Source organism: Argentina anserina, chromosome 4 (assembly GCF_933775445.1).
Source record: "Argentina anserina chromosome 4, drPotAnse1.1, whole genome shotgun sequence".
Lineage (NCBI taxonomy): Eukaryota > Viridiplantae > Streptophyta > Magnoliopsida > Rosales > Rosaceae > Argentina > Argentina anserina.
In genome coordinates, this window is record NC_065875.1 from 17,705,774 (window position 1) to 17,849,952 (window position 144,179).

The window sequence follows — 144,179 nt, forward strand, 5'->3', positions numbered from 1 at the left end:
GGCCCGGCCCGTGGACCCGGCCAGCCAAAATCCCACAATGCCCGGCCTGTAAAAATCTGCCAAGTAATAAAGTATTATACATACATTATATATAATTATACATAAATCAATTATATATGTTAATAATACTTAATTAAAAAATTTTGTCACCTTTATATTATAACTTTATACTAGATTTAAAATAAAATTGTAGCATTAAGAAGCAACTATATGAAGTAAACTTCTTGGGTTAATCAACACCAGCTGATGTTATCGGTACTAATATTTAGGGACCTTGTTAAAATTTCATCTAACTCGGACCTCGTCTAACTGTCAGAATTTTCAGTAAACCGAAAACACTACTAATATGCCGTAAAAGAGGACCCACTACCAGGATGCGAATGCTGAAAACCGTTTACATATCTAAAATCATTTAATTTTTATCACCGATCATGTGCGGTCGCATCGAGGAAACACATTTGGCAAAGCCCCGTTCAATGCTTTAATATGTTAAAATGCCTTTTTTTTTGTTGACCGTAGGTACTGATAGTCAAACTATATCCAAAACAGATGAAATTTTTACGGGGTCCCTAAATATATATATATATATATATATATATATATATATCAATCACATTATCTGGTATTAATCGCCCGTATTTAGAACCGGAGTTGTCGATCGCCGAAGTGTCCAATAAGGTATCATAACCTTTATACTAGGTTTAAAATAAAACTATCTCATTATGAAGTGACTATATGAAGGAAACTTTCTGAGATTAATCGACACTAGCCGATGTGATTGGTACTTATATTTAGTGACCCTGTAAAAATTTCATCCAATTCGGATCTCGTCTGACCGTTAGAATTTCTGATAAATCGAAAGTACCACTAATATGCCCTAAGAGATGACCCATTACAAAGATGCAAATGCCGAAAATTGTTTTCATATCTGAAATCACTTAATTTTGTCACCGATCGTGCGCGGTCGCACCAAGAAAACCCATTCGGCAAACCCCTGGTCAATGAGGTTTTAATATGTCAAAACACATTTTTTTGTTGACTGTATGTACAAACGGTCAAACCATGTCCAAAATGGATAAATTTTTTACGGGATCCCTAAATATATATTACCGATTACATCTACTAGTGTTGATCGACCATATTTCGAACTGGAGTTGTTGATCGCCTATATGTCCACTAATGTATCATAACATTTTCTATATATTATGCTTAGAATAAAACTATCGCATTATGAAGCGACTATATGAAGGAAACTTCTTAGGATCGATCGATATAGCCGATGTGATCGGTATATATATTTAGTGACACTGTAAAAATTTCATTCAATTCGAACCTCGTTTGACTGTCGGAATTTCCAGTAAACCAAAAACACCACTAATATGTTGTAAGGGAGGACCCATTACCAAGATGCGAACGCTGAAAGCCGTTTGCATATCTGAAATCACCTAATTTTTGTCACCGATCGTGCGTGGTCGCACCGAGGAACTCATTTGGTAAAGCCCCGGTCAATGAGGTTTTCATATGTGAAAACGCCTCTTTTTTTGTTGACCGTAGGTACGAACGGTTAAACCATGTTCAAAACGGATGAAATTTTTACAGGGTCCATAAATATATATACCGATCACATCTGCTGGTGTCGATCGACCATATTTCAAACTAGAGTTGTCAATCCCCGAAGTGTCCAGTAATGTATCATAACCTTTATATTAGGTTTAGAATAAAACTATTACATTATGAAGCGACTATATGAATGAAACTTCTCGAGATCGATCGATACCAGCCGATGTGATTTGTATATATATTTTAGTGACCCTATAAAAATTTCATCCAATTCGGACATCGTCTGACCGTCGGAATTTCCGATACACCAAAAACACCACTAATATGTCCTAAGAGATGAGCCATTAGCAAGATGAGAACGCCAAAAGTCATTTGTATATCTGAAATCAACTAATTTTTGTCACCTAGAGTGTGCGGTCGAATCGAGGAAATCCATTTGAAAAAGGCCCGGTCAATGGGGTTTTAATATGTCAAAACGCCTATTTTTTTGTTGACCGTAGGTACGGACGACCAAATCATGTCCAAAACGAACGAAATTTTTATGGGGTCCCTAAATATATATACCAATCACATCTGCTGGTCTTGATCGACAATATTTCGAAACTGGAATTTAGTTTTTGACTGTTTTTTAGAATGATTTCCAAGAATTCTTTTATTGTTTTAAAGACATGAATTTGGTTTTAGGCTTTGAGAAAGCCTAAACCCAGCTCTTTCCTCCTTTAAAATTCAAGTTTCGAGTCCAATGCATCAACTCAACTCTCTTTTTTCTCATATGACACAACAATGTCTCTCTCTTTCTCAGTTTCTCTATTTAACTTAGATTTTTTTTTATTTGGACTTAGATTTGTTCCTCATTCCCTAATATTTTGTATTAATTGACATTTTATTTTAATAGATTGAATAGGGCGTAGGAATGAGCCTCCCAACTTGGTTGGGTTCCAAACCCTTAAATACGACTATTATGTTTTTTTTTCTAATACAAACCTGCAAGATCTTACCCGTAAAAACCCGTAAGACCCACTTTACATGGGCAGGCTTGAATCTTAATATTTATCAAAAATACCCGACCCGACCCGTCTCTTATTTAAATATACTAATGCCCAGTCCCTTGGCGAGCCCTATTGTTACTAATAAAGTTGTACTTCCATGTTGGCACCTTTGGTATATATATATGCATGTTGTCTGTGGGTGTGGACTTGTTTGATAGCCTTTCTTACTTCTAGCTTGTTTATCCTTACCAAAAATTTATTCCTGATTTTCAAGCATGCTCGGGAGACAATTCTGTTGCTGATTTCCTATTTATATATATTGTTTGTTCGGTTAGTTAAGGTTTAACAAAGTGCATCAAGTCTTAAGCAACCATGTCTTCTTAATACCATTAAAACTTCAAAAGTGTTTTACGAGTCTTTCTAGATGCGGTGTGTACCACAATTGCGTGTTTGGCGAGCCCAATAACAATATAACATAATATGAAATGCTTTGGCTAGCTTTGATTTGAACTCTATATCCTATATGAAGTAGCTAGTCATATATTGTTGATGGAGGTTTGTAACTCTGTATGCATGTCTTTCTACTATTTCAACACATCGATCGATTTCTTAAATGTGAATCACTCTACCGGTCTACCCTCAAAGAAAAAAGTTCAATTTACTTTGTAACATATAGCATTAAACATAGTTGTATTTATGTTCACAGCGTACCAACAATTAAGTTCAAACATAATTCTAATTTACAGTTCCTCTTAACTTTCATGGCTCAGCAAAGTTTCCCAAAAACTATATAACAAACAAAAGAACATTTAAGTTACTCCGATCAAAGCCTTAGCACCATGATTTTTGAATCTTGATATTTGAAATATCTTCACTTGCTCCGAATATGGAAGACCAGGGCCGACCTGGAAACACAATCCAGCCCAAACCAGGAAAACCCAAAGAGCACGAAAAAGGAAAAACCCTACCACTATATAATAGTCCAATCAATGATGAGTCAACAGAGAAAGCTCAAACTCCAAAGACCCCCTCCCATCAAAACAAAACATTCCCACATCCTTAATTTTGGTGGCACCCCACCACCCATCTCTCTCTCCGTCCAAATCACCATGACCCAAAACGGCGACGCCTCTCCCTTCAAGCTATTCGACGTCGTCTCTGACCATTCCGACCACGCCTACGCCGCTGCATCCACCGCCGCCAGCAAGAAGCAAACCTACGTCGGATCAGTCTACAAGACCATCATGAAAGAGTGGCGGATTCTCGAGAACAATCTCCCCGACTCCATCCACGTGCGCGTGTACGAGACGCGCATCGAGCTCCTCCGCGCCGTCATCGTCGGCGCTGCCGGCACTCCCTACCACGACGCCCTCTTCTTCTTCGACATTATGTTCCCCTCCGACTATCCGACCCGGCCCCCCAATGTCTACTTCCGCTCCTACGGCTTACGGGTCAACCCGAATCTCTATGCCAGCGGGCGCGTGTGCCTCAGCCTCCTCAACACCTGGGCCGGGAAGAAGCAGGAGAAGTGGGACCCGGCCCAGTCCACTGTCCTCCAGGTCCTGCTCTCGATCCAGGCGCTGGTTCTGAACGAGAAGCCGTATTTCAACGAACCGGGTACCGGGTCGCCGGGCGGGTCGGCCGCCGAGAAGAAGTCCAGAGCCTACAGTGAGGACATTTTCGTCCTGACGTGCAAGACGACGCTGTTTTCGCTGCGGAACCCACCGAGGAACTTCGAGGCGTTCACTGCGGCGCATTTCCGGGAGAGGGGGAGCCGGATTCTGAGAGCGTGCGGCGCGTACGCGAGCGGGCGCGTGGGGGTCGGTTACTTCAGAGACGAGTCTGAGGCATGCTCGGCTTCTTCTGCTACTAAGGCGAGGGCAGTTTCGGTAGTTTCGAAGAGATTTAAGGCGTCAATGCAGGAGTTGTATCCGCAACTCATACAAGTTTTCAAGAAGAATGGGGCTCTTTTGGGTGATGTGGCTGAGGTGTTGGCGGTGGAGACTAAAACGACGCCGGTTAAGGTGAAGCCGGTAAAGATTCGAGTTGACAGGAAAGGTAAGGTTGGCATTGCCAAGAAGGTAATTGGGAAATTGAGCAAGTGTTTTTGTTTGAGCAAGAAGGAGAATCAGAAGGTAGCAAACTCTTCCACTCAACTTGCTTTCTTATGACAACTAGCAAATGCTCACTGATAAAGCATTATAGACACAATATGCCATGGTGTGACTCATCTATATAGCTCAAAATTGGTGTGCATTTTGGAAATAGACGATTGATTACATATGGGTTAAGTCTTTGTGAAGATAAAGACTTGAAATCAAAGCGTCCCATGCATAATTTATTTGGGATTTGATATGATGGGCACTGATTTGATCTCCTTGGGTGGTTGTCATAATTGACCTCCTATGAATTATCCTTCTATTAACGATGGTTTCTTGTGCAAGTTGAGATGCAGCTTTCGAAAGTGTCCCATATTTTGATATCATCTAACATGCTCCAAGTCTCGTCCAGAAGATTTGCTTCCGATTGAGACTTTGTCACCTAAAATGTCGTCGGACCCATTTTCGCCACGGCAATGTCGCTTTTGTTCGTTGCAACTGGCAACTGCGTGATCACGGTGGTTACAGTTGGTCTAGAACAGAACATTTGGTGGGAGCTTAAAATGGATACTATGTATGTCCCCCTAATTTGCCACACTTGGGGAAATAGAGAGGGAAGCTGATGACCAAATACTATGCAATGTCCCTACTTCAATTTGACAGAAACAAGAAGAAATGCATGAAAATTTGGGAGTAGCATAAACTCCAATACATGGATTCCCTCTTATCTGGTACATGGCTGGTCACCAAAGACTACTATACACAAGTGTCGGAAAACAAAGACTATGAGCTGACATCTACTACCTGATGAATGTTGATCCTTAGTTATCTTGCTTTTCATTATGGATCTATATATGCAACCAAAACTCAAAATGTTTTTTGTAAATTTTCTCCTTCATGGGTCGAGTCCCTAGAGGTCCGCATAAGTCGTTGTGTTTCTAGGGTTTTAAAAAAAATTATGCTTTTCCGTCCGACGGCGCGTCTATTGACGTGACCATTGGACGGGATTAAGATGGGTCAGTTGGTGGCTACGAGTGTGGTCGCGATGCGGTTTTCTTGTTTGGTTTGCAGCAGCGTTTTACACGATGGCGATGTGGCTATCATCGCCCCTGAGGGTGTTGGTATGATTTCCATGGCGGGCTGAGATGATGTCGATGGGTGGCTCTGTGATGGGGGAACATTGGGGATCAGTTTTCTTACCTTGGTATGTTTCCGGGTCGGATCCGATGCCTCTGCCATTTGGTTGTTTTTGTTGTAGGAGGTTGTCTAGTCGTGTCATGGACTTGGGTAGTTCTCTCTGGCAGCGACAGTAACGGCTTTGTTGACGGGGCGTCGTTTTTGTGGCCGGACGGAGGGTGGTTGGTCGGCCGGATCTGGGGTTGTTCTACCTCCCAAATCTTTGTGGGGGACCTGGGCTCATTTGGGCCTGGGCAAGGGTGGTGGGCCTGAGTCTTTTGGCCTAGGTCTATTTAGCTCTTAGTTGTATGCTTTTTATTTTTTATTTTTGTAGCTTGTGGTATTTTTTTTTCTCATCCCTCCTCCTTGAGCAAGGGTTTAGGATGTTAGTGGGCAGAGTTTGATCGTGTCATTGAGTGCACATGTTTATGGTGCATGTCATTTTCAGAAATTATTTAAAAGTCGGTTCTTTCTGGGTGTCAATGGAATGAGGAGGTTGTCTCTGCAAATATGCCGGAGGTTTTGGTATGTGATGCTATTAGAGCGGTTCTCTTCTTGAGATTGGCGGTAAGTAGGTTATCAACTACTTCTGGAATCGGTTTTGATTGGTTCAGAATTGAGTCTTCTTAGCTCATGTCTATTGCATTTTGCGATAGTTATGTGACTAACAGTCTTGGTAGGAATGAGTGTGCATAATCTTGTCCCACCACTGAGTGTTCCTTTTGGTTGTATCTTATTTTGCTGCAATATATATAGTTTCTTTTTCTCAAAAAAAAATTCCAAAATGTTTTTACCTCAACATAGTTCTGTAAACAAGCAAATTGTCAAACATAAAGATAAGCCGAAATAACGATTTCTAAGTTTCTTACCGTGGCACACTTTTTGAGAAACAAGTTAGTCTAGTAGGAGCGGTCTTCTTGAATTTTTATTGCTTAAATAAAGATAGTGAGCATCTCTAACAGGTTATGTATTTTGAAAAAAGAAGAAGAAATTTCAAAGAATTTTGGGGTTTTTCCACTCCACTAGCTTATGCATCTCATTCTCTAAAATATAGAAATGAATGAAAGAGAAGAGTTGATTTTCCAATAATACAACAATCTACAAAATTATAGAGATAGTGTAAATAATAAATTCTCACACATTCCGAAACACAATAAACACAATTTCTCAAAATCTATTGGACTATAAAAGAAAAATTAAATACAAAAAATTAGTAATAAATGCAAACAATTATGAAATTATATATGAATCTAGAAAATAACAAGAAATTTGTTTTAATTGTATAATATTTTAGTGTAATAATAAATGTACATATATGCAAAGGCAGCTTCTATTTATACCTCCCAAATGACACTTGGACATCCATTTTTTTACTAGATAGTTTTGACTTACTCAATACATATGAAATTACCAAAAAAACATATAATAATAAAAATACAAGAATGAAAATTTTTTTACTTATCTATTATAAAATACAAATGTAGATAATTATCTTTTATATTTATTGCTAGACAATCTAAAATGAGATATCAAATTGCATTAAATGTTTAATTGAATATTTTTTTATAAACATCATTAGTCAAAAATTTAAAATAGTTGATAAACATCAAATTGAATGTGGACGATTTGATGTATAAACTATATAGAATTTATCATAAACTTCGATTTGAGCAAAAAAATGAAACTCGTTCATTAGAGGTTAGAACATTTCATATACGTTGATGAACAAAACTCGTTAATTAGATGTTAAAATATTTCATATACGTTGATGTTACTATCAATGAATGAAAAATATAGTTTACCAATTTATTATGAATTTAGAAAACGAGTGGAAGAGTAATCGAATTAATTCGAGAAGATCATTTGTGTGATTATTATACATTTTTTGAGTTGTATATAATAAATGAATTTGAAATAGAGTATGAAAGAAATTAATAGATAGTAGTATGATTTGATATATCAAATTAGATAATGGACATTTTAGGAAAACTTTGGAGGCCTAAATAGTATATTAGGTATCTATACAATGAAGGTCTACTGAGTAAGAAAGTCTAAATATCGTTTTTGGAGGTATGAATATAAGATCTCGTATGTAAAATAGAGAATTTTTTAGAATTGATGTTAAAAAATTATAAAGATTTTAAAATTCTTTATTATAAAAAAAATTATTTGAGATGCTCTAAGATTAAGATGACATACAGACTAAATTTCGACTAATCTTTTCCGAAGTTTTACAAATTTCCAATCTTTTCTGCATCAATGTCATTGACACCGTGTTGGGAAAGACTCTGCCACAGTCCCCAAGATGAAGTCTAGTCGGTTATGCAAATAAAACTTGAGGTGACGTAAATTAGGTGTAAGTGTGTAACTGACTGTCTTTTTTTGGTGAGAATAACTGACTAACTCGCTCATTCAAAAATGGAGAACGAAGCAATTGATTTTTCATGTTCATAGTCAGTTAGTTACATCAGACCAAGAGCAGGTACACCATTAAATAAGTAAACTTCTTGTAAATAACACTGATATCAAAGTTTTTGACTCCCTTTTCAACTTGAATCGTGTCAAACACCTCCATCAAAGTCGACCTGTCCTTTTTCTAAGGTGAGTCATATAGCCACCAATCCCTGTCGATGTTTTTCTTGTTAGGTTCTTCTTAGTTCTTGCATCAAAAGGGTTTTACCCTATGAACTTTGTAGGACTTGGACTTTGCAATTCTAAGATTAGCTTAATTACTGGTCTGTACCCTTCTAGATAGATAGAGCTTTTTTCTTTTTGGCTTTTCCAAAGAAACTATCTCACATAAACTATGTGACATTACATCAAAAAAAAAAAACTATGTGAGTTTTTCATGAAAAGAAAGTAAGAAGCTAATTGCCTAATCTATGGTAGACTGTTAAGAAAGCTTAAACTTTTTCCTATTTTATGTTGTGATCAATATATGTAATCGGGTTGGATTATAGGCTTATGTTTCACTTTAGAGAGTGGATTGGATTCTTTAAAACTTGTTAATAACATTCAAGTCTTGATCTTGCTTGGTTTTACTTTTTATTGAAGGGAGTTCGAGCATATGTCTAGTAGTTAGTAGTTACTATAGTTCAATCATCTTTATGCAAAAGTATAGTATGTGAAACGTCAAAATTTCGATATAATTTGAGTTGTCACAAGATAGTTTATAGTTGCACAAATCTCTGTACGTCAAGCATAAACGCGCTTGTTTGGATTTTGACAACTCTTGATATCCTATACCGAGATCAATTTTAGTTCTACACCAGACTATATCTAATTAATTTTCCATTTTATTAAAAAAAATTTTGAAAATTAATAATAACACATGCCAAAAATCCAGGAGAAAAAACAGTAGGAATATTCGAGGAAAAAACTGAAAAAGGAAAATTGAAATTTTTTTATAAAATGAAGGAGAGAGGCGACACCAAACAAAAAGGCATCCCCACACCATCTTCTGCCCACAAGACTAGCCGAGGCGGAGGCCCTTCTGTTCCTCTACCACCGAACACAACCCCTCCCCTCCCCTCTAACCTACGCCGCTCCTCTTAACCTCCACCCCTCCCCTCCCTTTTTCTCCCCCCATATTAAAATCTAGGTCTTCCCCCTTTTCTCTCCCTCCCCCAAATTCTCCAAGGGAGTCCTTTGGGTTTTTGGGTTTAGGGTTTTCTCCGGAGAGAGATGTGGGATGCTTCATGCATTGATGAATCTTCTCTCGCTGTGTTGGAAGCCATTCGGGCGCGGCGACGGTGAGGGAGGAGTCCAGTCTGTCGGAATCGTTGGCGCCAATTACGGCGGCGGAGGAGGAGGAAGAGATGGCAAAGATAGCTTGCTTTGGTTTAGGGATGTTGGAAAGTACGCGTGGGGTGATTTCTCCATGGCTGTTGTTCAGGCCAATCAAGTCCTCGAGGACCAGGGCCAGATCGAGTCAGGTCCCTTTGGCACCTTCGTCGGGGTCTACGACGGCCACGGTGGGCCGGAGACGGCTCACTACGTCTGTGATAATCTATTTAGACATTTTCAAGGTTCGTGATTGACTTTATACAGTTATGTTGGATTGTTAGGAGTGGCTTTGAATTGGCCACGTTTTGCTTGTTGATCTTGAGTGGTTGGTTTAGTTTGGATCACGGGAATTTCATTGGTCTTGAGAATTAGTGAAATTCGAGTCGAATTTAGAAGTAAAATGTGATGGAATTTAATGATTTCTTGCTTTCTTATTGTTTTCGGATTGATTTGGTTGTGTCGGGGGGTTTTGTTGTTTGACTATTGAAGAATGAGCTGCTCTTATGTTGGCTATCTTAGGCATTGTGTTTATGCAGAAGTATCAGCGGAGACGGAGGGTGTTGTGACAGGAGATACTATACAAAATGCGTTTCGTCGGACAGAGGAAGGATTTACGGAACTTGTTTCTGAGTTATGGGGTACCAGGCCCAATTTGGCGACTGTTGGGACGTGCTGTTTAGTTGGAGTGATATGTCAGGGGACACTGTTTGTGGCGAGTCTTGGAGATTCCCGTCTTGTTTTGGGGAAGAAAGTGGGGAATACTGGGGAAGTTGCGGCTATTCAGTTGTCCACGGAACACAATGCGAATCTTGAGGAGATTAGGTACGAGCTGAAAGAGCAGCACTCTCATGATCCCCAAATTGTCGTTTTGAAGCATGGAGTTTGGAGAGTAAAAGGCATCATCCAGGTAAGTTCAGGATATTGTTGTCCACTTAAGAATTCATTAATTTAATTGTGCTGCTGATTTTACTATTTTACTGCTCAAAGGCTTATGTTATGGAGATTGGTTCTTGCATTTTCTACCTGCTTTCTCTGATAATACCATGTGTGGCAATGCTACTGAAGCTACTAAATCTTTCTGCAATTAGCTCTATGTAACTCTGGAAGGACTTCTGATTCTGAAAGAATATTGGGCCTTATTTTGAACTTCTACACTTAGCTCCCTGAAAGGGGCTTAACCTCACTCCGCACTGGATGATGTACTTCACTAACTTTCAATGTTTTGCTGAATCATCTAATCACTGTATCAGAAATGGTCTTGTTGTTTTCTCTTGATGTTTGTATCTGTGTCTAATGTCTAAACTGAAATAATAGTAGTAGTAATTTAAAAATCCAATTCTCTTAGGTTTAGAGGTGTGTACTATAATTGGTATTATAGGCAAGAAATTTTGGGTCACGAGTAAAAAGTCCTCATGTTCTGATGTTTTGCAGTAGAGGATAAAATTATTTGATGTGTCTAAATGGTTTTTCTGGCCCATGATGCAGTTCATGTAACTACAGGGATTTGATGACATAAATGTTTGACATTAATAATTAATTGAAATTAGTTTGGAGTAGATACTTCAATTACTCTCTAATACATATCACACACTGAATGATCCATCTTACATTTTTGTAACCATGTTCATTCTTAATAACTTATATGATGTTCAACATTTTGATTGTATTGGATACAGGTTTCTAGATCTATCGGTGATGTATATATGAAACATGCACAGTTTAACAGGGAGCCAATAGCTGCCAAGTTCCGGCTTCCTGAACCAATGAACATGCCTATCATGTCTGCCACTCCCACTATTCTTTCTCACGCTCTGCATCCAAATGATTCTTTTCTTATCTTTGCATCTGATGGTCTATGGGAACACTTGAGTAATGAAGAAGCTGTTGAGATTGTCCACAAGCATCCTCATGCAGTAAGATTGTGATCTTGTCATTTCATCCGTGCTTGCAAAATTTACTTTCGTTGAAATTCTTCATATTTTTATGCTTGATTTGTTGTGAGTTGTGACAAAAGGTCATTGTCAGATTTTATTCCTTCTTTCTGAGCACTGAAACTAGCAGAAGTAATACCTTTTTTTCACCTTTGATAAAAAAGCAAACTTTTATTTATCAGGATTATTGTACAATAAAGTCGTGAAATATTGAAACTGAAATAAATTTGATTTCTATCCTTTTATTTTCTTTTTTCTTTTAGGAGGTAGTTTAGATTGTTCCTTAACTGTCAGTCACTGAAATTGCATCAAAATTGACGTGTTCCACAGCATATTCTATTGTAGGATACTGTCACCCTTCCCTTGTTCAATGATTGAAAGTGTGTTATGAATAGTTGAAAAGGAAAAGTGTTTGCAAATTGACATTACAGGACTACAATTTGAATCTGGTTTTTGACTTCTCATGTGTGGTTACTATCCCAGTTGTGATTTCTGGTGCTGAGTTTTCTTTGGATGCAGGGAAGTGCAAAAATACTTGTTAAGACAGCCCTTAAAGAAGCTGCTAGAAAACGAGAAATGCGTTACTCAGATCTTCGGAAAATAGACAAGAAGGTGCGGCGGCATTTTCATGATGATATAACTGTTATTGTTTTATTCTTGAACCATGACCTAATCTCCAGAGGCACAGCGCAAGAGCCTCCAATCTCAATAAGAAGTGGTGTTGATCACTAATAATTATATGTAACCAGTCATGTCTCCGCCACCCTTGGTCAATCCCTGCGATAAAGAATTCGTAAGATGCATAATTTGAGAGCTCTGACAAGCCACCTGGATCCTGTGACATAGTTCATGAGTGAAGAGGCTTGGAAGCTTTTTTGGTTAGCAGAGGCTTTAGTTTTAAGTCCCTAGAAAATTGCTTTACAGATATTCATGTAATATGCTGCCATAAATTGTCAAATGCATGATTTTTACCTCTCAAATACTGAAAGTGAGAGCTGAAGTTTACTTCGTTTATATGATTTCCGGAAACCCTTGTATGCAATGCGTCCTAACCAGCTTCTTTATGAACTATGAGTTCAAGGCAGTAGAAATGCTATGAAGTTGAAGCAAGGCAAGTCAAAAAGTTGACCCCTTAACTACTTGGGTTGGTGGTTCATTGTAGAACAAACATGCTATTTTGAAAGATGACCTTTGTAGTTCAATGTAGAAGTCCCAGTGCACTGATTGAAACGAATTCTTGACAAACCTTCTTGAGCTTCGACAGTTGAATGAAAATGAATTTGTGTATAGATGTGGTACAGCATACTTGTGGAACTTCGTACAACTTGCAATACTCAGCTTAGGTTCTATATACTAATTTCCATAATCCCCTGCTGGTTTTTTTTTTCCGAAAAAAAAAACCTCGTCCAACCGTCCGCCATGATTTCGTGACTTGTTCAAGAGGCTACCAATTGGTCAACATGAAGCCAGATGTTTGATTTTTAGTTTTTTTTTCGATAAAAAGTGTTTGATTTTAGTTGTTAAATACTAGAATATGTTGATTTTTAAATAACTGATTGTGATCGAACTCGATCCTTGCGAGTCTTTTTTTTTTGTCTGAATATCCTTGCGAGTCAAGTTCACTAGTCTTCTGTTTCAACAAGCTATAACATATTCAATTGCATACACTTGACTAGTTGACTTGTTCTCCGTGGCCAGCAAGTAAGCCTGGAACTAAATCCATCATTTCCTATATATATATACATGCTACTCATGAAGTTTGAATCAAGCTAGCTCGAGATAATGGCAGCCAAGCATCATCCGGACTTGATAATGTGTCGAGAGCAACCCGGAATAGCGATCGGAAGGGTGTGCGGAAAATGCGACGGTAGGTGTGTGCTGTGCGATTCAATGGTGCGCCCTTGCACTCTTGTTCGGGTATGCGATGAATGCAACTATGGATCGTTTAAAGGGCGATGCGTTGGGTGTGGAGGGGTTAGAATTTTAGAAAAAACAGTGATATATTGCGTATATAATTTAATAACTTGAATTATAAATAATTATAAAGAAGAAGTTAAACGTGTAACTCTAAAATGAATAACACGAAAAGAAATTCAACTAAAATACCGAACGATTGGTGATGGAAGAACTAGTCGAGACGTGTGTGATACCACACTGTCTTTAAAACGTTTACGCCTCCCCTACCGGTGCAAGGATACTTGACGCTTGTCTCCCAGGATATAACGACTAAACAATTATAGGAAGTTGCATTACTAACTAGAACCCTCAACGAACTCGAAATGTACCTATTTCTTTCACCAGAGAATAGCTAAGAACTTTGAGAGTGGGAGGGAAGATTGTGTTTCGAATGGATGATTTTACAATGAAAGGACAGTGGCTATTTATACAGTGAGGATGTGCAATCAGCAATGAATAAGATGACTGTTATAGAAATCAAAATATCATAACATATATGAGTAACATATGTTACAAGCACTGATTTCAATTCTGTTATAATTCTCCATAACACATAATAACACAGTTGTTACAAAAGAAGAATTTGAACAGTCAAGAGAATTTGAAATGTCAAAACCGATTTTCGGAAATGCAAAAAGAATCTGCGTTCCAACCCTCAATTCAGTGTTGCATTCGTGTCCGCAGGTCGCACGGGCATACACGAGTTTCCCTTGTGACTTGAGATTTGCACCCCCCTACGCGTGCGCGAGAGGGTATAAGGGGGCTTACACACTTTACAATCCATACACAATGGATTATATATAAAGTCTTTTCAACACTTCTCTTTTCCAATGTGGGACAAACACATTTCTCTCATTCTAAGTAGCCATCTTTGAGTGACAATTTCTTATTCACCCACAAACCAAATTACACAAACAAACATATGATCTTGTAGCCCTCATTATGGAGAACTCAAATCTATGTTCATCTTTGATTAATTATAAGTTTAACTTAGATAAATTAATCAATTAAAATTTGGTTTTTAAATGGTTTATTAACCATTTTTTCCAACAATTCCCCACATGAATGAAATTAGCCACCAAAGACTCGATATAATTTGGTGATAGATTTCTACGGTTGAAACCTGCATAGGATATGTAGGTTTGACCCTCTGAACATTTCCTTTATGAAAGTATGCTTACTTTACTAACTAAATAGTAGACGCGATGTATTTGAACTATTCGTCATTTGTGTAAATGATGACATACTTCACACATGAGTCTCACTTGTACACTTCGGTTCTCATTTTTGTGCCCATTTTGGCCATGGAACACACGCCTGGTTCTGCAAATAGTTTGATAAGAGTTATGCCCTCATTAACTCCCCTAGAAGCGGCCCCACTTCTCTCTTACATAGGTGATCTCTTAATTAAGAGTAACCCGTATTACTCTGCTCGATTTCTCGACGCATAAGAATCATTAAAAGTTTTTAGCTTAACCTCATCCATACGGGTATCACTGTTTTTTATCATAGGAATGGACTTGGGGAACTCCCCACAGTGATCCGAACTAATCTCTACAATTTGGTTTTCCCTTTTGAACCTAGATCTTGGGATCTCAAGTCAGCTAGGTCGGGTATCCACTGTAGTGATTTTTAATTTCCAATGGGCTTTAGTCCCATTCCCTTCGATGATTTTTCAACTAACTCTCTGTTTAACCCTTTGGTTAAAGGATCAACAATATTATCCTTAGACTTTACATAGTCTATAGAGATAACTCCAGTTGAGAGTAGTTGTCTAATGGTATTATGTCTTCAACGAATGTGTCTAGACTTACCATTATACATCTTGCTTTGTGCCCTGCTAATTGCAGATTGACTATCACAATGTATACCAATCGCAGACACAGGTTTTGTCCATCTATGAATGTCCTCTATGAACTGGCGTAACCATTCTGCTTTCTCCCCACATTTGTCTAGTGCTACAAACTCAGACTCCATTGTGGATCTAGTTATAACTGTTTGTTTTGAGGACTTCCAGGACACGGCTGCTCCCCCTAGGGTAAATACATATCCGCTAGTAGACTTTGAGTCTTTCATGTCAGATATCCAGTTTGCATCAGTGAACCCTTCTATAACATCAGGGTATGATGTGTAGTGCAATCCATAGGTACGAGTATACCTTAAGTATTTGAGTACTCTTCCAATCGCTTGCCTATGCATAGCTCCAGGATTACTCGTGTACCTACTTAGCTTATGAACCGCATAAGCTAGATCTGGTATTGTACAACTTGTTAAGTACATTAGACTCCCAATTATTCTTGAATATTCTAATTGAGAAACTCTTTCACATTTATTCTTGGACAAATGTAGATTCATATCTACAAGAGTTCTGACAATTCTAGAACCTTCCTTGTCAAATTTTCCAAGAATATTGTCCACATAGTGTGTTTGATTCAACACAAGCCCTTCTGATGTTCTCGTAATTTTAATTCCTAAAATGACATTAGCAAGTCCCAAGTCTTTCATGTCAAACTTAGAATTCAACATGTCTTTAGTGGACTTGATTATCTTATCGTTGCTCCCAATGATAAGCATATCATCTACATACAGACATAATATGATATATCTATTTTCAGTGTCTTTGAACAGTCAAGAATCTACGTTCCGACCCTCAATTCGGTCTTACATTCGTGTCCGTAGGTCGTACGGGCATACACGAGTTTCCCTTGTGACCTGAGATTTGCACCCCCTGCGCGTGCGCGAGAGGGTATAAGGGGGCTTACACACTTTACAATCCACACACAATGGATTATATATAAAGTCTTTTCAACACTTCTCTTTTTCAATGTGGGACAAACACATTTTCCTCATTCTAAGTAGCCATCTTTGAGTGACAATTTCTTATTCACCCACAAACCAAATTACACAAACAAACATATGATCTTGTAGCCCTCATTATGGAGAACTCAAATCTATATTCATCTTTGATTAATTATAAGTTTAACTTAATTAAATTAATCAATTAAAATTTGGTTTTAAAATGGTTTATTAACCATTTTTTCCAATAGGAATTTCTGATGCTTATTACTGTAAAGAGTGTACTCAGCTAGAGAAGGATAGAGATGGGTGTCCTAAAATTGTAAATCTGTGAACTGCAAGAACAGATCTATTTTATGAACGCAAAAAGTATGGTTTCAAAAAAAGAACATGAAGGGCGAGTTTCAAGTTAGAGAATGAAAAGTCCCAATTTAAAGAGAAAGAATTTTTACAATACTGTATTGCAAACTAAATAAAAGCATGTGTTATGCGTTGTGAAAAATCTGTATTTCATGTGGTCGCCTAGATAGAACATTAGAACTATGACTACCCTTGTAACTATTTACTTCCCTACAAATGTGCAGTAAAGCAAAACAATAACATAAGGTAACAGACCGGTGCTAATTAAAGAAGTGAGGTTAACAACAATAACATAGGCTTAACAACAATGTTGATGGTTCATTACTAGGAGCATCTTATATACAGAGGATTACAAACTACTTTCATGTTGGAGCTGGAAACCTATTTCTATACTTAATAGTAAAGTAATTACTACATGAAATTTTAATGTTCCTAATCCATATCGGAATAGACCAAAGCATACGTAGAATGACTTATTAACTCATATAATGGATAATTTTGAATTTTGGACTTGGGGAACCGTAACACTGTAAATTATTGGGGTTTTACTGTAGCGGTCATTTTGGTATTGAAAGTCCCGCACTTGGTCCGAGACTCTCACTAGCGCAGACCAGCCGAGGACCCCCCGCCTATGCCAAACTCCAACCGCCCTTAAACTTTTCCTCATCCAATTCAATTCGCGGCGGAGCTCCGGCGATGGCTCCAAAATCACCTCCAATAATATACGCTCTTGCTCTCTCCCTGAGCCTGCTCGCTTTTCAATCCGAGTCCAAACCTCAAGCTTTCCGGAGAGATCCCGGCCACCCTCACTGGCACCACTCCGCCTTCCACGACGTCAGCCACACCATCCGCTTCGATGTCCGCCGCATGCTCCACTCTCGCGCCGAGGTGACCTCTCTCTCTCTCTCTCTCACCTGATTCATTTCTCTCTTCACTGAAATCGATATTCAGTCTAGGTTTTCATTTTCGAAGCAATTTCAATGTGTGAATTGGTGTGTGTGTATGTGTGTAGGTACCGTTTCAGGTTCCGCTGGAGGTGAATGTGGTGCTGGTTGGTTTCAACGGCGACGGAGGCTATAGGTACACGGTGGACGCGCACAAATTGGAGGAGGTGCTCAAGGTCAGCTTCCCAACGCACCGCCCTTCATGCTTCGAGACAGGGGAGCCTCTCGATATTGAGCATCAGATTGTCTACAATGCCTTCCCTGTAAGCATCAGCTTTGATTTGATGATCGATATAGCTGGATATGCATATGAATGTAGCTTAGTATGCCTATGAATTTTGTACTTGTTTTGATCATACAGGCTGGGCAGCCGGAGCTTATAGCTCTCGAGAAGGCGCTGAAGGAGGCTATGGTTCCTGCAGGAACTGCGAGAGAGGTGACTCGACGTTGTTTTGTGTGTTGTGCATTGTGTTTTGGAGGAGTTATGAGTGTTGTTGTGTCTTTGAGTAAAGTATTGAGTTTGTGTTTGATATGTAGAGTGACTTTGGAAGGGAAGTGCCTCTGTTTGAGGTGGATGCAACTGTAGTGGAGCCGGTATTTCAGAGGTTGTATTCTTATATATTCGACACTGACAGTTCGACCGTTTCTGCTATGGAGTTGGATCGTCAAGTGCCAAGTGCAATATTTGTGGTCAATTTTGATAAGGTATGGCCTGCGAGCAATCAAATTTGTTTGTTTTCTTTGTTTTTTGATGTTAGTAATTTAGTATCATATTTGCTTGAGAATTCTATGAAGTGATTCTCTCAAATTAAATTTCCTAGTCTTTGGGGGTAGCCGCATTCCACTGTAATTGTTATTTTACAGTCTTTATACTTGCCTTACAGGTCAGGATGGACCCTATGAATAAGGAAATAGATCTTGACAACTTGATGTATGGAAAAATTGCACAACTAACTGAGGATGATAAGCAAAAACAAGAGGGAGACTATATTTACCGCTACCGGTACAATGGAGGAGGTGCGTCTCAAGTTTGGCTGGGCTCTGGCAGGTACTGTTAACAAACTCAAGTCTTGTTCATTAATTTATAGATGAAATTTGGTCTTGGAATTGATTAAACGAGGGCTAGCTTTGCACATGTTAAGCTATATGTAGTTTGTTATCAGTTTTTGTGAGTGATGGTCAGTTTTTTCTATTGTCTTTTGTAGTCTAGGCAGTATCTGACATAGAGGTAGTTGTTTTATGGTAGTTATATTACTATGAGGATATCCATTAACATAAAAATCAGATTGATAAGGTTAACCCAGATAAAATTTGTTTGTGATTTGTGTGTGGGTGTGGGTGAATGGCCGAAACACACCAGTGTTATTTTCTTCATATATATGGCTCAAAAGGCCGTTTGACAATATAATTGTTGTCAGCAACATTATTTCGCTCCAATTTACTTTTGTTGACTTATTTTTGATTTTTCACATTGAATGGGATAATAGACTATGCATTATATAGCCTATAGGTCTAGTTATGTTACTTCTTTATGCTCCCTATAACTTGTCTGTGTGTGTATGATTTCAAGATTGTACCTAACTTTCTGCCTATGCTGTTCAGATATGTAGTGATTGATCTCTCAGCTGGTCCATGCACATATGGAAAGATTGAAACTGAAGAGGGAACTGTCAGTTCTAGGACCCTGCCACGACTTCGGCATATAATGTTTCCAAGAGGATTTGGTGCAGCTAGTGATCATTCTACACATGATGTATTTGTGGGACAACTTGCCTCTCTAGTATCCACCACCATTGAGCATATAATTGCTCCAGATGTTAGGTAATTGATATTTCTTTCGAATGTTGATTTGAACCTGGCTTGTATGAGTACTTCCATGTTTTAATTTCTTAAAGCATGTGTTGCTTATATTTTCTTAACACTTCTTATTGGTTAATTTTGTGCCTATACTTTTAACTTAGATACGAAACTATCGATCTGACAACAAGGCTGCTTTTACCAATAATTGTGCTGCAAAATCATAATCGGTACAATATAATAGAGAAGGGCCACAACTACAGCATAAATATAGCAGAAATTGAGGCACAGGTAAGTTGGTTCCTCTGGACTTTATATCCGTATGATTGCTTGCCACTTGTGAATGCCAGAGAAAAGAAAAATAAATTTTATTTCAAAGTTGCAGAACATTTCTGCTTAAGAAAGATAGATACCCATAACTATTTGCACTTTTATGAAATTGTTTTTTTTTTTCACCAATCTTGAATAGGTGAAGAAAATGGTCCATGAGGGGCAAGAAGTTGTGATTGTTGGGGGTTCACATTCATTACACCGCCATGAGAAGTTGGCAACTGCTGTTTCAAAAGCTATGCGAGGCCATTCCCTTCAAGAAACTAAGAATGATGGACGCTTCCATGTTCATACCAAGACGTATCTGGATGGTGCTATTCTTAAAGAAGTGAGTGCTAGTATATCATTGTTGAGTTAATTGCAATTACTTGGGTGTGTGGTGCTCATAGAAGAATCTGTGCTTACAGATGTTATTCATTAGGGTAGCCTGACGTCTTTTGTCTATCTGCTAGTTCATGAAAGTCTTTTTAGAGGCATGCCATTTTCTTTTAGCTTTACATATAGCAGTCACCATATTTGAGTTATTCTTGCTTCTCCCTTCATAATGGGATGGCATTTGAGTTAGTCAAGCTATAACATTATCTTTATCTTATAATTTGAAATATGCTCATTCCAGGAGATGGAACGTTCTGCTGATGTGCTTGCTGCTGGTTTGCTTGAGGTGGCTGACCCCTCACTTTCGAGTAAATTTTTCAACCGCCAGGTTTGTCTACATCTGAAATTGTAAAACATGTATGTGAGGGATAATTTAGGATGTGATATTGACTTTTCTTTGTGTTTGTGACTTTTTCCTTCGAAGCTCTGGTTGATAATTCATTTTCTTCCATTGATGTCTTCACTTTCCTAAAAACTACTTTTTGTTCCCCAGCATTGGAATGATCAGTCTGATGGTGCAAGTGATTCTATGCTCAAACATAAACCTGTTGGGTCTGCTCATGACAAAAAAGGTGGCAAGAAGAAAAAGAAAGTAGAAAGGAAACAGGGAGATCTATTCCGAACTTATGGAACAAGAGTAATTCCTGTGTGAGTATTCCACCTTCCCTTGCAATGCAGTATGTATTCCAATATCACTCTCAGAACAGTATGTCTTTGTTTTATCTATACATGTAACATACTTTTGCTTAGAACGAGCGCCACAGTTTGCTCCAAACTTTATAGCTTGTTCCAAAGTGTTAATGGTATCTACTGTCAACAAGTACTGTGTTGCTGTAAGTTTTGAAGTAATGGGCATAATTACCTATGTTTGACTGCGATAATAACAATATGGATGCACTATCCATCAGTGTTTATGCATATTCATTACTGTATATAATTGTCTTGTTCCTTTTGCACAGCTTTGTGCTATCATTGGCTGATGTGGACCCACACCTTATGATGGAGGACGAAAGTCTTGTATGGACAAGCAAAGATGTCGTGATTGTACTTGAGCATCAAAATCCTCAAATTCCTCTTAGGTGAAAAATTTATATGCACAATTCATGTTGCTATATGTATTATGTTCTCTGATTGACTAAACCATCATGCCTCTCTAGCTTCCATATATGGTGGATTTCGATGGATTTGATTCCTTACAGAAAACTTAAACGTATTTATGACCTCGCTGAAATGTGTGTCATGAGCAGTTACGTCTCAGAGACACAGAAACGGCTTGCCGAACCATCTCAGGTACAACGCCATATATTGGCAGGGCTTGCTTCTGCTGTGGCAGGGTTGACTGCACCATATGAGAAGGCTTCTCATGTACATGAAAGGCCAGTAGTGAATTGGCTGTGGGCAGCTGGGTGTCATCCATTCGGACCATTCTCTAATACTTCTCAAGTCAGCCAAATGCTTCAAGATGTTGCATTGGTATAGCTCGTGTCACCATGTTAATTTATTTCCAAATAGTAGATATGAGTTCTGTATTTGATTACACACATTTACAAGTTCGTGCCACAGCCAAAAAATCTATATACCTTCTTTAGGATTGTGATATCTATAGTATCTATCTTTTCTGGCAGAGGAACTCAATATATGCACGTGTAGATTCTGCACTCCACAAAATTCGTGATACGTCGGAGGTAATAATGTCTTTAATTCGGTGATTTCTTTGTTGTATCATTTGTATGATTTTAAGCTTATGGCTTTCAGCCTGTCATTTGCAGGCTGTACAAACTTTTGCTGCTGAATATCTGAAAACTCCGCTTGGTGAGCCAGTGAAGGGAAAAAAGAACAAAACAACCACTGAGCTATGGGTGGAGAAGTTTTACAAGAAAACGACCAATTTGCCTGAACCTTTTCCACATGAATTAGTTGATAGATTGGAGAACTTCTTAAATGTAAGTCCATCCTACTATTAGATTTCCAAGTTTGTGTACCATCTCAGAGATTAATAATGCGTCTAAAAACATGACTCCACAACAGAACCTTGAGGAACAGCTTGTAGATTTGTCATCGTCATTGTATGGCCACCGATTGCAAGATGCACTTTCGAACAGTTCAGAGATTCTCCAGAGTTCTATATTTACCCAGCAGTAAGTTTCCATATTCTGATTTTCTCAGTATTCTAGTTCCTTTTACTGTTGTAATCCTCTTCCACAACCACAATTTGGTCAACCGAATCAAATTGATTAATGGGTACCGGAGTTTTCTCAATTGTCCATGTGTGTGATACAGGTATGTAGATCATGTTTTGGCTAACGAGAGGGAAAAGATGAAATGCTGCAACATTGAGTACAAATATCCAGTGCAGTCATCTCAAACTTACGTCTATGGGGGGATTCTTCTTGCTGGATTTGTTGTATACTTTATTGTCATTTTCTTCTCAAACCCTGTACGTTAACCCTTCAATAAATCTTGTATTGTGAGACATAAATGTCTCTTACACAGAAGAAATGTAGAAGAAACACAATGTTGACAGAGTGGGAATACATTGAAATTTTGTAGCACATTTCTCTCTTTGATCCGTATCAAAATTAACGGTGTACTACCACTGCATCTGTCCAACGTCTCCAAGTATCTAAATGTGCATAACATTTGGTATCAAATTCCGATTTAGCTGTTGGGAATCCGATGATACTTGGGCATCTAAAACTTGGTCCAAACTTGCTTGCTTGGTTAGTATGATTTATTGGTTTCTTTTCATTAAGGGTCATTACAGGTCTGAAACTTCAGGTACAATACATCCAATGGTCTAAATATCGTTTTCGGTATCGTATCGGTCGAGAGGTAAAACGATATATCGGGGGTTATATCGGTTTTATCGGGGATATATCGGTTTTATCGGATTTGCTTATTTTCAATAAAATTTATAAAATTATATTTCAATATGTACCAAATAAATTAAAAAAACAGTACTAAATAAACTAAAGAAAATAAATACTTGATTTAATAACAATTAAAGTACACAAACGACATTTAATAATAAAAATAAGTATTTAAAAATGATTATTTAGATTTAAAATTCATCATACATATTTAAAATTTATATAAATTAAAAATATATATGAAAAAATAAAAAAAAAATATAAGTTTTTTTTTAAAAAAGGAAATAAATATTAAAAAATTAAATAAAAATTGAAAAAATAATAAAAAAAAATCAAAATTTAACTGATATTTGACCGTTTACCATTATTTTTACGTTGACCGATAAATTTTAACCGATATACTTTTATCGTATCGGATTCGAAATATCGGCGTATGTTAAGAAGTTGAAGATTCTGAAACTGCTACAAAATATCAATGTCAACATTGGGTTTCTTCTAAACTCAACCTAAGCTTTAATATGTCAGCCATTCTGCGGTTGTTCATGTTAAGGTCCAATTCATTTTATCATTATTCATTCATTGGTTCAGTGACTTCAATCAATCACTTGATAGTACATGGAACTCAACTTCCTCCCCCAATTCGTGCAAAAGGCCATTCGGTCTGCACTCACAAGTTTGTGATCCAATGCACCCATTTCTTGAAGGGAAAAAGATGAATGGTCTTGAAATTAACGAAGGAGCATATCAGATACAGCTTTCTAGGCGGCATTGTCCATCAAAAAGCAGCTCTTTATGAGCTGCTCAGAGCCCAGTGCATGATCATCACCTATACACCCATCACTATTTCAAACTCAGATTAGAGTCCATGATTAAAGCAAAACACTAACACGAAAAGAAAAGACAGAAATTTGAGTAAAGGGATCCTCAGAAATCATGCTTATAGTTGTCATCAACAAGATGATCAGGTCTCAAAGATTTCATGCCATCATTGGAACCCCCTACATACGAAAACTATCAAAAACCGAGTTGAAATAGAATCAAAAGGAATGTCACAGGATGTAATTCACTGAGCCCGTGGAAAACTCGAAGGCGAAGTGACTCAACATTCCTGCAAGAATCTGCCTCCTCTTGATTACCAAGAATCAAATAGCACCCTAAAATCCATAATAACTAAGACCCAAGGATCTATTAGAGGCACCATATAAAACTCACACAACCACAACACGATTCAATTTTGGAACCCAAAAACAAAATGAGCAGAGAGAGAGGGAGAGGAGAGGAGACATGGAGGTTGCGACATCTTGGAATGCTCGGTTGTGCTTAAATACTGGAAGAATGAAGATTAGGGTTTAGAGAGACTAATTTGTTTGGGCTTTGGTAAATATAACTACCGGCCCAATTGAATATCAAAATTTTCGTTGGGTCCATAGGAAAGGATCCCACCGACTAGTTTCTGCAAAACTGAAAACTGTCTATATATGAAACTTGCACCCCACGAAACTCTTTCCTTACTAAAAAGTATTGGAGCAAAAAATAAACCTCAAGCAGAGAAAGAGAAATTAGAAGCCCCAAGAATCTTCCAGTGCATCAAATTCCGGCGAACATCAGGTACATGCATTCGGAATATGAGATTTGTTTTTGAATTAGATGATAAAAGTGTGCTTGTGTGAATTAATCGGCGTAAGGGTGTAGTATTCTTTGTGTTGAGATTTTGTTAATTTGTGGTGGTTTTCAGGTATACACTATTGAGTTGTTTGAAGCAGTTAAAGTTTTGTGAGTCGAACATGGCGAGTTTGGTGAATCCGGAGAACGCATTGAAGTGAGGAGAAGGTCAGCTATGGTTTCTGAATATGATATCACTAATTATAAGATTTCACTCTTTGAATTTTGATTTGAAAGTTTTAATGTTTGAATTGATGCAGAGTTGATCAATGTTGGACAGAAGCAAGGCGCATTGCAATCTCTTCATAATGTCATCACTTCAAAGAGGTCTAGAGGAGGATGGCAAAAACCACTCGAGAGGTTTATGTTTAAGTATCTAGAGCTCTGCGTTGAGTTACGCAAAGCTACTTTTGCCAAATATGGTCTGATTAAGTACCGGAATATATGTCAACAAGTAAATGTCAGCTCCTTGGAGGAGGTCACCAAGCACTTTATGAATTTGTCGGGTACTCGGGTAGAAGCTGTTAGAAAAATATTGATATATTGCGTATATAATTTAATAACCTGAATTATAAATAATTATAAATCAGAAGTTAAACATGCAACTCTAAAACGAATAACACGAAAAGAAATTCAACCAAAATACCGAACGATTGATGATGGAAGAACTAGTCGAGACGTGTGTGATACCACACTGTCCTTAAGACGTTTACGCCTCCTCTACCGGTGCAAGGATGCTTAGCGCTTGTCTCCCAGGATACAACGACTAAACAGTTCTAGAAAGTTACACTACTAACTAGAACCCTCAACGAACTCGAAAAGTACCTCTAACTATCACCAGAGAACAGCTAAGAACTTTGAGAGTGGGAGAGCAAATTGTGTTTTGAATGGATGATTTTACAATGAAAGGATGGTGCCTATTTATACAGTGAGGATTTGCAATCAGCAATGAATAAGATGGCTGTTATAGAAATCAAAAGATCATAACATATATGAGTTACATATGTTACAAGCACTGATTTCAATATGTTATAATTCTCCATAACACACAATAACACAGTTGTTACAAAAAGAAGAATTTAACCGAATTTTCGGAAATACAAAAAAAATATGCGTTCCGACCTTCAATTCAGTGTTGTATTCATGTCCGCAGGTCGCACGGGTTTCCCTTGTGACCAGGGATTTGCACCCCTGCGCGTGCGCGAGAGGGTATAAAAAAGCTTACACACTTTACAATCCATATACAATGGATTCTAAATAAAGTCTTTTCAACACTTCTCTTTTCCAATGTGGGACAAACATTTTTCCCTCATTCTAAGTAGCCATCTTTGAGTGACAATTTCTTATTCACCCACAAACCAAATTACACAAACAAACATATGATCTTGTAGTCCTCATTATGGATAACTCAAATCTATGTTCATCTTTGATTAATTATAAGTTTAATTTAATTAAATTAATCAATTAAAATTTGATTTTTAAATGGTTTATTAACCATTTTTCCATCAGAAGCACTTGATGTCGATGACCTTGAAGCAGAATGGCCTGAAGATCTGATGCTGAGCTACGTAAAAGGGGAGGACCACGAGGTTGCTACTCCTTGGTTCAAGTTTTTGTGGGAATCCTACAATTCAGTGCTGGACATCTTGTGGAACTGCTCAAAGTTTGATGCTCTTTATGCGGTACTACTCTATTAATTCTACTCTGCCCCTCAATATATATCTATCAGTTTTGAGTTTTAACAGTGTTATACTATTAAGTGTTCTCCAAGGTTCTAGTGCTCATGCTTCAATTTGTGGTAGTAAAATCAACTAATTGGAATAGCGTTTAGCAAGGTTCTATTACTTACATGTCATTGAGTGGATTTGTTTTGCTTGTTCATAGTATTATTAATTTTGTAGCCTCTTGTTTGATTATTGTTGCGTACTGTATGTTTGGCTTCTGTGGACTAAAAACTTTATGTACTATTCTTTTAGCTAGTTTGAATGGTAAAGTATCTTTGATCTTCTATCGGAGTCTTAGTGAATTCTTTTAATTTACAGGTGACAGCAATTCGAGCCTTGCAGTTCTGCCAGAAACACAAGCGAACAACAGAGTTTCACAGATTATGCGGAACCATCAGGAAGCATTATTCCAATCCAAACAGAAATTTAGATCATAGGGACCAAGATGCCATATCTCACCTGAGAGCTCGCAACTGTATCTCGATACAAGATTTCACCAGCTGAAGATAGCTGCTGAACTTGAGCTTTGGCAGGAAGCATTCCCTTGTCTTGAAGATATTCATAGATTGATGTGCATGGTTGAGAGAACACCTAAATTGATAGCGGTTTACTATGCCAAGCTAGCTGAATTTTTTTGGGTTTCCGAAAGCCACCTGGATCACGCCTAATTGCTCAAGCTGTTCACAGTTGAGAGGAGCTTTAACAGGAACTTGAGGCCAACGGATTTGCAGTTGATTGCATCATCATCTGTCTTGGCTGCACTTTCAGTTGGAACTGAAAAAAGAGAAAGAGCGCAACTCAAGGATAGCTAATCTATTTGAGTTTAGTATCGATCCTCAGCTAGACGGAGGAAGTGTGCTTTCTGTTGGTTTTATCCAACAAACTGCATCACCTAAGTTTTAGGATCTTAATCACACAATCATAAACACAACTAAATAACTCAATCAAAACTATCAAGCATACAAAAATCATATTCTAGTTCAGTAAAGAATACTCACTGGGGTTGTTATCATCATAAGTTCCAAGTCCAGTAGCTGCACGTCTGATTCCTTGAGCTGCCATAACTTCTAAGAATGTCTTCTGAGTGTCAACACAAGTAGCTAACAGAATGGGGCTGTTATGAATGCAAAATAGCTGTGTTGAACTCAGGGACTTCCTCTGCTATTTATATTGATCGATTCCTCACAACTCGGACCAATCCCATAAGGAGTCCTCATTGTGATCACCCTTATCAGTAGAGTAACTGAACTTACTACAATCCACATTTTGAACATGTCAAACGATTACAAGTTTCCAAACTCAAATAAGGGATATACACCTTAGAGAGTATCTCGGAATGAGTCCTTCTTCAATGTAATTCTGTTATTTTTCAAATCAATTCAAAATATGTACGTTTGTAACGATTTGGATAATGTTAAGTCCACATTATTTCTAACATTCTCCCACTTGGACTAACATTGTCTAAATCAACAAAACGAATCAGTTACTAAAATAAATAACAACTTAAGTGCGCGCTTGAATTACATGAAAACCAAAACTTGTATGGCTTGGTCAATATGCAGCAATCAATGTAGAACCCAGAAACAAACATGTTAATGTGAAACAAGTTGATTAAGAATCACTGACAAGAACCACTGCAATTACATAAGCCACCATGTGATAAAATAGAGCTTTTAGGCAAGTATATCACCCTGTAAAATACCTATAACTCAAAGTCCACTTAAAAACACAAAATCTTGATAGCAATAACTAAAAATAAACTGAATTTGTTGTACTGTATTTAAAACTGAAAAACTGTAAACTGAAGCTCAGTTCATTATAATAACACACAAAATTATACTTAGAAGCATCAAATAAAATCATCTAAAAAACCGGCATAATCTTGATTTTATTGATAACTTGCAAAAGCAAGAATTACAGGTGCTGAAATCAAAACTACACTTATTACACAATCTTAAAATCCTAAAAACAAAAGTGTCTCATGCTCCCACTGAGCCTAAGACTCCCACTGAGCTAAGCACCCAAATCTGATAGAACTCTCATGTTTTCAACATGCCTATGAAAATCTTTAACTGCTAGAGCTTTAGTGAACGGATCAGCTAATTGATTTTCTGTATCAATGCTCAAAACCTCAACCTCTCCTCTTTTGACATCTTGCCTTACACTATAATACTTAAGTTTAATGTGTTTGGAATTATTTGACCTTTTACTGTTCTTTGCAAAACAAACTGCAGCTTCATTATCACAAAATATCTTTAAAGCTCCTGAAGCTAATGAACTTAATACTTCAGTATACTATAGAAAATTTTTGATCCAAATTCCCTCACACACCCCTTCATAGACAGCTATAAATTCAGCTTGCATAGTTGAAGTAGTTATTAACTTTTGTTTCATGGTTTTCCATGCTATAGCACCTCCAGCAAGCATAAAAACATAACCACAAGTGGATTTGTTTGAGTTGGGAAAATTCCCTGCAAAGTCAGAGTCTGTATAGCCAATTAATTCCAAATTTTTAACTTGTCTGTAGACCAACATATGAGATTTAGTTTTTTGTAAGTACCTAAGTACCTTTTTGCCTGCAGTCCAATGTTCCTGAGTAGGATTACTTTGAAATCTACTTAAAATTCCAACTGAATATGCAAGATCATGTCTGGTGCAGACATGTGCATACATGAGGCTTCCTATGAGTTTAGCATATGGTTTAGTATCCATACGAAACACACTTTTCCCCCCATTTTTAGAATTTTTACTTTTAGACAGTTTATCTCCTTTTGTCATTGGAGCATCACCTGATGAACAAGTTTCCATACAAAATCTCTTCAATACTTTCAAGATGTAGTTTTGTTGAGATAAGCCTAATAAACCTTGTTTCCTGTCTCTTTTGATTTCAATTCCTAACACATAAGCGGCTTCACCTAAGTCTTTCATATCAAAATTATTTGACAAAAAGCTCTTGGTTTCTTTAAGTAACTTCATATTAGTGCTAGCTAAAAGAATATCATCCACATACAGTATTAAGAAAATAAAATTTTCCCCTACTGACTTAATGTATACACACTCATCAACTATATTTTCAGTGAAACCAAATAATGAAATGACTGAGTCGAATTTCTTATACCATTGTCTGGATGCTTGTTTAAGCCCCATAAATGGATTTTTTCAACTTGCACACAAGATTTTCTTTTCCAGTTTTCACAAAACCTTCGGGTTGTTTCATATATATGACTTCCTCTAGTTCTCCATTTAGGAATGCTATTTTTACATCCATTTGGTGTAATTCTATGTCATAGTGAGCAACAAGTGCCATTATGATCCTAAATGAGTCTTTTGTAGACACAGGGGAGAAAGTTTCTGTATAGTCAATACCCTCTTTTTGTGTAAACCCTTTAGCAACTAGCCTAGCCTTATGCCTTTCTATGTTACCATCTGCATCCCTTTTAGTCTTATAGACCCATTTACATCCAATAGCTTTGTGGTTTGGATCAGGTGTTACTAAATCCCATACTTGGTTCTCATACATTGAATCTATTTCAGCTTCCATGGCTAAAGTCCATTCACTCACTTCACTGCTCTCTATGGCTTGTTTGTAAGAGATAGGGTCTGTGTCATCTACAAGTGCATCTATCTCAATTTCTTGTAAACAAACTTCATACACACTGTCTTCACCATACACTGTTTTCCTAGTTCTGGTAGATCTTCTTAATTGAGGATTTTCTGCATTTTGTTGTTCAACTGCATTTTCTAAATTCTGGTTTTGTTCATCAGTAACTTCAGCATTTGGGTTTGGTTCAGGATCTAGGTTCATTGGATCTTCTAAATTTTGATTTCCATGTACTGTATGTTGTACTGTGGGTCTATTATGAACTGTATTTTCATTATCAAAAGGCAGAACTCTTACTACATCCTCATTTTTAGTGAGTTCCTCAAATTCTAAAGTCAAGTCTTGAAAACTTGCATTGCACACTTCTTCATCTAAAAATCTAGCTTGGTTAGTTTCTATAGTTTTAGTTGTGCCATGAGGAATATAAAATCTGTAGCCTTTCGATTTTTCACAATATCCAATAAAATGACAACTCACAGTTCTAGGACCTAACTTCTGTGTTTTCTCAATTGGTATTTTAGCCTAAGCTTTGCACCCCCACATATGGCAGTGGTGCAGGCTAGGCTTTCTTCCATTCCATAACTCAAATGGTATTTTCTCCACTGATTTAGAGGGAGCTCGATTACAAATATAATTTGATGTCTTAAGTGCTTCACCCCACAACTCAATTGGTAAACCTGAAGTGCACATCATTGACCTAACCATATTCAACAATGTTCTATTTTTTCTCTCTGCTACTCCGTTTTGAGTCGGAGTATATGGAGTGGAATACTGAGCTTTTATGCCATGTTCTTGTAGAAACATTGCAAATGGTCCCTTTTGCTGACCTGCATCAGTATGCCTTCTACAAAACTCCCATCCTCTATCAGACCTTACCACTTTAATTTTTCTCTCAAGCTGAAACTCAACTTCAGCCTTATATATTTTAAAAGCTTCTAAAGCTTGAGATTTTTCTGAAAGTAAGTATATATAGCAGTACCTAGAGAAATCATCTATAAAAGTTATGAAATACATATTACCACACTGTGTTTTATACTTAAAAGGTCCACATATATCCGTATGAATTAACTCTAAAAGGTTTTGACTTCTTTTAGCGGTCAGTTTTCTGCATTTAGTCAATTTACCTTTGAAACATTCAATACAATCATTCAAATCACTGTAATCCAATGCAGGCAGCATTTTCTCTTCCTCAAGTGTTTTCAATCTTTCTTTAGATATATGTCCTAGTCTTTTATGCCACAAGTTAGCTGATTTGTTGTTGAATTTGGTTCTTTTAACACCTGTTATGGTGTCCATTGATTTAATATTTTCAACATTCTCAATCATATGTATATCCTGCTTATCAACAGAACAATTCAATCTCAAGTAATGATTTGAAAACACACCACAACCAATGAATTCAGAACCTTGAAATATTTTTATTCCATCATAATCCAAAACAAGTTTGTAACCATAACTAACCAAAAGATCAACAGAATTAAATTCCTTTTAAGAGAAGGAATATAGAAAACATTGTTCAGAAAAAGAAATTTGCCTAAACCTAAGTCCATTTTCAAGGCCCCTATGGCTTTTACTGCAACTTTTTGGCCATTTCCTATTCGCACATTTTGCTCACTTAGTGTTGGAGCCCTCCTCCTTGTGATACCCTGAGGTTGTTATGTGCATAGGTGAGCCACTGTTTAACCAAAAAGAGTGAATATCCGTATTTACAAAGTTAATTTCTAGAGAAAATAAAGATAATACTGAATTTACTGAATCCTTACCCTTTCTTATCATCCAGGCTTTGAAACCTGGACAGTTCTTCTTCATATGCCCAGTTTTTTTTTACAGAAATAGCACTTATACTTGAAGACTTTGTCAACCCTTCCCTCTACAGGTTTAAGGCTTGGGGCTGAGGCTTTGTTAGCAGCGGAAAGCTTTTTGTTTTTCTTAAAATTTTTCTATTTCCTAGGATTTTCCACTAGGTTCACTGCAGTCACAGGCCCAGTTTCCTTCTTAATGCGGTCCTCTTCATCCACACAGACTGAAATAAGCTTGTTAAGGGTCCACTTGGAATCCTGAGCATTATAGTTGGTCCTCAGGTTGCTGAAGGTGTTTGGGAGTGAGTCTAAAGCCATGTGCACCATCTGTGCATCTGAAATTCCCATCTGCAGCTCCCTAAGCTTAGCATTGATCTCAATGAGCCGCATGATGTGAATCCTCACATTTCCTGTTCCATCATACTTAAGTTCATGGAAAATTTTGGAAAGCCTAGCAGCTTCAGCCTTTTCACTGGCAATGAATTTTTCAGCAATAGCCGCAAGGTAATCAAGGGCATCCTCTGGTTCCTCTACCGAGCCTCTCACTATGTTAGACATGGTGTTCCTAATTACGTTTTTAGCCATACGATTGGTCCTAAACCACTCCCTGTAATGCCACTGAGCATTCTCATCAGCATCTACCTCTAACTCTTCAGGTTTTGCCTCTAGTAAGCAATAGTCCATGTTTTGGTGCATAGCCAGGTAAAATTCAACTTGGTTCCTCCACTTTCTAAAGTTGTCACCATTCAGCAGTTCAATCTGCCATAGAGTCGCAAGAGTGTGACCTTAAAAGGAGAAAATAAATCAGCATAAGTTTACTGTAGTAGTTTTAGTGTGTTATTACTGTAAATATTTTAGATGTTCAAGTTTTGAAAAGCAAAATAAGAACAAAAACAAACAGGAAGTCAAGCAATACAGAAAGGCAAGACAATTTTAATTTTCTTAAACCCCATGTACTGTAATAATCAAGCATTGCCTATATGACATATAACTCAATATACCAAAGTCTGTATCACCAAACTATACCCTGCAAACACTAGTTATTAATAAAACAGTCAAGTCTATAGACAAGAAAAGTTTTAAGAATCTGAGTTAGTATTTTTAGTTTATATAAGGTGGTGTACTGCGATTATAGATATATCATGATCATCTTCTGTGGAAGAAAAAAAAATAGATACAACTATAAAACCAGTTACACAAGTTGCCTTTTGTTAATCTGAAATTCTGTCAAAATTATTAGAAATTTGCTGTGTGCAACATATCAATTTAAATTTCCAGAATATTAACAAAATCAAATGGTTATCAATTTGTATATTAACTCATTTCATGGCATCTTAATTTGTGAATTAAAATGAGATTATAACTGTAAGTGGGAGAAAAACATCAAACCGTAGCCTCACTCAATCACAACACATACAAATATGTATAATTCTTCATCTCCAGATCATGCCAAAACAAACCAATTCGTGCATCACACAATCTTCCAAACGTCAACCACAACAAATACACTAACTATATGCCAACATTTCTTTATATGATCAATGCAGAATTTAAAATTTGACAAGATTTGGATCAAGAGCTTACATGTTCGCTCCCGCGCTGCAAGTATACATATACATATGTGCGAAAAGTATAAATAGAACATACCCAAAAAATTGCAAAGCCATTTCTCCAAAAATTCCAGCAAATCGGGGTCTTGAATCCCATTCTACGTTTTATCGCAGATTTGCCCAGAAATTTTTTTTTATGTTGTGAAAATTAGTTCCCTTTTTCTAATAGTTATACTACTTAAATGCTGCATCGGGTTTGGGCTTTGGGCCTCAAGGATTTTATCCAAAACATGCTCCGAAAAACTTAAATTGGTTTTAAAGATCAAAAACGAGTTTTCTTCATTTTACTTAAGAACTATATTGAAGATCTGGGTTTATGATTTGTGACAAATTTTATCTTGCTCTGATACCAATTGTTGGTTTTATCCAACAAACTGCATCACCTAAGTTTTAGGATCTTAATCACACAATCATAAACACAACTAAATAACTCAATCAAAACTATCAAGCATACAAGAAGCATATTCTAGTTCAGTAAAGAATACTCACTGGGGTTGTTATCATCATAAGTTCCAAGTCCAGTAGCTGCACGTCTGATTCCTTGAGCTGCCATAACTTCTAAGAATGTCTTCTGCGTGTCAACACAAGTAGCTAACAGAATGGGGCTGTTATGAATGTAAAATAGCTATGTTGAACTCAGGGACTTCCTCTGCTATTTATATCGATTGATTCCTCACAACTCGGACCAATCCCATAAGGAGTCCTCATTGTGATCACCCTTATCAGTAGAGTAACTGAACTTACCACAATCCACATTTTGAACAGGTCAAACGATTACAAGTTTCCAAACTCAAATAAGGGATATACACCTTAGAGAGTATCTCGGAATGAGTCCTTCTTCAATGTAATTATGTTATTTTTCAAATCAATTCAAAATATGTACGTTTGTAACGATTTGGATAATGTTAAGTCCACATTATTTCTAACACTTTCAAGATCATCTCTTTTATCAGAATTGTTCTCGACTGATGTTTTGAGCTATGCAACTCTGGAAGTAAATGATCCCTACCAACTCCTGGAGCATGAGCATGAAATGCTACCTACAGATCTTTCTTTAAAGATGCAACCATTATTGACCAAAATTTCAGAAAGTGGGTTTAATCTGTCTTCAGTATCTTTGATAGGAGCACTTTGTGCTACGTTCTTAATATGTTTTTACATCCATTTGTACTTTGCTTAACCCTTATTGTTGTAATATCGAGTCATTGAGTCACAATAGGAGTCTTAGATGGTTATGGATGTGTCTTTGTGCTTAAACGAGTTAAAACCGAAGAATTGGTCTAGAATCCTAATTTGAGTAGGAATCCTTATAGGACTAGGAAACCTAGTTGAATTAGGAGTCTTCATCTTTCTACGTTTTGATCGCATTGGCGATATCTTGAGAAGTCATGTTTGCATTAGGAATCCTTGTTAGACTAGGAAACGTACCATTTTGGAAAGTCCTACTTGAACTCAAACTCTTATTACGAAACTTTCCTAAATGAACTTTCATGTTCTAGTAACTTACTTATTCTAGTAAGTTTTCTTTTTGCAAATTAGAAACTTTCATAATCTAGTTGAGCTCATCTATTACATATGTTTTTTTTAAGACAACCAATGTCCAGATTATGATATTATTTTCGAATGAATTATCTTCTTCTCATTAATTTTGGTTTTTATTTTCAGATTAAAGAGATAATTCATGGGAAAAGGAATAGAGCACGGCAAAGAGCTTGATGATGAAGCTACTCATGTTTTCAGCCCATGTCCAAGAAGAAAAAGGGAAGTCCAGCCGTGCTATCTACACATGAGAGAAATAAGGAGCCGTGAGCTACAAGGAGTCACATATACACGGATTAGAGGAAGAGAAGGACATGATTCCGTCCAAGTTCATTGAGGAAAAGAAGGGAATTCAACTTTGCATTTAAGATAGAGCCGTGTGCATCTATTCAGCCAATGAGAAGAGTCCATCCATGTGTAACCCTAGAGAATCAAGGAGACAAGAGCTTATTCTACAAGAGACAAGGGCAGCCATTTGATCCCATGATGGCAGCAACATCACAGCCGTGCATCGTCCATGGATCAGCCCAAAACCCTAGTAGCCTCCTCTCCTCCTTCCTCTATATATAGCTCGGCCTCCCTTCAGAAAATCCATCTCCATTCTCTCATAAACATAGCCGAAATTCTGCCAAAATCCATCCAGAAAATTCAAGCCAAAAACCTTCATCCATCATCACCAAACCGTGCTCACCCTCTTGCCTCTCCAAATCCGAATTCATCTTGCTCCATCCTTCAAGGTTTCTAATGTGTGATTCATCCATGGCTTGTAATTTTTATTTAGGTTTTTTGCAATTTTCGATTTCATTGTATGAATTCTTGGATGTGATTTTCGGTTTTATATATGAAGAACATAAATTCAGACTTCTTTGGTTTTATGTTTTGATTGTATGAACTCATGAGATTTGTATGTTTGCTGTGTATAATGACTTAGGGCAGTAGGTTTCCGAATTGTTTTTAGGTTTTATTTCGATTTATTCCTTGAACTTGTGCATCTATATCAATGCTTGAGGAAGCCACGGCCATGGCTCTTCTTGGGTTGCGATTTCATTCACCAAAGTAGTATTTGATCGAGTTATGCGCTTCGTGTCTCAATTATTGCTACTTATATAGGGCTGTGATAGTTATAGGAATTTGCATGTTTAAACATGATGAGTGACGTCATGCATGTTTATATGTCTCCAATTCGACTTAATGTGTTTATGTGCTTCTTTGTGTTTAACTAATACGCTTCGTGAAGTTAGACTCTTTTTAGCATATGCTTAGGATTGAACGCTTCGTTGATTCTAAATAATTATGAAGTCTTAACGATTAGATGAACCGCTTCAGACTCTAATTAGAATTGGAATTGAAATGGACTTAGAAAGAATCGAAATAATTCGCTGCCTATATGTTGTTCTATACGTGTTATACATGTTTCTTGAGTAGAATTCGTGTTTTGGTTATGTGATGAGCGGTTGATCAATTGTATATAAGTAATTTAGGATTTATTTTAAGTTGTAGTTTTAGAATCTAAATCAAATCCCCCAATAACATGATAAGTGTTGAGGCCCTTTTGATTCCCCGGACTGAACGATCTCTGCTTATTCTATACTAACGATGATGTTTTTCAGGGTATTTTATAGACGTTTTAACCAACGCTCTATCAATCTTCTGTTTCAGAACTGCAACTCTCCCAATATGTTCCCGCCCTTAAAGAGTTTGGTACTTTGAGGTTGCTCCAGCAGGTGTGTTGAGCTTCATAGTTTCTTCATATATCTGTAACTGTACCCTTACTGTTTATAAAATTTGACAGGATTCAATCTAAACCTTGTACATTTTTCAAGTGTCTCAGGTGTATCACACGATGAAGATCCAATATTTATCTTCCATAATCCCATTCTATGATTTTTCAACTGTTGAGAAGATTTGTTTGGATGCTGTCAAACATAGGTTTATAGCTATCCACATGAAAATTGATCATATGGAAGGTGTTGTCTCATTTGGTAACTTGGTGAGTTACAGGCTTACAGCTTGTTCACTTTCTGCTTGTGTATAACAAATTCTCTTAGATATGGTGACACATGAGATTTTGACCGTTTTGTTTTGCTATATCTTTAAGGATTCGGTGCTTGATTATTGCTCAAGTGTTCTTGCTGAGTCTTATATGAGATGCCCTCCTCCAAAGAGAGCACCAAAACTCAGTGAAGTTTTGCCTTGTTCAGCAGAAACTTTTGATGAGGATCGGAGAATATTTCTCGCTGGGAAATCCGTGATTGAGAAAATGAAGGTAGAAAAGGAACGTCGACTTCTGGAAAGGGTATGCAGTAGATATGAAAATCTCTAATTGATGGCCTGGAATTCATAATTTTTGGCATAGAAACAACCAGGACTTGGACTAACTTTGACTTCTTTTAATTTCTAAGGACCGTGAGGAAGAGTTAAAGAGAATCGAGTTAAAGAAAATCGCTCAAGAGGCAGAGCAGCAGAGGATTGCCAGTGAACATCAAAGGATCCTAAAGGAGATGGCAAAGAGAAATATTCAAGAAGCACAAGCACTCCAGAAGCTGATTTCAGAAGAGGTAAGTATACGTTTGGTCTCATTTAGTTAGCCTATGCGTTGTGATCTTTCACGGGCGGTAAAGTTTATCAAATATATATGAATACAGGTAAAGGGTTCGACTAAGCTAATTCCAATGGACAAGATAAGGCAGAGGGAGAAGAAGTATCAAAAACTTGATAAAACAATGGATCGCTTGGAAAGAGCAAAAAGAGAAGAGTCTGCTCCTCTGATTGAAGCTGCATATCAGAAAAGTTGTCAACAAGGTTTATTGGAAGTGAAGGAGTGTCACAATCGTGAACAGCAGGTACATAGTAAGTTTACATTGTCTAGTTAGTTTTAGGTAACATTTTACAATTTGTCTGCAATTCTATGCTCTTTGTTTTTCTTTTCCCCTGGCCAGTTCCCTTTCTATGTACTAATTTCCTTTCAAAGTTGAGCCCTTTCTTCTGCTTCTGTTTTCGGTTGGTTTTGATTCTTTAGTGTGTGTATTGTCATGTCTCACTCTTTCCTTATCCGATTCATCACTTTGTTTTTTTCTTTCTAAAGCCTTATACCAAATGCTAATTTCGCAGATCAAAATTCAACTCACAATATTCAAGGATAAGGTGATGGATCATAAAAGGGCAGAATTTGAGAGACGGAAGGCAGAGAGGAAGGAACACATTGTTTCAATCATTGAGGCCAAGAAAAAAGAGAGGGAGGCAATTAGAAAGAAATTATACTATCTAAGACGTGAAGAAGAAAGATTAGTCAAAAAACTGCATGAAGGTAAAATTTTAGTTATCCAAAATTTTCTGATAATTTCTGATGTACTTGTAGTAGGCTTTACAGTTGCTTAAAACTATTATGATTTCAAAAATGGCTCGTATTACGCCCTGTTAATTTTCTCTTTTGAACATCATTAGCTAATGCCATTGTGAACTTTGCAGAAGAAGCTAAGAAGCAGAAGCAATTGGAAGAAAAACAAAGCCTGAGGACACCAGCTGAACCCTCTGAGCAGCCTCGCCCCATTGAGCCTGCAGTTGCACCATCCACCGGGACATATGTGGTCAAGCATCAAACAACTGAAGATCGCCCTTCGTAGACATCAAATGATACATGGCGGCGCAATGATGAGCGAAAACCCTCCTCCTTTGGTTGGAGTAGGAGCTCAAGCTCAACTTGGTCCTCAACCAGACGCAGATTTTAAGAAGTGCATTGCTACATACTTTTGGATGATCTCTCCTGTCTTGGTTATGTTGATATATTTACGTGATACATATCCATGAGAACCATCACTGTATGGATGATCAAATGTAACTCTAAGAAGATATTTGGTTGTGACTCTTATTTCAATAGAATAAAAGCAAATTTCAGTTGATCAAGGCTAGTTTAAAGTTGCGGACAGAATTTGATTCCATTGGAAGGCATGTCGCTGTTGGTATCGATAGCTCGATTTGTGGTCTAAATGCTACTACATTTTGCTACTACAAGTATGATAGGGATTACGTACACTGATGATCATTGTAGTGATAATGTCCACCAAAAAAAGGAAGACTTACCTTATATTTGCAAATCCATTTCCCTCTGTGAATCTACTTCAGGTAAAGTAGTAAAAAGAGATTTACAAACGTGCTTAACAAACACTAACGATATCTTCATAGATTACAAACAGACTCAAATCAAGGTAAGCGGATACAACATCCGGCCATCCGTCGGTTTCCGGCACGCAGACCGGACATAATGAGATCGGAGCTGTCAAAATATCGAGGAAAACACACATTTGTTGACCAGAGCTCCTATAACTTTTGACGTCAAAGACAAACCAACCAGTCTCCTTCCAAGAAAATCTCCCAAAATCAAAACCCTCATGACATCACTCGCTACGTAATCAAACCCTCTCCAAACCTCCAGCCCACATCCTCCCGGGCCCACTCCCAACAATCTTGCACCGCAAGCCGCAATCGGGGCCCACCAAAGCCCAACTCTCTCCTATAAATACCCGAAAACTCCTCCTCTCCTCTAGTCAATTCATTTTCTCCATTCACGTTCTTCCCTCCTCGTTTTCCGCTCTTCCCCATTTTCCGATCAAAACAAAATGTGTCCCACCGGCCGGACCCTATCGTCGGCGCCGGCCCTGACCTCCTCTTCCTCCTCCACCGATCTCCGCCCCGCGTTCGACGTCCTCGACGCTGACCGCGACGGCAAGATCAGCAAGGACGACCTCCGCGCCTTCTACGCCGGGTTCTCCTCCTCCGGCGCCGACGAGAGCCTCATCCGCGCCATGATATCCGCCGCCGACTCCAACTCCGACGGCTTCGTCGAGTACGACGAGTTCGAGCGCGTCCTCGCCTGTCAGAAGAACGCCGCAGCCGGCGGCGTCATGGAGGACGTGTTCAAGGTCATGGATCGCGACGGCGACGGGAAGCTCAGCCATGAGGATTTAAAGAGCTACATGAGCTTGGCCGGGTTTCCGGCCAGCGACGACGACATTGCGGCCATGATTAGATTGTGCGGCGGCGATGAAACTCAGGGCGTCGACTACGCCGGGTTGCTGAGGATCCTGGCCGTTGATCGAGTCTGCTAAGAGTCGGTAGTCTTTGTTTAAATAATGAAATTTCCAGCTATGGAAGTAACAAGAGATTGTTAGGATCTTTGTCTTGAGGTAAAACCGTAAAAGTGAGAACCAAAATCATTGTTCTTGTTTGAATCTGAATCTGATTCCGAAACAGAGCAAAACCAAAGCTTATGGCTGTGTTTAATTTTGGGTTGGTTTTGTTATAGTTGTTTGTTAGCTAATGCGTCTTGGGTGGCTCCAAATATGTGTTGTAGAAATTAGAAGAGCATATATTTGGAATCATTCTTGGACTTCATCATATTCGAATTTGTGTCTGGAATCTGGAATACGTTAATGCAATGCAAACTTCAATTTTGTTTGAGATTGTGGCCCCATAAATTGTATTGGTGTATAACAATCCATGTCTACATTGATTTGGAGATGTGATATTTGAGTTCGAAGTGTTTGAGCGGTTGAGGACCTGAGGTTGTGTTGCTTGGCGTAAGCTTTTACAAAGAACTTTCGTTGCTCTGTGTTTTTCTTGTTCTTGTTGTTTTGAAATGTCCATTACATTTCATTTCGTGAATTTTACATGAATATATGAAGTTAATTGTGTATTGATAGAATGAGTTGAGCTTGCACGCAAAATTGACCTTATATACAACATAGGGACAATGATCAAACACTGCAAGACATTTTAGCCATTAAGAAATTATGTTGAGACTTAAGACATGTAGGCATGTATCATGTATGTATTATATTAAATCAGAAATTTCGGTTGGTTAAGCTATAATATCCAAAGATGCTTAGATGTGATTAGTGATTACCAAAGAAGCAGCTGTCAGATCTCCAAAATGTTTAAATGTGCTTCTACAACGTACATGCAAATAAACTACATTTGGGCTTTGTAGTTTTGGTATATTTGAACTATATATATACCCCATATATATGCATGCAGGTCCAGAAAATGTGATGATGGAAAGAAATAGAAAATAAAATAGGGTTAAAATCAGTCCCTATCCAGAGTTAAGCTTTACTCTTAAATTTCAGAGTGAAGCTTTACTCTGAAATTTCAGAGTGAAGTTCTAATTTTGGCACACTTTTCGGTCAATTTTTTCAGCATAAGCGATTCAATATTTAGGTATGCTATTCAAGATCATCTATACAAAATTTCATCCAATTTGACAATGATTTGAGCTTTCAAAATTGAGATTTACAAGAACGGTTCACGTTGAACAGTTTTAATTCATCATTGATTTATTCTAATTTCAATACCTTAACGATGTCCTAAATATTGAATCGATTATGCTGAAAAAATTTAACCGAAAAGTGTGCCAAAATTAGAACTTCACTCTGAAATTTCAGAGTGAAGCTTCACTCTGGATAGGGACTGAGGTTAAAATATAGACAACGTACCATTTTAAACTGGAAACTGGGATGACTACAAAATGCTTCAAAGCAGCAGTAAGGCGGGTTACAAATTTTCAATTCTTGAGTTGAGGGGTTTCATGACTTGTATATCAAATCTTCAAACTTATCAAATTGACAAAGCCTGGATGAATTTTCAATGGCCCTCAAATTTGGGACTATTGTGTCAGGTAACAAATGCTGTTTGTTTTGGGTTTCTAATTTCACATGCTCCTGGTCCTTTTACAATTGAAAAATCTCAGTTGATAGAGTGTGTCATTGCTCATGTTCAGAGTTTCTGCTACACTCTTTACATTCTCCTTATTTCCATCCTTCCAAGTTCCAATCAGTAGTTGACCCAAAGTAGTCAGACTGGAATGAAGGATTTAAGGCTGTCACAGACTCACAGTTGTACTTGCAACCTGTTTGAAATTAAATTCCCTATTTGCTTCTGTTGATGTTTCTCTAAATAATTCAATGTGCAGCAATTACCTGTGGTTTTGAGTCCTTGAGATTGTTCAATCTTCATGAAATGAAAGTCTGTGAAATATCCATAACCATAATGATAACCAACCTACCGACAAAATATCGTCGCTAAAGCTCTCCCCAAAAACTATCGGAAGTTCGAAACATTGAAAATTCTTCAGCACCCATATTTATCAAAAGCTCAGGCAGCGGCTTAATGAAATGACGAGGCTCTACAACGGGTTCCTTGACATTCTAAAGATTCAAAAGTTTCGGAGAATTGTGTCTTATACTGGCTTCTACTGCTTCACTGCCGTCTTGAGTTACGCTTACACAAACAACACGTAAGTCACTTTGAACCCCTCAGCACGTATCAAGGTGACAATTTTTGTTAACAATCTCCATCTGGGTTTTGCTGAACTAGAGCTGGGTTCTCAAGAGGTGACCAGTTCTATGCGTCTTACCCTGCTGGAACTGAGCTCTTGACTGACCAAGCTAAGGTTTGTGACTAGTTTACTTGTGTTGGAATGTTAAAGGTTCTATCTTTTCGGTTTGAATGTGTTTGGTTTGGTTGGTATTGGGTTAGTGTTGGATTTAATACTTGAATTTTTGTTTTTTGTTTTGTTTCCAGTTGTATAAAGCTGCCCTTGGTAATTGCTTTGAAATCGAAGAATCCTATTGAGTACTGCATCATGGCTAAACAGTTTGAACGTCAAGGCAAAGGACCTTATGCTTACCATGCTGTAAGTCATCTTAATTAATACTAAAGCATTCGTCCAGTTTTCCAATTAAATTGAGTTTGGTTCTTGATTTCATTGATATTTGCCTCAGCATTTCATAAATGTTACCTCAGGTTTTTAGGTAGAAAGGAGTTTGCTCTTAAGTTGCTCTTTAACATGTGAACTTTTTACCGACATGTTTGCAGCAATACATGGCTCATCTTCTGTCTCTTGGACAACTCGATGGAAGTGGCCAGAAGGGTCTTCTATTATCCAGGAGATCAGCGGGAGGTCTCATACCATTATCTCTATGAAACTTTAACTACTGTATGAACTAGTAGTCATAACTGTTGTACAAACTTCCTATAGTCCCCTATTTTGTATACATTTTTCATTGTGGCCAGTAATCCCAGTATACCTATATTTGAACTATTGTATTGCTTAACAGACCAAAGGAAAGATGGTTAGAACTTCAATTGTTATGTAGCCTGTGAAAACGAAGTTGTCCTCGGCCTTTCGTAATTGAGAGTAGAATGAGAAATTGAATTTGAGATAGTTACTTCAAAGAGGCATCATCTCATAGTAGTGTGGGTAAAATAGTTTCAAGAGATTAAATATCTAGTTGATATATATGATATGTATGCGTGTGTATATATAATTATAATGCAGAATGTGTTATTGGAATGGAGAATCCAATCTATCTATCACTCTCTCCACTTGGAATTCTGCCAAAGATGTATTGGCAGATGGAACCAAGCCTTAGTTTAATAGTCTTTACTCTTGAACAAGAAGGCCAACAATGGGACCATTTCTCTATTACCTGGGGGTTTCTTAATTTCCTTCGTCACAGAAGTAGTATCAACGTCAGAGTGCTTTTGAGCTGAGCTTGCTTCTTAAATTGCTCTTTTTACTACTTTGATGATATTTTTGAAGAGCTTGCTCGGCTGAAAATGGCGTCATACTGCTATCTTTACAAGCTACATTCATTGCCTCCTCTGCAATTGATGCAATATCGACAGTTGATCTGGCCCAAGTGAGTAATGCTTGGCCTCTATATTTTGCATTTCCTTCCTCTTTCTTAGATTCTACCCCTTACAGAGAGAATAATAGAAAATTTAACTCCAACAGAAGAACTCCGGCAAAGGCAAAGACTTCAAATGGCGACAAGAGCATCCACATCCCTTCCGTTTCATGGTGGTGTTAAGGAGGAGGAGGGTCCTACCTTCTTCAAGATCATTAGGCCTGGATTCAACATGGAGCATATAGTAAGTGAATCTCTTCAATTTCAAATTTTTTGCTTGAATTCGATTGCTGTTTCCACATTAACAGATCATGTACGATTATATCTGTTTGTCTGTGTGTGTGTGTGTGTGTGTGTTTCTTGGTCTCCCTGTTTTTGGTGTTGTTCACAAACATATTTGATTTGGATTTAAGACACACTATCAGAAATCCCTGCAAATTAACTAAAGCTGAGGCCAAGTACAGAGTTGCTGCTGTTTGTGGGTGAAAAATACTTTGCTTAAGGAATTTTCTCTTGTCAAGTACACACGTGTTAATTTTTTCGTATGCTTGATGTTGTAAGCATGGTTAGTTTCTAGCAAGTCATAATTAAATGTACCTGGCATTTGATTTTCAGTATAGTGTGCAGCATATCATCTGCTTAAATAGAAAGAAGAATAAGGGTGATATGGTAGAATCAAAACAAATACAGGCTCTTATTTTTGTTCCTGGATTTTACTTATTGAGGATGAACTGACTTCTTTATCTTTTTGGTGTTCATGAAACACACATTATGAGATACTTTAGCTAATACTTCGCTAGAAACTCATGATACATGTATCACTCTTTCCCTTGGATTTCTGCTAGCTTCCTGCTTGGCCAGTCTTTTACTTTTTGATATATAGTATGTGAAAGAGGAGTAGATTTCTTTAGGTAGCAAATCATTTTTGGTTATATGATGATACATGATTGATGTCTCAGATCTCGTAGTATTGGACTAATTATAGGATCACATATGAAGTTGCTTGCTCAAATTTAGTAGTCTTAATTGAGTCTGTTTTTGTTATCTGCTAATGCTTTATCCTCAGTGAAGGGTACGATCTGAAATTTTACTCTTTGTTTCTCTGTACTCGTATTCTTGAAGAGAATCCCACCTGCATTTCGTACGCATGTATCACCTGAACTCTCCGAGAGGGCTATCTTGAAATTGAAGAATTCATCAGAATCTTCCTGGACTGTTAGAGTAACTACATCAGGAAGGGACATATATTTGAAGGATGGCTGGCAGGAGTTTTTAAGAGATAACTCCTTGGGTGATTCTGAGTTCTTAGTGTTTAGATATGTCAAAAGTATGTGTTTCATCATCAATGTTTTTGACAAGGATTGTGTTGAGAGAGTGCATTTCCCCAAAGCCAGAACGAGTCAAGCATCCACCTTCCAAAAGAAGACTAAAAGGCCTTCGGGAAGATCACAAACAGGTAATCACTAATTACTCTAGTGTGAAGTGTAAACTGGTGTTGGAAACATATTGCTACCGAGAATAATATTATGTCCCTGCTAATGTGTGTGTGTGTGTGTGCGCGCATGCGCACGTGTATGTGAAGCTGCAGGTAATCTTCCACATAACTTCGCTGCAGAAGCTGCTAGGGTGCTTACATTCAAAGGTATGAAGTTCAGGCATTAAAACCTTGTTGGGTTCATAGACATTGTTGACCTGATGGCTAATAACTGAGGTTGATGGACCTAGTAGTTGTACATATTTCTATCGGAACCGATAACTCATCTATGCTATGCTTTATTTTGTATTTGAAATTGCAGCAGCACAACTTCCAAATTCTGCAGCTGCTGCAGCTTTCAAATCCAAATTTCCTTACTTTATGAAAGTTCTTGGAGAATCGAGGATGGTGGTAAGTAACAGTAATTAAGCCTCTTCTATTCTCTATTTGATGTTCTTTAATATAAAGTATAAACCTTATGCTGCAAATAGAAATTTTTGCTCTCTCAGTCTCTCTTATTGGTTGTCACTGATACAGGCAATTCCCACAGACTTCTATAGGAAGATGTTTTGTTTAGGCAAATTTGATGAAGTATTCCTGGTGACTTCAAAGGGAAAATTCACAGTGACACTTTATCCTTGCTCTGATACAATGATGCTGTCTGGAGGGTGGGTTTCCTTTAGAGATGGGAACCGTCTCCAAGTTGATGACATTTGCATCTTTGAGCTTCTGAATGAGAACACCATGAGGGTTCACATTTTCCGAAACTGATTTCTAAGCTACAGTAAACAGTTTGGTACTTTCAAGTTGTAAGCATTAAGGATTTCTTTCTCATTTGACTGAGACATGCCAGTAGTAACTAGTAAGTACTGACTGTACTGTATTATGAATCTCTAAGGACTAAGGATTATGCATTTGAGACTTGAATATTAAGTTATTAAGTAGTTCCCCATTAGTTATATAGATGCGTCATCGAAAACAGGTAAAAGACATGAGATATATATCATACAACAGGGCTGGCTCATGGCAGTTCAGATTATCAATGCCCTGGATTGTGATCTATCAACTAGTCCATGATTTCAGAAGCTTAGAGGAATTGTAAGGTAGTCTATGATCCCTGACGAACAAACAGTTGCTCATAGGTTAGCTAGTTTTCATTAACAAAACAATGTGGCCATAGAACGGTTTGTTCATGCACCTCATTTTATACGAGGTACAATGCACCATATTCATACTCAGTAATAAGGTTTGTCTTCAACAGAAAAGAGAAAATAGAACGAACTGCAATTTAAGGTGTAAAACATGCCACTTGATTCAATATTTTATCAAACTAACAAAGCCAGGATCTTTAACCATTTTGCATAGGCCTTGGCATCATATTTTAAGAATTTCAAGTTTTCAACATTCTAACCGTTAAATAAACCTACAAAAATGTTGCCCAACAGCTCACTTCAACGGCTTACAAATCGCTAGTTTCAGAACAAGGTTGTAAAGCAATAGGGTGGAAAATTGGAGATACTGTAAGATCATGACCCCTACGGTGCTCAGAATAAATCAATCCTCCCTTCCTCTACGAATCTTTTTATTGCTTTATAACGCACAAAGTATAAAACATCAGGCTCCATTTCGAACGGTTCCTCCAAAGGTCTCTGGTTCACCCTGTCATAAGGACATTAAAACCCCGTAAGAGCAAGGAAAAACAGCACGTTTCAATGTAGAAATATATATATATATATATATTTATGAATTATCACTTGCCTGTCATCTGATGGTCCATCTTCATTGTCCTCAAGCTGAATATGTCCAAGATAGTATTTGGTTTTGCACACAACAAACGTGTCTAATTGAGGCTTTGCCACTGGAAGCCAAAGATAAGAGAATGTGTCAAAATCCAGAAATCGAAACTGTACAATTTTCAAGGGCATGCTTTACAGAGAGAAGTAAGAGCGATTCTGCAGTGAGGTGTAATGGTGAAAGTTCAGCACTGCAAGTGACTCTAAAAAAAGCCTGTATTCCAGACGAAGAGAATAAAATCTATACATGACTTGGGCATACAAAAGTTCCAGACAACTCATGCATTGTTCCTCTGATAAAGTTATCACATGCAAACCAAAATCAATGACATAAAATCATTTCTGGTATAGTTTCATGGACGAACAGGTCAAATAAGGCTTTAAAGCAAATATCTTAACCCACACAGTAGCTTGTAATTAGTTTCCCTCACCTCATGCTAATGGACAGTATTAACTATGACAGATTTTTCCTCGGCACAATGTCCACAGCCAATTTGATTGTTATAGTTACAAAAAAGAGTCGGAACTGTGGAAACATTGATATCTTGGACTGATCATAAATCTAGGACTGTAAAGTAATGTCTAAAAAGCTACCACAAAACCAGATACTAGTCATACCACAGACGAAAGAAAAAGAATCTACACATTGACTAAGCACTGGATGGCCAATATTTATAGAATCTAAAGCTGATAGATACCAAATCACACGACCACACATGAAAAATATAAAACACATAGATGCATGGAATCCGGAAAGAAGATTATGTGTATACCCATGTCGTTCTCTTCACTGATCATGGATTGCTTGAATATAGACTGGTAGTTGTTAGGCAATTTTGACAGAACACTCTCTTCAAGATGCTTCTCCAAATCAACAAGACACCTGCTACAAAGAAACACCACATAACATGAACCTCAAGCATAAGCTTTCACCAAAAGAGCACAAACTAATAAGCAGCTGGAGTCCTCACGTTTTTGCAAAGGCCTTCTCCTGCTTGGAGAGACGGTTGTACAATTCAGCAGTGGCTAAGATGTGAAAGATGTATTTCTCAATCTGAAAAAGAAAGTTACTCAAAAGTAAATAACAAGAATTACTAACATGTAAAATCAGTAGATGTTTCCGCAGCATTTATGTGATTATCATATCTTAAACCACATCGAGCCAGAATTGTTGACTTTTTTTTTACCAAATGGTTGGCAAGCATGGGGTGAGTGCTATTGTTTCTCTAGAACACACAAAAGATGAAGAGTCCCATTCAAATGCAATGAAAACAGTCAAAACACATGAATGACATGATCACACAGCAATAGAGCAGTTAGCCCACCTTCTGCAGCCGAATTCGGAGATAAGATCTCAACAAGAACTGTGTCCTATCCAGATCCATCTGATAGAGTGATACAGTAAGTGGATCAATACCAGATTGAGCATCTTGCTCCACATTTTCTTCCTGTAAATCACACACCCAATTGAGTTCAAAAAATAACACACCCACTAAAAAGTACACAAAATTCATGTACTTTGTATTAAGTAAAATCACCCAAATTCCAATACTTGACATCAAAAACTAGTAAACTCCTGAATTAAAAGAGACCAAATTTTTTCTTTTATGACTGAAAACTCAATTTTTTTTTCACACATTATTGGACCTTTTAAATAACAGTCAAGAAGATCTTCAAGACGGTACTTATCCTATAGATGCTGTATTCATGCCCGTTCGAAATGCGAATCATAGTATTCATTCTTATGTGAATGACCGGCTATTGTTTCGTCAATTTATCGTAATAGAAATCGATTGCAAAGACTCCAATTGTAACATAAATTTCCAACCAAAAGCAACATAATCAGGATTCTTACCATTTTCATTGAAAAAAAAAAAGAGAAGCAAACTCAAACTCACCACCAATTCAATCTGTCCGGTGAGCCTAGCAATCAAATCAGCCTCGAACTTCATAATCTCAGGGGCTGCTTTCTCTTGCCTCCACGCTTTCTTCAGAAGCTCCACATCTGTCGTCTGAATCAACGTCTCGTATTCCTCCGCTGACCCTTCTCCATCTCTCTCACCCATCAGATCCGATCTTACCAACTATCTGCTTCTTTATATCCTGATCAGTTCCAAAACTCAACCTTGGTATAATGGTTCAATCAAATGTATGACTCCTAGTTCATAGAACACAAAACCCACATCTCTCTAGTTCATAAAAACTATCTTAATCAAAACCAAACACCAGTTGAACACCAAGAATTCATTTTTACATAGAACAGCCAGGCACCGAACATAAAAGCTTCATTTTTTATTATTATTTGGTTTGATTTTCTCAATTAAACACAAACCCAGATAAGATTACACTATCAATTATTTTAATTGATCAACAAAATGAAAACAATAAGAATCGAAATTTCGATGGCTTACCAAAGCTTCTGAATGGGCTGAAGGTAAATTTCTATGGACTAACTAAACGAAGAGTTTGAGCGGGAAAGTTGGGATGTAATTGGCGCCAAAAGGAAAAGGAAGAAGGGTAGGGATGAGGTGTTGAAGAGGAGACAGATCACGAGTTTGTGCGTGAATCTAACACCATTGGAGTCACAAAGAGTGACGTCATGGGAACAGACGGTTGTGATTGGATGGAGTTTGATTCAAACACAAACTTGTGAGTTGTGATGCGTCCCATCTCTCTGTTCTGGGTTTGAAGAGAGGACGAGAAAGTGGGAGGGAGATAAGACGATTGGGGAAGATGTTGTGCTTGGTTTTGTTTTTGTTGGGTTAGATTTAGCGTTTAGGGTTGGATCTATTTTGAGTGGAAATTAAGATTTGGGTGTTCTTAAAGCATCAAACTTGTGGAGATTGCATCATTCTCGGATAAAAACTTTGTTTTTTTTAAGGAAGAATTCATAAAGGGCAAATTCAAGCTAAGGAGGTAATTACATATCCACATGTTACCACTTGAGATGTATACAAGGCTTCATGGTACAAGTACCATAATGATACATATGATAGACCTACTATTCAATCTACTTTCGCACCATGAAAGGAAAAAAAAAACATACACCATGACAAGCATGGATTTGGCAACCGAACAAAACAAAACAGAAAAATCAAACTAAATAAGAGATCGAAATAAAGACTTCAACCTCAAACAAAGGCATCGAGGCACAACTAAAAATAAAAAGATTAAGCTTTCACATATCCAGGCTCAGACCCAGCCCTTAACCCCAGGCCTAGACCCGATTGTAAGGAGCCTCCCATATTAGTTTTAGCAAAATAGGGTATAGCAATACCCCACCACTTAGGTCTTGAAAAGATAGCACACTAACCCCATTAAGGCCAAGTCTAGATTTAGGTCCACATGTCTAAGACCAAACCCGACCTAAAGAGGCCCTTCTCCTCCGCACCAGCTGTCACATCCCAAGATCGGCTCCACCGTAACACGATATTGTCCACTTTGGGCTTAGTCCTCACAATTTAATTTGTGGGAGCTCACGAGCAACTTCTCAATAGGTCACCCATCTTGGAATTGCTCTAGTCCGAGAAAGATTAACTTTATAGTTTGCATCCCTTCCGAAGCCATTGAGTCCTAAAAAATCCTCGTGTTAGATGGAGGTGTGTATGTACATATAACGCACATCACCCTCTCTCTGTTGGCCGATGTGGGATATTACACTAGCCATGCCAGAAACAACATCACACACCACTACCAAGCAGATGTCGGAAACACAATAGCGAACTCAAGAGGCCCTAGATTCGCCTTGCTCCCCAGACCATAATTCACCAAGCCCATAGACGTTTGACGTCAATCCACAAGCGACGCATCCAATCGACGCCGACATGTCCTTAGTTGATCAGAAGGAACAAAATCTCCGTCAACCAGTAACAATGGCCTCTTGTTTGTTTCCATCACACTCAGATCTAACTGATCGAGCTCCCTATTCAAAATCCTAATTGATAAAACCCCAATCATGATTGAAGAGGTCTTCACTCGCCGTTGCAAGCCACTAGCAAAGATCCCCTTCGCCTCCCTGACACAATCAATGTTGGAGAGTCCCTTCCAAAATTGTGCACGAACAACACTCTTGAAAGAAGAGGCACGCCGCCATGGAACCCTAGGTTCCCTAACATGGTTGCTCCAAGAAACTCATAACACCATCTCTCTCTTTCAAATGAAAACTCAGTAAGGGAGATACATTCATACATACATGTCTACTTGTGTGGCATTTCTTATATTGTTATTTAATTATATAATAATGTGAAAATCTGAAATATAGGCTCTACTCCATTTGCTCACTGTGCTATTCATTATGGGATTCTTGGACCATTATATATGTCTTTATAGGTTGAAAAGTTTAGTGGTACAAGAAGGTATAAAACAAAGGTTAATTTTAAAAGATTGTAGAGAATGAGGCTCTAAGTATTGGCATTAACCTAGAGTCTTATGCGGACATTCATAAACTTTGGGAAATGAAATTTACACTCTTCATTTTACTATTCACACTCCAACTGTTTTTTTAGGTGAATGAATAACTTCAATAAGCTTCAAGCCAATAACGAGTAAGTAATACTAGGTCAAGCTGGAGCAAGCTCCAATACAATATATTAAAACAAACTCTTTATTGCTACAATTACGAAAAAACTAAAAAACCAAAGTCCAAAACCGAACTAAAAAACAAGAGCAAATAAAGCGAATAACTTACACAAACAAGCAAGGAGCTAGTAACAAAATCATCAAACCTGCGACTAAAGGTGTACCTTTCAGATCAAGTAACTAGTAAAGTCCTTACTTGCACATGCATGGATCTAGAGCTCCGATCGAAATCAGATTATTCTGGTTCTGGTGCCGGGAAGGAACAATAAACTCATCCCCATCTGCTGCATCCATTCCTTGGTCAAGTGCTCCCTCTAACCAGTCCTACTTGAAGTTGGAGCCTCAAATTTCCACTCTTTCGCAATTTTTGGTTGCTTCTTCTTGTTTGTGTTGACACGAGGACGCACACACTTCTTAGGAGACTTGCAAGCAATACCAATAGAGCCATTAGAACCAACCACAAACCCTAGATCCTCCGATCTAAGAGCTAATGGAACAATCTCCAAACTATGTTTGGTTATCTTTCTAGACCCCGGCTCTGCTTCGTCCTTGTCACGGCGTATCCCAGTCACCTTTTTCGGCGAGGGGAAGGTCAGAATCTCTCTGATATGAACCTTTCACTGTTCCTTTTGAAAAAGAGCAGAGAAAGAAGGCAAGAAAGAGCAATATGGCTAGGAACAAAGTACGTTACCTTGAAAAACCAAAGCCAGCGGCACTGGTAGGTTGGGGGCTTCAAGATTTGACGTCAGAGACGCGTCGTCATTAGCTGTCTCTAGAAGGCATGGCTCACCTCCATGATTAATCATGGAACAAACCATGCAGCACCTAGGAGTCGCACATACTTATAGTGAACCAAAATTACATTAGTTGGCAAAACTCTAAGACGCCTTTAAAGCTTCACTGGGTTGTTAAGGGGTAGGATGAGCCGTACCTTCACCATACTCTAACTCAGAGCTGCCTCATCTGTTAGGATGTGATGAGAATTTGATCAGGAAAGTAAATCCTAGTTGTACTTGGTTACTCTTCCTAATTGGACATGGTTTATGTCAAAGTTTATTCCTTTTAGGAATATGTTCTTTTCTAGTATGAAAAGGTTTTGGTTTTTCTATGACCAATTGGATTGTAATTGGTGTGCCTATATATAGGAGACATAGGTAGTTAACCAAGGTATGGATGTCATGACTTAGTTTGTGGATGTGGTCATCAGGGCGTGACCATCACGGTAAGATGGATGCAGTCATCGACAAGGGAGTGTATATCTCTTGTGTATGAGAGCAGAGATGTCAAGGATGAGGATAGCTCTTGAATGAGGGTGTGTTCTTAGGGAATTCTATGAGTGTGGTTGTGCATAAGTTATGGGTTTTGGGTTATGGGATTTAGCTCAAATGTAGCTTGTATTATTATATTTCTCATAGTGAAGAACATGGTGTCTCTCAAAGGATGTAGGCATAGATTTATGCCGAACCTCGTTAATCTCGGTGTTATGTTGTTGTTTGTCTTATGGTTTGTTTAATTTTCTATCGGTATACTCTGTGAGCCATGTTGGGAGGGATCCTAATTCCCTAACATCATCAACATGAAGGACACGCCCAATAGTTTCCCCTATGAGCTCCACCATTGCAAGGGTTAGCAGAGCGGCCGGGAGGCCTTGAATCTTAACCCATATCCAAATGAAGTCGAGTGGTACTTGATGTCGGACAAGCCATCATAATTGTTGATCAAGATCATAACTCGTTGAAATCCCCAAGGACCACCCCTCTTCTTTTTTTGGTCAATGAAAAAAAAAAAAGGGGGTGGTCCTTGGGGATTTCAACGAGTTATGATCTTGATCAACAATTATGATGGCTTGTCCGACATCAAGTACCACTCGACTCCACCCCTCTTCACCCTCTTAAGATCATGTTTGTTTGTGAACTTAAATAGGTAGTGATCACCATGAGCGGCGACCTCCACAGGCTTGTTTGTCCGCCACATATTACGGATAGCAGCACGGAAGGAGTCGAACACAACAGCCTTCGTAGTATTGAGCTTTCCCACCAGATAAAAATGTGGTGCAATGAAACCCTTTGTCGGACAAAGAAGATTTCAAAGATCCACCGGCTCATCTTCCTTGTTCAGAGATAACTTGGAGGCCAATCTAGCAATCATTGATGCAACATAAGCTATATAGGAATAGGATCTCGCCGCATAGCCTGATATTTTCGTAAACTCAGAAACCCTAGGATACCCTCGGGACGAGATAGAGAGATAAATAGGAGGCCGCAATATTTTTTTGGTAAATATCACTTTTTAAAAAGTTTGCTCTATTCACACTCTAACTTTCTTCTTATTGTTAAAACTTTTATAATGAAACAAAACACATGTTGCTAAAACTAAAATTGAAGTTACTATAAAATTGATGATATAAATACATACAATTCACTAAGTTAACGTCTAATTTAATTTAAAAAATGAGTCACATCTCCTGACTAGATATCTAATTTGGACGGATAATGAGCAATTACCAATTGTATATGATTGACTGAAATTAGAGAGTTCATGAGGTATTCTGATGAAATCATAAGTTTGGATACCAACATGGCAACATAATGAACATATGATGGTACCCCATACCTATACTTGGAATTGATTAATACAAACATATGAACTCTTATACATAAGATTAATAGCTAGATATATGTCTCTATGCCCATTGAATGACAATCCCGAAGCATGTGTACGTACAATATCCATGACAGCCATAGCCGCCTCTTATTATATAAGTCTAAGCTTATGATACAAGATTATTTTTGTGATACACTAATACAAGCTTATTATATGCTAAACGATACATTTCAAGCATTCTGGTGAAACATTCAATTAATCATGTGCCTTAGAAGTTGGATATGTAGCAAGCCAAACTTATTTTACATATATCACACAATCTACCTTAATTTTTTAAGGTTATCTCGAGCCAACTTCAAGACAAGGCGTAGATCAATAGCCTAACTTAATATGGCCTTGTAAATGGGTGAGTAATTATTATTTGTACCCGGAATACCATGTGACACTGTCATGTGATGTACACAGTCAATCATATTACTTAATTGTGTGATAAACATGCACGTGGTGAAATGGAAAATATTATCTAAATGATTAATCAATCGGAAACAAATACAGTAAAAAATAAATCAATAACATTAAAAAATTACATTACGTAAACTATGTATCGAGTACATATAATAGTTTTTCCTCGTGAATTTATCATCCACATAATAACGGTGAGATTCATTTTCAGTAGAACCATGTCAGTACTTACCATAAGTCTCGTTCACGTCATCATCAGGGTGATGATTATCAGTTTTAGCCTCATTGTTGTTGCTACCCTTGTTTGTTGCCTGAACTTGAGACTGGCCATTTCCACCATTCACTTGCAAACGCTTCGGCGCAAGTTTGGATCATTTTTGACTTGATCCAGGTGACGCTCATTCAAGGCGAACCTTATACCGTTGACTTGTACAGATGCCAGCATCAACAGAAAGCTAACAACAGATATGATCAGTATGGTCTTTGACAGGGGCGGAACCAATTGGAGGGCTGATAGGGCTATAGCCCAGTCGAAAATTGTGATGAAATAGTACTAAGTATATGTGCTACTCTTATTAAAGTTTAAGTTGGTGGAGTTGGTTAAAGACCAAGTATAATTATCCTTAGATAGAGTTGGTTGTGGGTTCAATTCCCACTTTCCTCATTTTGTTTTTTCTCTTTTTTTTTTCAGATTTTTTCTCCTCCTCCCCAATTCTTTCATTTTTCAATCTTTTTTTTTGTTTTCTCTTTTTTCATCCCTAATTTTTTCTTCTCCTTCCCAATTCTTTTATTTTTCATTTTTTCTCAATTCTTTTACTTTATATTTATGTCTATTATTTTTATCCTCTCCTCTTTTTGTTTTTCTTTTTTTTTTTCATCCCTGTTTTTTTCTCCTCCTTCCCAATTCTTTCATTTTTCAATTTTTTCTCTATTCTTTTACTTTACAGTTTTTTCTACTATTTTCTATTAATAAATCTATATGTATTTCTATTATCTCTTCAATTTTCTCACTATTTTTCTTTAGTTACAACATATTCTTTACAAATTCTTTAGATATTTATTTTTTTAAGGGGAACAACTATAATTAACAAGCTGAGAGTTAATGAATTATTATCAATGGTTATAAAACAAGATATATACAACCAAAATTTAGCAGAAGAAAAAAAACGGCTTAAGATCTAGGGTTGTGGAAGTATAACTTACCCTAGTGTTTTCCAGTTTTTCTACAAGAAGTGTATAGTGTACGTAGAAAGCTGGCATTTTATAGACAATTTTGGCTGTGTCTAATAAGATCATTAGTAGGAGGCTGATGAGATAATTAAGATTCCTGCGGCACTAAAATAAAAATGAGAGCTGGTGTGAAACTATGAACCAGTACGTACGTGGTATCACATTCAGAACTCTGTGGCACCAAATCTTAAGCAACAGGCTTAGACACCAAAGAAGTAATTATGAAAACGATGAATAATGTAATTAAACTTTTCACTTTAAATATTTAATTATGAATTATAGGCATCATTACGTGTATCACGACTGGGTGCTGGGCGATCAACTCCTATCCAGAAACTTAATTGTCTGCTAACTTTGATAACTCTGTTGATATGGTATTTGATCAAACCTAATTCTGAGCATAAGATACATAATTATGAAAACCGGATTATTGATTAGGTTTCTGTAATTGTAGTGCAATACTTCACCGAGCATAAGGAACCTTCAGATAGACAATAATATAATAATTTTCTAGCTGTCATTGTAAACGCAGTTGATTAATTTTTATGATTGTGTAGTATATATGAACTATATCAAGGCAGCTTTTTGCATGGATAAGAGTTGCCCTAATGCCCTATATTAAGAGAGCAGATAGACGGTTCTATTTGCAGGTCCTAATATAAATTTATGTATATATATATATAGTTCCTATCCAGAGTGAAGGTTCACTCTAAAGTTTCAGAGTGAAGTTCTAATTTTGGCACACTTTTCGGTCAAATTTTTTCAGTATAAGCGATTCAATATTTAGGTATGCTATTCAAGATCATCTCTACAAAATTTCATCTAATTCGGACATCGTTAAGGTATTGAAATTAGATTAAATCAATGAATGAATTAAAACTATTTAACGTGAACCGTTCGTGTAAATCTCAATTTTGAAAGCTCAAATCATTGTCAAATTGGATGAAACTTTATAGAGATGATCTTGAATAGCATATCTAAATATTGAATCACTTATGGTGAAAAATTTTGACCGAAAAATATGCCAAAATTGGAACTTCACTCTGAAACTTCAGAGTACTCTGAATAAGGACTATATATATATATATATATATTAGGACCTGCAAATAGAACCGTCTATCTGCTCTCTTAATATAGGGCATTAGGGCCATTTTATATTTGTGCATTCAGTTATTATAACTCCAAGTTTGACATTCGCCAGTTAGATTTATGTATAAACTAAGGCTTTTGTAAAACGCATGTCATTCGCTTTCAAAAACGAAAATTGGCCAACATCCATCTTTGGGGCACGTTCTTATGCAACCGCACAGAACCAATCGACTTGTGAGGTGCTTTATTGTTTTGGATACACTCGGTTCATAATCGTGTTTTCGTGTTCCAAACAATTTTAACCTAATTAGGTCTTAAGGGAGTCGATCACTTATTCATGTTGTTGATTTGGTCACTGTTTCCTTTGGGCATGACCAATAAACGATTATCCCCTCGTTTACTTTGCTGTTATTCAGACGAGCTAGCAGCAAACTATCGATTACCTTTGACATAGGATGAATATACCTCCTCTATACTCATTATTATTATTATAAATTATGTACTCAAGTCGGAGTGTTGGTTTCTTTACGATAGATGAAAATCTCAGATTTAGTTTTGGTTCATATCTCTAACAATTCAACACACACATATATATATATATGAAAGCGATCGAGAGAGGATGTACACACCCCCTAAAAGTACGGATGTCCATGCTTTTCACCGAAATTCAGTGTCGGCAACAACTCTTCTCTTGACAAACAAAGCCCGGTCCACGATTTAGGGCTTCTGCTTGTCGGTGGAGTCACCGGTTGCCGATTTGCAGTCAACGTTGATCGGATATGAATTTTCCGGTGAGTTAGCTCCTCAGACCTTCTAACTCGTTCTCTTTGGCCCTCATCTTCTTGGTGACATCATTGGGGATGGTCTTGGGCTTGGTTCGGCAAGAGAAACGTCATCCGGGTGGTTGGATTCTGCTGAAAGCGCCTAGATCTGCACTTTTGGTGCACTGCGGATGTCCACTTTCGATCCGGCCTATATATGTCTATATATATATATATACAATCCATATCCAGAGTGAAGTTTCTGTAACGACCCCAAAATTTCGAGCTTAAAAACTCAAAATTCTAAAGTCGTTAAACACAAAATAATCTCAAATAAATCGAAATCATTAAAGTGTAACAGCGGATCAATTCTGAGTTCTCAATACAACTCAGACAACCAATTATTACAACCCAAATTTATAATCCATACATAAAATGGAAATGTAATAATCCTCACAAATCACTCCCAAATCTCACAAATAAAATTACACAAATTCTCACACACAAATCCAAGCTAAAACCTCACCACAAGTAGGATACGAACGACTTCGAGCCTCTGTAGTCGTCACTCAACCTCCACTAATCAGCACCTGCGGAATTATCCCCTACACCATCGAATTGGTGCACTGGGATTGTAAACACGAACCCGGTAAGCTTATAGCTCGTATGAGTAAAATCAAAATATAATTCGCATATCCAAAATATACGAAAGATCACAAAACAACAAATATAAATGCCCTCATGAGTCAATGGACAGCCCATCTGGTTGTCCCAAAGAAATATGAAATAAAACGCTCATGAGAAAATTAAGTAACCCTTCTGGTTACCCAATGCATTTATAATACGGGTACCAAGAACGATGGTACACATCTGTTACCCCTCTCGTAATACACCGCTGATATTGGATAGTCACCCGCTACCCAACATCCAAAATAAACTGAGTACCCATGAGCAGATAACCACCCGTTACCTCACATGCAGTACTAAGGCAGACAGACTAGAGCTCTAACTGTATCGTAACTTTCGCCCGGCCAAAGGCTAGGTTTCGACTTGCCAAACACGTACAATAATCTCACATCATATTGTACAAAAATCAGGTCCGAAGACAATTCACATTTTAACAATCTCAATGTTAAAAATCACGTACAATAATCTCACATCATATTGTACAATTCAAATCACATGCTCAATATAATCACAATAAAATCATAACAGTATATTATATAGCAAACTATATATATTCGTACTTATTTACCATTTATACAATACATATATAGTCCACTATATCTTATACATGTCATATTTCACCACACATGCTCAATACACAAACTTCCGTCATCGAAATGACCATTTCTAATGAATTAATAACAGTATATAATATAATGAATTATATATATATATATGTATTTATTACCATTATACAGCATATATGTAATCCACCAAATTGTATACATGTTGTAATTCATTATTAAATACTCTTGCGAAAATCTTGAATCACCGCGAGGGTAGATTCGTAAATATGTGAGATTTTACTCACCTTATTGACTTGAGCGTAATTCCACAATTCCAGAAGATAATTCATTTCCTCGATTTAACGATCACCTTGAAAATATAAGAAAAGAATTTAGAATCATTTCGTAAACCTTTAAATGCCGAAACAGTAATAATCGGATACTGTTCAGCAATTTTTGGTTTTACGAAGTTAATGTTCACTGTTACTGTTCACTGTTACTGTTCACTGTTACTATTCACGGTTACTGTACAAATATACTATTAATACGTATTTCTGTACGTATAAATATTATATACGTATTTATGTACGTATAAATATTATATACGTATTTCTGTACGTATACGTACTGTTTAAATGTAAATACAATCTCAGTAAATAAAATTTACTAAATTACCCTTTTACAATTACTTTTTACATTTACTGAAAGTAATTTATATTTACATTCACCGTAGGTAAAATTTAATTACATTTATCGTACGTAAATAAAATTTACATTTACATTTAAGTAAATTACCAAAATACCCTTCTGTCAAAACTGTTCACACCGCCGCACGTGGCGGCGCGTGGGGCACACGCGCCACCCGCCGGCAGGCTGCGCGTGGGGCTCACTCGCCGACGCCACCAACGGCGCGTGTCACGCCACCGCCGCGCCAAATCTCTCCTTTTCTTCCTCCTCTTCCTCCCCACGGCCTCACGCCGCCCCTAGACCCTCCTACGTCCTCACACGCGCCGCCTAAGGCGGCGGTACCCCTCCATCCTCTCCAACCTCCGATCTCCACCAAAACATCACAACACCACACGAAAATTCAACAACAACATCACATCAACAAACCTAGGCTATCCTCACCTCGATTGGAGCTCGAAAACCACCGGAGGCGAGCTTAGATGCGGCGGTGAGAAAAACAGGAACTTGGAGACGTTCGAGCGGCTTCACGACGGCGAGGCACGGGCTGGCGATCTGGAGGGTTGTTGTGGATGTCCCTGCGACGACGCTGAGCCAGGCGGTGCACGTCACGGCGGCCCAGAGAGGGAGAATCGAAGAGAGAATTTCTTTGGAGGAAGAGGAAGAAGTTTCGGGGTGAGAGGGAGAGAGAGAGAGAGAGAGAGAGAGAGAGAGAGAGAGAGAGAGAGAGAGAGCGGCGGAAATGAAGGGTTTCCTGTTATGGAAACCCTAGTTAAAAAAAAATCCTTTTTATACTAGTTTCCAAATCGGAAACTAACTTCCGACGTGAATAACTTTTATGTACGATGTCCGTTTCGAACGCGTCACATACTCACGAACTCGTATCGACTAGCTCTACAACTTTCATGAAGAAGGTTTTCGCAACCGAGCGACGGAATAAAAGTCGATAAAATCGTTCGGAAACGTAACGTTTTTCGAATCAAACGTTCCGATAACGTTTCCGTTTCCGTTCCGTAAGGTTGCAAACAATTATATTCATTTAAACTGAAATTCATAACTTTATAAAATTCAAATTGAATCAAATAATGTATTGAAATTTAGGGTTATTACAATCTACCCCCCTTAAAGGAATTTCGTCCCGAAATTCAAACTCACTCAACAAACAACTGTGGATATCTGGTCATCATGTCTGACACTAGCTCCCAAGATGCATCACCCTCATCATGGTGACTCCACAATACCTTGACTAGCTCCATGTCTTTCCTCCGAAGCTTCTTTGTGGACCTATCCAGAATACGAACCGGCTCAACCACAAATGTGGCATTTTCCTTCACTTCAATGGTGCTATGATCGATCACGTGCGACTCATCTGGTACATACTTCCTCAGCATGGAAATGTGGAAGACGTTGTGAACGCCCGACATGCTAGTAGGCAAGGCTAGTCGATAAGCTAGTTCGCCTACCTTCTCAAGTATCTTGAAGGGCCCAACGTACCTCAGAGCCAATTTTCCCTTCTTGCCAAATCTCACTACACCCCTCATAGGTGAAACTTTCAAGAACACATGATCGCCGATCTCAAACTCCACATGTCTCTTCTTTAGGTCCGCATAGCTCTTCTGTCTGCTCTGAGCGGTCCGGATTCTATCCCGAATGATCGAGATCTTCTCCGTGGTTTCCTGAACCACCTCTGGACCCATCAGTGCCTCATCACCAACCTCGGCCCAACAGATCGGTGAACGACATGGTCTACCATAAAGAGCCTCATAAGGTGCCATACCGATGCTAGAGTGGTAGCTGTTGTTGTAGGCAAACTCAATCAATCTCAAATGATCTTCCCAGCTACCCTTGAAATCCAACACACATGCTCTCAACATGTCTTCCATCACCTGATTCACCCTCTCTGTCTGTCCATCCGTCTGAGGGTGAAAAGCTGTACTCATATCCAAGGTAGTGCCCATCGCCTTCTGCAAACCACCCCAGAACTTCGAAGTGAAACGTGCATCTCTATCGGAAACAATAGAAACTGGAGCACCATGAAGTCTCACTACCTCATCCACATATAGTTTCCCAAGCACGTCCACTGAGTACTTCATCGACACTGGGAGAAAATGAGCCGACTTCGTCAACCGATCGACAATCACCCATATGGCATCGTGACCCTTCTTCGATCTAGGCAATCCGGTCACAAAATCCATAGATATCTGCTCCCACTTCCAAAGAGGAATAGTCAGTGGTTTCAACATGCCAGCTGGTCGTTGATGTTCTGCTTTCACTTGCTGACATGTAAGGCACTTCGCTACAAACTCTGCTACATCTTTCTTCATACCGTTCCACCAGAATTGTCTGCATAGGTCCTTGTACATCTTGGTGTTCCCTGGATGGACGGTATAGCGTGAACGATGTGCCGTACGAAGAACCTCCTCCCCGAGATCATCACACTCTGGGACACACAATCTTGTCCCAAACCTCAACCCTCCATCGGGTCCAACTCTCCACTCAGAAGGACACTCATCAAGCGTATCAACTACAAGATCCGCCAACTTAGCTTGTGAGAGTCTATCCTGCGCCTGACCCTGTATGATCCTCGTGATCAATGTGGGTTGCACTGTGACACTACCAAGAAAGACCCTTGGTTCTCCTCTCGATGGTACCAAATCAAACTCTGATGCAGCTTCTAGCATGAACCATTCCTGGACCATAAGTGAAGCTACCACGCCTCTCGGTTTTCTGCTCAAGGCATCAGCCACCACATTTGCCTTCCCCGGGTGGTACTCTAATGTGAAGTCATAGTCCTTGAGGAGTTCCATCCATCTCCTCTGCCTCATATTCAGCTCCTTCTGTGAGAACAAGTACTTCAAACTCTTATGATCTGAAAAGAGTTGAAATTTCTCACGATACAAGTAATGTCTCCAAATTTTCAGGGCAAATACAACTGCCGCAAGCTCTAGGTCGTGTGTCGGATAATTCTTCTCATGAATCTTCAACTGTCTCGAGCCATAAGCAACAACTCCTCCATGCTGCATCAACACACAACCCAAACCTTGGAGCGAAGCATCACTGTAAATGACATAACCACCACCACTAGAAGGAATCGTCAACACTGGAGCTGTGGTCAGTCTAGTCTTTAGTTTGCTGAATGCTTCTTCACATGCATCCGTCCACACGAACGGAGTATCTTTCTTGGTCAACTTGGTCAATGAAGATGCAATACTAGAAAACCCCTCGATAAACCTCCTGTAGTATCCTGCCAAACCGAGGAAACTACGTATCTCCGTAGGGTTCTTTGGACGACTCCAATTCTTTACTGCCTCTACCTTTGACGGGTCCACTAGTACTCCATCTTTTGAGACAACATGACCAAGGAATTTGACCTCTTCTTTCCAGAACTCACACTTCTCTAGCTTGGCATACAGTCTCGCCTCCTTCAAAGTCTGTAACACTGTTCTCAGATGCACCACATGTTCTTCTTGTGTCTTGGAGTATATCAGAATGTCATCCACAAACACCACTACGAACTCATCCAAGTACGGACTAAATACTTGGTTCATCAAACTCATGAAGACAGCTGGTGCATTCGTTAGACCAAATGGCATGACGACAAACTCATAATGTCCATACCGGGTCCTGAAGGCTGTCTTCGATATATCTTCTTCCTTCACTCTGAGTTGATGATAACCAGATCTCAAATCAATCTTAGAGAACACCGTAGCACCTTTGAGCTGATCGAACAAGTCATCAATCCTAGGTAAGGTAAAATTAGTCTTTAACTCATAAAATTCTATTTGTATTTTTATTTTGATAATTAATATGTAAATGTCAATTTTACCATTTATATTTAATAAAGAAATCTGTAAATACCAAAGTGTCATATAAAATCTAACTTCATGTATTAAACTGTCATCTTTGAAACATTGGGTACCAAAGTGTCCAATTGGTCATACATCGGATACTATAGAATGAATATATATATACATATATATATATTCAAAATTCATTCACATTGATCAGTGCTATATATGTATCTTCAAGCTATGGATATGTCATAAACCCGTACAATCGCAAAACACACAGCCATATGCATGTAGTCATATGGCTTGTTATTATATGATACACAACGCGATTGATATATCGATGAGCATAAGGGTTCAATTCAAACACACATACACGGCAAGAGCTGATTACCGTCTAAAAATCTGGTGAACACGTAAACATGCGCCCTCCCAAATGTAATTTGGATATTTGGCCACATGCTACTGGTTCCACTTTATTACCTAAAATAAAAACTACACACAGGTTTACATAATACATCACGTCCTTGATTCATGAAGGCTCCTGATCAGTACGTACGATGATAATTAGTTGTGCGGCTTGAATGTATCGTCGATAAAGTAACGGTGAGAGTCATCTTTGGAAGAGCCATGTCCGTACTTACCATAACTCTCGTTTGCATCATCGTTGGCTTGATCAACATGCATATTAGAATCGGTAGTGGGTGGTGTCTTGTCTGTGGACTGGTGCTGATGCTGAGGCTGGTCTTGTGAACCTCTACTTGGAACCCGTGGGTTTCGACCCGGCAGAGTTTGAACGTTCTTGACTTGTGCCAAGTGACGGTCCTTCAATACAAACCGATTGGCATCGCCCTGCAGAGATGCCACCATCAACATAAAGCCAGTAACGGCGCATATGACAAGTATGGTCCTCATGACGGTACGTAAATGATTCTGCACAAATGAGATGTATATAGATTAATAACATAAGTTGCTATATTTGTCAAGACATTATCGATAAAAAGATTGGAATCTAAGATCTAGGGTTGTCGAGGATATAGCATACCTCGAGAAATATCCAGTGTCTGAAGATATATCTATCTGACAGAAGGGATTCTAGAGGTTGCAATTTATAGGCAATTGGAGACTGAGATAATTAACAGTACTAGGGTTGAGCACTGTAATCAGAACAAGCATGCATATAAGGATGTGGTGGTATCACATTAAAGGACTGTGGCACCACGTATGTCGAGAGAATACAAGGCACCATTGGATTAAATCATGATTACGGATTGATAATTCGGGTACTTAATTAATCTCATGGTTGACTTTAATTACTTAATGGTGAATAATGGGTAACACAATAGTGTCTGATATTCAAATAATTGAGTTCACTTCTGAGATAACCCTAAAAATCGGAGTTGCTGTAAAAGCATGTTGAAAGAAATCGCAAAACGTTCTATCAATGACAGCCAGCCGGAGATATAGAAGAATTTCATCCATGTAGTCTGTACGCATGCAGTAGAATGAAGAGTTCGTCTGTAGCTTGATTTAAGAGTCTTTGCATGAGATTAATTTATGAAGGCTTTAAGAGCTGAATGTGGGATTGTGGAACAGATCGAGGTCCTTATTCCTTATTGAATCTATAATTGTAAAATCCAACTAAAATAAGACGAATTCTACTTGAATGAAGTTCATGCTTGATCAAGGTGGGCTGTGATTCACCTAGTTAATCACTCACAAGTTTAATGTAAAACCTTTTAATTAGCTGCTCCAGCCTTGTTTTTGTTTATTTATCTAACTGACGTAGCTAATGATTACTGGTAACTTTGATTGATCATGGGCACAGTTTGGATTTACTTTGGCATTTTGGGCAACCTCATTGAATTTTGCGCTGGATAATTTAGATTTTTTTTCTTCTAACAACTTAACTTTCATTCAAAATTGTATATCTAAACCCATCGTTATTCAAAACACGCTCTAACAGTGAAGAACACAAAATCCATTATACTTTAAGAAAAGAAACGATAATAAATAAAATAGAAAAACCATAATATTTGAAAAATAATATATATATATATATATTGGGTTTGCAACTTCAAATTTTTCTTATATTAGCACAATCATTTATCGCCAATTGCTTGCAAATTCATACAATTTTTTTTGAAAGGGATCATACAATTTCTTGCTAAGCCTAATTAAGGCTGCTATTTGTATTTGCAAGAAACAAATGATATCGATATTGCTTGTGAATGATTTTGTAAGGCTGGAATGTCCAAATATTTATAATTTTTTCAATTGAATTTTCTCGGCCTAGTGCGCAGTAGCAGCAGCACATACAAATTAGATACACCTAGGAACTGTTATTTAGATTCCCTTGTAATTTCTTGATTTGTAACTTATAGTGGAACAGGCAGAGAAGATGCCAATAGTTAGCTATGCATGATGCATGTATGCTATGGGGTTCGATTATCTTTATGTAAGCTATATATATAAACTGCAAAAGCAAAATACATACTATTGACCAAAAAAAAACATACTATTGGCCTAAGGATTAAACCACATCCCATCACACTGGAATCAACAAGCTGGCTAGCGCGCTAGACATAGTGAAACCGAATCGTGTGCTAACACTTCGCCAGACACTGGTTCTACTTATTTATGAAACCAACCTATATGGCTATATATAGGCACACCGAATTTATCTATTATACATATGGAAGAAAGCTAGCTAGCTACTACGATCCATCATCTTTGATTGGAAGCGGTCATTATCAGTGCTGGGGCTTGCGTCCATCATCGTTGGAGCTTCAACCGGGGCGGTCATGACGGTGAGTGTCGGTTGATGGATCAGACTTCGAACCAGTATCTCCATAGTGTTTATAGGTCGGGTTCACATCATCTTCATCATTGGTCTTCGCATCATCCTATCTCCGGTACTTTCTTTCGTCTCTCCCGAACCCTTGCTTTGATCAGACACAGCGCCGTCGGGACAGCATTTGGTGTCCATGGGAATCGTTCGAATCGATCATCGCCCACAAAGCCGCCATCGAATTTGTGCCTCCCTGCATTTGATTGCAGAGATGCAGACACCAGGACAAAGACAACGAACACCGGAAGGGTTAAGGTAGTCCTCATGATCTCAGTTTATATATAAACCTGTAATTTAAAGCACATAAAAATTAACTAGAAACTTATATAAGTACAATATGATTAATTCAAAAAACATGAAGGTTGAAACAAGTGTTTACCAATTTTTTCTAAGAGAAAAGTATCTTCAAGTGCAAGAAGGCTGGAGCTTCGCATAAATGTATATAACTAAGTCGGCCACTGTTACGAGTGCTAAATCCGGGGACCTAACTTCTCGTAACCTTGTATTTCGGTGTATCAGCTCAGTGAGACTTACATACAACACGTGTCAAAGTCAAAGGGTCAGCGGTGCGCCAGCCTTTAACCATCTGAAGCTTAAGTTAAAATCCAGAACTGAATTCAAGTTCGAGAGTTAAAGACTAAACAATACGTTACATTTTCCTAGTGTTCTACGTGGACCTTTTATAAGCGTATTGGGAGACGTGATGAGTTTTTCCTTTAATATGAGAATGTGAACCAGCATAAGATGTATTTATTGCTTACGCGTGGCACCATGGGCGGTGTCAATAGTGAGTTTTAGATCAAAGATATTGCTGCCTTGCTAGCTGTTATGACTCTCGGCGACTGGAATCAGAGGATATTTGGCTGGGAATTATCTCGTTCAGGAGGAGGTGTTAATAGCCACTGTTTTAGAGAGTTGGGAGATGTAATTTTGTTGATGAGAGCAGTTGATGATCACTATATATAAAAATGGAAGAAGAAGTGGCATGGGGGTAACACAAAATTGTTGTCCACCAGATAAGTTAATCATGATATTAACCTATATTGATAATCTAAGGTTGATATTCAATAATTAAAGAATTTATGGTCCAGTATTTCCATTTCCATTTGGGGTAGATTAAGATTGGGTGCGTGGGTGAATTGAAGGTGATGCAATAAAGTACTTTCCCAGTCTTGTTATAATTATAACACCCTGCATCAAAATTATAAAATATAATTTGTTAACTTGGATCATTTGTAAAGTGAATCCGGAGACCGATTAGGAAAGGTTCCACGAGCATTGATAGAACAGCGCATGAATAAAGGATATGGTGGTATCACATTTAGACACTGTGGTCTGTGGGCACCATATATATCTGTTAATGATGGAGAAGATTAATTAGGATAATTATGAGCTATATATAATAAGGGTATATTGCAGGTATATATCAGAATATCGACTGTTATACAAGTACTCCGGCGCAGCAGATAGATCGAATATAGAACTTGCTAGGTATCACAATGCAAGTTGATTGGTTGGTTTAATTGTTAGGCAATATGATCAGTATGTGTTAGGGTTCCTGCTAAAATAGTAAAGATATATCGTGTGTGTATATATATATATATATATATATGTATATATATGCCAACCGATTAAAACACTCGACCATCAGCCACTCATGAAGAAGTTGAAATGTATATTGCTTAATATCTCTATTAACATAATTGTCTTATATATAATCTAACAAGAGTTCAATTAACCATAAATCACTCTTTGATTCTCTCTTTGAATCACGCTCGTGATTCTACGCTAACACTCTCTCTCAAGTTGGCGCATACACATCAACCATGCCAAACTTGCTAAGTGACTCATAAAAGGCATTTTTAAACACTCATTTTGTGAGCATATCGGCAAGTTGTTCTTCTGTAGGAACAAAAGGAAAACTAATGATCTTCGCGTCTAACTTCTCCTTTATAAAGTGACGATCAACCTCCACATGTTTTATACGATCATGTTGCACAAGATTCTGTGAAATATCAATAGTTGCTTTGTTGTCATAGTATAGCTGCATAACACACTTAGGTTTAGTACCCAAATCTTGTAGCAAATTTCTAAGCCATAACAATTTGCATACTCCTTGAGCCATACCTCTGTATTCTGCTTCAGCACTAGATCGAGCTACCACTTTTTGTTTCTTACTCTTCCATGTAACAAGATTATCCCCAACAAAGGTAAAATACCCTGATGTGGATCTCTGATCTGTAATATTTCCAGCCCAGTCTGCATCTGTGAAGCCACAAACGTCAAAGATATTATTGTGATTAGAGAACATTACTCCTCTCCTTAGAACTGACTTCAAGTACCTTAAAATCTTTACAACAACATCCATGTGGTCCACGCTGAGATTATGCATGAACTGACTCACTACATTTACTGCATACGCAACATCTGGTCTGGTATGTGATAAATAAATCAGGCATCCAACTAGCCTCTGATAACGAAGTCTGTCAGTAGGCACTTGATCTGGATACTCTGATAACCAATGGTTCTGCTCAATAGGAGTATCAATGGGAGTGCAATCCAACATATATGTCTCTGTTAGTAGATCAAGGATGTACTTCCTCTGACACATATTGATACCATCACATTCCCGGGTTACCTCAATGCCCAAGAAGTACTTGAGTGTACCTAGGTCCTTCATCTCAAACTTTGTGGTTAGCTGTTTCTGTAATCTATCCACCTCAACAGTATCATTCCCAGTAACTACCATATCATCAACATATATAATTAGAGTTGTTACATTTCCTTGTTGATGTCTGAGAAATAATATGTGGTCTGAATTACTCTATCTGTGGCTAATTTTCCTCATGAATTGTGAGAATCTTCCAAACCAAGCACGAGATGACTGTTTAAGACCATACAAAGACTTTCTCAATCTGCATGCAAAGTTACTTGGAGAAGCGGCCACATATCTAGGCGGAAGATCCATGTACACTTCTTCTGTAAGTTCTCCATGAAGGAATGCATTCTTAACATCAAACTGTCTAGGTGGCCAGTTTAAGCTAGTAGCAAAAGAAAGCAGTACCCGAATAGTGTTTATCTTTGCAACGGGTGCAAATGTCTCATCATAGTCTATGTCATATGTCTGGGTAAACCCTTTAGCTACTAGGCATGCTTTATATCGGCTCACTGACCCATCTGGATTATGCTTCACTGTAAACACCCAACGACATTTCAGAGTCTTCTTGCCATGTGGTGGAGATACAAGCTCCCAGGTATTGTTCTTTTGTAATGCTTTCATCTCTTCCTCCATTGCTTTCCTTCATTTTGGATCTCCCAATGCATCCTGCACTTTGTTAGGTACTGATACAGTAAATATTTGATTCACAAATGATTTATATGACTTAGACAATCTTTTGGTAGACAAAATTTGTCACATGATACTTAGCTTTAACCTGAATTAGGTTCATATTTTTTTGTTGGCTGAACATCGAGTATACTTATTTGGTGGTGTCTGTGTAGCTGACACATTGGTAATCTCAATTGAACCTGTCACCATATCTACTAGCTTACTTATCTCTCCCTCTCCATGACACAACTCTTCAAAATATGAACTATCCCCATGAAGAGCAGTATCAGAAGAGGGAAAATAGCTCATGTCCTCAAAGAAAGTAACATCCATAGTGACATAATACTTCATGGTAGGTGGATGATAGCACTAGTACCATTTCTGATGTCCTCCATACCCAACAAACACACATTTAACTGCCTGGACATCCAACTTAGACCTCTGATGTTTTGGAAGATGGACAAAAGCAACACAACTGAAAACACGGGTAGGAAGATTATGAAAAAAAAGGTAATGAGACATGAGATGCAAGCACCTCATATGAAACTTTTCCCTAAAGGACACGAGAGGGAAGACGATTAATGAGGTGGGCGGAAGTTATGACAGTATCACCCCAAAGGTACTTAGGCATATGTGCACTAAAAAGAATACACCGAGCCATATCAAGTAAATGACGATGTTTCCTTTTAGAAACTCCATTCTGCTCAGGTGTGTAAGAACACGTTGTTTGATGAACAATTCTGTGTGTGTTAAAGAACTCCTGAAAGACATGATTCACATATCCCCCCTATTATCAGAACGAATAACTCTCATTGTGGCATTCTATTGTGTTTGGACAGTGATATAGAAGGCTTGAAAAGCCGGAAAAACCTCATCTTTAGTTTTGAGGAGAAAAATCCACGAAATACGGGTGTAATCATCAATAAATGACACATAATACCGCATCTCTGACACAGTAGACTCTTTGGAGGGTCCCCAAACATCATAATGAATTAATTCAAAATAAAGAATACGTTTATTAGAAGTACTAGGGGAATAAGTATATCGATGACTTTTGCCCAAAATACATATCTGACAACGTAAAAGTGACTCATCCACACTAATAAAAAAAGTACGCATAGATTTTTTTCATAACACTAAAAGATGGATGCCCTAAGCGACGATGCCATAACCAAACTTCACTTAGCTTGTCAGAAGTGGAGATTAAAGCGGTCCGAGACTGTGCCTCTGGTTTCTCCCCCACATATGTCTGATCCAAATGAAACAACCGACCCCTTAGATACCCCTGACCAATTAACTCCCCGGTCAGAAGATCCTGAAATATCACATACATAGGAAAAAATGTCACATAACACTTAGCGTCAGTGTTCATTTGGGGAACAGATATCAAATGATGAGATAAAGCATGTACATATAGCACATTGTGAAGCTCTATTGTGGGAGTAATACGAATTGACTTTTCCCTAATACGGGGAAGACCTCACCATTAGCATTAGTAACATAGGGTACTGGTGAAGGAGACAATATGGTAAAATAAGATTTGTCATAAGTCATATGATCAGACGCACCAGAATCAATAATCTATCTATCAAAACCAACAAAGTTAGAAATATTTAAAGTCATACCAATTTTACCACGACCAGCTATGGATGCGGTAGGCATTGCTCCTCCTACTGTGTGATGATCATGTCCAACCATACCATAGAGATCTGGTTCCTGGACGAATTGAATAGTTTTTTTTGCCTTGGGACGCTAATTAGGCCGCTTAGGCCTAAGGTGTAGATATAGCTTCCAACAGGTTGCCCGAGCATGGTTAGTACCATGACAATAAGAGCAAGGAGGGCGGAGCTGATTTCCGAAGCCTGGTGGCGGTCCTCGCTAATGAAGTGGAGCTGAAGTTGACTGCTGAATGGGTGGTGTCGGAGAGCTAGCACGAACAGTAAGGCTAGAAACTTCAAATTGTACCTGATGAAGACTCTCATGTTGAGATTCATCCTTACGGATATATGTGAAAGTTGTAATTAGGCTAGGTGGTTCGATCTTTCTGAGTAATTCCATTTTCGCACTATTATGCTTTGCATTAAGACCTTTCGGGAAACGGTGAACTCGCTCAAGCTCCTTTTCTTGTTGGTACCAAACAATATCCTCCTAATTCTTGATCAAGCAAGGACGTTTCACATCAATATCAGCCCAAATATTCTTTAGTTTGGTGAAATATTGCGCCACCGGTTGCCCATCCTGTTGCATCGTCAAAGCTGTGCACATTAACTCATGAACATGTATGAAATCAGAGTCATTAGTATATAAGTCTTCCAGTGTCTTCCATATTTTCTGCGTAGTGTCACATGCCTCCATCAGATCAACAATTTCTTCATTCATAGCTTTCCATAAGATTGACATTACAAGACCATCATCGTCGTCCCATTTAGTATAGGCAACAATATCATCTGCACTAGGAGATTTAGTTACTCCAGTTACATGCCCTATTTTGTGCATGTCTCAAAGATGAGCTGTCATAATTCCCTTCCATTTACAGAAATTGGTCACATTGAGTTTGGTTCCCCCAAAGGAACCACTGTCAGAACTCTTGACATATACTTCAAATTTCATAACATCATTGATCTGAGAACTCTCAACGCTGTTTCCAGAACCCATTGAAAAGCAATTTAAAATTCATGAATTATACAATGGAAACACCAAAAAACGGATATGAATCTTTTTTGGGTGCACGTGCACTGTCGGTGAACCTGTACTGACAACCAAGACTATCAAATCTAGTCCAGGTCGAGTCAGGTTTGGGCTGGGCCGGGTCTGATAGAAGCAGAAAAACGGGTCAAACGTCGGAGGGAAGCAGCGGTGACGTCGACGCTTGAGGAGAGGACAGCAACGTCGGTTGAGCACGCCAACGTCGAGAGGACTGACTCGACAAGCAGGCTTAGGCGGGCCTGCTTGTCGAGTCGCGAGCTACACCGAGAACGACGGCTCATCGTTGCTCGCGCGGGTGATGGCGGATGGCCGCTGGACGGGAGAAGGCGGAGGGCTGCCGGTCCGTGTTTGCTTCTGTTAAAGGAGTTCGCCAACGTCGACTGCTCCTATAACTTCATCCCCGAGGAGCTCTGCACTAAGATCTCACTCTGCGACGCGTTGAGTCCTCCGGCAGGAGGCTGAAGGTCGTCGGAAGAGCCGGGGTTGCTTATGGTCTTGGCTAGAACGGGGGTTCAGGTCTTTTTGTTGAAGCCCGAATCCTCCAAGAAAAGTGTTCCAAATCGTTTGCCGGAAAAAACAGATTCCCAGAAAAAAAAAACAGAGCAAGAAAAATCGGCTCTGATACCAAGTTGAAATGTATATTGCTTAATAATTCTATATACATAATTGTCCTATATATAATCTAACAAGAGTTCAATTAACCATAAATCACTCCTTGATTCCCTTCTTGAATTACACCCGTGATTCCCTCCGTCATTTACGCTAACAGAAGATTCAAGGTCCCTTCTTAAATTTTAATCATTAGTTTAGAACCATGAAGTTAACGTTCCCATATATAAGAGAGATTATATGGCCGGAAACTAGAGATCGAGTCTTTGTCTAGCAATGAGCCGATGATTCATTAGTACATATGCAGTAGTATTTCTGTATGGCATGAACGAGATATCGAAATGATATGAAATCGATCGAAGAATGGGGAGGCCAACAATACATGTTTACAACAATTAACGAATTATGATCGCAAATACCTTGCTATCACTCTATTTGTACCTGGAAATAAGTCAATCTTACTAAAACATATTTTGATATTCATATACATCGGCACAAATTGTATATATCCAATGTTTAATTAGTCTTTAATTTACGTACACACACAATGTGAATGTCTAGAGACCTAACTAGGAAATGTTTATGTTGAAGAAAATTAAGATACACTAATAGATCAGATTGATCTGAGCATGTATGAGATGGAGGTAGCACGCCAATGACGCCATATATGACACCATATCTGTCGCCGGTGGAGAGGCTAAGGGCACTTTAAAAAGCGAGACTATGATTATGATTAAAAATTATGGTATTTTAATTGATTTAATATTGAACTGACGATATCTGTACTGATATTCAACTTCAACAGCTTGAACATTCAAAAGCAAGGGAGTTACATGTTAGAATGAAACTGATATTGTCCAATCCAATAATGTGTGCACATGAAACTGATGATATCAAAATATCTGTACATGGTATTCAAAATATCTGTGCTGCCATTAAATGTTATGTACAGTTTACATGAAATCAACTGGTAAATGTTTAGTCTTCTTTAATCTGTATATTTTGTGGTACCACTCAATTTGGAAGATTTGAATTGATCAATCAGGCATAATTTTCTTCATTAGACTAATTAATTTTTCTGTTCTTGGCATAGCATCATTAGCATGCACTCGTTGATGTATAATTGCCGGCCACAATTGATTTGGGAGGAAATTAACAGGCTAATGTCTCATCCATTTGACCATCCTAGCTGTTCTTGCTCAGCTATTATCCGACATATATATAGATTCGAAAAAGCATCAGATAGTATGCAGGCGGACAGCTACCTCCTAGCGCCTAGATGGCTAGACGGCACTTAGGCGGATTCGAATTATTAAATATTTATTTATATTTATACATGTATTTAAACTATTTATATGATTAAAAATATATAATAATGCGCTCAATATTGATTTTTAAAATAGTCTAAACTCACAATTATTTAAATTTAAAGTCCATATAAAAATATTAAAACAAAAAGTGTTGCTAAATGTACTTAATAAAATTCTAATTATACCCATCAATTGATATTTTGTTACGTATTTTCCAACTTTACCCATATCTCAAAACATAGAACGATGACCGATGGATGTTGCTCATTTGCTCCCCTTCACTACTCCTACATTCTCTCAATCTCTGAATTAATCATTTAGTTTTCATCAAAATAGTTGTTTGAAAGTTGGCTCAACTACTTGATCGTTTTATTAGTATACTAGAAAGGAAGAGCCATCTTGATTGAAATTCCAAAAGCGATCCATTTTATTTCTCTTTTAATTAATCATACAGTTATCAATTCACATATGATTATATGAATGTGTAGGAGTCTTGATAACCTCTTTTCATTTCTATTTTTTCAACCGATATGATAGATGAAAAAACTGAAGATGGATGGAGATTTGATTTGGATTGCAATTGTTGTATAAATTTCACTTTTAGAAATCATGTTGTCACGACCCCGAAATTTCAAGTGTTAAATTCAAAAATCGAAGTCATGAAAAACTCTAAAACAATCTCAATAAAACGAAATCATCTTACAGTCACAGTGTATCAAAACTGAGTCCACATCATGACTCAGTCGACTTAAATAATACACAACCAATGAAAATGTAAAATTCACTCAATCCTCACCACGAACAGCAGAAAGAAATCTTCGAAAATCTTCAGAGAAAGACCTCTAATTCTGCTAATCCACACCTGCAGAACTATCCCCTACACCATCGAATAAGTGCACCAGGATTGTAAACACAAACCTGGTAAGTTTTGCAGCTCGTATGAGTAAACAACAGTATAAAACGCATAGTAATACAAGAGAAAATTACTGAAAATATTTTATTATAAATGCACTCATGAGTCACAGGACGGCCCATCTGAATGTCCAATAATATCTGAAAATATAAGTGCTCATGACAAATTAGACAACCCATCTGTTTACTCACATACATTTATAATACGGGTACTGATGAGACCCAGATACTCATCTGTTACCCCTCATGCAGTACGTCGTTAGACACTGGGCAACACATATGTTACCCAATATCCAACAATATGGGTACTCATAAGCAGATAACCCATCTGTTACCTCTCATGCAGTACACCGGTAGACAGACTAGAGCTCTAACTGAATCGTAACTGTCGCCCAACCAAGGCTAGGTTCTGACATGCCAACACGTCCGAAGACAAAAAAAACACGTCTGAAGACAGGAAAACACGTCCGAAGACAGAAAACGTTTTAACAAAACTCAATGTTAAAACCACGTACAATAACAATACACCCATGTTATTGTACTATAACAAGCGACTCTTGCTTAAATAAAATAAATATAGTTGCCACAGTATAATTCATTTGAAAATAAGAACGTAACAGTATATAATATAGCAACCCATAGATATGTATCGTATTTACCATTTATACACATACACAACCCACTATATTACATACCTGTCATAGTTCGATCTTTTTAAGAAAACGTAAATATGAGTCACCGCCAAGGATAGACTCGTCATAATGAGATTTACTCACATTCACCATAGTCCATAATCACCAAAAAAAATTAAAATCATTTATTAAAATAGCATTTCACTTACCCATGAACCGTTGACGATCAAATTCACGTAATTTAAACCAAACATATTTTAAAAATAATTTTTATAAACCAGTAATGCAACGTCTATGGTGATAACTCAAACTAAATTCAATAATTATAATACTACTTTGATCATGATGATCATTATGAGGTTTACTCACCTTATTTCCCGCGTGCAACTTCCACGACACCGAAAGCGATTCCCTCACTCGTTTCGTCGGTCACCTAATAGCATGATAAAATGCTTAGAAAATGATACGTAAAATATAAGTTGACGATTTTATTACAGCTAAACACGGTTCATAAAACATTATTCATAGAATGTTCGTGATTTACTGTTCACAGAAGACTATTCGGGTTTCACTATTTGCTTAACACGGTTCATAGCTACTGTTTTATGAACCTTGTTGACAATTACTGTTCATGAACACTGTTTATAGTGACTGTTTACGCGCCGCCACCATTTTCTGACCACCACCAATGGCTACTAAATTTCACCACCACAATCTAAATGACATTCCCAACAACTTTCTAGTTCACAACAAAGTCTAAATCAAAGCTTAAAACCTCTAATTTCAGAATTTTCGAACAATCCCAAATCAAGAACCCTAGAATTGAAATTTCTTGGTTCGAGTTATTACCCTTTGATTTAGCTCAAAACCTTTGCAGGTGTTGTTGACGACATTGAGGCAAGGAGTTTGAGACTGGTGGTGAAGCATAAACTCACCGGAGCTCGCCGGAAAATTGAAGAACACAACCGGGTCACCGACGGGTTTCCTGATCGACTTCTGTGTTTCGATACGTGGAAACCGGTGTGCTACTCCACTATCCACCACCACAGGGAGGCGCGCAAAGAGGAGACAAAGCTATCTAGGTTGGCCCGGTCGCCTGAAACCGCCGGAGTCGGCCGGAAAAGTCGGGTCGGGTCGGAAGGAAATTTTCGCCTCTAAAGGCGCTGGTGTAGAGAGAGGGGGAGAAAAAATGGGGTTATTACACATGCATTGGATTGTTGTTGCTAGGTTTTTTCTTACTCCCTTTGTGTTTGAACTTTGAAGGGTAGAGTTGGAAATAACGATATAATTTTCTAGTGCTAGGTGTACTAAGATAATTGATGGGTACAAATAAAAGCACCCTAAAATAAAAAGGTAAATTGTAATACAAATATAAGACTAAATTTCAAGTTCTTTAAATCTTTCACTAACTTCTTCGGTATCAAACTCAAACTCAATATTCATTTCTCATTTCTCATCTTCTATGTCATCATCAGAAATAAAATCTTTATCATTAAGTTATTTTACTTCCACTGCATTTTATTTTATTTTTTCTAAAAGTTCACTGATTTTAACCGTCGCGAACCGCCTTAGACCGCTTAGGCAGCTGCCAAATTCCCCAAACGCCACGAATAACCGAAAAGGGAAAAAGCGTGGCGATAACCCGTCTTCTAGCGCCTAGGCGCCTCTAGGAAGTTTAGGCTACCACTTTTTAGAACATTATATATATATATATATATATATATATATATATATATATAATTCCCTGGGTAAACTAGAAGCATATTATATAAAAATTAATGTAAGCTTACATTATGTTCAGCTAGCAATTCTCACCTTTGCACGTTGGAATTTAGCCTGCATATGCATGCCTCATTCATCCGAGAGAATCATGAAAACAACCGGTAACATGCAAGCTAACAATTAATGGCACCTTCATTTGCTTATTTGCATGAACTGATCAGCGCGGCTTGATATCATATATATATAGTAAAAGCCTAAAAGGGGTTTCGGTGCTCGATTATAAAGAGAGGAAGGCAGAATTGTTACAGACCTCTCCGAGGCTTCGATCCTGGCTTGGTTTCAGAGTGTGCGCGCTGATCCTCAATTTGTTGTTCATACTACTTGTCTTGATGGCATTCTCATAATCAGTAAATCAGGTTTCTAGCCTTTTCCAATACTTAATTTGTGTTTATAGCATGTGTTTGACTATGTATATGTAAATTTAATGCTAACAAGTGGTATCAGAGCATTTCGTATGTACATATAGAAATCAAACTTACGAACTTAACAAACTTCGATTTTTTTTTTTCGTATAAGAAGGAAGTTTGATTTCAAGCTACGTGCATATGAGATGCTTTAATACCAATTGTTTGCATTAAACAAACAAACATGCATAATCACACGTGCTGGAATAACATAATTGAATAATAAGTGCCTGATATGCGGGGTATATATAGATGCTGATGATCTCCATCCATCGATCGATCCCTTCATAAAAGAAATCCTGATGAATCATGGTTATTCGACTCTTCTTCCGAAATATAAGTCTAGATAGGATTAGATTTCCAAGTTCTACAAAGATTTCACAGTTCTTTACAAGTAATTATATTCTTCAAAAAAAAAAATTGCGTCCTTGAGTTTTGTTAGGAGATTACCCTCGAGTAATGTTGTGACTACTAAACCCTCATAATGCATGCATGTACTATTGTATAAGGACAATTTCTTCCATTTTAACTAATATGGAAAAACCCTTTTAACAAATTAATTATATGGTATACCAACCCTCGTATCTTAACTATTGTGATATAGTCCAATAATTCCTCATTTTATGTGTTGCGTTCTCATGTACGTAGCCAGCCAGGGGCGGATCTACCCCAGGCTTAACTGTTCTGGAGGTCAGGTGAGATTTCAGCCCAGAAAAAGAAACCCAACCGTCTATTAAAAAAAGGAATTAAACCAATCGATTGCACGGAATCTCTCTACTCTCATATACACTTCTACAGTTCTACTGTAGAACCCACAAGTTTAGCTCTTTTCCAGTTCTCCTCTAAGTTCTTTTAAAATTGAATCATATACTGATTAGAATCATTAGATACTGATTATGGAATGATTTGATTCTGAAATTTGGTGGGTATTCACTTTGTTGGTTAAACAGATCTTATTGGAAATTTGAAATATGATTATATGAAATTTGGTGTTAATGTGTTAGTTTTGTTATTGAATGGCTGAATATATTATGATCATAGATTGAGTATTTTATTTGTCTATTTGGTTTTGTTAAGATTGTAGGGAATTAATGTTGATATATGAGTTTGATAGTTAAACTATCGATTTGGAATGATTTGGAATTTGGTGGTATGTTAGAGAATAGCTTAATGAGAGATTGAGTATTTGGGTTAGTTAGTTAGTTAGTTAAGAACTTAAGATTATAAGAAATTAGGGAATTGTAGGAATATTTAGGTTTAATTGACCTTTAATTATATGAACTTCATACGGTCCATATTGTAAACTTGAAAAAAAAATTCTAGCAATCGGCCAAAGTTGTAGTCTACCCCATAAAATCCTAGGTCTATCCTTAAAAATTAGTCTAGATGACATTTTAATCATACATCCGCCACTGTACGTAGCTCGATCAAAAGGTACAACATGGCAACTCTGGCCATTGCAATTTATGTGGTGTAATTCTGTTATTTATAGGCTCATATTCCTATATATGTGAAATTTTGTCCAAATTAAATCATGACTGATGAAGAATTGCGTGCAAGGTCATATTTATATTCCAAGTCATGAAGTAATACTTGACAGAAACAGACATAAATATATATACTAAATGAGAGGATTGCAGGTGCTTGGCAGATAATATATAGTAACAGGGTTTTAGACACAGGAGTAATTTGTTCCATTGCTTAAATCTCCAATATATGTCAATATTAACATGAGATACAAATATATAAGTTTTCACCAATCAGAACTCGCCAATTATTAATTAGTAACGTCAATAGCCAGTCTGAGAGCAACTCCTATGAGCCCCTGTAAATCAAATTACATGATATGAGTACAAAATAAAAGATCATATGCATAATAACTAATCGTTAAGTTAGTGAATGAGATTTATTTACCATCTTCATGAACGACGACACCGTGATCCATTATGCCTTAATTCGAAGTCACAAGGTGCTAGGCAAAGTCTTCTGTTAGTCACTACTCTGTGCTTTCTCAATGGACAGAAACTTACGCAAATAACTCGTAGTGATAACAGGGACGTTTATCATCTATATATAGAGAATCTTTAACCCTTAAGAGTCCTTCCAATAAAAACATCTTGTAAGTTAAGTCATCTTATTTAGATTCCTGATTCAATACTGATTTGTAGTCTTGCTTCTAGACTTAAATTAGGATTCCTTACCATAATGATATAATACACGAAATCATTAGGAACTAGATTTGATACTATCTTTGTTTCCATGTAGAAATAGATTATGACATTAAACATGATAATCATATAATATGTGATATGTCCAAAATTGATCTAACAATCTCCCACTTGGACAATCACTTCCGGTTTATGAAAATCAAGTTCCTGTAATGTCAGAAACTATACTACCTACTGTAGTGCGCGCCAGAAACAATTGAATCAAAAATCTCATCACAACATGGTCACCTTGCAGTTACTTATGCAGAACAAGAAACGAGTTACACTTTAACAAAAATGCAGAGTTTCTTTGCTACAACATAAGCTCCTGCAAAATACATATGTCCAAAACCTCAGTATTGAGATATATATATATATATATATATATTATGTGTATTAACAAGTATAGAATATATATACATCAATTCCTACCGTATGTTCTAAAACCAGAACTTCAAGCAATAAACTGGACACCAATGACTTTATAACTTGCTTGAACCATATCATCATGCTAGACATGATTAAAGTCATCTGATATGCAAGTATATGTACAACTGTAACTTAGTTGTGTAAGTTTTTCAGAAACTAATGTAAAGCTGCGGCATGACATAACAATTCTGAAATATTTCAAGATTTTATTTAAAACAAAGAAAACTGTTATCATAAGGATAATTAAAACAAGAACTCAAAACTTGTAAATTTTAGTTTTCTCCTACTGGACTTAACTCCCACTGACCTCAAGTATCTAAGTTAGGCAAAATGCATATGCTCACTATGTGTTTCTTGAACACTTTAACTGGTAATGCTTTTGTGAAAGGATTAGCTAGTTGTGAGTTTGTATCTATGCTTAGAACCACTAACTCACCCCTTTTAACCCTCTCCCTAATACTGTAATACTTTAAATCTATATGCTTGGAATTGCTAGATCTCTTATTGTTCTTGCAGAAGTACACAGCTGCCTCATTGTCACAAAAAACTTCCAATTTGTCTTCCATAATGTGACTGAGTACTTGAGTTTGCTATAGAAAATTCCTTATCCATACCCATTCACATATTGCTTCATATACTGCTATGTACTCAGCTTGCATGGTTGAGGTTGTGATCAATGCCTACTTCATGGTTTTCCAAGCAATAGCTCCTCCTGCTAGCATGTACACGTATCCACAAGTGGACTTCTTTGAATCAGGGCAATTCCCTGCAAAATCAGAATCTGAAAATCCAATAACCTTCACATCCTTGACTTGTCTGTAAACTAGCATGTGATTCTTTGTCTTCTGTAGATACCTCAACACCTTTTTCCCTGCAACCCAGTGTTTATAACCTGGATTAGATTGAAACTTTGATAACATCCCAATTGCAAAAGCTAAGTCAGGTCTTGTGCAAACTTGAGCATACATGAGACTTCCAACTAATCTTGCATAAGGCTTTGACTTCATGTTCTCCTTCTAAGTTTTAGTTTGTGGCTGTTGACCTTTTGTGAGCTTGTCACCTTTAGACATTGGAACTTCTCCTCCAGAGCACTGTTCCATACTAAATCTCTTCAGAACTTTTGAAATGTAATTCTCTTGGGATAATCCAAACAGTTTTTGTGCTCTATCTCTTTTAATCTCAATCCCTAGTACATATGATGCTTCACCTAGATCTTTCATGTCAAAATTCTTTGACATAAAGCTTTTGGTATCTTTTAGCAGTTTTAGATTGCTGCTAGCCAAAAGTATATCATCAACATATAGTACTAATAAAATAAATTGATCTCCAACTGTTTTTAAATAAACACACTCATCAACTAGATTTTCAGTGAATCCAAAAGAGGAAATCACTGAGTCAAATTTCTTGTACCACTACCTGGAAGTTTGCTTGAGTCCATAAATTGATTTCTTCAGCTTGTAGACCAAATTCTCATTCCCTGCTTCAATAAATCCATCTGGTTGTTTCATGTAGATTACTTCATCAAGCTCTCCATTTAAGAAAGCTGTCTTGACATCCATTTGATGTAGCTCCATATCATAGTGTGCAACTAACGCCATAATAATCCTAAAAGAATCTTTACAGGAAACTGGAGAAAAAGTCTCAGTGTAGTCTATGCCTTCTTTCTGCGTAAATCATTTTGCAACTAACCTTGCCTTGTGTCTTTCAGTGTTTCTTGTTGCATCTTTCTTGGTTTTGTAAACCCACTTGCAGCCAATTGCTTTTTGACTTGGATTAGCTTCAACTAATTCCCAAACTCCATTTTTCTCCATTGACTCAATTTCAGATTGCATAGCTTCTTGCCACTTCTCTGACTCAACACATTCTGTAGCTTGAACAAAATTTGTTGGATCATTGTCTTCTGCACAATCTTCTACTACGTCTACCTCAGTTAGATAACTGACAATGTAAGGACAATTCCCCCCCCCCCCCCCCAATTTTGCTTTTCTAGCTATTTCGGATCTTCTAAGCATAGGATTTTGAGGTTGTGGAATTAGATTAGGTTCTACTACAGGTGCAACTGCAGCAATGGGAGGATTCTGAACAACTATATTGTTTTCTGGATTGTCAATTTGCATTCCTTGATCAATTTCATGATCATCTACATCTTGATTTTCTCTAATGATGTCATCTGCTAATTCATTATCATTATCAAAAGGTAATGTATTTGCTAAATCCTCATCCATCACAAGTTCTTCAAATTCTGAGGATAAATCCTCATAAATTGTATTGTGAATTTTCTCATTTAATAATTTTACTTGATGAGTTTCAAAAATTCTGGGTGAGTGTTTAGCAGAATATAGCTTGTAACCTTTAGATTTATCTGGATAACCTATGAAATAGCAGCTAATAGACTTTTCATCAAGCTTGCTCATTTTTAGATTATAAATCCGAGCTTCTGCTTGACAACCCCATACATGACAATGAAAAAGACTTGGTTTTCTACCACACCATAATTCAAAAGAAGTTTTCTCTATGGCTTTACTTGGTGTTCTGTTGCAAATATAATTTGCAGTTTTTAAAGACTCTCCCCATAGGAATTTTGGCAAACCAGTAGTACACATCATACACCTAACCATATTTAGAAGGGTTCTATTCTTTCTCTCTGCAACACCATTTTGTTGGGGATTATATGGTGTTGTATATTGAGCTTTAATTCCATGCTCTTGCAGATACAAGGCAAAAGGACCCTTTTGTTGACCTTTTTCTGTATATTTTCCATAAATTTCTCCACCTCTATCTGATCTTACTGTTTTGATCTTTCTCTCTAGTTGATTGTCTACCTCAGCCTTATAGATTTAAACGGCTTTAAGTGCCTATGATTTTTCTAAGAGTAGAGAAACATAACCGTATCTAGAGAAATCATCAATGAATGTAATGAAATACACGTTTCCACAGAGAATTTGGTGTTTAAATGGACCACAGATATCAGTGTGTATGAGTTCCAACAATTCTTTACTTCTTACTGCAGTCTTTTTCCGTTTGTTTGTCATCTTACCCTTAAAACATTCAATACAATCATGAAGGTCTGAAAAATCTAATTTGTTTAAAATGTTGTTCCTTACTAATAGTTTCAGTCTCTCTTCGGATACATGGCCTAATCTTCTATGTCATAAATATGCAGATTTTTTATTGTTCCTGGTTCTCTTAACACCAGTTAAGGTGCTAGTACTTTTAGTGTTATCTATTTCAACAAAAGAAATATCTTGTTGAGATATTGAACAATTTAACTTTATATGATCATCCAATATCACACCAGAACCAATTTGCTCTTTATTTCGAAAAATAAGAATTCCTTTATTTTCAATTAAAAAACTACATCCAGCTTTAACCAATTGAGAAACTGAAACTAAATTCCTTCTCATGGAAGGTACATAATAAACGTTATTCAAAACTAGAAATTTTTCAGATCCTAAATCAAGCCTAAGACATCCTGCAGCTTTTACTGCCACTTTCATTCCGTTTCCAACACGCAAGCTAACATCCTCACTTCTTGGAGTCCTGGTCTTTTTGAACCCCTGTAAGGAATTAGTTATGTGAATAGGAGACCCGGAATCAATCAACCAAGATTGTGGATTGACATTAACAAGATTAACTTCTAAAGAAAAAAACTGTATTAGAAATAATCTTACCCTTTTTAGCTAGCCAAGCCTTATAGCCAATACAATCCCTTTTCATGTGACCTACTTTCTTACAAAGTAGCACTTGAATCTGAATGGTTTGTTATCCTTTGGCCATGTGGTTGCTGATGTCTTAGAGATGATCTTGTTAGGCTTAAGCTTGTTTTGTGGATGTGACTTCCTTTTCTTAGGCTTTTCAAGCAGGTAAATGGTTGGGGTCTGCTTCTTAATCCTCTCCTCCTCATCAGAACAGATGGCTATTAGTTCATCTAGAATCCAGTTTTCCTTTTGAGCATTATAGCTAGTCCTGAGATGGTCAAAACTGCTTGGGAATGTGTCCAGTGCATGATGCACCAGCAAGGTGTCTTGTCCTCCCACCATCATCTCTTTAAGCATATTGTTGATATTAATCAACTTTAATAAATGCTCCATGAGTCCTCCAGTTCCTGATTATTGCAGGCTATGATATTCCTTGTTTAGCCTAGCTATCTCAGTTTTCTCACTCTCCTTGAACTTAGCTGACACGGCCTCTAGAAAATCAGTAGCAAATTCCGGCTCAGCCACGCATCCTCTAATGCTTTTAGACATAGACTGCCTAATAACATTCTTAGCCATCATGTTTGAATGCATCCACTTCTTATAGTTAGCTTTGACTGTGGTTTTATCATCTTCTGCTGGGGTTTCAGGTCTATCCTCTTGAAAACAATAGCCTATCTTATCATTCATGGTGATATAGGTTTCTACAGAATCCTTCCAAGCTCTAAAATTTGACCCAGTAAACATTAAAACATTGTTGAAGGTGAGGTAGGTGATACCTATTACCTAAAGAGCAAAAGAAAATTTTATGAGTTCTTAGCTTTCAGTGTTTTATGTTTTGTCATACAATGTCAATCAAGAGAAGCATAAAACAAAAACAAAAATACCATAAACAACACAGTCATATACTTGCATGTAATTCAATACATAACTTTAATCAACATTAAGCAATACTCTTGAGCAATTACTTAACATCTTGTAATTCTTTTCAATAAGCCACACAAGATAAAAACATGTTATCCAAAGAATCAAATCAACATCTTTAGACAGAAGATCTAATTCCAAGTATCTGAATTTATTTTCATCAAATATGCTTATTGTTGTCTGTATTCTAAAATCATATTTTAACCACTTCTTTGGAAGAATAAAATATGAATTTAAAAACACAGAACACAACTTTTCAGTTTGTTATCTTGAAAATTCCCTGCAGATATCAAAGAAGAATGCTTTGTGCAATATGTTTAATTATACCAACAGGAAACCACAAACCAATTTTGAGCTTATAACTTTGTTTTCTACCCAGATAATCTTTATAAGAAAACTAAGCTCTGTGCCATGTAAACCTTTTACAATGTATAAAATTGGGAGATTTTAAAATTCTGCATACATTGTCTATCAATTACAGCACACACATAGAATGCAATCATTCAATTCATTCAATTCAACCATAGAGTATATATTTGCATAGAAAATTAAATTTCCCAGCCATACAGGAACCACACGTCAACCACAATCCAAGTCTCTAAGCTACTCTTATATGCACGCTGGGTGTGCTCTAGGGTTCTTATGTATATACATATATATATATATATACTTCATATAATCTGCTTAAATTGAAATCGGAAAACCTTTAAGAAAAACCTGTTTTGCTTTTTCCCCAAATTTACTGCAGTTTTTTAGCGGAAGCATAGAACAAATTTTTGAATCAGCAGCAATTCCCTTTGGGTTATGAATCCAGTAAGAGACGTAAAGGTCTCAATCGCTTCCGATCCAGTCGTCTTCCCATATCCAGAAGCTCAACGTTTTGAAAAACACAACGGCTAAAATTTTTCTGGGTTATTATTCTTGAGTTCGGATTGGGTTGAGACCGGATCCGCGTGTTTGCAACCGGTTCGACCCATAAAGCAAAATTCCTCAGTAGTAACGCTCGTGACCAGCAGTAACGCTCGCGACCCTTCATAACGTTCGCGATTCTCAGTGACGCTCGCGATCCTCAGCGACGCTCGCGACCATTAGTGACGCTCGCGACCATCAAGAACACCATTGTTTTTTTTTTTGTTAAAATCTAAAACCGATTTTTAGTTATGCAACACTGAAAATTTTTGTGCTCATAAGTGCTCTGATACCATAATGTAAATCAAATTACATGATATGAGTACAAAACAAAAGATCATATGCATAACAACTAATTGTTAACTTAGTGAATGAGATTTACTTACCATCTTCATGAACGACGACACCGTGATCCATTATGCCTTAATCAGAAGTCACAAGGTGCTAGGCAAAGTCTTCTGTTAGTCACTACTCTCTGCTTTCTCAATGGACATAAACTTCCGCAAATAACTCGTAGTGATAACAGGGACGTTTACCATCTATATATAGAGAATCTTTAACCCTTAAGAGTTTTTCCATTAAAGACATCTTGTGAGTAAAGTCATCTTATTTAGATTCCTGATTCAATACTGATTTGTAATCTTGTTTCTAGACTTAAATTAGGATTCCTTACCATAATGATATAATACACGAAATCATTAGGAATTAGATTTGATATTATCTTTGTTTCCATGTAGAAATAGATTATGACATTAAACATGATAATCATATAATATGTGATATGTCCAAAATTGATCTAACAGCCCCATGCCTCAGCTTCTCCAGATTTGATGTAATTTGTTAAGCGAGTAAAAGCATAGATCCAAGACGCATTGTGACAAGTTTCAATAATCAAGACAAGTTACAAGATTACCCTATAAAACATTTATATAAAAAACGTGTTCTCTCTCTCAAGCAAGATTTGGATATATGATCCAATCTTCAAATTGGGAGGGGGGGGGGGGGGGTTGGCAGTTTTCCAAGTAGTTTTTCTGCTTTTTCCCTACTCTTTGTGGTAGTTCCATGTCACAACCAAGATTTTAAATTTTTAGCAAGCCAAATCTCACCTCTACACCACTCTCATTCATCTCTTATCTCTCCAATCATGTTTTCCGTCAACGTTTCTCCAGTGTTCCATTCTTCTCTCTATTTTCCCCCAAATTTTCAATTGATTTCCTTTATAAAGTTTCTCCTCCGATCAGGCACGATGTTTATCACTAGATCTCTCGGGTCATGTCTTTGCTTGCGTTGCTGGCCGCCACTCACCTCCCCCTCTTTTTTCGGTTTCTTTTGGTTTCGATGGCCTAATCGTGGTGGAATGGTTCGTCCTCCTCTGCTCGGTTACGGTGTTAAGTGATTTTTCGCTATCTATTTCGGGTCATCTCATCGCTTGCAATACTGGCTTTCCTCACCTGCAATTTTTTTTTTGGCCCTTACCTCAAGCATCTTCTTGCTTGATGGCTGCTTAGCTGTGGAAGAAAACTTTTATAGTGGTTATGAGATTGGATCTGTGGGGATTCGTTGTGCTAATGGTGATTTGCTTTGTTGGTTTCTCCGGATTGTGAAAGATTTGACGACCTCCGCTCCTGGTGGTCAATTTATGAAGGCCGTAGTCATCACCCTTTTCCAGGAGTTTACTATCTGGATTAGCTTATTTTAGATTTCTGTTTGTTGGTTTGTTGTCGTTACTTTGGCCCTTGATTAAGTTTGTAATTGATGTTTCTTTTAATAAAGAATGTGCTTTTACCACCCAAAAGAGAGAGACAAGATTACCCTTATTGGTATGGCCCGAGTGAAAAATAACCAACCGCCCTACGGCTATAAATACACCATTTTGTTGACTCCAGTCTCCCAGTGGTCATCATTTTCCACAGTAACAAAAAATCAAAGCCTTCGTCGTCGTCTTCATCTCCCGCCAAAAAGAGAAGGAGACGCAGAGAGAATTGATGAAGGAGTACCAAACCCCACTCAAGGACCATGCTCGTCTTCCTCCTAAGCTCTCCAATCGCGTCTCCTCCTCCAAGAAGATCGTAAACCTTCAAATCCTTAGCTTCACCTTTTCAATTTCAAATCCCTAATTTCATCGCTCGCTTTCTTACTCTTACAGATTCCGAAGAAGAGCTTGTTTTCTTCAATCTCCGAAGATCCGCAAGTCAACCACTCGGTGGAGTCGTCTCCGATCTCTCTGATTTCTCAGATCGATGAGGTCAATCGCGATGCTGACGTCACTCAGGTTAGCTCCAACTTCACTCCGATTTTGAAAGTTGACCTCGGTGTGTTTGGATTTCGTATTATGCTTGGATAAACCTCTACGTCTTTGTATGATTTGTTGCTTCTGTTACATTTCATTAAGTGTTGTTGTTGTTGTTGTAAAGGTTTTGAGGCATTCATAACTGTTTTAGAGGCACATTTAGTTACTGAGAAAATGCCTCAAAGAGAAGGATAGATATAATATTTGATACTGCTGTTTGGTGTAAACATACTATTGAGTCATGTGAATGCGAGTCTGTGGATATTTCAGTTCATTTTGGGTTACATGATTTTGCCCTAGTTTTGCTGTTGTGACGATTTTGATTCATACATAGTGTACACTTTCTTGTTACTGAGTTAATGCCTGAGACAATTGCAAAAGATATCTGATTCTGCTCTTTTGGTATAAATAGAATTTGATTCAATATGATTGCAAGAGTTTGTGGATACTTGAGGTTGCAAATCTTGCTTATGTAAAGCATTTTACGCATTTGTAATGTCTGCACTTTTGTCACTGAGAAATTTTTGGAAGAAAGATGTAATTATCTTTGATACTGCTGTTTTGTTTATGAGACTTTGATTTTTCTGGCTGAATCGTTGGGGAGTTTAATTGTGTGTTTTTGGCTTTCAGACTCTGATGACCCTGCCAGATCCAGCACTCTCACCTTCAACAGAGAGCTTGTTTACCTCTGATCTCTCTCCATCTTCAGAGTCCACAATGTCAAGCCATTCCTCTTGGACTGTTGCTACATGTGGAAATGATGCCTCTAAGTTTGGTTCTATGGGGGCTGAGGTAGTAGCAAGCTTTCTAAAGCAAGCTCGGACTGAGGTCTTGAACTCTGCTGGTGTGGATGCTAAATCCAAGAAGCTTCTGGACGCACTGGTTGAGATTGTTATAGAGGATTTACACACTGTGCCTGAAGAGAGGGACCAGATCGCTGAACTTATATCAATGAAAGCCAAAATACGGGTTGTGTGTCTTTTGCTATTGATCCTCACAATGACTGTGCTGTCGATGTTCAGCTCTGGTTCCGGAAGAAATTTTCACGGACCACTGCCTACTTGAACTCTTACTGTAGAGCTGCATCAACTGTCTGATCAAGATAAATGGTACGGCCTCTTGCTCTCGGACTTAGTCATAGTAGGTATACTCTTCTCCATTCGATTTAGTCTACAGCGTAGCTGGTATAATCATATAAACCTCTTGTTTAGTGTTATGGACATGGTTATGGATCATCTATTTTACAGTACTGGTGTGACCTCCTGAAAACGGAATGCGACTATTACTGTATTCCTCAATTATTGGTGGTAGTAAGAACTTAATTTGATTACTAAACTCTAATTTGATTACTAAATTCCAGCTTTCTGGATAACTGTCTAATCTGATGATTTACTCCTGAAATAATAAAAAAATTCTGTAGAGTACTTTAGAAAATCAGTGTTGTATGTCTCTAAAGCTTTTGTTAGGTTCTAAGATGGCATGTGCATTTGCATTATGAATAATGTCTGGACATGCAACTCATGTTCTTGTTATTGCAAGGATGAGAATTAAGGGTTCTTATAAAATAAAATTGTGCTCTTATATATTGAGAATTAAGGGTTCTTATGTTCTTGACAGGCGGGATCGAGAGCGGACGTTGCCGCTTCCGGCCACCGGCGACGCGCAACGACGGAGCGGAAGGTGCCGGCCATGCTCTCCTCTCCCGGCACTCTTGTATGTGCCGGCCGTAATCTGCAAATTTCTCAGTAAACTTGAATTTTCTAGAAATTTGCAGATTCCGGCCGCCATGGGTCGGCAATGAAGCTCTGGCCAGCACAGACAAGAGTGCCTCAGGGGAACACGGCCGGCACCTTCCGCGGCGTCGTTACGCGTCGCTGGTGGCCAGAAGCGGCGACGTCCGCTCTCAATCCTCTCCGCTTATATATTGTTGGCAGAAAACTAGTACCAGATAACCAGCACCCTATCTACTGTACATGCTTGAACTAATGTGATCATAGGATTTTGTTACTTGAAATCCTAGTGTCATTTGTATTATCAGGACATCATAAACAGTATGCCTTGGGTCTACAGATAGAGGTAACATGTCGATGGGCGCATACTAGATTGTGCAGGGCAACAAAAATCTGGGCATTTGACATATAATTCTTGTTCAGGAACCTTTTTTTTTTGTGAGTTTATACATCTCAGTTACATATCTAGGTCATGTACATAACATTCTTAGTATATGGAACTCACATTTGTTCTACTTAAAGGTTAATACAGTTTTCGTCTACACTTGAGCAATGTTTGCTGATATGTTGTGCATTAAATAGGTTGATGCCCCAACAGATTCATGCTTACTCAAATAGTTTTTTTTTCCAAGTAATATGACTCCTGAAGTCTCAATATGATCATCTGGTTTTCCATGTTCAGTTTTTGACCGTGTTTGGCAACTCATCGTCCATCTGAGCACCATTTTTCCGGCTGAGGCCATGTCAAATGTTTTATAGGTAATTACATTAGGGTGGTGGATTGGTAAAGGTGTGTACACAGTATGTAACGCGTATACCACCTGCCTTCATATGTCCCTAATCAATTTAATTATTTGAATCCGATCAATGATTTAAGATGATTGATGCTGTTTGGTTTCCAGGAACAGCTAGGTGCCCCGTATATGAAATTCCACTATACAACCATATGATGGATTATCTTCATAAGCAAACTAATAATTGTGTCTATTGAAGTCGTACTATATGGATAATACTTCATCTAAATTATATTAAAAGATTATTGGTACTGCAAATACTATTTTTAAGAGCATCCATGTTTATCTACCAACTACTGTGCCCAATCGGTGTTATCCTTATATCTGTATTATTAAGTGGCTTGACTTTTTCTTTTTTACTCTATTGGTACATTTTGGCAAAGTTCTTAGTAGGAAGATATTGAAATCAGTTGGACAACTAGAAAACCTCAAAAGGGTCTTCATTATACATAGAATCCCTGCTGGGTTGGTGGAACACAAAGTTTCACGGTTTGAACGACGAACTATCGATGTTGAACCTGACTAAAGGTCTGGGATTGCTTCTGTAGAAATGTTATTTCTTCATCTTAAGAACTGTGTTAGGAGTTAGGACAAAGACTTTTGATGGTAGGATGAATTTCTAATTAAAAAAAATAGTAAACCTAGTCAAAGTTAAGGGTCAAAGAGTTGTTTTAATTAACTGCATAAAATATCCTAGAGAAAACTTCTTTGTAGACTACTTGAAGGGAGGTGAATGTTTAGAGACAACTACAAGTTGGTTTTTCAATGGATCACAGCCTTCTTAGTGATTAAGACATCAAGTATATCCTTAGAGTTAACCTATTCTCAATGACAGCAAGGCCGAGTTGCTCATTTTATAATCGATTACCAGATACAATCTGATAAAAATTCACTGAGGAGAAATTTGCTGGAGTATGAATAGCTAAAAATTGCATTTAACCATTAATAAAATCGGTGTCGGTAAAGCATAGCTAGAAAATTGCTGTTTGAACCAGAGTTGCCAATCAAATTTGGCCGACTGGTAATTTTGAAATCAGTTTAAGGAGATAAGATACCGAAAAGTGAATGACTTGCAAGGTGGTTTAGTTCTTAAAAACACTTTTATTACAGACATAGCAAAGGGAGAGCTAGCTGTACTTAAAAGCAAAGATTTAAGTGATTCTTCCCTACCAGAAATAAGAGTTGGTTACCCTTTATTGTAGTGATTGGCATAATCAAAGAAAACTGAGGCATGGATGAAGATTCTAAGGTCAATGATTGGTTGTGTTCTTCAATCTTCCCATAAAACTTTATGATTAAGGCAAAACCCCTAGTTTAATCATCTACCTACTAAGGCATATCTTAGTGTCCCAGCATAGAAATCATTAGATTGTCTTTGTTTCCTTAGCATCAGATGGAGGACTAAATTATCCTCTAAAACGGTATACACCAACACTTAATACACTCTTTGGGAAGATCAATAGTGATTGTTTCCGATTCTTGGTCTAGTAAATACAGGACCCAAGGTGAATTGTGTTGTTTTGCTGTCACTGATGAGTGCTTTTACAAAGTTGTTTTCTGTTCACGTATGGTAAGATACAGGCTTATTTGCAGAATTTTGGACAATTCAATTAGATAAATCAGCTCATTTCAACTGTGCGAAATCACCTGAACTGTGAAGATGCATGTATCGCAGAAGTTTCACTTGGAAAATAAATTCTTAGTTTCACGCATACTGCAGTATCGCTATGGGATATCTAAAAGGGATAGGTTGTGATAAGCTACTGAGATATTTGAGGCCATATCCCACACTAGAGCCACCGGTGAGGACATCATTCTGAATTATTGATCTAACTCCCCATATTAGCAATCATCTGCATTCAACCTTCTTCACCATCCACAACTTTACCTTCTCCATTCATCCTACGCACAATGCATACATCTGCTTGCTTTAATTTTCTGGAGGCTTTTGAATGTTCCTCCCACTTTATGCTGCTCATTTGTTTGATTGTGTCTGTTTCAGGGGAGGCAATCTTCCTGGTGCATCATAATGCCCTTGTGGTGCTTCTGGTCTTTCGAAATATATCTATATATATATATATTTACATATCTATATATATTAAGGTTCCTCAGTACAATGCCCCCTAAAAAAAGTGTTTGGATGTACACATGCCACCATGATTTTGGTGAGCAATGCGGATTAGGTTCATGATTTTATAAAACTTTAGACCTAAATAAACTATCCCAAAGCATAGATCAATATGGAGCATCTGGACCTTTTATCCCAATGTCAGGTTGTCAGCACTATTTTTCCCGTTCTTTTCTTTATCAATGGTTTGAACCGAATAATTATTCACATTCGAAGTTGTCACTGTTAGTTTCTCTGATTTTGCACAACCGTTTCTAATTGTCATCTTGCTGATTCATACTGTCAGTTTGATATACATTTTCCTCAGCAGTTTTACAGCTAATTCTCGCTAACGCTTAACTCGCATTTTGAGTCTTGTTGCAGGAGTTTCGCCTCCGAGTTCCTCTCAACGTTTCTAGTTATTTTGTATTCTATCAAGCATCTCCCTTTTTTACAAGGTTGATATGTTTGTTAGCTCGATATACATTGTTGGATCGATGAATGACATTCGCTCGCATTCGGTTATTATAGTATCAGTGGCAATTGTGATGTGTTTAGAGGATCAAGTACGCTGGAAATGGGGATTTGAGGAAGGGGAAATATCTTCTATCTCATAGATTAAGGGAGCAGGCGGAGAAGGGACCCCGTCGGGGGAGGAAAATGTGGAGGGAGGTGGATCATAACTGGCCACAACCTTAAGAGAGAAGGGGAGGAGAAGACTCCAAAAAAAAACGCAACAAAATAGAAAACAAAGAGAGGGGATAGGAAAAGTGGCAGAGAAACAACCCACATTGCACATGCAATTTTGTTTAGTTTATCATTTCTCTCTTATGGATCTGCACGGAATGAAAACAAATATTTGTGTTGGGGACCCTTTTGCCCTCTGCTCTGGTAGTGGAAGCCACACCACCACACATCCCTCCAATTATCCCAATCACATGGTAGTGGTTATTTTTCCCTATTGATCTTAGTTCATTTTTCAATCTTTGCCCCAATAATCTTAATTTTTATCTTCTCAACTTAGATTTGTTGACGCTAAAATGATGCTAAATGATCGTACTCGTATAATTCTTCAAGAAAACTCTTAGGCATGTGAAAGTTCAAAGGTTGCATCACTTCACGTGATAATCTTCTGACATGTCAATTCAGGTTTTCAACTATACTTAATTTTACATTTCTTACCCATTGCACTGAATTTACTTATCCAATTAATATATATTACATGGTGTCTAATTGGAAATGGAATTGTCCCAACTTAAGTGTTGTTTGACGAAAGTGAACAAAATCGTATCAATTTCTAGAAGATTATTTATTAGACAAGTGATATTTTGACAATATTTAGAATTTCAGTTATACACGCAGTGTGTTACGATTAGTTGTTCGATCGATTTTATTTAATAATCTAAAATTCACGGCACAAATGCCAACAGCTGTGATAATCGGATCAGAAAATACTTGGCAAACAATCTCTTTTCTTTTCACAAGTAACATTTCTTACCACTTCATCTTTAGGTAAAAAAAAAGTGTGGTAAATTTGGAATTGTTCTTTAACAATTTCCAACATAAGAAAAAAATAGTGAGGTGGATTTGAAGGAAATGACGCTTGCTGTGTTTGGTTCCTTTATAAGTCCCCTTCCCACCGTTTCTCCCATCTTCCTTATTATTACTCCCCACTCCATCTCCACCTCCCTCCACCATCCTCCGTTCCGTTCTCTCTCTCTCTCTCTCTCTCTCTCTCTCTCTCTCTCTCTCTCTCTCTCTCTCTCTCTCTCTCTCTCTCTCTCTCTCTCTCTCTCTCTCGCTGATTGATTTGATCTGATTTGATTCCCCCAGCCCTTATAATCCAATCCCAATCCCAATCCCAATCCTATCCCAAAATACCATGCCCTTTTTTTCTTGACAACACTTCGTACCAGATAGAGCGAAGAGCGACAGTGATCTAGATCCTACAGGAATCGGAATAATAATAATAATAATCCGATGGCATCAACTCTGATCTCGAATCCCGTAGCCACCTCCGATCGTCCCCGCGACTCTTCTAGAATACAACAACGCAACAAGAAGAAGAAGAAGCTCCAACCCAAACACGAGCAACCCCACCACCTCCAACCTCTGCCCTCCCACGCCAAGTGGAAATCCCCAGCCCAGCAGCATCTCTACTCCTCCAAGTTGCTCCAGGCCCTCCACCACGTCGACCCCACCACCTCTTCTTCCTCCACCTGTCCTCCTCCTCCCCCCCGCGGTCGCGCCGTCCGCGAGGCTGCCGACCGCGTCCTGGCCGCCGCCGCCAAGGGGAGGACCCGCTGGAGCCGCGCCATTCTCACCAACCGCCTCAAGATCAAGTTCCGCCAGCACCGGAAGCAGAGCGCCGCCGCCGCCTCGGCTGCCGGTGTCGGAAGATTGAAGAAGCAGAAGTTTAGCGTTTTACGGCTGAAGGGGAAGGGATTGCCGGCTGTGCAGAGGAAGGTGCGGGTGCTCGGCCGGTTGGTTCCCGGCTGCCGGAAGCAGCCGCTGCCGGTGATTCTGGAGGAGGCGACAGATTATATTGCGGCCTTGGAGATGCAGGTCCGGGCTATGAGCCGGCTGACGCAGCTGCTTTCCGTCTCCGGCGCCGGCGGATCAAGTTCTTCGCCGCCGCCGAGTTGATTGGACGCAGCCATTCGCAAGTTGCCATGTGTCATTTTATTTTTCTCTCTTCCAGTGCAAGTAATGATCATCATCGTCATCATGAATCATGAAGCATGGTCTCTGTTAAATAGCAGTGTCGATCTTTAGCTTAAGAAAAAGCTTTTCTTTTTTCTTTTCTTCAAGTAATTCTATTCCACCATCATCACCCACCCAAGTTTGGAAAAGAAACAAAATTTTAATAGAATAACTTTGAACTGCTGGATTAGAATTTGAAGAAAGATGGATTCTTCTCCTTCTTCTTGTTTGTGATGTTGAAGTGTGTGGTTGTTTTCATCTTGTTGCCTCTTAATCTTAGTTAGACGCCAAATTGGGTTTGGCATATTTGGGGTAGTTTTTTGTCCTCTAACCTCCAAAAGAATAGGATTCATAATACTAATGTTCCTAGGAATGGAGTACTTTAGTAACAAAGTCTAGGTATTGCTAAAATCCATCGGGCTAGTTTTGTTTTTGTTTAGAACAAGAGAAGGGATAGAGTCGAATTTTTGTCACCGTATAATAATCTGAAATCCGATAGTATCCGACGCTCCGGAGCATGTTAACTGTTTGCTAATATTTGGATTAGTTCACTAAGCCTTACTCTCGTTTGAAGTCTTTAACCATTTGCGAGGTTAACACTGTGTAAGAGTGACAAGACCCATTCAGTGTGGTGGGGAGGCCAAACATGAAGAGCAATGTTTACATAAGATAGAATGAGAATGTAGGAAACTGTAAGCGAAGGGGTAGAATGAGAATTTGGTCATATATGATGATATGAATGAGCAAAAAGCTCAGAGAGTGTAGAGGAAGGAGGGCCAGGGATACTGTAATAAAGGACCCAAAGTTTATGAAAGCGCCAATACACGTAAGATTTAGGGGTACAGAACATATCATGTGGGATGTCGTCCCCACTTAGAAGCAAAAGCACAATGACAGCACTCTCTGATTTTGGGTGATTATCTCTGCCCCATTTCATGCTCACCTTCCCGGACTGTTAGACCGGCCCGGCCGGGCATGCACAAAGAGAGAGACGGAAATAATCATTCAAGTTCAAAGATGGTGCTATATAATATTGTTACTGTCACTCTCTCTCGATCACACGGGTGCCTGTGTTTCATCGCTATCACTGGGATTGAATGAAGAAGAAGAAGAAGGGTTTGATTGGGGATAATGATCAATAGTGACGGACCACAGTTACGATAATTTCATTTCCACACAAGTTGGTTTTGGTGGGAGTTTTTTGGATAATATGTCACTGTATTTGAGGGGTTTTAGAAAGGGGAAGCTGGAAATGTGGAGAGATATGCACATGGTGGCATTGATTTCAAACCAAGGGAGGGATCGGAGAGGAGGGAATAGAGACAACCAGACACTCAGCACATGCAACCCATGTGGTTCTATTTAAGCCCTCTAGGCTCTAGCTATTCTCCTCTCCTTGCTAGTCTCTATCCTTTTTATCATTTTCGCTTTGGTAGCTGCTCTTCAATTTCTTGCAACAGAAACTTGGCATTGGCAGATCTAGATGATAATGTGTGTCCTTGCTACCAACATGGGATATTTAATGAGGGTCTAGGATCTCTGAGGAAATTGCTTTCAACTCCCTCGTCACCTAATAATTCATTTAGATCGAGTCAGTTTACTTGCAGCGAAATCAGTTATGCGTTGTTTGATTATCAGAGTTTGTTTTCAAAAATGATAAAACGGCGGAATTGCATACTATGATAGTGAAGATGAATTCTTCTCCTTTTTATTCTTCCACTATATATTGCTTTTCAGTTGGTTGAAGGTGTGGTTCTTTTGTTAGTGGTGCCGCGTAGGATTTCCATCATTTATTTTGTGACCATTCTTTCAAAAAACAAATTTGTTTTTTACTTTATGATCATGTGCTTTAGGACAGTCATATTTTAGAAGGTGTCCCCAAGTTTTAGTGTCCAACTCTTCTAAATATCTATGAAATGCACTTAGTATAATCTTTCTATGATTGCTAATCTTCATGGATTATAATAGGGGCATTTAGACATACACCAAAAAATATAAACCTATTTCATATTACACACATCTTAAACTTACATTCAACATATTTATTACGATATCTCTTTTTTGAAAAATAAAATATTTTGGTTCTAAATAAGATAACCTTATTTTGCTAGTATTTACTAAATGTGACACTCTTAATATGTCTTTGTTTCAAAATCCAACCATGATTGAGTTAACTAAATTCAATATTTGATCATTGATTGTGTTAAGAATTAGGATCTCTCCCAACATGGCTTATAGAGTATATCGATAGAAAAGTAAACAAATCATAAGACAAGCAACAAGAGAACACCAAGATTAACGAGGTTCGACACAAACATATGTTTACATCCTTCAAGAGATACCATGTTCTTTACTATGAGAAATATAACAGTACAAGCTACATTTGAGCTAAATCTCGTAACCCAAAACCCATAACTTATGTACATCCACACTCATAGAATTTCCCAAGAACACACCCTCACTCAAGAGCTATCATTACCCTTCACATCTCTACTCCCTTACATAAGAGAAATACACTCCCTTGTCAATGACTACATCCACCTTACCGTGTTAGCCACGCCCTGATGATCACATCCACGAACTAAGTCATGACAGCTACACCTTGGTTTACTACATGTCTCATATACATAGGCATAAAAAAACCAAAACCTTTTCATACTAGAAAAGAACCTACTCCTGAAAGAAATAAACTTTGACATAAACCATATCCAATTTGGAAGAGTAACCAAGTTCAACTATGACTTACTTTCCTAATCAAATTCGCATCATATCCTAACAGATTGTAGCATCAAATATCGATTTCATTATCATCCGTGATCAAAGCAACATAATTAAATACATGGGGATTCAGAGATTATATAATCTCCTCACATGAAACCTTGATATAAGAGGTTTCCCAATTTTAGTTTTCCACCATTATTCATGATATTAGTTGGTTAGTTTTTGTAATATGAATGGATTGCTCGATTTCACAAGCTTCTATGGCGTTGGTTTGTCAACTACTTTTATTTTCTCTTATTCCGGTATGTTTTTCTTTAGACCTGTTTGGTAGGTATTGAGCTTTTAATTGTATGAGTTGTCTATGTTTGTAGTGTTTGTTGTTGTGTAATTCCAGTACCAAAGGTATGACTCCCATTCGAATTCTATCGAATATGTATATGTGATTTTTTGTTGAGTTGAATATGTTAGTGAGGTGTATTCTACTTGTAATTCGGGTTGTTGTACCTATGTGATAGGCAAAGATACCTGGAAGGCAAGTGATTTTGAGGGGTATTTGTTTGATTATTTTTCTTTTATGTGGAATATGCAACTTTTATTCAGTAGGTTAAATTTTTGGAATGTGTAGATTAATTGTTCTTTGAAGATAGATAGGTTTGGTTTGTTAATTCTGCTCTATAGGTAGGATTTGCCTTTTTAGTTAAGAAATGTGGGTTTCATAGGTAGGATGTATTGTTGGGATGTATCACACTTAACTATAAATTACTTATGGGATAGGGTTGCTATTATAACAAATGAATATGGAGGGATTATACACCTATATCTTATATAGAATCTCAAAATAAAACAAAAAAATCACAACCTACTAATGGTCAACGGTTGAATATATAGAAATAAAAAATATATATAAGAGTGATCTCTAACATACACTGGAAAAATAAAAATTAGACAACCACGACAAATAAATATGTATTTTTGAAGTGGAAATAATATAATTCCATATTGTATGATTAAATAGTCTTAAAGTGGTAAAAAGTAAGAGCCAAATTGACAACTTTGAAGGCATTCAAGTCAATTGCTTTGATTAATACCATTATGTATATAATATAATTTTACTTCTTCAATTGACAATTTCTTAACATAAAATTTGTCCAGATTTACCAATTAAATATTTTAATTTATAAGTACATTTATATTTAAAATTTTCATATGTTTATAGCTTAAAAAATTCTAATAGCTATATTTAGGGAGATATTTTCGATTTTTAGTTAAAAGGACAAAAAAGTAAGCTCAAACAAATAATTTGAATATGTTAATTATAAAAGAGAACCCAGTCAGGAATGTAGATATAAGTTTTAGGTATAGATTAAAAAAAAGGTGTGATTTTAACTTAAAAAGGACTTGAAAATGAATGTATCTCTAATTTTCTCATTATTATGAGCAAAGTGGTAATCAACTCAAACTAAGGGCACCAAGTTAACTTGGCCCCATCTATACTACTATATAAAGTGGGCACTTAAGAAAATCAAAAAATTTTTTTTGTCCAAAATACTATTTTTACCAAACATAATTACATAAAAGGATTATGTTAAAAAAAATCAAAATAGATAAGTCTTCAAAAAAGAAAATAAAATATAGACAAAATTGTTAAAATACACCATAAATTTAGCTGAAATTGTCAATTTGCACCATGAACTTGTATTTGAGTCAATTTACCTCCTAAACTTGGTAAAAATTGCTGATTTACACTCCATCCGTTAAATTTAACTGTTTATATCTAATTTTGCGTCACATGACATGCACATGAGGAGTAATGTTATCATTTTCTATTAATATTTTTCTTAAAAACAAATAAAAATATTTTCTAAAAGGAGGATTATTTTTTAATCAAATTATTTATTTACATCTTTTTTCTATATACTTAACCATACTTTAAATTATATGTTCAACATACCCAGCCATTCAAATATATAGTGTTGTGTGTATATATATATATATATATATATATATATTTATATGTACACATTTATTTTTAATTTTCTATTAATTAATTTGAAGTGTATTCTTGATTCTTAAAAGTCCATCATTTTATGTAATTCGGTTTCTTATGAAGGATAGTTTTGGTAAAACACATTAGTAAAACATTTGTATTTTACATAATTGTCATTTTGTCTGTGTGAGGATAAAGTTAGAGAATGGTAAAATTAGTAGTTCATAGTGAAGCTTTTAGGTGCTGCCTTTATAGTAGTTTATATATAAATCAATAACATATTTTGAAAAAAAATAAAAAAAAATATTTATAATGACAATACAGCCCCTCAAATGCATGACATGTAACTTAAAATTGGATGAAAAACATTAAAATTAACGGATATGGTGCAAATCGGCAATTTTTATCAAGTTTAGGAGGTAAATTGACTTAAATGCAAGTTCGGGGTGCAAACTGATAATTATGTCCAAATTTGGGGTGCATATTGACATTTTTACCTAAAATATATAACAACAAATAAAATCTACTTTATTTTTATTTTTACACAATAACTCGTGCGATAAATAAACACGTGCATATCACGGAAACGAGTCTAGTTTATATAATAGGTACAAATGTAGGGTGTGCTTGAACCAAGAGAACAAAATATCACATACTACAATTGTCAATAGCATCACATAATGAATTTTCAGGAGGGAGCAAATGGACAATACATTTTCAGATTTTTCAAAAATCTGAAAAGTTATCTAGATTTATAATATTTATGAAAAAATTAGTATAGTACTGAGTTTAAAAAGTGGATTGAGCTTATGTTTGAAGATTACCCACAAACATGGTGTTTTGAGAGCTAAGGAAACATTCCGATCCAAACCCGACATTCAACAGCAAACTGCCTTTGCTAACAAGCTTAAAGGTATTCACACCACCCACCATACTGAAAGATTATTATGTTTCTTGAATGCATCATATCAATTGATCAAATCTGCCTCAATTGTAATTATGATAATGAAACACAAGTAATGAAGATTGAATATGAGACATTTCATGTTTGCAGCATACTCAACATAACTTTTTTTATATAATTAATAAAAGATTAGGCTAATATCTCGAAGATAGACAATATAGAAGTCAAGTCTCACCCTCAGAGCAGAAGGTGAATTAGGATCCACCGCACTCTGGGAGCCCAACCCCGTTTCCCTTCTTTAAATTTCAACTCAACAGTACGTACGAAGTATACAACATCGTGTAATATATAATTAACACTTTTACAATATATCTATTAATCTACTCGTGCAGTTCAATTATCCCATCATAAGACGTGATATGTAACATAATAAAAACTACATTGATAGATGCAGCCTAAAAAATGTGGAATAATAATCATAGTTTGAAATGAACGTACTGCACTACGTACAAGCTAGTTAAATTTGGAGGCAACAAACTAATTTCAGTCCACTTCAACATTTATATGAACCAAAAATTCATGTTCAATCAATTACTTTATTGGTGCAAATTAACTCCATATAATGCAATCATGAATTAATTTATTGATGGAAGTGTCGGGTCAACAAAGCATCCTATCATTAGTCGCCAGCATGTGGTTTCAACGCAGAATTGCTTTTGATCAGCTTCAACTTAACATCAGAAGTGTTCATCGACAAAACTTAACATCAGGTGTGTGCTACCCAAGCATATTATGTTTCATCTTTATACAGATAATGACTGCACTTAACCACTTAGCACCCTATAGTAATTAGTAATTTGGAATCGATTTTGCTCACCCCCAGCCCCTGGGGGGTCATATTACCAACTCAATGAATGATGCCATTTATGGTAACCAAAACCAAAGAGTAACTATAGTTAAACTTCAATAAAAAACTATTTATTTAATACTTCTTTCATTCCCTGTCTTCTCACCCCCACCCCACCGCACTCCAACAATACACCGATTAATCTCTCTCATCTCCCAAAATTTTGTTTTACATTCACTTTCTTTTTCTCAAGACCATCTAGATACAGTTCAAAGCAGCTATGCTAGTATTCAAATCAAATTAAGTATAATTGACAAGTATCATAGAAATTTAATCTCTAATTTATTATTTATTCTCTCATATTCATAGACACTCACCTAACTTATACAGGTAAATGATCTATAGTCTATGCTCATCATTTCCTAAACTAATCAAATCATTTATATATATATATATATATAATTTGATCTATGAGAATATTCTAAGTCAAATAATATATATTCAAAGCAGCTGTGGTAGTATTCAAATCAAATTAAATCAAGTATAATTGACAAGCATCATATAAATTTAATCCCTAATCTATAATTTATTCTCTCATATCCATATTCATAAACACTCACATAACTTATATAGGTAAATGATCTATAGTCTATGCCCAAATATTTTCTTAAACTAATTATAGACTATAAGTTATGTGAGTGTCCATAAATATGAAGATGAGAAAATAAATTGTAAATTAAGAATTAAATTTATATAATGCTTGTTAATTATACTTAATTTAATTTGATTTGAATACTACCACAATTGCTTTAAATTATATATGGCGGTCTTGAGAAGAAGAAGAAGGTGAATGTAAAACAAAGTTTTGGGAGATATGAGAGATGGGTAAATTCCTCCTATAGTACCTGATGTTTGGCTACTTAGACAATTTGATACATGATGTATGAAAGTGGACAATTTGGTACCTAAAGTTCTCAAATTTAGGCCATTTTGGTACTTATGTCAATTTTGACCATATTTTCAGGGTTACTTCCGTCATTCTATCTCTATTTTACTTCATTTTTTCATAATACCTCCAAATTGTCTCTAAATTATCACTAAAAATTTGATAACTCATCCACTTAGTATCTGTGATGATTTACGTATATAAGTTTTCATAATGTAGCTATCAATCTAAATTAATTTTAATTATAAGTAATTAAAAAATATTTTAAAAAAAAATTACAATTGCATAAAGGAAATTTATTTCCTTTGCATAAAATAATTAGGATACAATAAGTATATTAAGAAAAAAAATTATTTTCAATATATGGGAAGTAGATGCTGAGTGGAGTAGATATATCAATTTAATTATCTCCAAAGAGAGGCAGTTATAGGAAAAAATGAAGAAAAATGTGAATTTAATTAGTTTAGGGCCAGAATGACGAAAATAACTCTAAAAATATGATCAAAATTGATAGAGGTACCAAAATTGCTTACAAATGAGAACTTCAGGTACCAAATTGTCCGTTTTCATACATCAGGTACCAAATTGTCCGAGTAGCCATACTACTTAAGTATCATATGAGGAATTAACTCATGAGAGATTGATAGGTATGGGTGTATAGTTGTAGAATCTAGCTAGGGGCGTATTGTTGCAGTGCCGTGGGGTGAGGCTGAGAAAGACATGGAATGAGAGAAGAAGGAAACAAATAGTTTTTTTTTTAAACTATAGTTACTCCTTGGTTTTGGTTACCATACGTGGCAGCTATTCATTGAGTTGGTACTATGACCCCTAGGGGCTGGGTGAGCAAATTCGATTCCTAGTAATTTGCCTTACGAACACAAAAGCAAAGATTAATCGGTATGGCACTTTAATCAGTGACCACTATAAGGTATTTTGCATAAAGAAACATATTGTAATTTTATAAAAGATAATGAGTTACTTATATACGTACATTCACCTTGCGCCTGTATATTGAGTTATTATCAATGAGTTGCATGCGAATCTACATGATATTACTTGATAATTATACGTACGTGAGTTTAATTATTACTAAATCCTAATTAAACTCTAAATTCTAATACTACAACTATGCTCGCATCTCTTACATCGTATTAATACAAAACATAAACCTTGTCTTGACTTCGAATATACTATGTTTCTTGTAATGCAAGATGGCAAAGAATCTAAAACATTGTGGAACGCATGAGAGGAAAATCATTAGTTGCATGTTACCGTTCAAGGCATAGTCCAACACCATAGATCGATCTGATATTTTGTTACACAAATATATCACACCTTTACTTGTTGACGATGTAAGCATGCAACCAACCTAGCTTCCCCATCGAAACCCTTTCTATGTATATTTCCATCATATTGTATATATTATATATCATATGCTTTATTCATCCATATAGGTGGACTGTTCGTCATGTGAGTACAACAAAAGCCAGAATAAAAAGAAAAGGACATGCATTTGAAAATGGTATTAGTTTCGTAATGTAGTTTGCTTCTAAAGCTATTAGACCACATGGAGGGGCCGTGGCCTTTGTCCATTAAACCAATAAATTTTAAAGTGAAGAAAAGAGCAAAAGAAAAGGTAGGTAGTCTCTCATCGTGTTTAGATCGCTATGGATAGCCCCATATGCTCACCACTATTAGGGTTTTGAGAGAGAGAGAGAGAGAGAGAGAAAAGCAGCTAGATTTCATATATGATCCAACAAAATGTTTTAGTGCAGCACAGTAAGGTTGTCTTCTTCAAACGCAGACGAGCTCTGCTATAATTTGAAGGAAAAATTACGGTTTCCGAGTTCATAACAAAAATAGTCTCTCCCATATTGGACATGCAATACGATTAATCATGAATCCAGTTGTATAATCATGGATTCCCTTATCCATGTTAATATATTCGAGCTAGCTAGGTAGTTAGGGTGTTGGAATCGGGTGCGGATTGATGTAAAAGAAGAACTAAAATCTTCTGGCTATATAGCCTTTTTTGACGTGAATGAGTAGTTTATTACTAAATTTAAGTTTTTTTTAAGGAGGTAGATAGTGCTAAAATCATAGAAATATCAGAAATAGTGACTGCAATTATTATATATCGAGGGAAATTTCAAAGCTAGCTATGGCTTGTAGGTTTGTCTTTTATGCCACGACATATATTGAACAGATCGAACATAAGTACGTGGAAGAGCAGCCGAGCAGGTGTATTTCCCTATAGCTTCTATGCCAAATTAATTATCTTCGTGAAGAAGATTATACAAGTCTCTCCTGCTCTCCTTTTGATTACCAATTTGTTTTTCAATTATTATCTCGATCTCAACTTCTTGATGAAGAGAAAGGGTACGTAATTTTTACTGGATCTGATTTCTCAGAATCTCATATAACCGAACACATATAGGGCTGAGTTCGGTACATTACCAATTCATTTTTGTCATTATCATTTACCAACTAATTGTAATTAGTACTAAGAAAATTTGTACTATTACTGACCACTTAAGCTTTTGTACAAAGTTTTTAGTATACCGATATTTTCAGTTGGTAATAGGCTTCTACCAAGATATGATATAGGCCTAATTAAGTTTAAGGCCCAGACCAATTTCTTTGCTGACAAAAGAAAGTTAAACAAACTTCATAGTTCATAGTTGAATTTTGGACAGAGCTATTTAATATAACAATATCCCTCAAATGCTAATGCGATTACATAGTATTGTCCAACACTCCAACATCATAACATGAACAAATTAACAAATTCAAGGACTGATACAAAATAGCAACATTGATGACTTCAATCTCCTCTTGTGTTAGACATTGATTTGGACTGAACTGGAGCTTTAGACATTGGTTTTCTAAATATATATACTGATCACATCAGCTGGTGTCGATCAACCATATTTCGAACTGGAGTTGTCGATCGCCGAAGTGTCTACTAATGTATCATAACCTTTATATTATGTTTATAATAAAACCATCGCATTATGAAGTGACTATATGAAGGAAACTTTTCGGAATCGATCGATACCATCCAATGTGAACAGTATATATATTTAGTGACAATTTTTAAATTTCATTTGATTCGGACCTCGTTTGATCGTCAGAATTTTCAGTAAAGCAAAAACACCACTAATGTGCCCTAAGGGATGACTCATTACCAAGATACGAATGTCGAAAGCTGTTTACATATTTAAAATCACCTAATTTCTAATTTTTGTCACCAATCGTGCTGGTCGCAACAAGGAAACTCATTTAGCAAAGTCCCGGTCAATGAGATTTTATTATGTCAAAACGCCTCTTTTTTGGTTAACCGTAGGTACATATGGTCAAACTATGTTCAAAATGGACAAAATTTTTACAGGGTCCCCAAATACATATATCAATCACATCTATCGGTATCGATCGACAATATTTCAAAATTAGAATTTATTTGTGATTTTTTAAAGAATATTTTCTAATAATTCTTTTATTATTTCAAACCCTTAAATAAAAGTATTATGTTTTTTTTTCTAATACAAGCCCGCAAGGCCGTTGACGAGCCTTAATTTGAGATATATCAACGACTAAGATCAATATATGTAATAATAAATTTAAAAATAAATAATTAAAAATTAAAAACTGTAATACTAACTTTCACCACAACCATTACCATTACCGTCCCAACTTAGAGAAATCGGTTCAGTACTACCGTACCGAAATTTCAATAACCGAAATACTTGATAACTAATTTATTTAGTTCGGTTAATAAAGCTTAGTTCGGTTTTATTTGGTTCATTTTTCCACCCCTAAACACATGCACACAAGAGCTGAGAGATGAAGTTATAAGCCATCACATGTAGCCATTTCTGGATCTAGCTGATTCTAAATCTGATGGAGAAGTGTCTGTATCATGTCGGTGTTAACTCCTCGTTATCCAAAATGGCCGGCTGACCGGAGTGACCGGCTCTATTACCAGATTGTATTGTTGTTGCCCTAGAATAGTACAAGACTACAAGCACGGAGGAAACAAAAATCATGGTAAATATATCAGATAAGTTATTACTGGGGGATCAAGTAGGGGTTCCTGGCAGTACGTAGTTACGTACCACTCCATATATATATATATATATATATATATATATATATATATATATATATATTGTTCCAATCAGTCGCTGCCAATCAGTCGCTGCGGACTTTAATTTGGCAACCTTAATTGCTCATTAGTAACTTATTGAAGTAAAACGAATTAGCCAGCAGTCGACGAAGTTTAGAGCTCTGCAATATATAAGCGAGTAAACCCAGTATATAGGGTTGACGAACACCAGACAGCAGCAACGTTGCAATTGAGGAGTATTTATAGTTTATAGGGTGCATCCAAAGAGTAAGTACGTACTAAATTACTTTAATCCCAATCATTTTAGGCTTTTAGCCATCAATTCATCATTCGTACAATCATACGTATGTAATAAGCGTAAGGAGGAGCTGCAGCACGCTGTTCCTCCGGTGATCGAGAATGCATCACAACGACACATCCATCCTCAATTAGAAAAAGGATATATATATATATATATATATATATATATATATATATATTACGTACTTCAGCTGATGAGCAGCTAAAACGATCGATGTTACAGCTTACAACTAGCTAGAAGCTAGAAGCGTGCATAAACGCCGTCCCCAATATATTGTTACTGTACGGTTTCATTTCGAGTATAAATAGTTTGTTTGGAATTATCAAGATATGTAAAATGGTAAATTTATTCCTCATGTTGCACAATTTATGATCGTGGTCATATGCATGTATAGAGCCTGCATGGATATATATGTCGACGTCATGAGAGATTATCAGTAGCAGTGATGGTCTCGGATCTAAAGATAATCAATATTGTAGTGTGACTAGTGTCTGATGATTGATAAACAAATTGTTTATCTTATAGGTACAGGAAACAAAGTCGGTGTGGTTAGCCAAAGTTTACTTTAAGTTGGCCTCATAAATATAGACGTACGTACTGTAATATTGATTATTGACCTAAGGGATTACGCACAGTGACGAATTGAACTTAGAGTGATGCTGATGGCAAGACAGGCAAGTAACTGGCAACTTTGCTTCTTTGCTTATTCATTTTCTGGACTGGAATTCCATTTATAGTGAAAAAGGAAAACTGGAAAAGCAAACTAGTAATTGATCTAATTCATCTGCAGCCAAGCCAATTCAGTAGCAACTATGCCCGTCTAAAATACTGCTGAAGTTGGAAGTTGGCTGGAACACAACTATATGATATATGTATATGATGTTAGAAAGAGAAACTTGATGTTGGGCTTGTATTCCTTGTAACATCGATGATGAGAAAAGTATAATCATCTTCCACTGTTTGTAGATTGGGTAACTTTAAGTTTGTTGTCCACAAGGCATCTTCTTAAAGAACCGAAGCAAAGCCAATAATTATAGCATATTGCAGTGATTGCACCAGCTGAAAATCTGCAATATGATTGTGTATTGTTAAAACCACCCCTGAACGGGGTGATCTTCAGCTTAATTTGGAAACCCGACAGGCAGACAGACCGGCCCGGAAACCCTTCTACTTGCTCGGGTATTGCCATTGGCGCCACCCACGGTGGCTTCCATTCAGAGATGGATGCAGTGTACTAGCACACATTCCCACATCGAGGGAAAGGCCAGGGACATTCCCCAATGCACCTATAAATTAGATGCTGAAACTACCTAAAAGATGTAATGTATTCATGAGTCCTTAATACTCGAACTTATTCCGCACTGGATACTAACTTAAGTTCGAAGGGTCAAAGGTCAGCGCACCACTAACCCTTTATCTTTGACTTGTGTTGTGTGCAGGTCCCACTGAGCTGACACACTGGAATATAAAGCTACGAGAAGCTCGATCCCCCAGATTTAGCTCTTGTAACATTTAGCGCTAGAAAGAGGGTCATCGTCAGTAAGACTTCCAGGTTAACACAAAAAGTTGATTCCGAACAAACAAGAGAACCCATCGTCACCTCGCCAGTCCCCTCCCTGAGAGGCGGACACATCGCTTTCGCTAAGATTGTTCCCTGATCCTGAACACGGGGCCGGGTTATTCCCCGACTCCTAGACCACGGCTGGGGGGTCGTCCCAAGTACCTTTCACGGATCCCTAGGCCGCGCTAGAATTGACACTCCAAGACTATTGTAATACTCAAGATTTCTAATCTCGATTACCGACACATTAGGAATAATTAATTGATATTTAGCTTAAATGTCAAGTTTGTAGTTTAATACGTCGTTATTATACTACACGTTGCCATGAGCTTTGAAATGTCTTCGGAATATTTTTCCGACGCTCGGTTTTGTTTTTACGATTTTCTAAAAAATTGTATTTAATTTTAAAAAATGTTTTCTGAAAATTTTAAAATCGCTTTGGGTTTTAAATTTGGGCCTGGGAAAAAGCCCTAAACTCTTTCTCTTAAAAAAAAAACTTGACCTGGGCCCGAATTCTTTTCTTATTAACTTACCTCACCTTCTTCTCTTCTTCTTCTTCTTTTCTCAACAACACAGAGACCATTCGGTCTTTCTCTTCTCCTCGCGCCGCCTCAACGACAACGATTCGGCAACATGCAACCTCACCCTCTAGTTCTCCTCTCCTTCCTCTACAAAACTATGTATATGGATGACTACTCCTAGGTGTTTCTACCTCAAATCGAAACTGGAGGCAGTGATGTTCAAATCGGAGAATTCTGATGGAACTCAGAGCTACAACGAGCTTTTGTAGCTTCTATGGGTAAGTGGAAACCTCCTTTCAAAGACCCAGTCCAATTCTCCTTTTAATTTCGTTGATTTTGGGCTAATCCTCTTTTCTTCCTTTTCCTGTTCTTCATCGCCATGGCATCAGCGACGAGGTTCTCCTTCTGTTTAGCAATTTCATGGGTTCTGGCAAGCCATTTAACCTCATATTGGTAAGCCAACCTCAATTTCCTTTTTGATCATGTTCTTCCTTCAAATTCCATCGAATTGGGACGTAGCCCTCTCTTCCTTTCTCTATCCATTTCTACTTTGACGTCCACAACTCCTTAAGGATCGTCAAGGTAGCGAACACGTTCTTTTTCTTATGTATTTGTATAATTGGATGTGTTGTCTGTTGGAGAAGCTATTGTTTGTACTGCATGTTTGTTGGGTTGAGATCTGAGTTAGTTTTTGGAGGCCAGATTTGTGATCAGAGACAATGGGGTGAATTCCCCTGGTTTTACCTTTTTACTATAGTTATTTTCTGTTTTTACCATAAAGTGAAATTATTAAAATGCCCCTGGCAGAAAATAAAAAATTTACTATTTACTTTTAATGTTTTATCCTAAGTTACCTTTTTACCATTTATTAAATAATTTTAATGATTTTACTTTTTTAACCAAGGTAACTTAGTAAAATTATAATTTAAACTTGCAACAATTAAACGTAACTTTTAGTTATGACTAATGTTAGTTCCGATTCTCGTCTGGTTCGAGAATTATTTAACTTAGAAATGTGTCAGTATAATAAATAAGTCGTTGATATAATTCTGAGTAACTTTTATATCCATAAAGTATGTTTAGTATCAATCGACTATTGAAGTTGGATTATTTTCGAGTTTTCCGATAATTGGTCAACATGGTCAAACCAGGGAATACTTGGTCAAAGAAAATTCAAAGGTTGATTTTCATGATCAAACTAGGAAAAGGATCGAGTCAACTTATCTACGATATTCGAGTTGAAATTGACTTTTTATATGGTTCATAAATTCATAGTTGATACTACGAAATCGAGCAGTTGAGCAACAACAATAGCTATTTCTATTGATTTGGATAACGGCTGGGATTCTGCATATCATTCTAGATAGGGGAGCTAACCAATACAAGTAGCTGTTGTTGTTGCTCAACTGCTCGATGTCGATGATCGTGAACCTCCGGAGGGGCAATGCCCTACTTATTATTGCATCCATTATATTCTATACTATTGAAGACATTACGTTTAAATGGACACTCTCACTACTTTTTTATTATAACAAATGTGTAGTTGGCCTCAACTATTTAATTGTTAGGATCGGTCGAGCATTGCTTGAAGTTGAATTCACCTTACCCTACCTTTGGAGCTCCACAAACTATTTTAGCATGATTGTATCCCAAACTTGCATTATTTTAATAAAATGGTTTTACTCTGAGTACTCAAACCTCAATGTTTTATAAAACTTATCCTTACTTGATTTTCAAACCTCATGGGCGGGTTGGCCCCTAGTGGGTAAGCGAGGACAACGCTCACCCCTATTTTAGTTCATTTGCAGGTTCGATTGTGAATCTGGAGCTAGGAGCCTCATTTGAGAATTAGCGTTCGTGTTCACCCTTATGCATCTCATTCTCATGTTTTGTACAAATGTTTTCGAGTAAAGTTTCTCCGAGGTCTCATTCTTAGTATTTTGCAACTTTTTATTTAGTTTTTGGGTTGTCAAATATATTTAGTATTGGGCTGGTGACACTAACGCTACCTTCTGCATTCCTTGTTGTATAAATTTATTTATTTTCACGGAAATGTAAAGTATTATCATTTATTTTCTGAACGTGTTTGTCTTGTTGAAAAATTTTATTCACTTATTCACGTTAGTAAGTGTCTAAGCGAAACTCAATCACTTTGTTCGCTGACAAATTTCTGTTTTAATCTTAATATACTAACCATGTTCCAATCTAGGATGTGACAACTATAAGAGACTCCAAGTTGAGATGGAGTTGAAGGCCAGACTACGCGTACCGCCCTCACACGCTCAGCAGCGCTGGAAAAAGAACAATAGCTCATCCGGACCACCTTTGAAGGCCGCATAAGTGCGGACAAAGCCCTTGAAGCAGCGCGACAACGATTCCGCACCCCGGATACACGGGCGCTGATCGCGACAGAGACGTCATCAGCCCCGCAGCGTTCGGGACCACAACCGAAGATGGTGCTAGTCATCGAGCCTCTAATCAATCCTATGTTGGAAGCCCCCTCCCCCGGTATGTAGAACTGGAAGCACGAGATCAAGATATGTGATAGGAGCACTTTGTGCGACGTTCTTAACATGTTTTTACCTCCATTTGTACTTTGCTTAGCCCTTATTATTATACTATTGAGTCATTGAGTCGTAGTAAGAGTCTTGGGAGGTATTGGATGCATTTTTGTGCGTACATGAGTTTAAAACGCATAATTGGTCTAGAGTCATAGTTTGAGTAGGAATCCTTGTAGGACTAGGAAACTGAGTTGGATTAGGAGTCTTCATCTTTCTACGTTTTGGTCGCATTGGCGATATTTTGAGAGTCATTCTTGCACTAGGAATCCTTGTTAGGTTTCGAAATTAATTATCTCTTACTTATGATTTTATTTTCTTATTTTCAGATTGGATTTAAGAGATAATACTAGAGGAAAACAAGGAGAAGCTATGCACATGGAGCCCTATCATTAATAAGTCATGCAACAATTAAATAGAAGAGATAATTAAAGAAAAAGAGATGGAGCCAAGTCATGCAACAATTGAATAGAAGATGATCATTAAAGGCATAAAACATGGCATGATTTAGGACATAAAACATGACATGATTTAGGGCATAAAACATGACATGATTTAGGGTATAAAACATAGCATGATTTAGGGAATAAAACATGGCATATAGAATAAAACATGACATGATTTAGGGAAATAAAACATGACATTATTATAGGAAGAAAGAGGCAAATTCAAACCCTCACTCTTTCCTCTATATATACATGGTTTCACCTCTCAAATAATATCACTTCTCATTTGCATTCAAGAGTCAAACCTTTGCCTAAATACTACCTCAAACATCCTTCATCAAAACAGCAAGCAATTCTCCCCCATATATAAATTCCATCTCCACCAAAATTACCATTGAAGACACACCTCCAAGGTTCATACAACGTGTGATTCTCGCAACTCTTCTTCATGAGTTTGTTCGTTTTTAATTTTCTACAATACTTTGTCTATTAAGATTGTAGTATGATGTTTTGTGTGAGATTATTGTTTTGTATTAAGAATCGAAATTTTCAGATTGTACATTTTAAAAAGAAAAAACTTTACAAGTTAAAATACTCCTAAGAATGTCTTACAGGCTGGGCTCGCCCCCTCCCAGCATCTTCACCCACTCCCTCGACCACGGCCTCGATCATATGACATCTTGGACATCGAGGAGGTTGTTGGTGGATTCTCGCATGCCGGGACCCTAACAACTGACGCCAAGGTCTCCAATCAGGCGTGCTGCAGAGGCTTCGGCGATTGGGAAGTTCACCCATGTCCCCGATCGGTTCCGGACTTTGCGTCTGCGCAAATGGCGCTGGGGCATTTCGGGACACGACCACCGGGAGATTGGGCACGAACTTGGCGGGTGGCATTTTGACTTGCGCATGCTGGCCAGGCACGGGCGCTGAAATCTAAAGGTGCTTCCATGCCTCTTCAAGGATGACGAAGCCACGCACCACGCCAAACTCGAAATGGTATTGCCGCCCATCATTGAATCCTTCTCGTTGGCCGTCACTGCAACCCTCCAGATACGCCTCATTCGACCGTTGCAATGCAACCACCCTCTCCTTCTTGAGCTCCTCCACGTGTTCCTTCTCTGCCGCCCGCCGGCGTAAGGTAAAGTCTGCTTCTTTTTTCGCAAGCTTCCGCGCAAGCTTCTCGGAAGACTCTGCATCTAGCTTCTCCTTCCACTCCTTCTTCCGAGCCTCCAAGGTCACGGTTGACTGGTTCCACGCCTTCTCTTTCACTTTCAGTGCCGTGAGCTCTTTCTCTCTTTCCGCCAGTTGCCCCTCCAGTTCGACAACCCTGGCATCGCTCTCCACTAGAGAATATTTGCTCTTCTGGAGCTCGCCTCATAACTCCCCAACAACCCAGTTGGCCTCATCCACCTGGACAACGTCGACCACCTGCCGGTCCTCCAATTCCTTCACTCTCACCAGGAGTGATTCATTGGTGACGATGTATTCCTGGATGACCCGCTCGTCCTCGACTGCCTTTGCTTGGAATTCGACCTCTAGGAAGTCCCGGGTGTCGTGCACCTCAGCTGTCACATGCAGACAATATTGATTAAACCTTTGTCTCCATCATGTCAGAATCATAACTGAAATAACGCTTACCCGCGTAAGCCTCTTCTCCACCTCGTGGAAGTTGAGCCGGGCATCTTCATTGTGCCGGATCGTTGGCCCATGGCACATGTGCCTCATGTGCCCCGCCATCCTCTTTAAGTGGGGCGCCAACTCCCTAACCTCGGCTAGCTCCGCCAAGACCTCGGCCCTCATCTCTGCGCCGGCGGACCGCGTCCTCTTCGCCCTCCGCTCTTGGTCCCCAGCACTCCGGCTCTTTTTTTGCCGATGGCTCCCCTTGGCCGCCCGCACCCCGCCTCCGGCCTAAACCCCCCCATCCGCCGCTAGGGCCAGCACGGCCGACGCCTCGACTCCAACCTGCTGGATGCCCTGCGTCCGGGTCACCCCTCTCGCCTCACTGGTCACTTCCTCCAGCACCATCTACTATAGCACTGGACCATGGCTGCGCTGGTCTGCCTCTTCCGAATTCTCTCCATGACCTTCCTTTAAATCGGTTATCGCCACCTTCTCCTCATTCTAGTCCATCCAAGGGCCTACAATCTCACCCCACCCTCAATACATTGCCACCTCGGCCGACAACAGCCTGTATTGCTTCAGCACCAGGGACATGGGGTAGATGCCATCCTCAAACTTCTCCGGCACTACGGGGAACCCCTCCCTCACCTCCACGTCCACGTCCTTCGGACCCTATTCCAGGAAGACGTCTTCGATCCCTTGGACCACCTCCTCGTCCGTCAGCTTGTTGAACGGCCCGGGCTCCTTCCTCTCGGACAACTTGATCTCCATCGTCGCTGCATTTAATCATTGTTAGAACCAACACCAATAACACTCAAGCTAGCTTGCTCACCACTCTTATCGGCCGATTTGACGACATTGTCGGCTTGGTATATGCCCATCCGGCACCACCGGTACACCGACATGTCGGCCAGCTCTTTGAAGGCGAGCATGCACCTCATCAATCGTTTCTCCATCATCAGCGACATCTCGTTGCGTATTGACACTGCAAAAAAAAAAGTTTAACCTCCGCTTACACCGTCAAATACGAATACAAGCAAAAAAAAACAAGAGCGAGGCACATTACTAAGCGGCTAAAAGGCCCCCGACACTTGGAAATTTAAGGCTTCCTTTTGCCACGACCCCTCTACGACAAACGCCTGCTCCCTCCAGTTCGTTGGGGTGGAGCTCAGGGGCTCAAAAATCAATAGGGCTTACTGTTTCCCTCGGGGCGCTATCCTGATGCAACCCTGCTCGCCCACTTCAGGGAGTACTGTAGCGACCAGTAGGCAACGAACTCCTGCCAGCACGACTTTCCTTGCCTAAGCGCCCGGAACACCGCGATGCTCCCCAGAAACTGTAGCCACATGTTAGGCGTTACTTGCCCAGGGGTGATGTTCAAACTGGAGAGTAGATACTGCACGCATAATGTCATCGGGAGAGTAAGCCCGTACGCCAGTGCTTGCTCCGTTATATAGCAGCCCCCTCCGGTGGCATGTGAAACAGATTTATTTTGGTTAACGACCTCAGGTTGATTTCCGCCGGGATGTCGTACACCTCCCGGATATTTTCCAACTCATCCACCGTCGTGCCGCGACCAGGCGGATCCACGTTCTTGTCCCCCAGTCACCATCTGCGGTCGTCGCCGTTGGTCCTCGCTTCTTCGATTTCACTTTTCGCCATTTCAATACCCTGCAACAAAAGACCAGGCGGGTTACTAGATGACCCCACATTGCTCATATGGGGCACGCCCCTCAATTCAGACTTTTCCCACCCCACAGCCCGCTCCAGCGTGTTAGTAACCGGCGAATTTGAGCGCAAATCCTTAGAGACACAACTCCCAACAACTTCGGCCAACTTTCCCATTTGCTACAACTCCCACACCAACACATATTAGCCCATTACTCCCAAACCAGAAAACACAGTAAAGAAACGAGAACGATACCTTTGGTTGTCGTGGATGAACTGACGTAGCGTTTGCAAACGCGGAGATACCTACTCTTTCCGATTACAATCACCGGGAATTCTTCTATTTCTCTCCTCTTCTGCTTTAACACTTTTGACATATGAGAACCAACGGTTTCACCCCTCTATATATAGCCGCCAGAGATGATCCCGACCGTCGAAAAAAATTTCCCCAGTCGTCGGATCATCGCCACGTGCCCCACTACCGTAAAACCACCTCGGTTATCCTCCCGACGCACCCCACGCACGCGCATTTATCCATAAACCCTTAATCCTTCACATTCTCCCATACGCCATCATTTCCGCTGACTGCATTAATTGTCCAGTCCCTCGGGGTGAGTAGACCACTCGCGCCGGGGGACTTCGGCCGTTGCAGCGGGGGACATTCCTTGAATGAAGACTTTAGGGACTTGCCATATAACTCTGGAATAAGGAAAATCTCTAACCCGGGCCAATCTCCAGATTCATGGATGCTCCGAGCGTGTTAGTTAACCTGCGAGCCAAACCCCGAGATCCTAGGTCACTCAAGGTCCAGGGACGCTCCGATGTTAGTTAACCCACGTGGCTAACTGCGTTTGTTAGTTAACCCTTGTCTAACATTGAGGTATCGACCACTCTCCAAGCCCTAGGCCACACTCCATGTCGATGACACTCGCACACCTGGTTAACCCATGCGTCTGTGGAGGACGTCATTGACCAGATCCATGGGTGCCCTATACGGTCGGGACCCGACCGGGCGGTTAGAACCTGAACCCGGCATACGTAGGTCATGCCAGATCCATGGACACCCTGAGTGCGCTAGTTAACCCATGTGCCTAGCCCCGGGGTTCTAGATCACTTTCCATGGCCACAGATCGGCCGACCTGGGTCTTGAGTAAATCGCACTCGGATATTTGCATCAGAGATGAAGATATGAAACTCCCCACCCAAGGAATCTCCTCGATTGGGGACTTGGGAACTTGTTAACACCACCCCCTGAATGTGGTGACCGGAGACCTGGAAAACCAGACAGGCAGATAGACCAGCCCGGTAACCCCTCTGCTTGCTCCACGGTGGCTCGCATTTAGGGATAGATGCAATGTACTGGCACACATTCCCTTATCGAGGGAAGGGCCAGAGACATTCCCCAATGCACTTATAAATAGACTGTCAAAACCACCTAAAAGAGGTAACGTATTCCTTAGTCTTTAACTTTCGAATTTATTCCTTATCGGATACTAACTTAAGCTTCGGAGGGTCAAAAGCCGGCGCACCGCTTGTCCTTTGGCTTTTACTTGTGTTGTGTGCAGGTCTCATTGAGCTGACACACCGGAATATAAGGCTACGAAAAGCTCGATCTCCCGGATTTAGCTCCCGTAACATATATCAAGATCAAAGGGTCTCAGATAGAACAAAAACGGTGAAAAACCATGGCCTTCTTCACACCTCACCTAGTATTTATTGACGTACAAGATTTAATCAATAACCTTAAGCCGGATTCATTCCAGTAATATTGTTTGATTGCTTGAAAAGATATGCATTTATGCAAATGTCTCGAACTAGTGAGTAGTGATCAATGGTTTACGGCTCCCGTACCCTAATAATGGACCGGAAGATATATATCAAAGACAACTATGTACGGACAGTGTTGTCAATCTCAACCTCCTAATCAAGTAACGCACTTACGCACATATATGAAAAGAAAATATACTCTTCCATCGATCAGCAAAATGACTGATCTAACTATACCTAGCCGTTATGGTCTGTCTTCCATAGTCACGATCCAATTTTTACGGACACATCAAGTAAGCTTTTTTTTTTATACGGACACATCAAGTAAGCTTTGACTAACAGAGTTAGAAACTAACAGCATTGCATGTACATCATCACTCATCAATGACGTCAGAGAATAATGAATTGTGTACACTCTAAAAGATCCTTGACACAACACACCAACTAGCTACATGCATGCCCCCATAGCTATTTGAATAAGTTTCAATTTGGTTGATAAATCATGTCGGAATTTTCAGTTTGTCTAGTTAAACTGGGAATCTTATAGCAATGGCATCAACGTTGATTGGTGGTGCACTGGTGCTGATTGCAGGAGAAGCAAATTGGCAGCTTTGCTCATTCATTATTCCGGATGTACTGGGTTTCCTAATTGACTATCGTAAAGTTGAAAATGATCATATGTCTGACGTTTTTATATAACTAATTTCACTGTAGTGGTGCTGGCCGGTCAGCTGGTGTATTGACAAGAGTTATAGCCACCGACCAAATTAAAGCATCCTCTGTCTTCTATCTTCAGTTGCATCATGGCTAAAAGGCTCCGATCCTAAGCTTTGATGGAGTAATGGGGAAGCTTAACCAAAGGTACTACTGCATATGTCTCATCTATGACATCTCAAACCGAATTCTGCAGGCCAGTACTGACAAAATTAAACTAGCTTACTAGGATTATGCTGCATTATATATCAAACCCATATCGCATACAACTTGTAATTTGCTGTATAGAGCAAACAAATTGCTGAGAAATATGTTATAAATGTTGCATTGTCAATGCGATCGAAATGTCCCGGCATCAGTTATTAAAGCATGGTGATAAGTATGGATGAGTATGGTACTAAAGCTGTTGAGCTGATTTGGTGACAATGAGATTCTGTAGAATCTTCTTGTTGCTAGATTTATGAATTTGAGATTAGGTTGTTTGCAGCATGGTCTCTCTTTTATCCACCGTTTTATATTAGTCTAAGTGTATATTAGGTAGCACAATTCCTATGCCTATGTAGCACAGACACCGACACCGATACCGCGACACCGACATGGCGCGACACGGCTATTTATATATAATTTAATATATTTATTAATGCATAAAAGAAATATATAATACATGAAATAATGCATAAAAGATTCAAGTTCATTCCATTACATAATAATTTAAAAGAAATAAATCTAAGAAAAAAAAAGGGAAAACGATTGGGCTGAAACAAAACTGGATTAATTATGTTTTGTTTTTTTTAAATTTAAAATGATGATGTGGCGTGTTGGTTAAAGTATCAGAGAAGTGTCGGAAAAGTCAATATTACTGACACGCCACGTGGAGTGTCGTAGTGTTGGGGAGTGTCGGATACTCCGACACTCCAGCCTTAGAAGTGTCAGTGCTACATAGCACAATTCTCTTTTTTCTTTCTATAAATTCTCATATTTATAAGTTTAGTTTACACAATCAATACAACTAAGACAAAATTGCTCCATCTTTGCTATGGATTTCTACATCGGTTGACCCATAACATGTTTTACAGTACGTAAAGCCGGTAAAGGCATCAGCAAAAATGAGAAGCTAGCAGTTTTGTCAATCTGGTGCCTTGAGATGTTAGTCAGGCACTCAGGCCGCAGCCGTCATTAGGATAGAGATTCATTTTTTGAGATATAATCATATATACCTACATTAATGGGTATATATACCTCATATATATATAACGAGAGAGAATCAGGAGCGGACGTTCGCACAATGCAAATTCATCCGTTCCGGCGACGTGCAACGACGCGAGGATGGTGCCGGCCAGAGCTCCAGCGCTGGCCCACGGCGACCGGAATCTATAAATTTACAGATTCTGGCCGTTGTAGCCCGGCGCTAGAGCTCCGATCGACACAGACAAGAACGTCGGGAGGGGGAGTACGGCCGACACCATTTGTGCTGTCGTTGCGCATCACCGGTAGCCAGAATTGCCGACGTCCGCACTTTTGAAGAGTTGCGAACGTCCGTTCTCGATCCGGCCTATATATATGAAGTGGACATCCGCAGTGCACCAAAAGTGCGGACATCGGCGCTTTCAACAGAATCTGACCACCCCGAGGACATTTCTCTTGTTGAACCAAGTCCAGGACCATCCCCAACGACATCACCAAGAAGATGAGGGTCAAAAAGATCGAGCTCGAAGGTCTAAGGAGCTAACTCACCGGAAAAGTCATATCCAATTAACGTCGACTGCAAATAGGCAACTGGTGACTCCACCGACAAATAGAAGCTCCAAATCATGGCCTGAGCTTTGTTTGGCAAGAGAAGAGTCGTTGCCGGCGCTGGATTCCGGTGAAAAACATGAACATCCGCATTTTTAAAGGGTGCAGACATCCTCTCTCGATCGTTTATATATATATATATATATATATATATATATATATATATATATATATATATCATGCATGTTCGTTCTTGGTATACGAACTAATATGATCCGAGAGTACTACTGTACATCCCATTATTATTGCTTCCATGATCGACAGCCTTCACAAGTACTACATGCGTGATATGAAGGTTTTTGGTGAATGATCGACATGATGACATATGTTTTGTCTTGCTAAACTGGGAATTATCAATCACCGACGACTATGCCTCTATTCCTAACTCGATCAGAGCCTAAAGAATCTCCATTATTGATCTATTTATCCAGTATGTAATGAATATTCATTGAATTTGGAAGAAAGATTTATTGAATATATTCAAATTCAATGAATATAATCCATGTAGAAGATAAGGGTTAGAGCTAGTAGACAGGATTTGATGTGCGGATGATCATCCAAACATGTGCTTATTAATACACTATATTATTAATTAACAGATCTCCAACCCTCCATCTTTGAGAACAATATCAGTAGGTATGCATCTTCATTACTTAGCTTCCATAGTAAGACGTACATAAAACATATATGTACGGTTAGAATTTACCTTATATGTGTTTGAAACTCGTGTGGATTAGCTGGCTTGTACGTAATCTATCTAAAGTTGCTGCTGCTCAAACTGACAGTTTGGATTGCTTTGCTTTAGGTAACTAGCTACTGATAAAAAAGGTTACTTCTGATGAAAAGAATACACACTATCGACCTAATTTTCCAAAAGTTCCTTGTTAGTTAGGCCTCTAATCTACATAGTATCTGATATAGTTAGACAACTATCTCAAGAGGAAAAAGAACTCAAGAATTATGCAATATGATAATGGATTGACATACAGACTCTTTTTGGGTGATACTTATCTACTATAGAGAGAGCTAGTCCGGCACCCCAAATTTAAGCTCGATCGGATCACAAATGTAATTACAGAGAGGCTGAGGGCTTCAACAACAACTCTCTAGCTACCTTGTAAGATATCTAAGTAACCCCTTTTACTGATGCCACCTTCCTCATTTCTCTTCAAAGAACTTCCCTAAACCTTAGAATCCTTCGTATCATATCATTTTCGCATAATTTATCTCTCCAAAAGAAAAGAAAAAAAAAACTTTTCAAAGTTTCAATCATGAGGAACATTCCAAGATTTTATAGCAACCTTTTCTGCTTTCACCCTCTGCAATATCTTGTACAAATTCCTTGCACAGATTGCAACGGCCCAATAGTCTTTTTGGACTCAAATGCATTAAGAATGGGCTAAGGAAAACCTTTAAGGTCCAATCTACAAAACCTATCACTCTCGTCTTTCGTCTACAACAGCTCTGCTCTCAGTTGAAGCATGTCAAACACTACAAGTCGTTTCTCTTCGGAAATTGGTCTGAATAGAGATTGAGGGGGAGACTGAGAATGGCTACGTCATCATCTTCAACCGAGTTGGTCACAGAGCGAAGAGGAATACCCGGAGCTCAGTTCGTTGAAGATGTGCAGACCTATCTCACTCAAACTGGTTTCGACTGTAACTCTGCCCTCGCTTTTCTCCAAGAAAGGTCTACCCTTTATGATATACTTCTTTCTTTTTCTTAAAGTCTTAATCTTTTTTCTTATTGATCATCTAAGTTTTGTCTCCTTAGCTCTAATTGATTCCCAAAGTTTCAAACTTTGCAATGCCCACTTGCTAAAACTTAATTGGGATTGAAATGGATGAACATCTCGATCCAATCTTAAGCCTTTACTTTTATTTTTTTTTCAATTCTGGTTGAATCATTCTTGAAGCTTATGTAAAATGAGTTAGTTTTGGCATTGCTGAATGCTGAGGGCATGTTTTTTAAGAAAGAGATGGAAGTTGAAATTTAATGAGGATGTACTGATTTTGGCAATTTGGTGCTTTCAGGCTTCAGCAATACAAAATGGTTGAAATGAAACTTCAAGCTCAACAGAGGGAACTTTTGGTATGTTTCAGCAATTATCCTTTCTTTGGATCTTGTCACATTTCAATGTCATTAGTGTTTATATAATTTGATCAGCTCAGTTGAGTGGCTCAGTGTGTTATTTGAAACACTAGCCGCCACTTTGGATAATGGATGCATCTGATATAGTGTTAAAAATTCTTGCTGATACTTAAGAAGTGTGATGATACCTACTTTATAAAATAGAAATGACAGATAATGTGTTGTAGTTTAGCTATTTGTTTTCATGTTTTTCCTAAAGGATAAGGACTAGATATGACAGATAATGGCTGTAGTAGTTCTTACCTATAAGTTATGTTTTCATTTTCAACTCAGTATCTGACATATTGTTTCATTTATCAATTGGTTGAGTCACATATGCTGATTCTCCGGCTTTTGTCTGCCTATATATTCGTTTCGAATTTTGATTTTTCCTCATTTTAATTATCAGGCAAAGATTCCTGACATTGAGAAGTGCTTAGATGTTGTTGCCACTTTGCAAGCTAAGAAGGGTACCGGTGAGGTTCGTTTCTTGTGCTTCTCTGCCATTGGCATTGTAGTGTGTTTACGGAGCACGTATGCTTAATATATCTGCTGTGCTTCTCAACGACATATGTAATAACATGTTTAGTCCCCCGTCATACCCACGTATATGCTGATTGAATGTGTGAAATGCATGTATCCCTTGGAAACACTAGATTCCTCAATTGAATTTCATTCTTAAACATGAAATTTGTAAGGGTAAGAAAAACAAAATAAAGGACCAGCTCAAGATTGATGCCTTTTTTTTCTTTCAAGAAAATAAAATGGAAAAGCAAGAACATGCTGATGCTTATTTATATTCTTGTATGGCATATCTTTCTCTTTCCTTATATTTTAAGTGAAGATCACCACCACCAGGGCTTGTCTTCCATGATCAAATAACTTTGGATTTCTTTTGGATTCCTACTGAAATTTTTACTGTACTTTTATTCCCTCCAATCATGTGTCAAATTGTCATTCTGCTGCAAATAACGATGCTTCGTGGAAATAAAATTTGTAGTTTTTCCTTGTATACCTGAGGGCCTGAGTTCTGTTTCTCAGACTTGACGGAAATGCTTTGAAGTCCGATGACAGTCGTTTTATTTGTGACTTGTGAGGAGTAGTGATTTTTTTTTTAAAGAAATTGTAGTGATTAGAAGATGAGTGATGTTTCTGAAGTTAATGTAACCTTCTGTAAAGGCAAATGTTTTGATGAGGTAGTATGTATTTATCATACTAAAAGCCAACTTAGTCATTTTTGAGCTTTTAGAATGCCTTAGCAATTTGTGTTGTGATTATGGTGATTACAAGAATGGTTAAAGCTGTAGTAGATCTAGGTCATTAGACAAATGCTTATGATGGTAACTGATCAGAAATGTTGCACATCATATATTTTCAACGTGTATATAATAACTTTGTGGTTTCTATCCAATATTAGAGGATTAATTAGAGGCAACTGTTCTTGATTCATCCCCTTTTCGTATGCAGGCACTTATTACTGATTTTGAGATATCTGAAGGGATATATTCACAAGCTAGCATCGAGGATACTGATTCAGTATGTTTATGGCTGGGAGCAAATGTCATGCTGGAGTATTCAAGTGATGAGGTCCGCACCTTCTTATATTAGCTTATTACTTTTGAGTTCAGGACAGAAGCATCAGTTCTTTTGTCACATATTGGTGCAGGCTTCTGCTCTTCTGCGAAAGAATTTAGATAATGCCAAAGCCAGTTTAGAAGTTCTTCTTGCTGATCTACAGTTCTTGAGAGATCAAGTAACAATTACCCAGGTATTTATTCTTCATAAACTAGTTAAATCATGATCTGTACATTTAAACGCATTTATGATTAGTTATGAATACTGAAGTAGTTTGTCAAAGCTTAAAGCTATCAATTCCCAACGTACTCATACGCATTATGTTTGATTTGTTACCATTAGAATTCGAAAAACCCTTCATTTTCTATATGCTTGTTTCTCCTTCATGTCTCCATTCATTTTACTGGAAATCCTTGACGCTGTGACTACTCTTGAGCAGGTAACAATTGCTCGGGTGTACAACTGGGACGTTCATCAGCGCAGACTCCGACAAGCTTCCCCTTCTGCCCAGGACTCCTGAGTCGAATGGTTACTACCACCCTGTTGGCAGTACGGTTCAACTCAAAGTCTCTCCACACCATATTGATCATCTTTTTAATTGGTGGGAACAGTAACTCTTCAAAATTTGCTCGCTAAGTTCCGTATACCATCTGTTGTGGTGGTAGAATATATTATGTCATTATAGGACCGGTTTTGATATATGATGGAATATGTTCAGCTTGTTCTTTAGCGCGTGCGATTTGCTTTTTATGGCAATGTACGTTTCTGTCGTGTAACCAGCTAGATTTGATGCTCCAGTTGTCTTGATGAAATTTTCTCCTTCATTTATCCTGATCAATATTAGTTGTGGTTTAAGATGATCCTGGTGGCATTAACCCATGATTTTAGATTTCAAATTTTGATATGGGGCCAGTGAGGTACAATGTGAGCGAAATTTGTTGGCAAATCCCAGCTATATGTGGGTGACCTTGAGCTAGGTGTTCAATTGCTCATAGTCATTGCATATATTGCTGGGTCTGTTTTGATGTCAGCAACCTGTCACGGATCTAGCCATTCGGCTACCACATTTGGTTCATGCGGCGCTCCATCACCATGGAACCAGCCTTATCCAACGGGACAATACACTGGTTTCGCCCTGCCTTGGGCTCATCAGGGGATCGGCTCCAGACCCCTACCTGTGTGTAGGGCGGCCAACTCGCCTCTTTGACGTTAAGTCCTCGACTAGTGACAAGCTCTCCGAATTTAACTGGGTCGGCATGCCTGAACCTCTCGGAAGGAGCAGCCATATATCTCCCACACTTTTAATCTTATAGCAGATCCCACTTGTGCCTGATGTTCTTATAACCAGCGACGCCCACGATTGACACTCCCGAAAAAGGGACGTGACATCCTCCCCCACCAAACTTGGTGTACGTCCTCGTATACAGCATCCTCACTTGCGGCCCGCGCATCCCTTGTGCGCCCGCGATGCCTAGAGCAACGAAAAAGAGTTCCCAAAGATCGTACACCCAACAATGACTTCGCGCCGGATCTCTCTTGTCCTGGACTTTGCCACGGATCTTCTCGTCCGGTCCTCCCTTCCGGAGGTGACCCTGCCTACTCGACTCCCCCGCGGAGCCCCCCGTATCTTGGGGACACGGCAACACGTGTGAGCGCTTGGCGAACACATCGATAGCGATGTTGAGGCGGCTCTGATACCACTTGCCACGGACCTAGCCATTCGGCTGCTACACTTGGTCCATGCGGCGCTCCATCCCCATGGAGCCAGCCTTATCCAACGGGGCAATACACTGGTTTCGCCCTGCTTTGGGCTCATCAGGGGATCAGCTCCAGACCCTTACATGTGTGTAGGGCGGCCAACTCGCCTCTTTGACGTTAAGTCCCCGACTAGCAACAAGCTCTCCGAATTTAACCGGGTCGGCATGTTTGAACCCCTCGGAAGGAGCAACCATATATCTCCCACACTTTTAATCTTAGAGCAGTTCCCACTTGTGTCTGATGTTCTTATAACTAGCGACTCCCACGATTGACACTCCCCGACTAGCGACAAGCTCTCCGAATTTAACCGGGTCGGCATGTCTGAACCCCTTAGAAGGAGCAGCCATATATCTCCCACACTTTTAATCTTAGAGCATATCCCACTTGTGTCTGATGTTCTTATAACCAGCGACGCCCACGATTGACACTCCCGAAAAAGGGACGTGACATCCTCCCCCACCAAACTTGGTGTACGTCCTCGTATATAGCATCCTCACTTGCGGCCCGCGCATCCCTTGTGCGCCCGCGATGCCTAGAGCAATGAAAAGGAGTTCCTAAAGATCGCACACCCAACAATGACTTCGCGCCGGATCTCTCTTATCTTAGACTTTGCCACGGATCTTCTCGTCCGGTCATCCCTTCCGGAGGTGACCCTGCCTACTCGACTCCCCAGCGGAGCCCCCCGTATCTTGGGGACACGGCGACACGTGTGAGCGCTTGGCGAACACAACGACATCGATGTTGAGGCGGCTCTGATACCACTTGTCACGGACCTAGCCATTCGGCTGCCACAGTTGGTCTATGCGGCGCTCCATCCCCATGGAGCCAGTCTTATCCAACAGGGCAATACACTGGTTTTGCCCTGCCTTGGGCTCATCAGGGGATCGGCTCCAGATATCTCCCACATATTGAATCTTGGAGCAAATCCCACATATCCATGATGTTCTTTTAACCACCGACGCCCACGATTGACACTCCCAAAATAGGGACGTGACAAACCGATCTTATCCTTCCTCAAAAGGGTTGTAGATGTGGACTTGTTCTAATAATAAATATTGCTACGTCCTTAGTCAGAAAAGACATGATGTTAACACCTAAATGGCTAAATGTGGCTGTTGATCAAGTCAACTACTACTATGATTTCTTTCTCGAAACAAAGCCTAGTTGCTGCCCTCTTCAAACAAAGGAAACAATTAAGAGATGCAGTTGCAACTGCTAGTGTATTGTGTCTCTTCTTCTTTTATGCAAATTTGATATATAATAGAGCTTCTGTTTGTGACTGATCAGTTTTAGTTGGTTGGTATGCACTTAATCAGTGTTCTTGGGTCAAAATAGTGTTATATTGGCATGACACAAAGTTGAACCATGAAATAAGCAAAGTCTAAAGTCAGACTGCTGTTCTTATCAGCTTAGGTTTTAGCATCTAAAAAATAAGCATGTCAATGAGAATCCATATTGTCAAAAGGATTAGCAATTGTTTAATATCTTGCTTCTCTTATACTTTGTGGGGGAAGTTGAAATTAAGAGGCCATATTCGGGTGTTGGATTATGGACAAGGGTTCTCTTTGGGAAATTAGGGGTTCCAAGTTGACACTTGTATTCCATGTTGGGTACAAACATATATGGTCTTATCCATCATTTTGCAAGTTGAGCTCTCAAAAATGTACATTAACCCCCACATGAAACTTCTATCAAATTTAAGCAGAAAAGAAGGCTGAAGATAAAAAGCCACAATCTTAAACATGATCTGGAGCTTCAACTTACAGTCAGCTAGCAGTGATCAAAGGATAAAACACTTTCTAGCTTGCTGTGATGTCAAATCCGTGGGCATACAACTTTAGTACAACCTTTATAAGTTTGAATTTGATAATCATTTAAAAAGGTTAGATAAAGGATGATGCTGTATTTTCTTCTGCACTTGGTTATTAACGTTCTAGGCTTTCAGTTTTTTACCTTCATGGGTCTTCTCCACTGCCTTCTGCATAATTTGAAAATCAGAACATGTTAAACAACACTTTGAACTCATATACAAGATGAATATGATGGAAATGAAATCTTGAAACTACTACAGTAGATAATATGTTTAAAGCCAACAACTACTTCTGACAAGATTATTGGTTTGTTTTTGTTTTTGAATTAAGCTTTTCTACAGGACTTGAACCTGAGCTTTCATTCAGCAGTGATTAAACGACAAACCTACTTCCTTGCCTTGATAAAGAAATCATTTAGAAGAAATATTTTAATTTATGGTCTACATTGAGTAGTTTAAACTTTACACAACAAAGTAAGCGGATCACACAGTTTAAGTTCCCGTGATCGAACAACCACCATTACCACTCAACTCAAAAATTAATTAATCTTCTTTCCTTCGTCTTCTTCTTCTAACGTTTAGATCTAAATATATAGTCCAAGTCAAGATTCCATGCATATATGAGCATGAAAAAGAAAACCCAGCTTTTGCGCTATCGATCAGTTTTGTTTTCTTTGGCTAATTAAGCATGATGAACCAAGTTGGAGTGCTATCTTAGCTCTTGGAAGGGTCTAATATCACCCTCAGTTGACCTTGCAAAGGAGGGACCCTGAGTTATGAATGAGATATGGTTGGTTACCATTTGATTTGAATAATATAGCGACACCAACCAGCACAACAATCTCACATTCTTTCTCCCCTCATCGTCCTATTCTAACATTCTTTCCATTTCGTTTGTTATATGTATTTATTAGAAAAATAATGCTGTGACTTGCTAGTTGTGTAGGATTGTTTGACTCCATGAAATCCGCAGTCCAGCACGAGTTTAGATTTTCTTTTTCTTCTTTTCTTTCTTTGCCCATCGATCCAGAAACATATATCAAGTTGCAATATCTGGTATACGTAGATTATCGCAGTGTCATGCATACATTCATTTTCTGGGTGATCGATGACTTGCAACGTTTAATATCAATCGTTGTTTGGTACATCCGGAATTAGGGAAAGGAATGTCATCCTCATAGCATGGATACGATTCTCTACTTGTTCAATAATTACATTAAGGTTTTAATTCACAATTATCGATCAATCCACTAGCTAGCACCCCCTATAGAGTTTTAGATCAACACGCACCCTCAAACCCTCATTAGAGTCTTCTAAACTCTAAACCCCCTATAAAGTTTTAGATCAACACACACCCTCTAACCCTCTTGCAGTATCTCTTCAAACTTAATTAACGTTAAAGGATCAAAGCTCACCCTCAAGTTCAATAGTGAGTCTATTGAGACATTGGGACCATCATAGCCGTTGGAACAGTTAGATTATTGGAGCAGCTGGTTTTCTGCCTTGCTGCCTGGCTACGCTCAGTTTTGTTGCGTGCTCTGCACGCAACAACCTCTCCTTGTTTTTAGGGTTTTATAACAATTAGTGTTTTACTAGTTTGTATGTTAGAGATATAGATCCCATTATTAAGGAAGTTTAGTTGTTGAGGGTGGCTATCCCCTTGTCGACTCTTTTCTTCTTTCTTGCTGAAAGTGTATATATATGATCAGCTGTTGTAATGCAAAAATACACAATTGAGTTTTTCATTTTTCTTATTACAAATTTCTTCATGGTATCAGAGTAGTGATCCTTATAGGTGATGTTGGGGACCTACCTCACTTAACTCATTTGATGGATATCACTTCTATGTTACCTTTATTGATGATAACACTCGTTCCACTTTTGTTTATCTGCTGAAATACATAAGTGAAGTTTATAAATGTTTTAAAGATTATCACAATCTTGTTAAAACTCAATTTTCATCAATAATCTCTATATTGAGATTTGATAATGGCAATGAGTACACTTCTAATACCATGACTAATTACCTAAGTGAACATGACATTATACATCAAACTAGTTGTGTACGCACACCACAACAAAATGGAATAGCTGAAAGAAAAAAATTAAGATTTACTTGAAAAAGCTAGGGCGTTACTGTTGCAATATCAAGTTCCAAAACGTTTCTGGTCTCACGCAATTCAAACTACTACATATCTGATAAACAGGCTACCTAACAGTGTTCTTGAGTTTAAATTACCATTTGAAGTTCTTAAAGAAAGAGAAATTGATCTCAGTCACCTCAGAACTTTTAGTTGCATTTGTTTTGTGCATGTGCAAGCTGGAAAAAGAGACAAGTTCGATCCGAGAGTAATCAAGTGCGTGTTTCTTGGTTATTCTTCAACTAAAAAAAGAATACAAGTGTTATAATTCTGTCACTAGGAAAATAATTGTATCTAGAGATGTTCGGTTTCATGAAGATTTTCCTTTTTATTGTGGCACAGATGATCAACTTAAGGAGGAGTATCTCAAAGATTTGTTTCCTTCTCTAATAATCATTGAATATGATGAGATAGCTGAGTAAGACACTTCAACTCTAGAGCCTCAATCTATTGAAAATCATGAATCACACATGTAGTTGATACAGAAGAACCTATGCAGTCTTCTCATGTTGCACCCAGGAGAAATCCTCCTAGAATCAGAAACCCCACAGTAAAGCTTAAAGATTTTGTTACTTATATTGCATGCTATCTTGTTGATCTCGGTTTAAAAAAACTTCATCCTATTCAATGTGCTTTACTCAGAAAATTATTGCAGATCATGAATCAAGAAATTTTGTTGATGTAATGAAGTATCCTGAATGACAAAAGGCTATGCAAAATGAGTACAAGCTTTGGATGACAACAATATCTGGAGCATTGTTCCTCTTCCTAAGGGACAAAAGCTTGTTGGAGCTCGATGGATTTACAAACTCAAGTACAATTCAGATGGCTCCCTTGAGAGACATAAAGCTCGATTAGTGGCTAGAGGATTCACACAAACTTATGGTGTTGACTACAAGGAAACACTTGCTTCAGTGACTAAGATGAACATTGTAAGAGTTCTCTTGTCTGTAGCTGTGAATTGTGGCTGGTCATTGTCTCAGATGGATGTTAAAAATGTCTTCCTGCATGGAGAGTTTGAAGAAGATGTGTATATGAAGATTCCTCCAGGCCATCCAAGAGAGAATGAAGTCTGCATGGTTTGTAAGCTTCATAAGGCATTGTATGGTCTGAAGCAATCTCCAAGAGCATGGTACTCCAAACTTGTATTCTCCTCATCTCCTCTGGTTTTCAAAGAAGTCATTCTGATTCTTCACTATTTTTGAGAAATAGCACTGTTGGAAATAGTGGTCATTGTCTATGTTGATAATCTTATTATGGCAGAAGATAATGAAGGTGAAATTCACAAGCTAAAAGTTGCTCTTCATGAAGCTTTTGCAATCAAAGATCTTGGTGCCTTGAAGTATTTTTTGGGTATCAAGATGAATCATAATTCTGAAGGCTTCAGCACAAGTATATTGTCGATCTTCTAGATGAAGCAGGAATGACAGATTACAAGCATGCTAGAACTAAAATTAAGATTTAGTTTAGTTCATAATTTTTTGACAACTTAAACTAAAACAGAACTGAACTGGATCAGTTCAGTTTTTTTTCCAATTATTCTCGTTTTTTTTATTTTTCTAAAAAAAAAACTGTATACAACAAACACAAACAGAGATTATAAATGTAGGTTCTAATAATACAAAAAAGGTGAAATCACATTTAAAATACACACATGCTAAGTCACAACAAATCCATAATTCATCACACTACCAGAATTAATGACTTAGACGACAACGACATTTTGTCACCTCAAATCTTATTTTCGTCATCTTAAGTCATTAAACGACGAAATGTTTGTCATCTAAGTTCCGTCAACTTAGTGCTGTGACCCAAGTACATAAATGACAAAATTTACATTTTTCGTCACCTTAATGCGACTTAGACAAGAAAAAGGTGTTCGTCACTTGAAAGCTTACTAGACAAAAGTTGGTCACTTAGACGATAATATATTTCATCGCTTATATGTTGATAAATGAATAATAAAATAATTAATTAAAATTATGAATAAATTTTATTCATTATTACACAATTTTTATTTTTTATTCCATTTTCATTTATTCTAGTTTTATTCCATTTTCATTCTTATTCTTTAATATCAATTATGTTTTTTCATTTTTGTCTCAATCCCAAAAAAATCACACCACGGTGATTCTTCCTCGTCGACACCACAATACCAAGCCGTCCAAACCACCACTGCCAAGTACAATTAAATGCCTCGTCTGTCTCTTTTTTGAACTCAGAACTCCAAATCCACCACCACCAAATTCATGGGGCTTACCTAAAAATACAATAGCTATCGACAACCAAATTGACCGAAATCTTGAGTATGAAGATGAACTAGACTAAATCAAACCGGAAGTCCTCCGAATCGGAAGCTGCATAGTTTTAGATCTCGTGATTCTCCGGAAAATACAACGACGAGAAATGGTGGCGGAAGTGTGCTGACTATGGCGGCGGCAGAAGCTTCATTGTATGGAATTAAGATTGGTACTTTGGTCGGGTTTTTTGGATCTAAAGGAAGAGAGTCGGAGAAAAAGAAGAAGTAAGATGATAAGAGTTGAGATCTAAAGGGAGAATAGAGTCGCAGAGAAAGGGGAAGGAAGAGATGAGTTGAGATCTGAAGGGAGAAGACTCAAAAGAGAGTTGCAAAGAAAGATGAAGGAAAAGGAGACTAGTCTAGAGCTGAAATTTAGGAATTGACATAATTTAGGATCGATGTAGATAAGGAAGGAGAGAACTGAGTTAGGGTGATTTGGTGGTGTGGGATGAATATGAACCATTAGATTTAGGCACATCTGACGGTGTGCGTAGTGATCCGCGCCATGTTCTTTAATTGGATGGGCATTTCACTTTTTTTTAGTCTACTTTAATGAAATAAATCAACTACTTATGAATTACAATAATGAAATATACGTAGAATTCCAAGAAAATGAGGCACATTCAATTCTTTACCCCATATATATATATATATATATATATATATATATATATATATATATATATATACACACACACACTCATAATTAAGATTTTCGTGTGCTAAATCCAAGTAAGGCATATCTATATTTTCTAAAATAGTGCTTAGTCTATGCCTTGCTCTATGGTGAACCTTGGAATGGAATCTTAGATTTTAGTCTTGATTGTCCTTATTGTTCGATACAAGTTTAAGATTTTATTAATGCTTATATATCTTTGTTAAATTGCTAAATCAAAGTAACATGACTATTTCCTAAATTAGTGGTAATCATTTAAGATTCAAATTGACTTTCTCATCAATCTTTAATTATTCTACGATTTTGAAGTTGATGTTATTATCTTGTTTAGCCTATATCATGTATGAACTTCAATAGAAATAAATATTATATACTACGCTATAAATTTAATTAATTAATATGAATTTTAAAAGTTTTCTTATATATGGAATGATTCATATTTATTTATTTGGTTAATTGAGGGCTCAACATTTTCTTCCGTAGTGTCAACTACGTTCCTTCCTTAAAAGGTTGTTAATGATAATTAAGACTAAATCGGCGAGGATTTTGACATTATTACTTTAATTATCCATCAACGTACCTTGAAGGAATGAATTTAAATTGGGCAAATTATTGTATATTGGCAAACATTAAAATCCACCGTACCAATGTCAATCATAATTACTTTTATCTTTCAAATTTAAAAATGGGTGATGTTATTAATATATATATATATTTTTTGTTTTGTTTTTAATACACTCCCTTCCACATAAAATGGTATTGATTGATGACATCCTCTTTTAAAAAAATTATGTGAGAAACTCAGAAAAGGTATGTTAATAGTAAAAAATGGTGTGTTTAATAGCACCATCCTTAAAAATTATAGCTACACTACTAATTATGCACTACGTAATTAGTCTTAATTTTTTTTATTGTTTTCAAGTTTTATTTAATATTATAAAGTCTTACTTTTACTTAGACGACGAGCAAATTCGTTATCTAAAAAGACCAACTTGTCACCTAAGTACAACTAAGATAACGAAGCATAAGTGTGTCATCTAAGTGTTGTGTTTAAATGACAAAAAATTAATTCGTCAACTTAGTCACCCACTCATACGACAAAAAAAGTTATTGTCATTTAAGTTTCACTAAAATGACGAGTTATTTTACTTGGTGACAAAAATTATTTTGTCGTCTTACATCTTCTTAGATGACGAATGTTTTTCGTTGTTGTCGTCTAAGTTACTTTTTCTGGTAGTGTCAGTAGCATAGCTTTCCTCACAGGCACCAGACATAGTTTCCCCATGCTCCTTATCATCTTCCTCAACGAGGGACTAGTCCCCATCCTTTGGTAGCAATTTTGTATATTTGTCTGGTTTAATGTCTTGTTGTTCCCCGGAAAAGGAATGGTATTAGTAACATGTAAATATGGAAATATATGAGAAAATAATAATCACTAATAAGCCACACAACACACACCAAGCAGAAATGATTTTAGGGCCAACTTATACAATTAAATGCTTGAGATAATCACTGCCTCATGGCAGCTGAAGACTTATAAACCGACTTCTGTAGCAATTGGCTTTTCCCATCTACATATATGAAGAAGGAAAAATTGAAACAAGAAAAGTTGGTTAAATATGAAAAATTGTTCAGCAACCCTGTATACTAATAACATTGAATCATAAACAATGAGACCTAAATAAACAAATAACATTGGGACATACATAAACAAGCATGAATTCAGAATTAACACCAATCATTCAATCAAGCTAATAAGTTGTTCTAAAATAGAATAAATAGAAACAACATATGATATGGTAATAATCTCATTCTGTGGGTTGGGTTTGATGCATATCGGTAGCTCACCAACATCTCCAAGCAGCGAGGGCTCGGTCACACTCAAAAATCTCAACTTGTTCATAACATCACTTGCATTACTTAAACACCATACAAAACAAACTCAACATATAAACACAGAACATAATGCACATAACAGTCTCATTCTCTGGGTCAGATTTGAATTCTATTATATATTTTACTTACCTAACCAACTCCCTAAGGAACGCCTCTTTGTGGCTGTAGAGACTGCACTAACAAATCCATTAGCCTACTGACTTGCAATAAGTTCCCAAAGCCCTCAATTTTTTTTGTTCACAAACCAAAACCCAATTCCGAGAATGAAAACTTTAAACACTCCAAACTATTAACAGAGCAAAAGCCCCATAACTCATAAACTCAAACCACACCACATATCACATAAAGCCTTGAAATTTATGATGAAACAAAAACTATAAACAGCCCAGCTATGAAGAAAGCCCCAAACTTTAAACCCAATGCCTCCATTTTGATTACTCCATACAACACAAACACTACTAATCATCCCAAACTCTACAACCTTCAGAACCCAAGTGAGTAAAACTCAAAAAGATCCAAACTTTAGTACATAAAGAGAGAAACCCACCTCGGCTTGATACTCGAATTCCTCGCCGAGCACATCAACGACCTCTTTCTCGGCGACCACGGCATCACATCGTACAGTGACATATCTATTATTGGTCTCAAGCCTCCATTTCAATCCACCACAAGTGAAGTCTTTCCTTTATTCTGCCAATTGATATGGAATCACAAAAGCAAGTCTCAAATTAATATATAATGTACTCTTTCTTTACAAACCCATTAGCAATTGATCAACTAAGGGAAATTGATGGGTTCCAATTTCCAAACAATTGGCAGAAATCACAGAATTAAGGTGAAAGACAAATAACCTGTGAATCTTAGATGAAAAACGAGATGTGAGAGCTGAAATTGGGATCTTTGAGTTACAACAAGGACAGCCTCGCTCGCCGTTTCTGGATCAAGTTCCGGCGCGAATCAGTCTTCTCTCTCTTCCATCCCTTCTCCATATGCCTTGCCTCCGGCAACCGTAAGGTTAAGTCTTTCCGCACCTACATCGCCTAAGATGCTCACTTTCTCAAGGTCTTTGGCCACACGTGAGTCTCTAATCTCAGAGAGGTAAAGTAGCAAGACAAAGAGACGAAAAAAGTGTGAGTGAGGCTGCGAGAGTTTAGGGTTTTTTTCTCAGTTCCAAATACAACCAATTAAAATGATGTTGTTTTAAATGTCCTCAGTAAGTTCGGTTTGGTTTAGTCAATTCGGTTTGGTTGGACCACCGAACTGAAACTGAACTTAATATTTTTCAGTTTTCTCGGTTCTTTTTTTCGATTCGGTTTTTTTATCGGTTTAGTATTTTTGGATTCAGCTCAGTTTTTTCGGCTCGGTTCTCGGTTTATAGGTTTGGAAGTGTCACTCCTTACTTCATGATGTCAGTTCATATCAACATCACGTAGTGAAGTTAATATATCTCAGCATCACGTAGTGAAGTTAATATATCTCAGCATCACTCATCATGATCTTACGTATGTAGTGAGTTTGGTTAGCCAGTTCATGCACTCTTCTAACTCATTTCACATCTCAACCTTGTTAAGAGAATTATGCACTATCTCAATGGTAATGTTAGTAGAGGTATAACAGTGACAAAGCATGATCATTTTCAAATCATTGGCTATTCTAATTTATATTGGGCAGGAAATGCATTGGATAGGAAATCTACAACAAGTTATTGCACTTTTGTTGGTGGCAATCTTGTTACATGGAATAGTAAAAACAATCTATTGTGGCAATGAGCAGTGCAGAGGTTGAATATAGGACCATGGCTTCCATAGCATGTGAACTCATCTGTGTGAGCCCCCGAAAAAATTCGTTATCTTTCCAGTATAATTGTCATGCTAACCGACATTTTTCCGAGATTTCAAAAATGTAGTTTAATATTTTTGTATTAAGCAACGCGTCATCACGAGCACAGGAGCATTTGCACGATAATTTTCCGACGCTCGGTTAATTTCCAATGAGTTTACGCAGCTAATGACTTTTAAAATCGTATTTTCATAAAATATATTTCCCACGATTTAATCTCAACCCTTGATTTTCATCATGCAATATGGGCCGTTGGTTTTCCTTTAAAGGGAAAACCCAACCTTTGCCTCAACCCAAAACCCATCTCATCTCTCTCTCTCTCTCTCTCTCTCTCTCTCTCTCTCTCTCTCTCTCTCTCTCTCTCTCTCCCTCTCCCTCGCCGTTTCTCTCTCTTCTCTGTCGAAACAGAGACTCACCGCCACCGCCACCTCTGGCCTTGCATGTCGAATTCGAGTGAGTTCCGATGAGTCCGAGTTTTGAAGAAGTGAGGGCCGCCGTCAAATCCATGGAGCTCCAGTGACTCCGTGGAGCTCCTCTTGGTCAAATCTTCTCATCTCCTCGTTTCCTGGCTAATCTGATAGTTTAAATGGAGATTGGAACATAAAGTCTTGACATTTCCTCTTTTCTTGTCACCGACGAGTTCTTGAACTCCGGTGACTGTGTTCGTCGTTTACAACGGCGAGTTGATGCTTTTTGGATCGTGGTGGAGCTTGGAGTGACTGCAAAGACGTCTGGGAGGTGGAAGCAACGCCGTAACATCTCGGATCGGAGGTGCTACAACTCAGAGGCGACGAGATCAAGTTTGGGACTTCGTAGAGGTATCAAACGAGCTCCAATCTTCTTGATTTTGGTGTTGTTGTGATCGTTTTGTTGTTTCGATTCGTTTGGTATGGTTGCATGTTAAATTAGGAGTATTAGAAACTGGATTTTTGGCTGGAATTGCATATCGGAGGTGAAGGGTAAAAACTCTAGTTTTACCGTTTCTAAAGTTACCATTTCCCTATTTTACAGCCCCTGTGAAATGACCTTTCTACCCATGTGGACTTTTTCTAATTACGTTCTTGCCCTGGCAGTAAATAAGTTGAAAAATTATTGTTTTACCCAAACAGTAATTAATTTAATTTTACTTAAATATCATTTCAACCATTTTACCTTTAAGTTTCTCGATTTAAATCGGATTAAAGAAAATTAGTATCCTTTCGCTAAAACGTAATTTTAGCTTTATGGTTAAATCTTAAACTCAATTTCCGTCTCAATTGGAAATCGAGGAACTCTTAAGCGTGAGAGATTTAAATGCCGGAATAATAAATTTAAGATTTCCAAATATCGATCATTCGCATCTTAAATCTAATATACGAATATCTATAAAATGAATTCACACTCACGTTTAGAAAAGGCAACCGATCATCCCAAGACCTCGACTCGGGTAGTCAAACTAGTCAAATCGACGATCAATTACTAAATTGACTAAAAACGTCATGACCCTTACTTATCCATTTTCGTTATTTGTTTAGCTATAAGACTTGCTTGCGGGATGCGATTCTACGCGGAGCACGAGGAGCGTGACTTGGGGTGCGGACTTCGACACTACTATATCAGGTAAGGTGTGCTGCCCGCTAGGGTGAGCCGATACCTTTCGGGTTACTGGTTATATATATATATATATATATATATATATATATATATAATGTGTATGCTACGTCTTTATCGCATGTTGCATTCATTGGTACTTTGGTCATATTGTCTCGAGACTGACCCTTTTTATTTTATGCATGATTATAAGTCAATGATTTCGTGTACTGATGTCTGACACCGCATGTTTTATTATTATATGGTGAATCCTGCGTCCTGATGTTCGGGCACCATCACGGTGATTATGTTGTCCTGATGTCCAGCACCGTGTGACTTATTACTACGGTGGTTTCTTTTATTGTAAACTTGTCAGCTCGTTCCATTTCGCGAAAAATTTAAGCAGGTTTTGAGTTATCCGTACATGTCTTGATGTCTGGCACCGTAGTACATTATTGGCTCTCGGTTCGTCCGACGTCGAATCTTAGAGCCGGTCGGGTTTGATATACCCCATCGGTGCATTTGATATTTCGAGCCGAGTCGCATATTTTACATATGCATGATTTTACTTGACTTGCCCTAAACCTTACAAGACTTATTATAGTCTCGATTGAACTTTCGTTACGTGTTTTTACGCTAACATGTGTATATATAAATGGTTTTCAAACCTAATTACTGCTTGGCTGCACGCAATAGCCTCTCCTTGTTTTAGGGTTTTATAACAGTTAGTGTTTTGCTGGTTTATGTGTTAGAGACATAGATCTTGTTATTAAGGAAGTTTAGTTGTTTAGGGTGGTTAGTCCCTTGTCGACTCTTTTCTTCTTTCTTGCTGAAAGTGTATATATAAAAGTTTATAGCTCAGTTTGAGCATTTTCTTTCCGATATGTCGCAAAAATTGTAAAGTAAATGGAGTTGCCAATGTTGCACTCTTTGCTAAAGTGTGCGTATTAGAATACATAAGTTGTATTGTGTCTCCTGATATTATTTGAGATGTTTCTACAATATGGGGTTTATGTCCCTCTTATATTATGCGGTTTCATTGATGACAACGGTGTGAGGCTGCCGTTCTAGTCCTTCTTTCAAAAAAATTGAAGTTTAGTTGTTGATGGTGGTTAGCCCCCTGTCGACCCTTTTCTTCTTGCTGAAAGTGTATATATATGCTCAGTTGTTGTAATGCGAATATACAAAATTGAGTTTTTCATTTTTCTCATTACAAATTTCTTCAGATTCCGAGCTAGCTAAATGTAAACTAAGCACAGTAAAAACCATGAGAATTGGCAAGCCAGGCAAACTTTATAGACTTAACTATCACTCCCAACCAGCCATATATATGGTGTTATCCTTCATCTGAAACATATAGTCCAGCCTAATTACCAACCCCAGGAGTTCGATCCAAAATCCAAATAATTTCCTCTTTTTACTGGGTTAAAATCACCGATTGCAGGTTGAGAAGTTAGGCGGGAAAATAAGACTAGGGTTTATACGTAAGATGCAATCATTGGTCGGGAAAAGGAAGAAGGAGATGGAAAGGAATCATTACCCATTTCCATAAGAGAGAGACGTGCACGCAATCCCAGGCTAATATTTGTCCTCATTTGCCTAAACCCTAGTTACTACCCGATTTTAAAATCCGACTCGTCGTTTTGTGCTCTCTACGCGTTTTTGCATTTGCAATTCCTTATTTATCTCTATCAAAGAAAATTGTTGACTTTGACCTCCTATGTGCGGCCAAGATCTTTCAGAAAAAGAAAACCCTAAAAACTGGTCGCGAATATGTTATTTTAATGGGAAATTTAGGGTCTCAAAGTGCGTGATTTAACGAAGGGACTAGAGTAACATAAAATTGCCGCAATCATCGTTGGAGGTGTTTAGGTTTTCACTCTCATCATACTTCTAGAAATATCATGTACGAGTCAACTGCTTGCCTTTGCCTCCGCCCACTCTGTTTAACAAAACTAATGAGTCGCTACCATATTATTCGATTGGTTAATAAAATTTGATACAATGTTTAGGATCATGAATAATGTTTAGATTTAATTAATGTCAGTATATATAAATGGGGGTACTGTAGAATATTCCGAAGTTTATAATATCGGATAGAGATCTCTACCATTTGAGTATCATACAGTCTTCTGTTTAAATTTGAACACAAGTACTAGTTGTTCAAGTATATAATGCAAATGGAGTAAGTCTCACAATACTACTATGTAAGTATGTATGATCTTTCTAAAATAGAGCTTAGAACTTCAGTAATGGATGAAAATCAAGTTAATTCCTATCTACCGCTACTACTCATTTGATACCTACAACCTTTAACCTTTTCGTCTCAGATTTCATTAAAAAAAAACCTTTACGTCTCAGGTTCTGTAGTATGTACGTATAGCCTGTATTGAAAAACATTTTTGCGCATATATAGATGAGGTACTTATGGTGAGATCGATGCGTGCTCCCCACAATTTTTTGTGCTCGATCGACTAATATGCTCAGACTCAGAGTACGTTAACTCCATGGTTAAAGGCCGGGGTTCTATGAGGAGTATGACCTACATATGCACGTATGCGCGCAGTCGGAACTTTTGAAGCATATATGGATGCATTGGCAGTACGTACTTCTCATTACAGGAGGAGTATATGAACATAGAATTTAGTCCTTTTTCCAAGTGCCGTAATGTTTAGCATTGCATAAATGAATGATGAATTGGTCCAGGGAATGGATGGGAGAAGACTTCACTTGTGGATGTCTAGATCAGCAGAATTTATTATATTGTTGGTCAAGAGTCATTAGCAGGTCGATTTTATCGATCAAGACCTCTAGACTACACCAGTCTTCTTGTACTGTCTGTGACTACTCTGTGGTGGCATGGTGGGTTTGGGAAAGTGATCGAAAATTTTGATTAGTTATTGACCTACGGTGATCAAAGCATTAACGTAGATCGAACTTCCAAGTTTATAATAAGAATATATAAATTATTGAGACCAATTAATTAATCTAAGTTAGAGATGACAACAATGGAAAATCTTTCAGAGATTCTGCTCAATTACGCAATATATATAATGAGGGAAGAATAAATAGTTGTCATCTAGAATCTATCTTTCTTTCACAGTAAAAAAAAAAATTAAGCCCGAAATGATCGATGTCAACATTAATCTAGAAAGCGAATCCAGGAAAGTGACATATAAACCAATTAAGTATAAGATTAGGGCTGAGTAATCTGCATTAGTGATTTAATAAAACCAGCACTACTATGATTATGCATTTCTTATATATTTTTTTATTCTGTCAAAATAAGAATCAAAAGGGCATTCAAAAATTGTAGTTTAACAAGGGATGTCGACAGACCGAGTACTAATTAACCGAATTAGGGACGATCCCCTTCAACTTAATTATATCAATTACGAAATGATTCCACACTTAATTTGATTTGGTAACATGTTCACTACTCACTAGCTAAGAGCCTACTGTTTCTCAGAAAAACAAACAAAACAAAACAAAACCATATAAGCTTCCATATTTGTTAAGAAAAATATATAAGACATCGCTGACCATATATGCATGCATTCGAATAATTCAGTTTAAAAAGAGATATCTGCAAGTATGTATTCATATATGGATATACGCTGTGAAAGTTCCCGCCTTAGCAACTTTGTCACGACTCCAAAATTTCGAGCATGAAACTCAAATTTCAAAGTCATGAAAAACACTAAAACAATCTCAATGTATCAAAATCATTTTAAATGCCACAGCGGATCATCTCTGAGTTCAAAATACAACTCAGTCAAACCGATTATTACAAACCAAATTATAATTCGACATTATAACAAATGGAAATGTATAATCCTCACAAAAACCTCACAAGAAAGTCACACAAAATCCTCACACAAGCTGGAACTGAATATCTTGAAGTCCTCTGAGCGGTCCGTCAATTCCCGCTAATCCACACCTGCAGAGTTATCCACTACACCATCGAATTGGTGCACTGGGATTGTAAACACAAACCCGGTAAGATTTACAGCTCGTATGAGTAAAAACAACAATAAAACTCGCATATCAATATATACGGAAATCCACAAAAACATCAAATATAAATGCACTCATGAGTCAATGGACGGCCCATCTGGTTGTCCAAAATATGAAAATGAAAGTGATCATGAGAAATTGGGTAACCCCTCTGTTTATCCAAATGCATTTATAATACGGGTACTCATGAACGTTGGTACACCTCTGTTACCCCTCACGTAGTACACCGCCGACATTGGGCAACCTCCTGCTACCCAACATCCAAAAACATGAGTACTCATGAGCCGATAACCCACATGTTACCTCACATGCAGTACTCCGGCAGACAGACTAGAGCTCTAACTGTATCGTAACTTTCGCCCGTCCAAAGACTAGGTTTCGACATGCCAACACGTCCGAAGACCGTCCGAAGACAACTCACGTCCGAAGACAAATCGCGTCCGAAAACAAAATCACGTCCGAAGACAACTCACGTCCGAACACAATTCACGTCCGTAGACAAATCGCGTCCGAAGACAAATCGCGTCCGAAGACAAATCGCGTCCGAAGACAAATTCACGTCCGAAGACAAATCCCGTCCGAAGACAAAACACATCCGAAGACAAAATCACGTCCGAAGACAAAAACGTTTTAACAAATCCCAATGCTAAAACCATGTCCAATATTCATCTCATTATATTGTACAATTCAAATCACATGCTCGATATATAAATCTCGTAATCAAAATGACATATTCACAATGAAATCATAACAGTATATAATATAGCAAACTATATATATGTTCCTATTTACCATTTATACAAATATATATATTCCACTATATCATAAACGTGTCATATTTCATTCTTTAAAATTCTGCATAATCTTGAATCTCCGCGAGAGTAGATTCGTAAATAAGTGAGATTTTACTCACTTTATAAACTCGAGCGTAATTCCACAATTCCGACAGCAATTCATTTCCTTGAATTATCGATCACCTTGAAAAGATAAGAAGAGAATTTAGAATCGTTACGTAAACCTTGAATGCCGAAACAGTAATAACCATTTACTGTTCAGCAATTTCTGGTTTTATAAAATTACTGTTCACGTATTTCTGTACAAATACTCATCAATTACGTATTCATGTACATATACATACTATTTACGTATTTTCTGTACGTATGAATACTATTCAAATGTAAAATAATGCTCAGTAAATAATAATTACTTAATTATCCTTCCGAATTTACTTTTTACATTTAATGAATGTAATTTACATTTACATTTACAAACGTAAAATAAATTTACATTTACAGCACGTAAATCACTTTTTACAATCACCGACGTAAAAATAAATTTTACAAAATTTCTGTTTCGAAATCATTGTTCACGCGCCGCCGCACGTGGCGGCGCGTGGGGTACACTTTTCCTAAATAAACGTTATGATAATGTTTCCGTTTTTGATTTCCAACGTCGCAAGGCGACACAACCACGTTTACTGAGTTTCACAACTTTATAAATTTAAAATCAATCCAATAATCGTTCATGAAAAATCGGGTTATAACATTCTACCCCCCTTAAAGGAATTTTGTCCCGAAATTCAAGTTCACTCAACAAAACAATTGTGGATATCTTGTCCTCATATCCGACTCTAGCTCCCAAGATGCATCATCTTCATCATGATGGCTCCACAACACCTTGACTTGCTCTACTTTCTTCCTCCAAAGCTTCTTTGTGGATCTATCCAAAATACAAACCGGCTCAATAACAAAAGTGGCATTTTCCTTCACCACAATTGTGCTATGATCGATCACATGCAACTCATCTGGTACATACTTTCTCAACATAGAAATGTGGAAGACGTTGTGGACGCCCGACATGATAGTAGGCAAGGCTAGTCGATATGCTAGTCCTCACACCTTCTCGAGAATTTCCATAGAGAATTTCATAAGGTGCCATGGCGATGTTAGAATGATAACTGTTGTTGTAAGCAACTCAATCGATCCTCAAATGATCTTCCCAGCTACCTTTAATATCCAACATATAAGCTCTCAACATATCCTCCATTACCTCCGACAGTAATTTATTTCCTTGAATTATCGATCACCTTGAAAAGATAAGAAGAGAATTTAAAATCGTTACGTAAACCTTGAATGCCGAAACAGTAATAACCATTTACTGTTCAGCAATTTCTGGTTTTACGAAATTACTGTTCATGGAGTTACTATTCATGAATTCCCTATTCACGTATTTCTGTACAAATACTCATCAATTACGTATACATACTATTTACGTATTTATGTACGTATGAAAACTATTCAAATGTAAATATTGTTTCAGTAAATTATAATTACTGAATTACCCTTCTGAATTTACTTTTACATTTACTGAATGTAATTTA

At 37.8% G+C, this 144,179-nt stretch overlaps 10 protein-coding genes, 1 long non-coding RNA gene, 2 other non-coding genes and 2 pseudogenes across 17 annotated transcripts; 11 read left to right on the top strand and 4 right to left on the bottom strand.

Moving 5' to 3' along the window:
* The first annotated feature begins 3,658 nt into the window (after positions 1-3,658).
* On the top strand, positions 3,659-4,720 carry LOC126792305 (putative ubiquitin-conjugating enzyme E2 38). The gene has a single exon (XM_050518761.1). The coding sequence runs from the start codon at positions 3,659-3,661 to the stop codon at positions 4,718-4,720; it is 1,062 nt and encodes a 353-aa protein (XP_050374718.1).
* Positions 4,721-9,344: 4,624 nt separating this feature from the next.
* Positions 9,345-12,516, top strand: LOC126790375 (probable protein phosphatase 2C 42). Of its 2 annotated transcripts, none has more exons than XM_050516591.1 (4): positions 9,345-9,852; positions 10,150-10,517; positions 11,287-11,523; positions 12,061-12,516. In XM_050516591.1, exons 1-4 carry the CDS (start codon positions 9,516-9,518, stop codon positions 12,271-12,273), a joined length of 1,155 nt encoding a protein of 384 aa, XP_050372548.1. In that variant the 5' UTR covers positions 9,345-9,515; the 3' UTR covers positions 12,274-12,516. The 2 variants fall into 2 exon arrangements, with proteins under 2 accessions (XP_050372548.1, XP_050372547.1); XM_050516590.1 differs by having other exon boundaries at positions 9,347-9,852; positions 10,147-10,517.
* An 837-nt stretch (positions 12,517-13,353) lies between these two features.
* LOC126792306 (PHD finger-like domain-containing protein 5A) lies at positions 13,354-16,627 on the top strand. Its single transcript, XM_050518763.1, has 3 exons — positions 13,354-13,515; positions 13,843-13,864; positions 16,545-16,627. Exons 1-3 carry the CDS (start codon positions 13,354-13,356, stop codon positions 16,625-16,627), a joined length of 267 nt encoding a protein of 88 aa, XP_050374720.1.
* A 621-nt stretch (positions 16,628-17,248) lies between these two features.
* Positions 17,249-22,773, top strand: LOC126790362 (uncharacterized). Its single transcript, XM_050516573.1, has 16 exons — positions 17,249-17,541; positions 17,666-17,860; positions 17,959-18,033; positions 18,135-18,302; positions 18,482-18,645; positions 19,200-19,418; positions 19,559-19,685; positions 19,864-20,052; positions 20,341-20,427; positions 20,593-20,747; positions 21,059-21,178; positions 21,347-21,572; positions 21,725-21,784; positions 21,869-22,042; positions 22,128-22,237; positions 22,380-22,773. Exons 1-16 carry the CDS (start codon positions 17,350-17,352, stop codon positions 22,543-22,545), a joined length of 2,427 nt encoding a protein of 808 aa, XP_050372530.1. The 5' UTR covers positions 17,249-17,349; the 3' UTR covers positions 22,546-22,773.
* A 937-nt stretch (positions 22,774-23,710) lies between these two features.
* LOC126792989 (small nucleolar RNA snoR118) lies at positions 23,711-23,799 on the bottom strand. The gene has a single exon (XR_007671981.1). It is a non-coding gene; the product is annotated as a small nucleolar RNA snoR118 (small nucleolar RNA).
* Positions 23,800-23,889: 90 nt separating this feature from the next.
* LOC126793040 (small nucleolar RNA R66) lies at positions 23,890-23,962 on the bottom strand. Its single transcript, XR_007672023.1, has one exon. It is a non-coding gene; the product is annotated as a small nucleolar RNA R66 (small nucleolar RNA).
* A 791-nt stretch (positions 23,963-24,753) lies between these two features.
* On the top strand, positions 24,754-38,801 carry LOC126790364 (eukaryotic translation initiation factor 3 subunit A-like; annotated as a pseudogene).
* A 662-nt stretch (positions 38,802-39,463) lies between these two features.
* Positions 39,464-40,361, top strand: LOC126790408 (calcium-binding protein CP1). Its single transcript, XM_050516625.1, has one exon. The coding sequence runs from the start codon at positions 39,521-39,523 to the stop codon at positions 40,007-40,009; it is 489 nt and encodes a 162-aa protein (XP_050372582.1). The 5' UTR covers positions 39,464-39,520; the 3' UTR covers positions 40,010-40,361.
* A 1,712-nt stretch (positions 40,362-42,073) lies between these two features.
* LOC126792307 (uncharacterized) lies at positions 42,074-43,038 on the top strand (annotated as a pseudogene).
* Positions 43,039-43,727: 689 nt separating this feature from the next.
* On the top strand, positions 43,728-45,836 carry LOC126790393 (B3 domain-containing protein Os11g0197600-like). Its single transcript, XM_050516605.1, has 5 exons — positions 43,728-43,835; positions 44,714-45,047; positions 45,174-45,233; positions 45,388-45,476; positions 45,603-45,836. The coding sequence occupies exons 1-5, from the start codon at positions 43,728-43,730 to the stop codon at positions 45,834-45,836; spliced, it is 825 nt and encodes a 274-aa protein (XP_050372562.1).
* A 639-nt stretch (positions 45,837-46,475) lies between these two features.
* On the bottom strand, positions 46,476-49,366 carry LOC126790395 (DNA replication complex GINS protein SLD5-like). Of its 3 annotated transcripts, XM_050516608.1 has the most exons (7): positions 49,270-49,366; positions 48,757-48,961; positions 48,184-48,306; positions 47,830-47,912; positions 47,632-47,744; positions 46,824-46,923; positions 46,476-46,724 (listed from the first exon to the last, which is right to left on the bottom strand). In XM_050516608.1, exons 2-7 carry the CDS (start codon positions 48,922-48,924, stop codon positions 46,610-46,612), a joined length of 702 nt encoding a protein of 233 aa, XP_050372565.1. In that variant the 5' UTR covers positions 48,925-48,961; positions 49,270-49,366; the 3' UTR covers positions 46,476-46,609. The 3 variants fall into 3 exon arrangements, with proteins under 3 accessions (XP_050372565.1, XP_050372564.1, XP_050372566.1); XM_050516607.1 differs by lacking the exon at positions 49,270-49,366 and having other exon boundaries at positions 48,757-49,246; XM_050516609.1 differs by lacking the exon at positions 49,270-49,366 and having other exon boundaries at positions 47,632-47,741; positions 48,757-49,237.
* A 14,188-nt stretch (positions 49,367-63,554) lies between these two features.
* Positions 63,555-64,431, bottom strand: LOC126790417 (uncharacterized). The gene is made up of 2 exons (XR_007671725.1): positions 64,332-64,431; positions 63,555-64,219 (listed from the first exon to the last, which is right to left on the bottom strand). It is a non-coding gene; the product is annotated as an uncharacterized LOC126790417 (long non-coding RNA).
* A 23,466-nt stretch (positions 64,432-87,897) lies between these two features.
* Positions 87,898-89,911, top strand: LOC126790402 (uncharacterized). 2 transcript variants are annotated; one of them, XM_050516619.1, is made up of 4 exons: positions 87,898-88,053; positions 88,131-88,256; positions 88,905-89,383; positions 89,892-89,911. In XM_050516619.1, exons 1-3 carry the CDS (start codon positions 87,970-87,972, stop codon positions 89,337-89,339), a joined length of 645 nt encoding a protein of 214 aa, XP_050372576.1. In that variant the 5' UTR covers positions 87,898-87,969; the 3' UTR covers positions 89,340-89,383; positions 89,892-89,911. The 2 variants fall into 2 exon arrangements, with proteins under 2 accessions (XP_050372576.1, XP_050372575.1); XM_050516618.1 differs by lacking the exon at positions 89,892-89,911 and having other exon boundaries at positions 88,905-89,489.
* A 4,810-nt stretch (positions 89,912-94,721) lies between these two features.
* Positions 94,722-95,834, top strand: LOC126790399 (transcription factor bHLH148-like). The gene has a single exon (XM_050516615.1). The coding sequence runs from the start codon at positions 94,886-94,888 to the stop codon at positions 95,549-95,551; it is 666 nt and encodes a 221-aa protein (XP_050372572.1). The 5' UTR covers positions 94,722-94,885; the 3' UTR covers positions 95,552-95,834.
* Positions 95,835-121,559: 25,725 nt separating this feature from the next.
* Positions 121,560-124,654, top strand: LOC126790405 (prefoldin subunit 3). Its single transcript, XM_050516621.1, has 6 exons — positions 121,560-121,778; positions 122,123-122,180; positions 122,629-122,700; positions 123,687-123,806; positions 123,886-123,987; positions 124,234-124,654. The coding sequence occupies exons 1-6, from the start codon at positions 121,639-121,641 to the stop codon at positions 124,312-124,314; spliced, it is 573 nt and encodes a 190-aa protein (XP_050372578.1). The 5' UTR covers positions 121,560-121,638; the 3' UTR covers positions 124,315-124,654.
* Positions 124,655-144,179: the final 19,525 nt, after the last annotated feature.

What these genes read in the sequence shown, in the direction of transcription:
- LOC126792305 (XM_050518761.1), top strand. Translation starts at nt 3,659, where the DNA reads ATGACCCAAAACGGCGACGCCTCTCCCTTCAAGCTATTCGACGTCGTC.
- LOC126790375 (XM_050516590.1), top strand. Translation starts at nt 9,516, where the DNA reads ATGCTTCATGCATTGATGAATCTTCTCTCGCTGTGTTGGAAGCCATTC. An exon ending in TCTATTTAGACATTTTCAAG is followed by an intron (nt 9,853 to 10,146) that starts GTTCGTGATTGA and finishes GTGTTTATGCAG; the next exon opens with AAGTATCAGCGGAGACGGAG. An exon ending in TCCACAAGCATCCTCATGCA is followed by an intron (nt 11,524 to 12,060) that starts GTAAGATTGTGA and finishes CTTTGGATGCAG; the next exon opens with GGAAGTGCAAAAATACTTGT.
- LOC126792306 (XM_050518763.1), top strand. Translation starts at nt 13,354, where the DNA reads ATGTGTCGAGAGCAACCCGGAATAGCGATCGGAAGGGTGTGCGGAAAA. An exon ending in GATGCGTTGGGTGTGGAGGG is followed by an intron (nt 13,516 to 13,842) that starts GTTAGAATTTTA and finishes TTCTTTCACCAG; the next exon opens with AGAATAGCTAAGAACTTTGA. An exon ending in AATAGCTAAGAACTTTGAGA is followed by an intron (nt 13,865 to 16,544) that starts GTGGGAGGGAAG and finishes TTTTTCCAATAG; the next exon opens with GAATTTCTGATGCTTATTAC.
- LOC126790362 (XM_050516573.1), top strand. Translation starts at nt 17,350, where the DNA reads ATGGCTCCAAAATCACCTCCAATAATATACGCTCTTGCTCTCTCCCTG. An exon ending in TAGCAGAAATTGAGGCACAG is followed by an intron (nt 19,686 to 19,863) that starts GTAAGTTGGTTC and finishes AATCTTGAATAG; the next exon opens with GTGAAGAAAATGGTCCATGA. An exon ending in AGTTCTATATTTACCCAGCA is followed by an intron (nt 22,238 to 22,379) that starts GTAAGTTTCCAT and finishes TGTGTGATACAG; the next exon opens with GTATGTAGATCATGTTTTGG.
- LOC126790408 (XM_050516625.1), top strand. Translation starts at nt 39,521, where the DNA reads ATGTGTCCCACCGGCCGGACCCTATCGTCGGCGCCGGCCCTGACCTCC.
- LOC126790393 (XM_050516605.1), top strand. Translation starts at nt 43,728, where the DNA reads ATGGCGACAAGAGCATCCACATCCCTTCCGTTTCATGGTGGTGTTAAG. An exon ending in GATTCAACATGGAGCATATA is followed by an intron (nt 43,836 to 44,713) that starts GTAAGTGAATCT and finishes GTATTCTTGAAG; the next exon opens with AGAATCCCACCTGCATTTCG. An exon ending in TTGGAGAATCGAGGATGGTG is followed by an intron (nt 45,477 to 45,602) that starts GTAAGTAACAGT and finishes TCACTGATACAG; the next exon opens with GCAATTCCCACAGACTTCTA.
- LOC126790395 (XM_050516608.1), bottom strand. Translation starts at nt 48,924, where the DNA reads ATGGGTGAGAGAGATGGAGAAGGGTCAGCGGAGGAATACGAGACGTTG. An exon ending in TCCGAATTCGGCTGCAGAAG is followed by an intron (nt 47,913 to 48,183) that starts GTGGGCTAACTG and finishes TTTCTTTTTCAG; the next exon opens with ATTGAGAAATACATCTTTCA. An exon ending in GAGAAGGCCTTTGCAAAAAC is followed by an intron (nt 47,745 to 47,829) that starts GTGAGGACTCCA and finishes GTTTCTTTGTAG; the next exon opens with CAGGTGTCTTGTTGATTTGG.
- LOC126790402 (XM_050516619.1), top strand. Translation starts at nt 87,970, where the DNA reads ATGAAGGAGTACCAAACCCCACTCAAGGACCATGCTCGTCTTCCTCCT. An exon ending in TCTCCTCCTCCAAGAAGATC is followed by an intron (nt 88,054 to 88,130) that starts GTAAACCTTCAA and finishes TTACTCTTACAG; the next exon opens with ATTCCGAAGAAGAGCTTGTT. An exon ending in GCGATGCTGACGTCACTCAG is followed by an intron (nt 88,257 to 88,904) that starts GTTAGCTCCAAC and finishes TTTGGCTTTCAG; the next exon opens with ACTCTGATGACCCTGCCAGA.
- LOC126790399 (XM_050516615.1), top strand. Translation starts at nt 94,886, where the DNA reads ATGGCATCAACTCTGATCTCGAATCCCGTAGCCACCTCCGATCGTCCC.
- LOC126790405 (XM_050516621.1), top strand. Translation starts at nt 121,639, where the DNA reads ATGGCTACGTCATCATCTTCAACCGAGTTGGTCACAGAGCGAAGAGGA. An exon ending in CTCGCTTTTCTCCAAGAAAG is followed by an intron (nt 121,779 to 122,122) that starts GTCTACCCTTTA and finishes TGGTGCTTTCAG; the next exon opens with GCTTCAGCAATACAAAATGG. An exon ending in TGGAGTATTCAAGTGATGAG is followed by an intron (nt 123,807 to 123,885) that starts GTCCGCACCTTC and finishes ATATTGGTGCAG; the next exon opens with GCTTCTGCTCTTCTGCGAAA.